This window comes from Pseudoliparis swirei, chromosome 22, assembly GCF_029220125.1.
Source record: "Pseudoliparis swirei isolate HS2019 ecotype Mariana Trench chromosome 22, NWPU_hadal_v1, whole genome shotgun sequence".
NCBI classification, from domain to species: domain Eukaryota; kingdom Metazoa; phylum Chordata; class Actinopteri; order Perciformes; family Liparidae; genus Pseudoliparis; species Pseudoliparis swirei.
Window position 1 is genome coordinate 15,563,028 of NC_079409.1, and position 139,209 is coordinate 15,702,236.

Below are 139,209 nucleotides of genomic sequence, written 5' to 3' on the forward strand. Positions count from 1 at the left end.
CTCCACTCAGGGAAGCCTGTTGCTGTCTGTCTATTGGATTCAGGCACACCAACACACACAAGCACAACAACAAAACTAAAAGCGGCACCGAGGGGAACTCGAGGTGTGAGCGTTGCTTATGGACGCCTCACGACGATCACCACGGCGCGGGAAACGACTCGATCAGACTTACGCAGACTTCTCTCACAACCTTTGACTCTCCTGTGACCTTCCTCCTGTCTCTCTCCTGTCCTGCTTCCCCTGTGGAAAGATCATGACTCCACTCTCGGAAATAATCTCAACCCCAGGGAGATGTGAGGAGAGGGGAAGAGAAGAATGAACAAGTACTTCAGCGTAGAGAAAGGACCGCTGAGGGGGGGGGGGGGGGGGTACACTGAAATAGTTTCTCTTAAGTCCCAGCAGCACAGAATACTAGTTGACCAGCTAAAGCTCCTCTAACAATCATCAATAGTGTTGAACTAAACCAGCAAAACAAACACACACACACACACACACACACACACACAGCACTGCTTTTAGCTCTTAAACTCGCTTCCTGTCTCTCTGTCTGGACCTCCAGCTCTGTAGTGGCGTCATCCTCGGGGTCCTGAGGGTGTGTGAGGCTGCCGGCCTGTTAACGGCACGAGAGCCTGAGAGAGCGGGGGACATCTAAGACCTCAAACACACACACACACACACACACACACACACTGCCTCTCTATGCCTTGTTTTTATAGCATGTACAAAATTGCGACCTGAGCTCTGATAACACACATACAGACTATATCTTTATATATTCTAAATGAAACGATTAAGAAAGTGGGATTTTAAAACCAGAGCGAAAGCGTTTTAATGATATGATTGCTTCAGGATTGTTTGTAAGTGGATAATGTGTCGTGTCTTGCCACACACACACACACACACACACACACACACACGCATGATGGTGTGGAGGCTGGGGGGCGGGCAGAGTGAAGATGGGTGGGGGTCCGGGTTTTTTTCCTAGACAAACAAGCCAGAGAGAACCGGCACAGGCCAGTTTACCAGAACAAGACCGGCGAGAAGAAGAAGCAGCAAACCGGCCTGGACCGGCCTGCTGATGAGTCCGGCGTGTGGGTTCAGCACGCGGCGCTCTGTCCCGTGTGTGCAGTCTCGCTCCGCTCACTGATGTCCTCGCCCGATCTGTCCTGGCCACCTCTCCACACCCTCTGTGTGTGTGTGTGTGTGTGTGTGTGTGTGTGCGTGCGCTCAGGTTAAGGGGTTAATCATTACTGTAAGATAGCCTGGAGAAGTGGGACGTGTGAGGCCCGGTCCAGCAGGGCCCTCTCCTCAAACTATGCACATTCACACGTAGACGAATGATGACACTTGTGATCCTGTTTGAACGTCTCTGCCGCCCGGACAGCCGCCGTCTGATTGGTCCCCTGACCGGTGACGAAGCGGATCTATAGCGGCGCTCTGTGAGATAGGCGGCCGCCTGGCGTCTGTGTAGCTGAGCTGATTGCATTTCCTCATCAGATCCCTGTGGAGCATGTCACAACACACACACACACACCCAGCCAGCCACGTCCTGTGTCTGTATTTTAACTGACAGCTGCCTTATAACTACTTTTCATATCTCCGCACCAGGAGAGGTGTCAGTCCTCCCTGCTCTGCACTCTTTCTCTCTATGTTCCGCTCCATTCGCTCCGTTCCAGGCGTGCTCTGACCTCCCGCTGACCGCGGCGTGTCCGACTCCGTCGTGACGGCGCAGGATACCCAGACTGATTGTACCGCTGGCTCGCTCGCGTCCCGTTTCAGGCCTCGGCGGTCGAAGAGCGGCAGACGAACGGCACAAAGATGACGTTTCTCTATCAAAAGAAAAAAGGTTTCTCAGTTTATTTTTCTGATGACGATATTGCTATTGATTATTGTTGTTGTTGTTATTGTTCTCATTGGGTTATTTACTTCTCCACCTGGCATTATTATTATTATTCCATGGCCCTGTTAGCTGTTGCTTTTTATGTTGTGTTACATCATTTTGGATGATGTTGAACCCCCCCCCCCCCCCCAAACCAGACCTTTTCTCGTCTTTAGTTCTTACAAATGTAATATAACTAAAATGTGTAATATTAAATTGGATGCTGACGGAGAAATAACATCGGGGACTAAGAGGAAGAGGCAGCGGCGGAGGATTTTATTTAGTGGCAGAGGGAGGAGTGATTTTATCTCGTGTCATGTATTGTAATTTTTATTTTATAATGTTACCTTTTTGCTTCTGTATATTTTTTAAATTTTTGTTTGGGGGGAGGGGGTGTATCATTTTAAAAGAAGAAAAAAAGATGTGTGTTGTATCTTCTCCCTCTTTCACTCTTTGCCTCGTCTCCCCCGGGTGGTTACGTAACACTCGGATGGAGAGATGAGAGTTCACGCCGTGATGTAACATTGAACTTCTCTTCTTTCGTGTTTCGTTTTTTTTTTTTTTTTTTACTTGTAATTAAGCTGTAATCAGGGTTAATTAAAACCGGTTGAAACCCAACATCAATATCACTGTGTTTGTTTACGCCTGCTCTTCCTGCATATGTTTTAATAAGGACTCATTAAGACGGGGGTGTTTATTTGTAAACAAAGAGATTGACCTGTTGACCTTTTGTCTCATCAACAGCGAGCCGACAAATTAGGTCTTCAAAACTCAATATAAATGTGTTTTAAAGTCCTCACAACTTTGCTTCATAAAAGAAATATCTCAAAGATAAAGTTTAATTTCTCGTCTGAACCCATAACCAACTGGTTGCCCGGCAACGGCTTACGGCCAAGAAAAAGACCAAACTGTAACCCGCCCTGAAAACATGAATTATACTTTTTGTACTGTGTTTTTTTACTGCATTAATCTAACATATATAGTGTTACTTGGTGAGCGTTGGAGGTGTTTGTAGGTGTGAACATGTGACGCAGGCGGTTCATACGATTTATTTTATGCACTTTTAAAGATAATGTATTTTTGTCCCTCAAGCGACAACTTGAGGAAACACACATTTAAATATAAATGATATATTAACCCAAAAAAAGCACAACAAATATATTTTAAAGAATAAAATGAAAGATGTTCCAATTCATTGATACTGTAGAAAGATATTTTATTAAACAGTTCCCTATTCTTCAAACCAAAGGCTGTATAACTTATCATTGTAAAAGAACATGTCTTTCATCTTGCCCTTCGTGATTACTGATGGTGGCGTAGATGAAATGAACACACACACACACACACACTCATGGCCTACAAGAGGGCTCTGAGGTTATGTGTTTAGCTGATGAAGAAAAGCACTTTGTCTGCAGCGCTGCTGCCCACTCACCCTCATGAGGCTCACCCATTTACCTTTTAACGTGACGTCAATACCAGCTCCCTGTCTTAAGCGCACTTACATGCACATCTCGTATGTATAGGAGAGGAGGAAGAGGAGGAGGAGGAGCTGCCGACTTTAAATGGGATGTCCAGATTTATAAGTCATGTGGGGGGCACTTAAAGCCAGAAGAGAAATGCAATCCAAAACAAGAAACATTGCAAAATGTTCATATACATTTGTTCTAACGTAACTCGTTTTGATTACATCTGAAATCTGAATGAGTTTGATGGCCAATAACCAATAAAATAATGAATATTAATAGTGAAACATATTTCCCTGTTTTTATATGAACATAACATCAAACAGTGTTTCCCTTCTGACGCCGGTGGAGAAACAGAAAGACCGACTCACACCAGAAAGCTCACTGAGTTCAGCTCGTCTGGCCACAGACATGCAGCCTGTGGGTAGAGGTCACAAGGTCACAGTGTCTCACTGTCAAGGTCACCAGAGAAACATGCTGGAAACTATAGTGCTTTAAAGGGTTCACTGACACACACACGTCTGTGCTCCTGATATGTCTGTGTGTGAGGCATTGAAGCGTGTGTGTGTGTGTTGTATGCATATATATACATATATAATATATATGTAGGCCTATATATATATCTATATATATGTATGTCTGTATGTATATATATATATATATGTATATTCCTGGACCCCATCTGTTGACACATCAGTCATCCAGCTGCTCCATTCACAGCAGAAGAGAGAGAGAGAGAGACCACAGGAACCAGTGTGCTCTCTCACCAGTGCCTCATCCCTCTCCCCATCGCTTTCGCGGAAACGCGCGCCGAGCACAAGTTAGTTTGAAAAGGTGGTACTTGTGTTTCCTTTTTTCTCATCCCTTCCCACCAATCTTTCTTTTGGACCTATTTGACAGCAAAGCACACATTATTATCTAAAAAACTAATTCCCTCACATATAGGAGACTGAAATCTCAAAGTCTGGTCTGATGGGTAACGGGTGAATAAAACTTCATGAAACAGGCCTTGCTTGGCACTTTGTAAACCATCAAAACTAAACAGTTTACCTGTCGTCATTTCACATTGAATGTCTCCCCCTGGTGGTGGATCGAGTTACTGCACACTACTGCTCAACGTTTATTTTGCTCACTCTTTTTCTTGATGCTGTTTACTGTGACATCTTCTTTTCTTCTCAGTTGCCAATGAAATGATGCCAACATACAAAAGGAAGTAACAGTTCATTTTCGTTGGAACAATAATCATGCAGTAAACAAATCATCCATCTAAAACATTGAGCTTATCCTTTTCTATTCACTATATCATAGTTATAGTTCCCAATGAGGCGTGGAGCCTAAGGATGGACTGAGGGGAGCACAAGATTGGGTCATTTCCAGGTTGTCTTGTATACGGTTTTGCAAGATTCAAATATTCATATCGAAACTGAAGAAAAGAGCGAATGCATTAAATCACTGTATTAAAAAAACTGTCACAAAATGCAAATTTAGTAGATTGGAGCTTATATTTTGTTCGATACGGACCCTTCATATAATCCGGCGTAGTGCACAACAGTCTACTTATGTACTGCTCATTTCTGGTTATGAAACATTATTTCTACACTGGCCATTTAAGAGAAAAAGTTAAAGAATGAAACACAAAATAAATACTCCAAATAAAGCTCAGTAAGCACTCCTCCTTCATCTCGCTTCCGATGCAGACAGGAATCTGTGGGTCCAAGGACGCCTGTCCACGAGGGGCCGGTCTCCAGCTCCGGGACATGACGTGGACCCTGAGGAACAGCTGAGCGGTGTCAAGTTACTGTGTGGAAGAATGCAGCGAGTACAAGCGCCGACTGTTCTCCGTCCTGCAGCTCGTGTGGATGCTGGCCTCCCGGGCCGCCGCTCTCATGATGCTATGATGTCCCCTCTTCAATTTTTTCTTCGCCATCTAGATGTGACATGGGGCCAATATCATCACTTTACAGTCACTATTCAAGCTTCAGAACAGTAGAGAAGTCTACCAAATAGAGATTTCTAATACATTTCTGTCTTTCGTGGTGGGATCCCCTGAGTCAAGTCCTGGGAGTTTGTTATCTCCCCGTTTTATACAAGTCGGGGCTGGAATGATCTCCCCTAAATCCGAAACCTTGCACGGTCTGTGTGCAGCTTTTATCCGACTTTATTAGACCTCTCTGCCTCCCCCTTTAAGCCACGGGAGCAGACTTGTCTTCTGTTGACACATGATACACAAAGAGCCCCTCCACTCTCTCACCAACCCACTCAGTAACGAAAAGCCGAAGATAAAGAGAGAAATAAGAGAAGAAATCTTTTCAAAGACTCTCGGCCTCTTTTGTAAAAATGCTTTTGTGCTGAACCTCGGCCCCAGGTAGGAAGGTCGGCGGCCGAAACGCTGAACGGGAACTTTGATAGAAGCCTAAATGTGTGCAAATAAGATGATAAGATCAGGAAAGATAAGTATTAGATTTTAAAATGTCATAGAGAGGCTGCAATTCAGTACAGCAGCGCTTGCAGATAAATGCTGATGTCAGCATGCTAACATGCATTCGTTTGGACCATCCAATGGCGAAGACACACGACTCTTAGATTCTAGTCTGATGTGTCTTTGACGTCTCTGATGGCTCCATTCCTGTCGGTAACGAGAACCCACAGCTGCAGGGGCCGGTAGAGAGCGGCTGTCAGATGAAACCGGGTGGATAGAACTTCGTGGTCGTGCACCTGAAATCCACACTGAGGTTTATTGTCGGTTTGGATCGTCTTATTGGAGCCAACCATCTCCATGACTTTTGTTTTGAGAACCTTTTCAGGTTCTCCAGTTTTCTATTTCCATCACTTGTCCAAGGTTTGATGGGGACGTGCATGGTCTGACCCCCCGGGGTGAGTGTGGTCGTGGTGAGGGTCAGGGGTCAGAGGTTATGCTACTGCCAGCGTCTGCTTCAAGAGACCCTGAGGTGAGAGGCATTCCTGGTGTGGGTCCGGCTTTGTGTGGGTTGGTTTATGGAAAGATAAGACGACTGCTAGATCAGTTCATTTTAAATAATCTACTGTTTTGGGCAAAGTTAATAAAGTTTATTGTATGTCGAGCGATCTCTCGTGCCGCTCCGTTGAGCTCAACTCAACTCGTGGTCTTCCTTTCTCTTCTCGCCTCTCCTCTCTGCTGCTGCCGTCTGTACCTGAGGCCGGTCTGACAGCAGCGCCCAGCAGGAGGGGAGGGTCTCTGGCGTCTGACTGACAGGCCGGTGACGAGCACACAGAGAGAGGGTGAGGGGTGAAGGTCAGAGGTCAGGCTCCCATGGAGAGGGGGAGAGCAGAGCGGGGGAAACCGAGAGGGGGACTTGCTAACAAGGCGGCGGGGGTGGGGGGGGGGGGGGGGTGTCGCATGCAAGGAAAAGACGAGGAAAAAGTGCATTGAAAAACTTCTATGAGTCTTTATTGATGCCCGTAGTGGAGCGCAGTACTCACATCCATAGAAATGTACGATAGAAAGTATTTCAACACCTATGTATGATTCATGATTACACTTTCTGATGATGGCGTTCAATGTAAAGTTCTGGAAACACCAACGTAGTTGTGACTCATCCTGAGAGGGAAGTGAACGTCGGCACCAAATGTGACCGCAAACCAGATTCCACCCACAACTTGAATATTTGGACATTAATCCGCCCACTGATAAAAGCAAAAGTGCATTGCTGCATTATAATGGAGGTGTTTCTGGTTCTCCTGATCAACGCTTTTACATTCCGCAGTGTTCCTGCAGAAATGCTGTTTTGAAAGTGCAGCCAGTTTTACAAGTTATCAAAATGTTTCCCAGACGTTTTCAGTTCCTCGTTCTTCTTGCCTGCCTATGAAATGTAAATCAAATGTCCCCAAACAGAAGCGATCCACTGCTCTTGCACAGGCCCGTCAGCGTGTTGTTGAGGTGATCTTGCACCTCCAGGTGGTAGCAATAAAGCACCTGCTCCGCCCTGGATGGTGATCGGCTTCTCTTTACGCCTTTTAACTGTAAACTAATATGTACGCTCTGATATTAGTTTATCACGGATAGACTGGCATCAGCGTTCAGTTTGCCTGACAACAAATGCAGAATATTTGAAACAGCATCTCACTTACATAGTTTGTCCACCAGAGTGCACCGACAAGTCTATTTTTAAACTGTAAAATGCTGTCGCTGTTCTTTTATAACATATTTATAATTTATATTATAAAAATGCTTGAATATCAGGATCAATATAGACCTCGGAGATCCAGTATCATCCCTGATTTATACTTTGGAAACCCAGGATGAGTGATTCCAACTCACTGGTGGTGAGCTGCAGGTCTTATATAAAATACAGTGAAAGATATTTTTGGATGGAGGACAGATATAGATGAGATGTATGTGTAATGTAATAAACACCAAATACATTGAACGCCTGCACATATACATCACCTGACTTGAAGGTTTAAGTGCGTTGGTTCCCAGCCTGTGTAGCGTGAGACACTTCAATAATAAGACTATATATATAAACAGATAATGTCTTATTCACCAGCATCAACTGAAATATTGCAAGCCTATATTCTTTTAATATTCTGATTATGGCACAATTTAGAAAACAAAATCCTATCTCATAACATTTTAATATTTCCTCAGACCAAGTAAAAAAAATTTATAACAGCTGAGAGTTTTGTCAGAAGGTTCAGGAAACCCTTGCAGGTTTTAGTTGTTAAGACAACATTCAAGTGATTTGTTTAATACCCTACTAGTATCATGATATTCTAATATTTAGAGATAGGATATTTGCAATCCTGATGGCCTGAGGAAAGAAACTCCGTCTCAGTCTCTCTGTTTGCAGCGTGACTACACGGAGGCGCCCTGACCGCAGCAGCAGAAACAACAGTCTGTTGTGGGGGTGGAGGGATCTCTTGATGCATCCTTGGGGCTCTGGTTCTGCCTCCTGGTGTGTACAAGTCCTGCAGGGTGGAGTGTGAATAGTGCGTTTGCTCTCACACTTTTCTCTTGTCTCTGCTCACCTCCCCTCCTGGCGGAGCAGTTGCCAAACCTTCCTGTGATGCTTCCTGTGGACGCTCTCTCTCTTAGAGTAGAAGAGGAGAGAAGGATCTCCTGGGAAAGCTTTAAATTTCTTTAGGCCTCCTGGTGGTAGTGTGCTAGAGGCCTTTTCTCACCAGAGTGTCTGTGTTTGTTGACCATGTCAGATCCTATGTGATGTGGCTCAGCCTCTCTCCCGCTCACCCTCTCCACCCTAGTCCCAGTAATCCCCAGTGGTGAGTGTCCCGTCCTCTGTTGTTGTGTACCACAATCAGCTCCTTAGTTTTGGTGACATTCATGATGAGGCTGTTGTCCTGGCACCAGAGTGACAGATCAGCAACTTCCTCCAGGTAAGCCTTCTCGTCGTTGTCGGAGAGATCAGCCCACCACTGTGTCATCCGCAAACTTGATGATGGTGTTGAGCTGAACCACACAGTCATCATGTGTGTGTGGAGTACAGTAGGGGCTGAGGACGCAACCCTGGGGGGATCCTGTGTTCAGTGAGGGGTTTTGGGTGTGTGCCACCACCCTGACCACCTGTCTGTGGGCGGTCCAGGATCAAGCACACAGGGGTGTTCAGTCCCAGCTCAATCAGCTTGCCGGCAGTGGAGAGGAGGGACTATGGTGTTGAACTGAAATCATCATCAATGAACAGCAGTCATAGCCCCCCTGGCTGTCCTGTATGAAGAGTGTGGTGTGCAGTACCCTGGAGATCACATCATCAAGATCTGTTTGGGCGATTAAACTGCAAGCAGTCCAGGGAGAAGGAGGGAAGGAGATGTAGTCCTTTATCAGCCTCTCATGAAGTGCTTTGAGCGGCTGGTCAAATCATTCATCTGCTCCTTGCTGCCTCCCACCCTGGACCCGATGCAGTTTGCATACCGGTCCAACCGGTCTACAGACAATGCCATAGCCCTGACCACGCACACCGCCCTCACCCACCTGGACAAAGGGAATACATATGTGAGAATGCTGTTCATTGACTACAGTTCAGCATTCAATACCATCATCCCCTCCAGACTCGTCCCGAAGTTCGTAGACCTGGGACTAAGCACCTCCCTATGCAAATGGGTCTTCGACTTCCTGACGGGGAGGCCACAGGTGGTGAGAATCGGTGACCGCACCTCATCTACAGTCATCACCAACACAGGCACCCCCCAGGGCTGTGTGCTCAGCCCCCTCCTGTTCTCCTTGTTCACACATGACTGTGTAGCTACGCACAGCTCCAACCTCATTGTCAAGTTTGCTGATGACACAACCATTGTGGGCCTCATCACTGGCAATGATGAGTCAGCCTACAGAGAGGAGGTTGCTACCCTGACTACATGGTGTCAGGATAATAGCCTCTCTCTCAACATCAGCAAGACAAAGGAGATGATTGTGGACTTTAGGAGACGGCAGGTGGAGGAGCACGCACCCCTGTATATCAACGGTTCTGCAGTGGAAATGGTCAGCTGCTTCAGGTTCCTCGGGGTCAACATCAGCAACGACCTCACCTGGTCTGCTCACACAGACAAGGTGGTCAAAGCGGCCCGGAAGCGCCTCTTCTTCCTGAGGAGACTGAAGAAGTTTGGCATGGATTCAGTCATCCTCACCAATTTCTACAGATGCACAATAGAAAGCATCCTGACTGGGTGCATCACAGTGTGGTATGGGAGCTGCACAGCCAAGGACCGCAAGGCCCGACGCAGTGTGGTCAGGACTGCGGAGCTCATCATCGGTAGGGAGCTCCCAGCCCTGCAGGACACATACCACACGATGCCTCAGGAAGACTGGCAGGATCCTAAAGGACTGCCATCATCAGCCTTCAGCCTGTTCACCCCGCTGCCTTCTGGAAGGCGGTACCGTAGCATCCGGTCTCGCACACAGAGACTGGAGAACAGTTTCTTCCCGAGAGCCATCAGGCTGCTCAATGGACACTGACACACGATCGACACTTTTGCACTCGACACTTTACACTCGTCACTTTACATACACTGTCACTTTCAGCCTTGTACTTACACTTACACTTTCTATTGCACTACCTGCTTTCACTACCTGCTACTCCCATTTGTCTGTAGTTTAGTTATTATGTGTATTATATGTATATATGTTAGTATTATGTTCAGAGTTCTTGTACAGTGTGTATGTCATGTTATGTTATGTTATATTATGTTAGGCTATGGTAGTTGTTGTGTGGTGCCTTGTCCTAAGAATTTCAGTGCCCAGTCTGACCCTGTGTCATTCTGTGTATCTGACAATAAAAGACTTGACTTGACTTGATTTGACTTGAATTGTTCCCTTTTGGAAAAGCAAGTTGCAGTGTTGAACAATTACAACTAGATGTCACTCTACATCAACATGTCATCAACAGCCTTCCGTCTCTCTCTCTCTCTCTCTCTCTCTCTCTTTCTCTCTCTCTCTCTCCCGCGTGCACAAGCACAGGCAAGCACACGTAAGTAGTAAACTCTCTCAAAATATACAGCCCGTTCAGCCAATCAGAGCGTTGCTCTGTTGTAGGTCTCTGCTCTCCCATCATCGAGAGCAGTGCATGCATGCACCCGGTCGCGCCGACAGGGGGCGCTCTCCCTGTGAGATCCCGCATGGCTGTCTGTCTCAGCGTGAGTCTGGTTGCTACTACACACAGAGCAGGGATTATGTAACGCTTACTATTATGGCAATATATCTCCAGTGAGATACTGTGCTTTCTCTTATTGTATGCAGAGGTTGAAGCTCACTATGCAGATATAACGAATCAACGTTATGACACGTTATTACACGTGCATGACGCCCGTCTCACGCACGAGCATCTTAAAACGTGCACGTCTTTCCCTTTCAGTCAGTTCCCAGGACACCGGTTGGTTTCTAACGCCACACTGCAAGTTACAAACACGGGGTTAGCCGAGTTTACGCCAGGCCACGCCCCCTCGGTCCAGCTGGTGGCAACACTCGTGATGACATCATCGCTGCGCACAACCATTGGTCCCGAGACGTCGCGCACCTGCCCAATAGCCTGCCGGTGAAGTGACGTCAGTCGGGACTGGGTCCCGTTCATTTTCACAAGAGTGGGCGGGGCGGAGAGAGTACGACGTCAGAGCCAGCAGGATGCTGCGCCGTGATTGGCTTAATGCGGTGAAAGTCAGCGTCTGTTGCTGTGAGAAAAAGGAGAGAGGGAGAGAGGGAGAGCGGTTTGCAAGGGGCACCGATGCGTCGTCTGTGTCTGCAGCACAGAAGTGTTGTCCAGCTCCTTGAGAAACTTTTAAATCGCGCACTCGTGCACATTCTTCACATGTTAGTGCGTTCACTCAGTTTGCCTCGTTAATAATTCAAAATAACTCTCAAAATACACTTTGATGCAACAGTGTTGATGCTGGAGTACAAACAGACGCAGTGTGGCTCTCATCCTGCTGCACCAACGTCTATGTCAGGCAGAGCGATTAATGCATTATCACCGTCTGCTCAGAGATGCTCTTGTGATGTCGATTATGGTAAACATACTTTTTTTCAGTCGAAGAGGGGGCATGTGTGCCTTTCTATTGGCCCTCTGTGATTTCCTCCCTCCCCTCGACCCTCCCTCGCGCTGTTCCTAGGGTTCCCAAAGCTCTTATTGGCTACTGTAAAGTTTGGGACAGGACACCGGTCTGGCTCCGCATCCCCGTCGCCATTGGCTGGTTCCCCCCGTCTGTCAACTGGACTTTGACAGCATGCCACGCCCCCGGCTCTGTGGGCTCGGCGCTGATTGGCTACTGTAACTGTCGGCGACCTCTCATTGGTCGGCTAGCCCAGCTGTTGGTGGTTCATTCACCATTTTGTGACTGTAGTGGAAAAGAAGACCGATAGTTTTTTTATAGCCTTGTTTGAGTTTCTGTGGGGGTAAGACATGTTTTGCAGAGGAAAAGTAAAGTGCGAGTCCGGACCGCGCAGTCGTCAAAGCCGACAAGGGATGTTACCGAGAGTTGTTCCGGCCTCCTCATCGGCAACATAAGAACATAAATCTTTCTGCGGCGAGGGGGAAAAGCTGTGTTTGGGTGAGTTGAAACTAAGTTAGCGAAAGGCAGCGAAGCTCCTCTGACTCGAATGATCCATTTCCAGGAGCAGCGAGTTAGCACGAAACGAGAACCACCTGCCAACGGTCGGTCGGTCGGTCCGATACTGTCCGAAGAAATAGTGTGACACCCGTTTGAGGAAAAAAAGGGGGGAGGAGGAGGAGGGTAACAGCCTAGAAACTTTCTCAAATGTTTTTCCCCTCGCAGTCCTACGGACGACCGCAGAAACATGTCAGCCTCCCCCGGGGTGTCATTACTATGTTGTGCTGAACGTTGAGTACTTTTTTTTCTCCCGTGAACGCGGCATCCGAGTTGTGCGCGAGCGTAGTAAAAGCAATCGACCTATCTGCAGCATTGCAGCTTCACATGTTTACCAAGAGCTCGCGCCAGCAAATTGTGGCGTTAGAGAACCGTAGCGCGCGCGCACCGTCGTCAATAACACGACGGCGTAAAACATGCCGTCTCCGTGTGGCTGACGGTGTCGGTCCGGCGGGGTGAGTCCGCCACCGTCGCGTACTACGACTACTCCAACCGCCACTACTACTAACGGCACCGAGCTGCTTACTAGAGCGAGGCACGGACACGGAAACATGACGTGCTTTTTTCTTCTTCTCTTTTTTCCTCTCCAAGTTAAATTTTTTTTTTGCATACATGTCACCTTCAACCGGCTCCGATTAGGGAGCTTCAACCGGAGGTTCACCACGGCAGCAAACATCGTTATAGGAGAAGAAGAGTCGAGCCCTTCAGCTCGCGGTGCACGAGCCACTCGACGGGGCTTGTTTGTGTTCGTGCCCGAGCCCCGTGCAGCAGCGCGGACCGGCGGGCCGCCGCGAGTCATAACACACTCTGACATTGCGCCTCTCGTAGTAACTCGCAGACACCGGCGTGAAGGAGCCGGGACGCGTTCGGTCCTTCCTCCGCTGTTCCCTTTGCGCTCCACTTTTCCCTCAAAGCAATCCGTGCCGATGCACCCTTGACATCTGACTGGGCAGTTTAAAAAAAAACAACACTTTCGTCATATTTCTCTTCTCAGGAATTGGGATTTTTTAAAAACATTTTTTATGTAATTTAATTTAGTTCAACATTTAGACTCACATGTCCCTCATCTGTCCTGCAGATTTACACATGTGGCGTGCACTCCTCCTCCTCCTCCTCCTCCTCCTCCATTGTTGCTCTTGTGGATGCAGAAGACACATCTGTCGTGGTTCATCTGTCGTGGCGTGAGCGTTGGTCACTGATGGGGCGTATTGGCAGTTCTGCCGTTTGGTCCCACTCAGGATCGGTCACCTCTGATCTACGGCCTCCTGTTCAATATGGGCCAGAATGCACAAATTCCAGGTCTCGATGTTTCTCTTTTATCGATATCATTCACTGTCAGATATGCCGTCTGCTAAACGGCTGCCAGTATTCATACTACGTCACAATGTTCTCCACAACAAGCGCAGTCACACACACTGGCTCGCTCACACACTTCACCGCTCGGCATCTTTGCTACACCTTACCTAAATGTTTTCTCTGACTCGTCTCATGTTGCATGAATGAGCCCATCCCAATCACACGTGTGTGTGTGCGTGTGTGCGTGTGTGCGTGTGTGTGTGTGTGTGTGTGTGTGTGTGTGTGTGTGTGTGTGTGTGTGTGTGTGTGTGTGTGTGTGTGTGTGTGTGTGTGTGTGTGTGTGTGTGTGTGTGTGTGTGTGTGTGTGTGTGTGTGTGTGTGCGCGCGCTTTTTCTTCTTCTTCTTTTTTTGCGGTTTCATGTGTGAGTTTGTTCCCCGGTGACCCAGTTAAGGGCAAAGCCGCACTGCCGTGCAGGAGTGTACGAGGGCCACGCTCGGCTTCACTCTCACACACGGTGTTCCTCTGTTGTAGGATCTTTGCACGTTCTCCCCTCTCCATCCCTGTCGCTGCAGCCCTGCGCCCATACAGACGCCCATAAAATGCTTTTAGGAGAGCGATGAGCTGCAGTGTGCCTGGCAACTACATGTACACACTCACACTGACATCGAGTGCAAAGGCAGCTTTGAACCAGGTAGACACAATCTGAAGACAGCATGCCCCCCCCCCTCTACACACACACACTGCCATGTGGGGTATAGCCTAAATAATTGGATAAATTGGCATCACGGTTGAGGTTTATTAGAGCTGTATAGCCCAGTAATAATTCCTGTGCTTGACTTCTTCTTGTCGTCTTGACATTGAGATGAGATTTCCTCTGTTGTCCAAGCTGCTCTTTGCTCTAAAATCCATATTTTAAAGATCAGAATGTGAACTCCTGTGTGTGTGTGTGTGTGTGTGTTTTCATACGGCACAGTGAACATGTGAATGTGAGACAATATAAAGGTCCAGGGGAGATTTTAACAGTGAATGCATGACTGCACTGTAAATTCCAGGGAGAGCGTTTAGTGTGCGTAGAGTTTGATGTTGCTATGCTGTGGAGGGGGTTAGTGTGTGTGTGTGTGTTGGGTGAAGCAGCATCTATTTGCTGTTTAAGGAGCAGTCCAGTTCAACGCCATGGAGACAATAGCCGTCGATTACCCGTCTTTCCAGGATTTACAGTCCAGCTTTAGACCAGAGCAGCACATCTCTCACTCTCAACCTGCTCTAATCCTGGAAGGTGCAGACGTCTCCAATCGCCTAAATTATGACTGAGTTCCACTCGGCTTCGTCTGGATGCATCCCAGAGCACAATCAGGATCCTCCAACAAATTCCTTTTATATTTTTACTCCACATAACGTATGCACTAAAACCTCTTGGAGTCTTGGATTGTAGCTAACAAACATTAAGAGTTCAAGGTCTGCAGTTATTTTACATTTTTGTGGAGCGTATGTCATTTTTTGGGCCTTTTTATAGTGAAGAATTATGACCTTGTGAAATGTAAAAATATATTATACGGTAGCGTTGAAATTACAGAAGCCTCCTGCATGAATTCATATACTTATACCCGGGATTTAGTGTCATTGATACTGTGGCTGGAATTTAAAATGATATTTTGTGGATCAGATCGTTGCTTGTCACCACACATGAGGATGGATTCACACAATTAAAGAGTTTAACAACCTAAATTCAGCTGCTGCTTGCACACTCTGGCGTAGTTTGAGTTCGGTTACAAACGAAATTCTCGGCACCGAAAGTGCAGAAGGTCGGAAAGGTCGCTGGTTTCTAATTGTGAAACTGTTATCGTAAAGTTATGCAAATGTACACAATGCCCGCTACTGGCTTATCAACCAAATCCTCGAGCGTTGTCGAAGGCCATGAGCATGACACGTTTATTCTAAGATCAGATCGTCCAGAGAAATGCAGTCAGTCAGTCAAGTGGCCCTGACTCCTTCCTGTCTGTGCAAAGTGCAGCATAGGAGCAGCTCGCCCAGACCCGGCTCAGCGCCGGCCGTCATGACGGAGCACCTCCAGCCGGGTGCTGCGGGAGAAGGTACATTCCTGCCGTCCGCTTTGTCTTCCTTCTTTCCCATGCTTCGTCTGAGACGGACCATTTGTTCACTTCATTTACAACTAGAACGGGCACTCGGTAGAGCGCATACCTTCGCATATCACACGATTGGGCATTGAATTATGAACATGTTGGCATTAGTTGCATGCCAATTGGATAACAATTGACCGTGCTCTGGTAAAAATAAGATTTTGACCTTTCCGTGACCTTTGACCCGATTGATCCCAAAATCTAATCATATGGTCCCCGGATAATAACCAATCATCCCACCAAATTTCATGCGATTCGGTTTAAAACTTTTTGTGTTATGCGAGTAACACGCATACAAATAAATAAATAAATAAATACACGGCGATCAAAACATAACCTTTCGCATTTTCAATGCAAAGGTAAAAATGTTCTCTTAACTAGAAAATGAGGAGTTTCACTTTATGATCTCTTCATTTTTTATATACAGTACGGTCTGATAATTGGTTTATCCTTATAATATAATATTTCCTTATCAGCATTAATAAAAATAAGGCTGATATGTTCATTTCATTTCATTTATTTATTTATTTGTACAGGGACCGTACACATTAATCAACCCATGGGTAAATGTGTTAACGTTAGCTAAGGCTAATTTTCAGTTTATAAGATGTTTGAATTATTTCAGTCATTAGACAGGGAAACTTTAAAATATCAAAACACTTTATATGTACCTCATGTAAAATGTTTAATTTTATTTAAATGGTGCTCATCGTCTTCTTTTGAGAGCACATCAACAGAGCGATGCTTCTCGAATGGCTGCATCTGCACAGAGCATCGCAGTTTCCATACAGGAGGTAAACTCCAGATGTGAAGCTGCTGATGAAATACAAAACACAAGAGTCACTTTTAAGATTGGGATCTGCAGAGGAGGCCACGGTGATGGTCGCGGCCTGTTCTCACAGTGGACGCTGTGTGCGAGGGCAGAGGTCAACATTGAGTGGTTGTTGGTTTGTCGTTCAGGACCAGGAAGAGATGCTTCTCTCGCGTAACAAACAGTTAACGACAAGGTCACCGTGTGTGTGTGTGTGTGTGTGTGTGTGTGTGTGTGCAAGGAACTTTCCCAATGGACATGCTGTGTGTGCGTGTGTAACAAGTGAACTCGTCTCGTCGGTATTTGTAGGAATGCGAGCATTGTTACTAGTGCTGTGAAAAATAACGCGTTAACTCAGTTAATTCAATTACAGGTTTAACTAGTTTTTTTTTTACGCATTTAACGCATGCGCAGAATGAGCTTCCAATCCGTCTGTTGTTGGTCGTCGGGACGAAAAAAAAGTCACTTGCAAAATGAGCTTCCAATACACCACTTCAATCTGAACTCTGTCCGCTCTCATGCAGACGGTCTGTTCATCGGTAATGATCCTTCCGCAGGTTCACCTCCGGAAACCTTGTTACGACTTTTACTTCCTGTAGATCAGGGTCTCAACACGTCGATCGCGACCTGCCAGTCGATCGCGGCGTAGTGTCGGTAGATCGCATGACATTAAAGAGATTGGCCCGCCCCCCCTGACATGTTCTCTAGAGCACGTCTTTGTTCTTTTATTAAACTAAACGTCTGTTGTTGATCGTATCTCCACAGCAGCATGTCATTTCTGTCTCTTCGCGTTGCGTTAACACTTATCGATCTCCGTCTGGCGCGCCACAGAGCTCCGTGCGCGCGCATCGGGACCGAGCAAAAAAAAAGTCACTTGTCAATCTGTCCCCGTGTCCGGGCCGGTGAGGTTTCAGTTTTGCAGCGGTGTCCCCGCCGTCCCTTTCATCACGGCCCAGTTCATGAAGGAAACCCACACAGTCAGTTTGCCTCAGCAGCTGCTAGAGGAAGACTAGAGGCCTTTAGATTGTATCATGGTGGAGTTAATGGTTGACAAACAAGAGAAAAATGTTCTGTTTAACCCTCCTGTTACCTTTACATTTACCAACATATTTTACCCTCGGGGTCAATTTGACCCCAGCAATTAAAACCTCCAGAAAATTATTAGAATTAATATTGCTTCCCAAGTTTAAGTGTGAGGTACTTTATGTTTGTTTGTTGACTACCTAAATAGCCCTTTAAATAAATAAAAAAGTTGATATTTCTTATATGTTTGACACAGTGAAAAACAGCCTGGGGTCAAATTGACCCCAAAGAACACCGACATTAAACATTGAATGGGATCAAATTGACCCGAAAGGCAACAGGAGGGTTAAACATTCTGTTTAGGATGAAGATGTATTAATGTTCCATATGGAAGAAAACTGCTAAATAACTGCTGAGTTGCAGCACCATTGTATAGAAGAATGTATAAATGTATATATCCGTCTTTTGTCATAAATCTCTATGTTCTCACAAAATATACCGAGAATATCGGTAATATGTGATTAATCATGATTAATCCACAAAAACCTGTGATTAACCCGATTAAAAATTTTAATAGTTTCACAGCCCTAATTTTTACATGTTAGGGAGTTTCTGAACTGAGTCGAGAAAGAGACATACACACATGTGTGTGTGTGTGTGTGTGTGTCAGAGACGGAGACCGAGAGCCAATGATTAAAGACGACTGGGAAATACTGAGACATTGAGAGAGTGAGAGAGAGCCAGAGAGGGCAAGAATGACTGTGGAAATTCCCAATGACTACACAAGAACAGCTTATTTGAACAAACAGCCGCATACTCTCCCCTCTCTCCCTCTCTCCTCTCTCTGTCTCTCTGTCTCTGTCTCTCACTCACGTTGTTGGGTGACCTCACTCTGGCCACTGCCAGCCCTTTTCCTCTCGATGCAAGTCAAAATAAAAGCTGCGTTGTTGTTGCGATCCGACGTGTGAATCCAGTCTATAGTGCATTGCGTGAGGACGCTACCCGTTCACATGTAGAAGGAGCTGGAGGGAGTACAGTGGAGAGCTGGTGTGTGTGTGTGTGTGTGTGTGTGTGTGTGTGTGAGAGAGAGAGAGATCGAGAGAAAACCTTTTATCTATATTTCTGCAGTTAAAATGAAATGTAGACCTTAAGGTGACAAGAGATTGACCTTGGATATTTGTTTCCTCGATTTTTACTTTTCTTTTTCACTGAACCTTCAATTTAAAAGGGTAAACTAACCCACTCAGTGATTTAATAATCACAAAAGTTTAACCAGATTAAATCGCAACCCAGAATAATCTCGGAAATACATCATTAATTTCTCCTTGCTATCAAAACATACATGCATAAAAGGTCTGAAAGAAAAAATTGTTTTAATTCTGAAAAAATAAATGTTCATTGAAGCAGTCTTTTTTACGTTGCTGTCTGGTTTTAAAATGGAAGATAACAAATGTTGGAATGAAGATTTTATTTTTCAAGTATAAAAACTGACACTGACACTTCTGTGGATCAGGAAGGCATCGAGGGGGGACGAGCATACGCCAATTCATAGCCAGTGCCGTGTAGCACACTTTGGGGTATGACGTCACATTTATTCTGAGCAATTTTTGATTAAGAAGATAATAAATGACCCCCTGTCTTCTGTGTCTCCTTCTTCCTTTCCAGCCTGCAGTAGAGAGGAGAGAAGGAACAGGCGAGAAGGAAACGAGAGAAAGACACACAAAAAAGGAGTGCCTTAAAAGAGAAGCAAAGACCACAAAACTGCACTTTGTGAACGGCGAAGAAGAGATGAGACCGCTAAAGAAACACAGAGGTCGAGGGGGGAGGAGGAGGGGGGGCTCTCAGCCCCTTGAAGAGAAAGACCCCAAAAGAGTCAAGAGGGAAACGCTCGTCAACGCCGCACAGCACACACCCAGCGCGCCCGCACGCAAACAGATCCCACACACGGCCGTCAACTCTCACCAAGAACCGATCCGAAGCAGCGGTCCCCCCGCGAGGGAGGAGCCCACCGAGCTGAGGAAACCTGTGGAGTCACCGGAGAGGGAAGGGAAAAAAGCGGAAGAAAAGACCGAAAAGGAAAAGATGGTGGGCTCGAATGGAAACAAGACAGTGTCCACTGGCACTGCAGCGCTCCCTCCCTCCACCCCAATGCCACTCTCCACAGCCAAGCCCCCTCTGGCCACCAGTCACCCCCCCAGTGGAGGCTCAGTCTCCAGTCGGAAAACAGCCACATTTAAGGCTCGCATACCCAAGAAGAAATACACATATGAGCACTTTGCAAACAATGCAAGTAGCCTGACTACCATTACTACCTCCAGCCCTGCACTCATACACAACAGTTACTGCAATATTCACAGCAGAATCAGTGATAGTTTTAATGCACCCAATAATAATGACAAGAGTAGTAACAATATTAGTAAAAGCACGAATAAAAGCACTACTTCTAATATAGATAGGAGTACTAAAAGTAGCACCACAAGTGGTATTAACACCGTGACTCATCACAGTGCTGGTAGCCATACTACTCTTGTCAACAGCAGTAATAGTAGAAATAACAATTGCTCAGGTAATCAGCCATCAGTGCTAATTGTGGACAGCAAAGCTCCAGAAGCAACGCATTTAGTTTCCGGAGGGGATAAGCCCCTCGGGAGAGCAACATCCCAGGAGTCAGAGGGGTCCTCTAACTCAGTGCGCTCTTCGTCCACTGAGACTGCAAGTGAGCACTCGGCTGACCTGGACGGGATGGAAGCAACGGGACCGAGCCTTCATCCAAAGAACTCCTGCTACTCGGCTCCTCTCCATAACTCACACCATAAAGAGGCCAGGCGTTCAGAGGGTCTCGCCAAAGCTCTGGCCAAAGGCATGAAAAACCAGAGAGTTCTCGCTCGCCAGGTAAAGAGGCCCATGGAGGGTGGGGTGAAGGAGATTGACTCATGCCTTTCACCCGTGTTCAGACCAGGGGTGGTGCGTAGGGTGAGTGGAGGGACTGTGGAAGTCCAACTCCAAGGAGAGGAGACGCTTGTTGAATACCCTTTCCACGGTGGGTCCGTGACGGCGTCGTCATCCGGGCCTGAGAGCCCTGTGGAGTTCATTTTGGACGCCACCCCTCCTGGCTTGGCGCCTGTGGCGGTCCGGACCCGGGTGTGCGTGCCCTTTGGGGGAGAGGAGGGCGGTCCTCTGCTGTACAGAGAGGGGGTCGTCACTCAGGTGGACCCCCACCCCGGAGTGTCCTTTCCTTACCAGGTGCTGCTGAGTGAAGACAGAGAGACTCTGGACAATGCAGACGTGGGGGAAGAGAAAGCTAATGCTAATTCTCAGGCCGTGTGGGTGTCCCGACAAAGTCTGAGGCTGCTCACCCCTCCCTGGGAGGTCCCACATTTGGATGGTGGGATGGCCCAGGAAAGAGAGCGTGAGCGGGAGAGAGAGGAGAGGGAGCGGAGGGAGGAGATGGAGGTAGAGAGGGAAGTGTGCCAGTTGAGTATTGGGATGGGGGTGCTGGGAGGGGGAGCGCGACTAGGCCATGCCTTTTCACATGAAGGAGTTGCAGGAGGGCATCCCTATGGCAACGCACATCCACCATCCCCTTCCTCCACCGTGACCTCCGGCACAGTTCTCTCTGGCAGAGAGCGGCAGGACCAGCCGACCACTCCAGAGGAGGACGTCGAGGTGTCTCGTTTCAACATGGAGCTCGCTGCCGGCCCCAAGACGAGCGCCAGGACCTCGAAGCACAGAAACATCGTCTCCAAGTCCAGCTGCTACCCGCCCTCTTCTCCCCACCTCTCTGCGGTGCCAGGCCCGGGACCCCCACAGCCACCCCGTTCCCCTGCCTTAGCGGGGTCCGACACGAACAACACCACCCCGAGCCTCCCTCCATCAAAGTCCACTCCCACTCAGACTCCTCCCCCCACTTCTGGTGGGGGATCCTCCGCTGCCTCCTCTCGCTCCAGGACTCCCCTCGCATTGGCTCAGCAGAAATACAAGAAGGGCGATGTGGTGTGCACGCCGAACGGTATCCGCAAGAAGTTCAACGGCAAGCAGTGGAGGAGGCTGTGCTCCAGGGAGGGCTGCATGAAGGAGTCTCAGCGCCGGGGCTACTGCTCGAGACACTTGTCCATGAGGTCCAAGGAGATGGAGGCGCCAGGGGGAGGGGGAGGGGGCAGCAGCTCGGGGACCGTCACCCCTGACCTGCGGGGCAGAGCGAGCAGCGAGTTTGAGTGGGACGACACATCCCGAGAGAGCAGCGAGACCAGCAGCCGAGGAGACTCCAGGCCCCGCCTGGTCCTCCCCTCCCTCCTCCCCCACGACCTGTCGTCGCGCTTTGACTTTGACGAGTGCGAGGCCGCCACCATGCTGGTGTCGTTGGGCAGCTCCCGCTCCTGCACCCCCTCCTTTTCTCCCATCTCCACCCAGTCGCCCTTCTCCCCTGCCCCCTCTCCCTCGCCTTCGCCGCTGTTCGGCTTCAGGCCCGCCAATTTCTCCCCGATTAGCGCCTCCCCGGTGCTGCAACACCGGCGGCACAGGCAGCCCAGCGGGACGGGCGGAGGAGGGGCAGGGGCCAGTAAGGTGCCAACCCCCGCTGGAGGAGGAGGAGGAGAACGGGAGAGACACTCCTCGGGTATCCAGTCCTCCTTCCACAGCAACCTGATGTTTACGGTCCCCATGAGCCCCAGCAAACGAAAGCCTGACGCACTCCCTCCACCCCCCCTCCCCTCACACCACCACGACACCAAGACGGAGCTGGAGCAGGGGGACCTCAGCAGCTCTTTTCGGGTGCTGTCCCCCCAGACACCGGCTTCGCATTCCCGCACGCACACCCCCACCTTCTCCCGACCCAGAGGAGTCTCCACCCCCTCGTCCACGGCTGTCTCCCCTCCTCCCCTGCTGGCATCTCCAACTCCCCCTTCCCCGCTCACTCCCGATGGAGCGCCTCGGCGTGTGGTCCCTGTATCCCAGCAGGCCTTGCGGGACTCTCCTGTCATTGTGAGGAATCCTGAGTGTCCCTTAGAAAGAGGAGGAGGAAACGAAGGAGGGACAGACGCAACCTCATCGAAAGACGTCGGCTTAGCACCCCTCACCCCCCAGCCAGCGTCAGGCCTCCAGGTTCCCGTCCCCATCAACGCCGCTGCAGCCACAGTACCCAATGGCGCCGTCCTCTTGCGGAGCCCGGCCCAAACGTTGGTGCTTGTGTCCCCAACACCGTCCTCCCTGCCCACAGCTGCCACCCCCGCCACCCTGCATGCCCTGTCAGTTAGCGTCGGCACAACAGTCCCCGCTCCGGTTCCGAGCAGCACGGACAGCCCCGCGGGCCGAGAGGAGAACCGGGGGGCGGGGTTCGGGGGTGAGGTCCAGCAGCCAGTCCCGTGTCACCCTTCCCCCACCGCTCTGCTGCCGCTGATCCTGCCAGTTGAAAGCCTTCACCCCGCTCCACGCAAGGACATCATCATGGGACGTCCTGGCACAGGTGAGAATTGATGCAACTGTGTGTGTGTGTGTGTGTGTGTGTGTTCTGTGCGTGAGGTCAGTGACTTTGAAGGGATGATGAGAAAATGTGGCGACTGTGGGGGTCAGAAAACAGGAGATACGTGAAATATGAATATTGCGTGCTGTATTCTATGCATCTTCAGAAATACTCCAGTCACATAATAAATATGTTTCATAAAACTATTTAAAGATATAGTTTATGTTAAGATTAAAGTTTAGTGGCCTCATTCCAAAAGAATGGAAAAAGCAAAACCTGAAAGAAGAGATATCTTGTAAATGAGTATCCATTAATTATGGATAGTGTGTTGATAAATGAACCATGTAGTGTATCTATTTGTAAAGAATAAGTGAAGAATAATTACACTCAATTCACAGAAAGAAGACTTTCTGTTTCTGTTTTCTTTCAATATTTTAAATATTACTCAATGCAAACTTTATATCTTTTGTGTGACATAAGAAGTTTGGAGCGCTCTGTTTTTATCTATGCATATTTAATTGAATTACAATCCATACAAACTCAATTACATTATTATTAGACCTGTGTTATTCCTTTTTAAAATAATATATTTTTAGTGTCTGCCTGTCTGCTGACACACACACACACACACACCGTCGATTCAGTTCACAGGCTTTGGACTTGCAGGTTCACCAGCATTTTGCATTCAAATAGTAATGATTATTTCACTAAGAAGCTAAATTATTCAAATAACGGAAGACTAGGCAAAGTATGAGTAAAGTAGGCTTAACTTTTTTTAACAAACACACTTGAAAGAAAGGGAGATGTATTAAAGCCTTTATTCTAAAATCTTGAGTAGAAAGGACCTTAGCTCAGTTATTTGTTTCTCCCTATATTTTATTTATTTATCAAATACCATCTATTTTTACACAATTATTTACCATATACATGTGGTTTAGCTCAACCAATCTACATTCAAGATGAAGTATTAAAAGTTATTTTTAATTTAACACAACTTGTCTTATAACAACCACAGTGTAACAGAGGCTTCGTTTCACATTAACATGCCACGACCTCTGTGTGTGTGTGTGTGTGTGTGTGTGTGATGTGTGTGTGTGGTTTCCTCACAAAGCACGCTCACGTGTGCAGCTTTTACACACACACCTGACGCAGAGTGTGTGTGGGTGTGAGAGAGAGATCGAGAGTACAAACAAAGGAAACGTATGCATGGGTATAAGTGTTTTGTGTTTTTTATTTGGATTAGACTCTGCGTTATAAAGGATTCGCTTCATGATATTGGAGAACAAATTCAAAGCCGTATAGATAACCACTTTGTTGCTGTGTGGGAGCAACGACACGATATAGACTAGACAATGCAAGGAGTCATAATAGAAAGGAGCGGGGAAGTTCGGTAAGAATCTGAAGAATAATAAATTAATGGAGGAGTGAAGAAGTTCAGCTGTTCCCTGCTTCGAATCAGTCAGTTTGACGCAAGATATTAACATTTCACAACGAAAGCAAAAGTTGGTGTGAAGCTTAAGGACGACATGTATGTAGGCCTTAAAGGCTACATGTATGTAGGCCTTAAAGGCTACATGTATGTAGGCCTTAAGGACGACATGTATGTAGGCCTTAAGGACGACATGTATGTAGGCCTTAAGGACGACATGTATGTAGGCCTTAAAGGCTACTTGTATGTAGGCCTTACAGGCTACATGTATGTAGGCCTTAAGGACGACATGTATGTAGGCCTTAAAGGCTACATGTATGTTGGCCTTACAGGCTACATGTATGTAGGCCTTAAAGGCTGCATGTATGTAGGCCTTAAGGACGACATGTATGTAGGCCTTAAAGGCTACATGTATGTAGGCCTTACAGGCTACATGTATGTAGGCCTTAAGGACGACATGTATGTAGGCCTTAAAGGCTACATGTATGTTGGCCTTAAAGGCTACATGTATGTAGGCCTTAAGGACGACATGTATGTAGGCCTTAAAGGCTACATGTATGTTGGCCTTACAGGCTACATGTATGTAGGCCTTAAGGACGACATGTATGTAGGCCTTAAAGGCTACATGTATGTAAGCCTTAAAGGCTGCATGTATGTAGGCCTTAAAGGCTGCATGTATGTAGGCCTTAAAGGCTACATGTATGTAGGCCTTAAAGGCTACATGTATGTAGGCCTTAAGGACGACATGTATGTAGGCCTTAAAGGCTACATGTATGTTGGCCTTAAAGGCTACATGTATGTAGGCCTTAAGGACGACATGTATGTAGGCCATAAAGGCTACATGTATGTAGGCCTTAAAGGCTACATGTATGTTGGCCTTACAGGCTACATGTATGTAGGCCTTAAGGACGACATGTATGTAGGCCTTAAAGGCTGCATGTATGTAGGCCTTAAAGGCTGCATGTATGTAGGCCTTAAAGGCTACATGTATGTAGGCCTTAAAGGCTACATGTATGTAGGCCTTAAAGGCTACATGTATGTTGGCCTTAAAGGCTACATGTATGTAGGCCTTAAAGGCTGCATGTATGTAGGCCTTAAAGGCTGCATGTATGTAGGCCTTAAAGGCTACATGTATGTAGGCCTTAAAGGCTACATGTATGTAGGCCTTAAAGGCTACATGTATGTAGGCCTTAAAGGCTACATGTATGTAGGCCTTAAAGGCTACATGTATGTAGGCCTTAAAGGCTGCATGTATGTAGGCCTTAAAGGCTACATGTATGTAGGCCTTAAAGGCTGCATGTATGTAGGCCTTAAAGGCTACATGTATGTAGGCCTTAAAGGCTACATGTATGTAGGCCTTAAGGACGACATGTATGTAGGCCTTAAAGGCTACATGTATGTTGGCCTTAAAGGCTACATGTATGTAGGCCTTAAGGACGACATGTATGTAGGCCTTAAAGGCTACATGTATGTAGGCCTTAAAGGCTACATGTATGTTGGCCTTACAGGCTACATGTATGTAGGCCTTAAGGACGACATGTATGTAGGCCTTAAAGGCTACATGTATGTAGGCCTTAAAGGCTACATGTATGTAGGCCTTAAGGACGACATGTATGTAGGCCTTAAAGGCTACATGTATGTAGGCCTTAAAGGCTGCATGTATGTAGGCCTTAAAGGCTACATGTATGTAGGCCTTAAAGGCTGCATGTATGTAGGCCTTAAAGGCTGCATGTATGTAGGCCTTAAAGGCTACATGTATGTAGGCCTTAAAGGCTGCATGTATGTAGGCCTTAAAGGCTACATGTATGTAGGCCTTAAAGGCTACATGTATGTAGGCCTTAAAGGCTACATGTATGTTGGCCTTACAGGCTACATGTATGTAGGCCTTAAGGACGACATGTATGTAGGCCTTAAAGGCTACATGTATGTAGGCCTTAAAGGCTACATGTATGTAGGCCTTAAAGGCTGCATGTATGTAGGCCTTAAAGGCTGCATGTATGTAGGCCTTAAAGGCTGCATGTATGTAGGCCTTAAAGGCTACATGTATGTAGGCCTTAAAGGCTGCATGTATGTAGGCCTTAAAGGCTACATGTATGTAGGCCTTAAAGGCTACATGTATGTAGGCCTTAAAGGCTACATGTATGTAGGCCTTAAGGACGACATGTATGTTGGCCATTTTTCCACCTGCAACTTGTTTTGGAATTTTGTGTTTTAGAAGGAGAGGAAAAAAAGTATTAGAAAGAGAATTAGGAACACCTCAGAGGGTGTGTGTGTATGTGCTTGTGTGTGTGTGGTTGTGTGTGTGTGTGTGTGTGTGTGTGATATATGTTGTACGTTCCAGTGTATTGAGTGGGTGTGTGAATAATTTGTTTCACAAGCTCCGGTGTGGGAAAACGCTGTACTATAAAGTGTGTGTGTGTGTGTGAGCATTATTCACCATCAGCTGAAAATAGGAGCCTACTTCTCAGTTTTTTTAATGAACATAAAGTATCAGTTAGCGCTGTCCGCCCTTTGCCCTCAGTGTGTGTGTACGTATTACTCGGTGGACGTGTGTGACAGAGAAGTGGACAGGTAAGGGATCGCTGTCATTTTGAGTGTCCTTCCCGACCCAGAAAGGACGCTGAATGAATGAATCGCCTCCCTTTGTGTGTGCATGCACACTTTACCGTGTGCGTGTGCATTTACTGTGAAGATTTTTCAGCAGGGACCATGTGTGGGTGTTTTGGAGTTGGAATGGGTGTGTGAGCTCTTGCGTATGGTCGTAGGAGAGTGTGAAATGTGAGGGAAAGCAGGAAACACCACGTTCCTCTCGCTGTGTGTGTGTGTGTGTGTGTGTGTATTACGTTTGTGACATGCCAGTTTGTGTGGGTGTCGGTGTCTTCTTAACACCTTCAAGAATATGATAGAATGTAGTGTTTTTAAAATTATCTAAATTATTAATATACTTTTATACAAATCCTGTGAATTGTTATTCCCTGACATCATTGGGGATTGTTTAACAAAACAAAAGGAACTGATTTTGTAAACTATAATAATGCTGAATGCTTCTGGATCTTGAATTATATTTGCGTATTAAATATGTGTATATTTTTATAATGGTAATACTTAGCAGATCAGTGTAAGTATTATCATATCTACATAAAAAAGGACCCACAATTGATATTGGTCGGATTGATGTTAATGTCAGGGAGAAAACAATGAAACCAGATGTTTTTTTAAATATCCTACATTGTTTTTAAATATGACACATTACACATAACCAGGAATACGAATGAAAGTAAATGATCAGTACTGTGTTCCTGTGGTCAAGCAGAAACTTTAATTTCACCAGGAGTGGGTTAAATTAATATGAGATATCTGGCAATTAATAAAAGGACATTATTTCAAGCAAACCAATATAGTTCTAATATTTTGACGATCTTATAAAAAGTGTTAAATGAATATGTAAGAAGGAAGAGAGACCACAAAGGGGACGGTTTATTGAATGTCACACAGTTCTTATAGATACGTGGCCTGAGTTCCTCCTCTCTGCACTTTGTGACCTACGTTGTCATCCTGCACGTTTATATTCTGTGTTTTGGTTCTTTACTCTGAAATAAGGCATCAATCTGGCTCCGTTTAGCTCCTCAACTATCACTGTCACACACTTTTAGGAAAGAAAGCTGCGTACGTTCTCTCGCTCTGCGTGCGTGCTTTCCAGACATCAACGTGCTCATGTCTTTTCAAGCATCCCTGTAACTTCCTGTCAAATCACAACTGTTAAGAGGCAGAAAAGGGTTAGCGACAAGGTGGAGGATGAGAACGCTTTTTTTATTTTTTTTATGGTGTCACGTGTGTGTTGCATGCAGTGTGTGTGAGACCGGGTAACCGAGCGTCAATCATGGAGCACCGGATGTGATGTGTGAGCGCCGATTGTCTGTTGCCATGGCAACAAAGCAAACATCACAGTGATGTGGCCGATACATAACACAGAATATTATTATTATATTCACAATTAGAAACAACTGTGTGTGTGTGTGTGTGTGTGTGTGTGTGTGAGAGATCAATTCCCCTGAGAGATGAGGAACCTCAACATGCTTTAATGTGTTGACACACCAACGTTTGGTTATTATTGTCTCCTCTTTCGTGCGTCTTTGGGTATTTTTGTCAACAGAGACGATGCTGGTGATTCGGAGGGTTTCCTCTCAAGTATTTAAACAGTGAGTGAAGGGTTCCTGGTCAAATATATTTTATATTTAACTCCTACTGCTAGTTTCTGTTATTTAGAAAATTCCAACCCATATATTGATAATTTATTGTGAACATATTTTACTGTTGTGGCATTCTTGAGTGTCAACATCCATCAAAAGTGTGGGAGGTGAGGAAAAGTGTGCACGGTCTCCTTCTTTTATCGAGAGGACTCGTATGACTTTGTTGCTGTAAAGGTCTCACACGCGTCGTTACGTTTATGTTCTCTCAGATCCAAATTCCGGTTTCTCCGTGTGAGCGCGTTCTGAAGCTGCTCTCACACACTGCATGATTGTGTCTGTGAGCATGATTATCATCATTGTCATAGTTTCTTAAACAGAAAATCTTTAATTGGACACTTTTAGCATCTTTATTGAACGTTGTATGAGATGTTTTAATATTACATGTAAATATCCCAGTTTAAAATAATTGAAAGCCACATCATAACGTAGCCGTTGTATATTGCCACGTGTGCGTGATTCTCCGTCTCTGTCTTCGCCGCTCACACATGAACACGCAGTTTGTGCAACACTGGGTAAACATGTCACCCTCCCTGCAGTACAAACACACTGTTGTTTTGCACTCAGACACGTATTATTTTTGTTCTGCCCTCTTGCTTTCCTTTCCGTCTCATTTTTGAAAACATTTTTTATTCAAAAAAAATGTATGACACATTTGTTTGAACCCTTTTCTCCATCGCATTGCAGTGTTTTCGCTTCCCCTCCTCTCGACTTCGCTCTCTTCATCCTGGTCTACCCGGATACGAATACCCGGGAATAACATCCCCACTCCCTCCCGCCCCTGCTTTACGTAACGCTTAAAGCCCTGCATATCCTCCCTGGCCATGGCAACAACCACATCTGGCTCACACAGCCATCTACACTGGCACCAAAGCACATGTGAAGCCCTAGACTTACACAAAAGTAATGTGCAACAATAATCTTTTTTCCTATTGGTGCGAAGAGTACTTTGGGGAGATTCTCCAAATGCACTCGTGCAGTGGGAATCCTTAGTCTGAGTCTGAGGGCGCTCCAAGACTTTGACGACATGCATGTGAAGTTAGACCAACGTTCAGATTTGCTTCCTCGGGATCTCAGTTGAACCCCCAAGAGATCCCAGGTGTCATGTGTTCCTCACATTCACAAGTTTGGAATGAGAGGAGTGTTTTTTATTGAGCACAGGAATGTCTTTTCTCTCCTTCATACCACTCTCCTCCTCTTCTTTCCTTGCATCTCGAGCTCCACAGTCTTTTCTCTGGTTTTCTGCTGCTGCCTGTCTATCGGCCATTTATCTGCAGGCCAGTAGTGCCCCCAGATGGTCAAACACAAACATTACAACATCCTTCACAAGGTGGATGAAGGAATATGGGTCTGTAACACTGGTCAGAAGTGTGTGTGTGTGTGTGTGTGTGTGTGTGTGTGTGTGTGTGTGTGTTGAGGGTGATGAGATCTATACAATTCCCAGTAATTGTAATATTATTTTCAATACTCAGAGGTGCAGTCTTCCCTTTGCAACGTTGAAGGTAATAAAGAGGAGTTGTTGTTTTATTCTTCTTTTTTATTTGAGCTAGAACAAAGCCATGATCTGAGGCTAAACAGTACCTCACAAAGTCCTCCCTGTCGGGGTCCAAACGCCACGCAAAATGATTGCTTAACTTTACCTTGATGGAATAGATGGTCACGGTCAGACTACTGACCACGAGTGACACAGGGACCTGGGCCCGACACAGCTGTTGCCATGGTAACTGCAAAAGACTGGGGACTCGAGTTATAATTGGACGGAGCAAATGGAGGGATGTGGGAGGGAGAGACATAGAGCACAGTGGTGGAAGATGAATTAAAGGATGAGAGAGACGGGATGGGAGGGCGAGCGAAGTCATGCCCCTCCTGCACGGAGTCGGCGGAGGTAAAGAGGAGGAGGAAAAGTTTCTTGTGTGAGGAGGTCAGGTGTGTGACAGATGTAATTGGGGGGTCAGAGAGACATGAACATACGAACATTAAGAGCACGATGCCTGTAAGACGGAGACAGCCAATGAAAGCCGCTGTACACCTACACAGATATTGCACTGCAGCAGGGAGAGATAGCTCAGCTTCACACCTTCCCTCTTACTCTCTTTTATATACAGGACTGTCTCAGAAAATTAGAATATTGTGATAAAGTTCTTTATTTTCTGTAATGCAATTAAAAAAACAAAAATGTCATGCATTCTGGATTCATTACAAATCAACTGAAATATTGCAAGCCTTTTATTCTTTTAATATTGCTGATTATGGCTTACAGCTTAAGAAAACTCTAAAATCCTATCTCATAAAATTTTAATATTTCCTCAGACCAAGTAAAAAAAAGATTTATAACAGCTGAGTGTTTGTCAAGGCTCAGGAAACCCTTGCAGGTGTTTCGAGTTAATTAGACAATTCAAGTGATTTGTTTAATACCCTACTAGTATACTTTTTCATGATATTCTAATATTTAGAGATAGGATATTTGAGTTTTCTTAAGCTGTAAACCATAATCAGCAATAAATCAGAATAAAAGGCTTGCAATATTTCAGTTGATTTGTAATGAATCCAGAATGCATGACATTTTTGTTTTTTTAATTGCATTACAGAAAATAAAGAACTTCATCACAATATTCTAATTTTCTGAGACAGTCCTGTATACATGCAGGCAGTCAACAGATTTTCTTATTCTCAATATTTTGTGTCCAAATAGCTGCTGAATGATTGTGTATTTGCAGTATTTTGACTCTTATCAAGAATGTCGGAGTAAAACTGATTGCTCCGCTCTGAATAATTGGTCCGATGAAGTTCATTATCAAGGGCTTGTATTGTTTAACCACATTGTAACCACTGCGCAGCAGTTAGCCCTCAACAGCCAAGCTGTCCAACTCCCTCCGCTTAGTTGTGTCGGCCGGATTGACATGTTCAGAGCTTGGTGCGGTTGATAACCCTTAATCTCTCTCTCTGTCTCTCTCATGCTTACTAGTTTGACCCTGTCTGGAAACCCCGAGAAGAACCGCATCTTTCTACAAGCCACAAATGGCCTGACACAATACAGCCAAAGGAGCTTCGCTCCACGGCTCATGTCCTAATTTTTATGTTTGAATACTATTTCTCTTGTCGTGCATAGTTGCACAGATCCACATTTAGATCTGTCATTGTTTTCCGTTTAGAGAAATGAAACCAGGACTGAGAGGGTTTACTTTTTTACTACTGAGGCCAGCTGCTGCTCGTGGCTCTTGCATCCTTATTGGTCGGTTAACAAGCTCCTGATGAGCTGACTGACTGGTCGTGGTCGTCAAGTCCCTCCCAGTGTTGTATTTATCTTATGGATAGATGAGCTAAACTGAGCATGACTACTTGATGTATAGTATGATGGGAAACTAAGTATTCTTACCTACCGTCGTAGCTGTGTTGTACCTAAAAGAGCTATAGATATCTTTCTATGCTGTGCCTTTGTCTCCCTTTGCCTCCCCCATCTCTGGCCCCCCACGCCCTTCCTCCATTTAAGAGAAGTTCTGTTTTCACAAGTTGTTTTCTCTCCACCCACCCAACCTCCTCCAGGCCTCCCTCCCTCCCTGCCTCTCCTGCTGAAAATGACTCTCGGTCTATTTTTACCCTCTGGTCCTCTCCACCCTTTTTTCCTCTCTTTCTAACCACCCTGACTTTCCTGTTTTCAACTCTCTTTTTCTCCCTCTCTTCCTGCCCCTGTGAGTGTTGCGTCAGAACATTGGACCTTCTCTTGGGAGGAGGCTCATTTGCATGATGGAGGCATGGGAAAATTGTTTTGGGATTCGAAAGGGCTTTTTATGCTGGACATGTACATTCCTTGCCTCTTAGCTGTTCTTTGCATTCTCAAAAGCAAAGTAGAGTTGCCAGAGAGATGTTATAAGTGAATATTGCTGTTTTATTATACAGTCAGAATTGTGTTCGTATGTCAAAACGTCAAACTTAAACACATTGCATGCAGAATGACTGCATACTAGGTTGATTGTACGTGGATTTGCATTGTCATCTTGACCCCAGAGCCCTCCACCCCCTGCATAAAAAGACCAACAGGAGCGTGGAAAGTAAACAGTAGATAGCTCACTAGCGCGTTCTCTCGTCCAGTGGTCTTCATGGGTATTTTCTGCAGATAATTTGTCAGAGGGAGGGATCTTGTCTCACTTATGTTAAGCCATTGGTTGGCCTACATCTGAATGTTGGCTTTTGGTTGGTGGTTTCACACATCAGTCAAGATTTACTACGACTCTTGCACCAATGACAGCGTGGGGTGTGCTTACTGAGGAAACATTATCAAATGCATTTTGATTAATAAAGTTAATGCCAGCTAGTGTTTCCTTATATATACAATATAACTATATGATGGGTTTATGTTATTGTATTGTTATTGTATATTTAAATTACGTAAGTTAAGTCAGTTTATGTGATAAGAAAAGCCACTGGTCGTAAAGCCGGATAGAATTAGCATATGACTGGCATTCCAGTGCACACTGTGGCCAATCAGGGTTCGCGGAGCGGCGATGACGGTTGGCTGGCTTGGCCAATAGCCGAGTGGAACACGCTGAGAGAGGCGGGACAAGCCTGGGCGAGGTTGACAGGACGAGAAGGGGAGGGGGCGACTACAGGGGGGGAGCAGCCTAGTTTACAACAAGAGGAAGAGGGAGGGAAAGAGAAAGAAAGGGCGAGAGAACGAGACCAAAATAAGGGAGTAATCTCGGTCCGGGAGCTGGTGAGGTGCTAAACGAGGACTTTACAGGACCACAACAGCACCTACTTTTAACCGAATTGGACGGTGCGCGCGCCGATGTCGTCCTCACGAAGTGGCTAGCTAACCTGCTGCAGACGGATTCCACCTAATGTTGCTGTTTCGCTTCATGTGAAGCGCCCCCCTCCATCCCCCGGTCCGGGTTAGGTCCACTACTCGGGCATCTTCAACCGGCCGCTCGTTTACTGCCCTGGCGATCGGAAAGACCCTCGATTTACCCTCCTTTTCTCCTCGCAGATGAAGCCAGGAGTCCTCACGGCGGTGGCTTGTATCGTGGTGTAGACTCATCAGTTGCTAACTAACGTCAAGTCTGTGGCAAGCTTGGCCAGGTAGGACAGGAGCTGCTAGATTAAAGAATGTACAGCAGCCTGGAGCTCGAGGTGGACGCGGTAGCGTTGATAATCAGCTGATGGACAGTGGGCTCGGGAGCACTGGGTGATGGATGAATGCACCAGATTTACAGTCAACAACATCTGCTAAAGCCGAGTAAACGCGTGTGAACTCAAGTTGGCCGCTATCCTCTTTACAGGCGGCTGGGGTGTCGGGACGGTGTGAGCTGAACGGTCAGGTTAAGACAGGTGCACGGTGCATTTCTAGCAGCAGGTAATTAGGGGGGAAACAAGTTTAGTATTAGTCCGAAATGCACTTTTAAAACAGTCCTTGCTGGGTTATTTCGGCAGCCAGTGCGTGTGAATACGCCTTTTGTAGTTGAGACATGAGAACAATTGCGTTTCTCTCGCCTCTGTCTGAGCGGCGGGTGCACGACCAGGGGCGTTCCCGAGAGGTTGGTCCAATGTGGAGCGGCGCGCACGAGGCTCTTGTTGTTACAAGAGGCGGCTAAAGTCGTGTCCCAGGCTGTTTTAGTCACACGAATAAACACGTATTAAAGTCGGCGTGTAAATAAATAGCTCATATTTGGACAATAAGCAGTTTATTTTCGACGTTCTTCCAAGTTAGACGAACCGCCTTAGCTTCGGTCGCCCCAATTCGCTTGTTGCGGTGTTGCTTCACTTGATCGATAACAATCGTTCTCCCCGCAAACAGGGGGTCCGCTTCGCTCCGGGGGGCTTGTTTTACTTCCTCATAGCGGCCCGGCCCCGTATGGTGGCGCAGAGCGAGGTCTTGCATGGCCCAGAGAGACTGCGTAGCTTCCTGTCGGATGTTGTAATCCAGGCCGTGGATGAGCTCGAGGCCTTGTTAACCCCTTCGTGGCCGAGCTGCTGAAGTAATGTAAACAAACAGCGAGAGAGGGCAACGGGGGTAATTAGACCAAAGGGAGGAGGGACTCTGCTTTCGATCACACTCGTCGTGTTAGTGGCTCGTCGATGCACTGTTGCACCCGTACACATTTACCTCGAGTTCCGTTTTGTATTGTAATCGTTTGTAGGACATTTTGTCCACTGATGTTTTGAGTGCTTCGTGTCCGTTATTAGAAATGCGATCCGGAGAGATGGACTCCAGTTGACAGACATATTTAATGTGTTCCCTCTCCGTCCCATATCTTGAAATCACGATGTTGCACGTTAATGATGCAGTTATTACTGTGAATGATGACCTGTAGGGATGAAACGGACACAGACACCGTTGGACACTTGTCATCTGTGAGCTTTTACATTAAATATGGATTTTTAGCTGGATTTCTGCGTGTTTTAGAATAGAGATTTTAAAAGGACACATTATTCTTTTTGGGAGAAACATAAAGGACTTCATTCAACCATGTTCTCATCAGAGAATCCTCAGTATCTCCGCCAAGGATTAAGCATGTTTGGTTAGTCCATGTCATTACCTAACTGTTTGTATGCAAATAATATGTTATTGTTGTTCCTTATTGTACTATTTCAATATTGTTTACTTGTAGCCTAATGCAACAAAAGAGTTTTAATTAATGAGGGACAGATCATATTTTAAAAACAGGAGGCAGCTTTTGATATTTTAAAGTACTTGGGGAAATCCTCCTTTATTAAGATATCTGTTTCAATAATGGAAAAAAAGATGATATGATTTCTACAGTCACTTATTTGTGGGGGTTCAGATTGTACCAGCTTCTGTTCTCCATCCCACCTGTTATTGAGAACAGAGAGTCCTTTTGTAGATCTGTTGTTTGAGTGATTTAACCAGTTATGTGGCTGGAGGTGGGTTACTGTGGCAGAACTGATATTCTCTAGCAGTTCTCTTGTAATAATATTTTAAAGCCATGAGTTCTAGTCTGACTTGATTTTATTGAATTTATTTGTGGTTATATCACTCCAGAGAAAAAGCATTTAAAGAAATGATTAGAGTTCATGATGAGACAAGGAATGCTTTTCTTGTGGGAGTGTTGCACTGAGGCCCCTGATTCCCCAAATAAGGACATCGCATCTTGGCAATCTGAAAGCAAGAAGGCTGAGTTCTTTTGAAAGTGATTTCTGAGCAGGGAAGCATTTTGTAAAGCGCTGACCATCAGATGTTGTTGGCTGTAATAAACAATGCTTTTTTTCCTCTGCAGTATGGACCAACGTAGAGCCGCGGTCAGTTCCAGTCTTCCCCTGGCATTCATTGGTCCCTTTCCTGGCACCCACTCAATCAGATGCTTCTTGTCAGCCAGGAGAGGGCCAGTACCCAGTCCACCACCCCCAAGCAGCCATTCTGAAGACAGGTATTCAATACATTTATGTTTGACGAAATGGTTCTGGAAAATGTATTATCACCAGTTTCATGTCATTCCCCTTTCCATTTTAATACTGTTTTGATGACCTTGTCTTGTTTACGTTGCTCTTAACACGTATGCATCTCTATGTTGTTCTTCCTCAGAGTGTCAGGGGGTGGCAGCGCTGTCACAGCAGCCTGCAGAGGCCCCTCCCACTGTAGAGAGAGGTCCTCCACCGCGGCCTCCCCCCTCTTCCGATGAGCTGCCTCCAGAGAAGGAGAAAGGAGATGCAGAGAGGGAGAGGCCTGACAGTGAGACAGAGAGTGATGCGGATGACATGTAGGTGCTTTTTTGGAGGGGGTGGTGGGCTCTTATGTATTACCATTTAAAGTTACATGAACTCATACAATTACACACTATATACATACATCTTTCATAGAAAGGGGTTATGTATTTCTCCAAGTCAGCCCGTACACTCCATTTCTGAGTGGTTCTGTGTACCCACACATACAGTATGGGAGTGTGATATTTTCTGTATCCTCGTGCTAATTTGGGCAGAAGAGCTCACTGCCAGAACAAAGCAGATGGGAACAAAAGCATTCCATCTCTGGGCTCTATCACTATATGAAAGGCAGCGGCCAGGCTGTCGGCCATTGAAATGGACGAGCTATATGCTGAATCTGCTGATGCATCTCATGAGAGATGAACTACTTGTGCTCTGTGTTTAGATCTGATAGACTTGCACTTCTAAGGTAAATAATACTGGTTACAAAGTAGAAAATGTCCCAGTTTTAAATATTAAAGAGGGAAAGAGAAAGTGGTGAATAAGCGTAAGCCTGCATGTGCATATTGTCGTCAAGGAAAATATCTCATAAAGATAACAAACGGGGCTGTTTTTTCTCCTTTCAGCTTCTTCCCAGTAGTTGTACCAGAGAAGCCCGTCCCCACGCCACCAGTGAAGAGACGCACTCAGTCCCTCAGTGCGCTGCCCAAAGATGGAGATAAGAGCAGCCCTGGAAAGGTAGTCTTCTCACTGCTCCCATCAGCAATGCCAACATTTTCAAAATGTTCCATTTACTAATTTTTCTTGCTCAATCTTTCAGAGGGAGAAGGACCACATCCGGCGACCAATGAATGCATTTATGATTTTCAGTAAGCGCCATCGAGCATTGGTGCACCAGCGGCACCCAAACCAGGACAACAGGACAGTCAGCAAGATTCTTGGGGAGTGGTGGTATGCTCTTGGACCAAAGGAGAAACAAAAGTACCACGATTTGGCCTTCCAGGTACAATTCAATTCAGTTTATTTGTATAGCCCAATTTCACAAATTACAAATTTGTCTCGGAGTGCTTTACAATCTGTACACATAGACATCCCTGCCCCAAAACCTCACATCGGATCAGGAAAAACCACCAAATAACCCTTCAGGGGGAAAAAGTGAAGAAACCTTCAGGAGAGCAACAGAGGAGGATCCCTCTCCAGGATGGACAGATGCAATAGATGTAATGTGTACAGAAGGACAGATTTAGAGTTAAAATACATTCAATGAATGTGACAGAGTGTATGAATAGTTCGTAGTAGGCATATTCCACGATGGAGACCTCCACGATCCATCAGGCAGATGGAGGTAGAGAGGAGGAGTGGGCGGAGTCTCAACAGTGGGCAGAGTCTCAACAGGGCAGTGGCGTAGTCAGGAGCAGGAATTCCACGACCCAGACCTCGATGATCCATCAGGCAGATAGGATCTATGTCGTCTCATAGGGTCCGAGGACCCCATGAGACGTGAAGTCAAAAGGACTCCGGGGAGGAAGCAGAGTTAGTAATGTGTGATGGAGAGATGAAAATTCATCCATAAGAAGAGAGAAAAGAGGAGATAGGTGCTCCCAAAGGATGCATTCACAGACAAATAACAACATTTAAGACGTTTGACGTACAGCTTAAGGATTCTTGATGCATGATGATGAACTATTGGCATGGGCATCACAAACATGGCTGTGGAGGCAAAACAGACGAGCTAAAATCCTTATTATAATAACATTTTCGGTCAGACGGTGTTTGCTATTTGTGCCCCATGTGGCCAACTGTGGCATTAAGTTGATAAATTGGCACCCACAGTCGTCTAGTCCCCGCTCAGGGCATGCAGCTTCAGGGTACCAAGAGACAGAATAGTTTTTTTCAACGGGTCTTAAATAGTTTAAGTTGCTTGTTCATGTGACAATGTGAAAGTTAAAGGCATCTTCATGTTTACTTTGGGTTGCCACAACATATCCTATATTTTTGTAGCTGTAGCGTAGTTCATTACAAAGATATGCACACATGGTTCCCTTCTCTTCATTCATCCGCTTCACCGACTCGACGACCACTGGATGGCTGTGACTTTAGCAAAAGCCTTGTTGTCTTTGCGATAGAAATATGTCTGATTGGACTTTCACAAGCAAGTATCACACGTGAAAAAATTAGATGTTTTACTGGTCTGGAGGAGTTTTGGAAATGAATACACCCAGAAAGCTTTGGAAATGTCATGGACATGTGCTTCAATAACACCTTTCATAATCAAGGAATTGTCATTCACTTGAGGTCGACTAATACAAATCTATATTTGTTGAGCAATACTTTAATGTCGGTAACATCACTGACAAATACTCAAATGACACGGCTTGAGAAATACAAGCACCGTCTTTGCTGGAGGAGCTTTCAAATGCTGAGGACCGAGGATCATGAATGGGGAAGTGATGCCTTCTGGCCGCGCGGGGTGTCATCTCACTGCGGTGAGCCCCACGCAGCCGCCCACGGTTCCTGTTTCCCGGGACCACAGCATTGAACAATAAGATAGCTCACCGCTCTACTAGGGATTGTGTTTTTAGGACTTTGAATTGATAGACAACACTTATTTGAGTAAATTCTTTCTTCTTTCCCAGCTACTACTTAACGCACTTTTTACATTTTTAATTAACTACTGATTGCTGTACTGTTATTTATTTAACATTTAAAAAGGTTGGACATTTAGTTCTAGCACAACAATCAACATTTCTTTTATTTTCTAACACAACTGTGGCTCGTGGCTTTAGGTAACCACTGGTCTGAGTGGCCGGTGAGCAAAAAGAATAATGTCAACCTTTTTTAGGACACAAGCCAGGTTTTTATTCATTTTGGTAAAGATATACTGTTGGTAAATTTGGATTGACCTCAGTCATGGAAATATATGACTAAAAATGAATATATACACCTTGTATATTATATCCAAATGTTCTCTCTTGTCTCTATTCCTGTTCTCAGGTCAAAGAGGCCCACTTTAAGGCTCACCCCGACTGGAAGTGGTGTAACAAAGACAGGAAGAAGTCCAGCTCAGAGGGCCGTGGGGTGCCAGGGGGCAAAGACATCAGAGAGAGGAGCATGTCCGAGTCCACAGGTTGGTTTCACTCCGTTTTCAAAATATACAACATATATGTGTTGGTAACATGTCCTTTACATTGTTGATTTCCTTTCAAGTACTTTAACGTTGCCTCTTCTCGCCCCCTGATAGAGCCCCGCTCTGTGGAGCTAAAGGGGGTTGGTCCGAGTCTGGTGAGCGTGTCAGAGAGGACCACAGGAGAAGGTCATGTGGGCCAGCTTACCCGCCCCAGAGCCTTCTCTCAAAGTGCCATGCACAGCCTGGAGCGGAGTGACAGGGGGAATACACAGGCCCTGGCAGAACTGGCACAGGTAAGAGAGGAGCACAGGTATTCTTCCCAGACGGATATGCTTTTCACAAACTTAAATATAATTAGTCTAGAGTTTGATATTTGTAACAGGGGAATACTATACTTTTTTCTATCATAAAACGTCATCTTTCATGATTAACATTTCATGAGAATACATTTTGACACTCCAGACATGTACACGTTCGTGAGTCTTGCTTCTCTGCTTCTCTTTCAGATGTGTGGGGATGGTGGAAGTCAGTTTTCAAGTCATGCCCCGCCCCCCTCACAGTCCCAGAGGGGGGTCAGCGAGGACATGACCAGTGACGAGGAGCGCATGGTCATCTGTGAGGAGGAGGGAGATGATGATGTTATTGGTGAGAAATCAGATCTTCTGTGGCCATGAAATTGACTGTTGGATTAGATTAGTGAACATGGATCGTTCACTCCTGTTCCTTCCTGTGACTCCGGCCCACTTTGCACATGTGCGGCGGCTGCATGTGGAGTTATTCTTAGATCATATTGAAGCTAAATTGGGTTTTTACCCACTTCCATCTTCCACATGTGAAGATCCAGTGGCATTAAGAGCTGATTCAGACACCAAGTACAACTTAAAAAATGCAAGGATTGTCAAGTGTAGCTGTAGTGTATTTTTCTTTTCCACAGAGGAACCTTATCCGAGCAGCTCCATAGACCTCAAGTGCAAGGAGCGGGTGACCGACAGCGACAGTGAGAACGGTTCTGGAGACGAAAGTGATCGAAAGGTTTGAGCGATCATTGTTACCCCTGTTCGATCTGTTCAGTGTCTCTTGTCAAATCTCATTTAAAGTATTTGCCCTCGATGATGTGTCCGTTTGGCTCTTTCTTTTCAGAGAGTTTTTGCTCCAGTCATCTGCTCCTCTGCATTACCATCTTCCTCCCACCATACCCCTCATGGCAGGAGCATCTCACTGTCCTCTTACCCCAGCAGCAAGTGTTATGATGAGGGGAGATCAGGAGGAGGGTTTTCAGATCACAGGAGGAAGGAAAGAGGAGAGGGAGAGACCAAGGACACATTTGGGGGAGAGGGGGGAGGAGAAGGAGGAAAAGGAGTGCAAGCCACATCTCTCTCCCTCACTTCTGGCCACTCAGTCATCTCCACTTCGTTAGCTGGAGGGCATCCTTCCTCATCAGTCGGCTCCCTGGGGGTGATCCCACATCTGGGGATTGGAGTCGTACGGGTGGCACCTACGGTGGTGACCAATGTCATGCGTCCTGTAATCAGCACACCACTCCCGATCGCCAGCAAAACCAGAGATGGAGGCACAGAGAGGAAGTCCCTGACGCTCCATCAGCAGCCGCACCTTCTGATTGGTTCAGGATCGGGAGGAGGGGTTCCAGCCACCGGGGGTGGGTACTACTCTTCACCAGCACCTAATCCTTTAGGTGCAGGCGTTGGCCCTGGTGGTGTCGTGACTAATTTGGTGTTAGGAGGGGCTCTGTCTGCTCAACCCGCCGTACAGCTCATCACACCCTCCCACCACCACCATCTCTCCCAGCATCAGGCCTTTACCTCCTCCGCTGTTTCAGTACCGCATAGCCAACCCAACGGGCCCCTGCCTCTGTCCCTGCTTCAGCCCCAGTTCCTTCCCGCCTCTTCCCTAGCGTCCCCTGGGGGTAAGGCCATCACACAGGTTCAGTACATCCTGCCCACCCTACCTGCCAACAACAACCCCAAGAGTCCACCGCTGCAGCTCAGCCAGCCAACCAGTGTCTTCAACCTGCCCACAGCTCCACCCACACACATGTGCCTGGCCAATGGAAGGCAGCAGGGCACAAGTTCACTCGTGGGATATTCGTCCAGCTCAGCAGTGGGAGTGGTCAGCCCTGTGACGAGAGGTGAGAGTTTTCAAACTGCAGTCATCGCAGCAAGTGGGCATGGTCGCGGTGTTACGTCTAATAAAAGGCCCGCTCTCCCTCTCTTGTCTTTCCTTGCCTCAGTGCAAACACAGTCTCCAGTGCTCCAGGGCAAAATGCTTGTTCCCATGGCAACAGTACGGACAGCACCAGCCTCTGCCCAGCAGGTTCCCATTGTGGCGCCGCTTCTTCCGGTCCAGAACGGCGCTCAGACGGGAAGCAAGGTCAGTGAGCTGAAGGCACTATCACGACAACTTGATAATGCTAGTACAAATATATGATGAGCTCACCACTTGCACTGCCCGTTAGTATTTGTCGTATTCCTTATCGGCTCCTCTTTCCGTGTCAGATCATCCAAATCGCTCCGATGACTTTGGTCCAGTCCCAGCTGCTTCACGGTGGAGCGGTCCACCCTGCCAGCCCCTTCCCCGTCACAGTGGGCACAGCTGCTGTGATGGCTCCGGGATCGGCCCCCTCCCAGGCTGTGCTGCTGCCGCCAGCTCCGACCAGGTAGACCACGGCAAACAAACCAGTGAAGGAATGAATATGGATCCTATACCTCTTGATCCTACAGAACAGGAATACTACGTCAACTCAACGTGCACCAGAATGAACTAAACAAAGAGTGCAGATACGTTAATAGCCTCTATAGTTATTCTAAATTAGCTGTGAAAAGCTTTTCTGCAATTGCTTACCTCGCACCTTTTTTTATTTTCACGAGACGAAACCCACCCACCTGCCACTGAAAGAAGGCTATAAAAGGCTCTTTCAGAAATGCACTTCATCTTATAAGTAAACATTTGAGCATGCTGCTATCATGTTTGCAGCATTTAGTGATTTTCAAAACACAATGTTATGATCTAATCCAGTGATTTACGCCGCCCTCTAAGGAAAGCTGTGGACTATATTTCAAGCGACGGCTTAATTAGCATTTCATTTGCTCACGGAAATCAAATGTGTTTATTGGACCCTTTTACAAACAAAATACTGCAGATGAGCAACATCTTAAGGAGATGGATAAACCAGCACGGTCACAGATCAGATGTCTGAAAGTAGATGAGAACAAATAATGTGCCAGTCGAGCTGGACTCTGACCAACAGGTGCTGATTTATGAACATATGCCTCACGCGTCCACCCTGGGCTACTTTTGATCTCTGTAGAAGTTTCTTTATTGGCTGTTTCTTTCAGGTTTATACGAGCCAAATATTTGTTTCTGTATGATATAAATCTCCATAAAAGTCTTCACATGGTGCTTCAGAATAATAACTGGATCAGGTGTAATGTTTACGTGTTCTCTCTACATGCTGCAGAATAAATATTTAGAGAAGGGAGTTTCAACACAAGAACAAAGATTAGAAAGATCTCTGATCCCCATTATTGGTTTGGTGCTCGCGATTGAAGCTACATTTGTTTTTCAGAATATACTTCGCCAGCATTCAGTAAACGGGAGACAGGGAGCCACTAATTTGCACTTATTCTGAATTTCTCTAAAACTAGTAAACACCTAACCAAATATAATCCCCTTGCAGCCATCTTGGACTTGGAAATTGAAGGAACAAGTTCAGAACTGGTTTACATACCCCAAAAATAGAAAGCAATCAAAAATAATATTTAAATGACAATTTTCTTTTCATGAAGATGCTTTCAACCATTTCAGATGCAATGAAACACTTTTCCAAATAGGCCACTTTATGCCAACCGCGGTTTTAACCCTTGTGTTGCCTTCGGGTCATTTTGACCCGATTCGATATTTAACCCTCCTGTCGCCTTTGGGTCAATTTGACCCAATTCAATGTTTAATGTCGGTGTTCTTTCGGGAGTCAACAAATAAACATAAAGTACCTCACACTTAAACTTGGAAAACAATATTAATTCTAATAATTTTCTGGAGATTTTGATAGCTGGGGTCATATTGACCTCAAGGGTAAAATATGTTAGTAAATATAAAGGTAACAGGAGGGTTAAAGAAGATTGTGGTTATGAGTGGGATACAAAGCTCCATGTAAAAGCAGATAATGTCATCTAATAATTAAATGCGTTTGCTGTTTTAAACTGTTGTACCAAGGTGGTAAAGTACATGCATAAATAAATACATATTTTCCTTTACAGATTTTAAAAAGTATCTTTAGTTCGATCTGGTTCTTGATAAATGATCAAATGTATAAAAAAGTAAAAAAACATTTTAAAGGCTGTGATGTCCATTTTCCTGAAAGCACAGCGAGCAAACAATTTACGAGAATATAAAAACTCCAGCAGGGTGCAGCTGGAGCAGTGCAGCTCTATTCTGGGCGTGTTAGTCATGCTGCTGATGGCCCAGGTTGTCTCTGCCGGCCTCCCACACGCTACCTCTCAGCTCCACACACACACACACACTGCAGCACTGTGCTTCCTCTTTCTTTCTCACATGTTTCCTTCAGTTCTCATGATTGTACACAAAAACACTTTCTGTCACCTTTTCTGACATTTTGTCATGACAAAAAATGTCACCTTCCCTCTCTTCATTTGTATTCCTCCATACTTCTTTCCTCTAACCACCGCTGCCCTTTACTGTGCCTCCTCATCCAGGATCACCTATGTCCAGTCCACTCCAGGGGTCGCATCCGCTCTGCCTCTGGTCTCCACGACAACAGGCTCTTCCACCACGCAGCAAGCCCTGTCGGGGCCTGGATCTGCATATGGGCCGTCGCCCCTGGCAACACTCGGATTCACAGCAATCGCACCGCCTGGTCAGACTCTGGTTCAGCCGCTGATCACAGGTCAGTGCTCATTGCTTCTGATCCTAAGGCAATTTGTGTTTTTAAAGTATTTTGATGAAAAGCAACAATGAATAACCGGCCCTTGACAAATGTTGAACGTTTTCCATGCCATAGCTTACAAAACGCTCAGTGTGAACACAGCACCAGGCATGCAAACTAAGTCACGCTATATATTTTGGCAAAGGGAAAGACTGGAATGGCTATTTTTAAAGAGGTCCTTTCGATATCTTGAGGCCTCTCACCTCATGATATCTGAATTAACTTATGGTCAGCCTCGTCTCCCCTTTGCAGCCAATCACAGTTACCCGATATCTAAACTAACCAGGGTTGGAATTTCACAATTTGGGTATGAGCCCAATTGTGTTTTTGTATGACGATGGAAGTCTTCTTATTATCCATTTAATTGTAGTGAGACCATCTTTTAAAACTTGACATCATCTACAAAATGACCTTTGATGACCTCTAGGATAATCGAGCGAGGTTTATTCGTTTGAAGTGGGTTTTGTAGAAGTTTCATAACAGAAGTTGCTCATCTTAGACCAAATGTCGAAATGTCTTGGAAGCAAAATCTCGAACATCGAGTTTTTTGTATTAAAGTATATTGGAAGGATTCTTCATCATTTTTTTGTAACTTTCAAATTGTAACTTGTTTTCTAATTTACTGCCAAATCTGTGTAACAAATCAACCCAAACATTAGACTTATGATATATAAGTTAGTAAGAAAGAGGTCGCATACTTCCATCATAATGTTCCAAACCCTCAATTTATTTAGATAACTTCATGAATTTATTTATTATTAGAACAACTTAACTCTCACTGCTAAGCTGGATAAACAATAAGCTTTTAGATATCTTATCATATTTAAACTTGCTTGATGACCCTGAACAACCACATGTGTCTCTTGATTGGATCCATATCTGTTTACAACATATTTGCTGGTCATTGATGATGATGATGATGTCATTGATGTGGTGTGTAAACCAAGTTCAGTAGATGTAGTTGAATACCTCTTTGTGATAAAAGCCTAATCACAGGTAAAAGGTCAGCAAGAAAGCAGCCAAGTGGACATGGGCTGTTATAGATGTGAGAATGTTTTACATGTGTTATACATAACATAAATAATATTCCTGTTTCCTTCATTCAGGTCAGCCCCCACTGGTAGCCACAGCTCAGGCTCAACAGCCCTCAGGCCCTGCCTCGGGCTCTGGGGGCCAGATAGTCACCATCTACTCTCCTTCACCCAGCATCACCATGGCAACAGGGGTGGTCTCTATGACGCCGGTACCCCCCAGCGTGGTCTACTCCATCTCCGGCCCTTCCACCGTTTCCCCCCACATCCTCTCCAAACACACCGCGACCCCCAGCACCATCATACACCCACACCCGGACAGACAGGCAGACAGGCACCTGCCTGCAGACAGACCTGCAGACAGACAGGCTGAGAGGCAGACAGAACTGCTGACTCATTCGGACAGGCACCTGGAGAGGCAGCCCTCCAGCAGTTGCAGCTCAGTGGCACCTCCAAGTGGCTCAGCCGTGTGCACACGGCCCTGCAGTCCTCTTCCGATCCAAACGCCTGGTACGGCTGCACGTCATGCTGGGAGTCACATGACTGTACATTTGAACGGTCATTATTTTAATGGATGATCTATTTTTTTAACTCGTCTTCATCGTTCCGTTTTACAGGCAGTGCACCAGGTACACCGAAACTAACGCAGCTTCCGGTCAGGACCCCTCAGAAGGTGAAGGCGACGCTGGCGAACATTCCCATCGGCAGCTATGAAGGAGGAGGCCGAGGAAAGGAGAGGGAACGGGAACGGGAGAGAGAGAGGGAACGGGAAAGGGAGAGAGAGAGGGAACGGGAGAGAGTAGCTGCAGCCACCAGTCGCTTCTCGTTTGATGCTGAGCTGGCGGGGCAGACGGGGCCTCCGTCAACCCACCCGGCGGAGGAGCCGTCCTCCGACCGACCGCTGGAGGGCCCCGGTGCTGCGGAGTCCTTCGACACGCAGCACCGGGAAAACACGAGCACCAAAGAGGTGAGAGAGCGAGAGGAAAGCACCCGGTTGTTGTTGTTGACGCATGACATCATTAGGGCTTTGATGGAACATTCTTAGTTAAAAAAAAAATATTGGAGTAAAAAAAGAACACAGATATTCAAATATAAAAATAAAAAGTGTGACTTTGTATGAAATAGTTCAATTGAACCCTCTGCAGGCTGGCTGGAAGGAGTCTCTCGTCTCCTTGCCTCCCAGCGCCCCATCAGCAACAGAAGCGGCCCTGCCCCCCCCACACGCCGACAAAGATGCTCCTCCGCCCAAAAAGGTCAAAGCCCGCCCACCACCACTGAAGAGGACTTTTGAATCCGTGGACAAGTGAGTTAACGGCTTCCTCGATCTTTTGCGTGTGGTTGCACTAATCCCTGATGGATGGTGTATATATACTGTGTGTGTGTGTGTGTGTGTTGGTCGGGCAGGGTGCTGTCGGAGGTGTATTTCGAGGAGCGCTTCGCTGAGCTGCCAGAGTTTCGACCTGAGGAGGTTCTGCCGTCCCCCACCCTGCAGAGTCTGGCCACTTCGCCCCGGGCCATCCTGGGCAGCTATCGGCGCAAGAGGAAGAACTCGACAGGTTCTACTCTCAGGATTCTCTGAACTTCATGCTTTAAAACTGAGCGCCGAACAATAGCCGCCGGCGTGCATTCATTTGGCGAACGGCACATTGTTGCTTGTTTTCAGGGCAGCAAAGCTAGATCCGTCTCTCGTGTCTCTTGACTGTTTCCTGCGCGAGGCTCCGTTCAGGTTTCTGAGATGAATCTTGATGCATTTGGAGATTTGATCCTCGCTGATTATTACTTCTCTTCTTCCGGGTGCTTCTAGATTTGGACTCGGCCACTGACGAGCAAATCTCCCCAAAGAGGAAGAGTCGGCGGCGCTCGAGCTGCAGCTCGGAGCCCAACACGCCTAAAAGTGCCACCAAGTGTGAGGGAGAAATCTTCACCTTCGACAGAACAGGTAACAAACGGGGCGGAGCCAGGAGTCCCCGAGGTCATCGTCTGGTCCTTTAATGTCCAGTTCTTCACCGGCGGTGTGTGTAATAGAAGCGTAGGGGAGAGGTTTGGGTTGAAGCTCTTTTGTGTTTATTGTTGTCTTTTTGTGTTTGCGCTTTACTTTCATCGTAATGATTTGATCTTGTGTGTTTTAGTGATAAATGCCTCCGACATAGTTTGTGTTTTTTTTTCTATTTGATCTCATCTTGGTGAGAATCTGCTCATGTACATGTTTTCAAAAGTGATTATTAATATTACAAAGTATGACTACTACCAGTAGCATTGTGTGTTGGCTTGAGGAGGTTTGTTCTGGGGTTGAAGGGGTCAGGTGACATGCGCTACAAAGCCTGCGTGATGTTTATGTGTCTGTTGCTTGTGTTTTGTACTTGGGGAAAGAAATATTTAAGTGTCTGAATCCTGAAAAGATGCTCTTGAGACATCTGGAAACGGCTGCTCTGGAGACCTTCTTTCTAATGTGTCAAACTGATTTTAGGACTGATGAGAAAATCCCAAAATGTGTGAGCCAGAGAAGAATGACCGACTTTGATGAATGTTGTAGCCACTGTCGTATGGTGGCCCCTGAGGGACATAACCACAGACTCTAGTAACGAGTTTCCTAAAGACGCTCCACCCGTTTGTCCCTCAGCCCCAGACGGAGAAGACATCCTGACCGATATGGAGTTCGACAAGGTGTCCTACTCCTCCCTGAGGCGGACACTGGACCACAGGCGAGCGCTGGTCATGCAGCTGTTCCAGGAGCAGGGCTTCTTTCCATCCGGTAAGAAATGGGCACACGCACCGCAATACATCCACGAGCATTTCAGAATGAATCCACACGCGTTGACGTCGATCCGTGTCGGGTTCATTTCGCTTGCAGCCCAGGCCACGGCAGCCTTCCAGACGAGGTACTGCGATATATTCCCTTCCAAGGTGTGTCTGCAGCTGAAGATCAGGGAGGTGCGGCAGAAGATCATGCAGACGGCCGCCCCCTCGGATGTCTCCGCGTTAGGCATCCCTGACTCGATGGGGCCCCTCCCTGGACCTTCTGGCTCCCAGTCCGGGGAAGGATCCACGAGGGGAGGCGGGGACCTGCAGGACGAGGACGTGGAGGAAGGGGCCGAGGGAAGCCAAGAGGATCCTCGGGATTCACAGGACTCTTCGAGATGAAGGATGCTCGCAAATTGAAATCGACCAATCAGTGGCTGTTAAAGTCACACCTTTCCACCCCCTACACACACACACACACACACACACTTCACTCCTACCCCTCTGGTCTGATCCTGCTTTCTTTCCATCCTTTCACCCAACCGGTGGCAGTGATATATGTTTTGTCTGCAGTGTTGGGACTTTTGTTTTCAGTTAGCTGCATGAAACCTCACGGCACAAAGACTTCTTCATGACACCAACACGACGCACATACATATATATATATATACGCGCACACACACACTGCAAACTCTTAACTAGCACACTTGAAGTCACACTCTGTATTAACCACCATGGGATCGTACCGTTGAAGCCAGCGAGCGAAGCGGCCGCTCTCGTCCACCTGGTCTGGACGCAGAGTCCTGCTCGACCCGTCGAGAGACGAGGAAAAGTCAGCGGCTTGAAAACAAGAATATTCTGCGTGTTGATGTTTGTTTTCATAGCCTTCGAGGAGTAGAGCAGCGAGGAGCAACCTGTGTGGAGACTTCCCCGTCGTACGCTTGTCTGGCTTCCGCTGACATTCGGGGGCTGGGCCCTCAACAGCCGGAAACTATTGGACCGGACAAGAGAACCGTCTCTCTCCACCTGGAACCATCTTGTTCTCCATGTTGTTGTTCACGTGTCGACCTTGAGGGGAGATGTACCGGGAGTGACATCATTCCTGCCATCATTCCTGCAATGACCTGCCTGGCCCCGTCCTCCCTTCTCGCGATTGACCCTAGCACATGCCAGTATGTAGGAAGCGAGCATTCCTGTGCCTCTCACTCGCTGGCCATGAAGGAAGGAGGCGGTCAGAGTCAACGGGCACATCCTGGCTCCGAGTCGTAGAGGTCGGGCTGATTAGGCCTTTAATCCTCTTGCCAAGCAGTTTTATGTGCTTCTTTTTTTAAATAATTTGATTTGTATTTAACGTTGTCCTATTCAGTTTGTTGTTGTACTATTCCTATGGTTATTATTATGATTACTATTACTCCTTATATCATTGCAGTGAACCCCCGTTCCTTACTTCTGTTCTCATTGCTGGCAGATCTTTCCTTTCCTTTTGCCGGCTCCTGATTTATTGAACTATTTAGTTTTGATCAATTTGGAGGTGAGAAGCTGCGTGACGCTTGTCCAGTTCCTCCATTCTTGTCTTCCTTCGACTTGCCTCTCACCTCAGCCAGTCCCTGCGGTGCAGTTATTTTATTGTTCGTTGGAGAGGACAAACACGACGTGGCCCTTTCCATTCAGCAGTAATAAGCCGTATGTTTTTAGACAACCCTGTAGGCCTCTGTCCCTCGCCAAGTTTGATTTTATAGCCTCAACACTTGTACATCTCCTTGCTCCCTCTTTCCTTCTGTTCTTCCTCCCTTTGTCACTTTATTGCTCTCTCCAGACCTTTTCAGGCCGGCGGAGAGAAACCGGGGGAAGTGAGGGTCATGAATCAGAGCCGGCAGCATCTAATACTGGTTTACTTGGTTGTGTTGTAAATAATTACTGTAGTCAGTAGACTCATTATATTAAGAAAAACATCCGTCATTGAACATGAGTTGACTTTTAAGAAACCCATAACCGAAGGTAAGACACATGAAATGGAAAAAAAACAATAAATATGGCTATTAATGTTTTTGTGTTATACTCCTTGTTTTACTGTTCCGAGGAATTGATATGAATAATTTAAGTTTGTATCTGTGTCTTTCAGTATGCAAATAAAAGTAGGTGTTCAATTAAAGGGATTGTATCACTGGCAATGTGGAAACAAACTTTTCTTTAAGCAGATAAACTACATGGATCAAGGTTAAAAAAATGGAGCATCATTTTTGTGCAGCACCATTTAAATGTAATTGATTTTGTACAGTTGAGTCTTGATATGTGAACGTTAACATGTTTGTGTTGCACGAGCGCCGGTCACAGATGAATCACCATGAAAAAACATTTATTGATTTCACTTATTTACAACAGCACAACCAAACCTTTAAACAGAGGAAAAGTCACATTAATTTCATATAAATGATAAAAATGAATCGAACAAATGTCATCCGAGGCACAATCAAAGTCATTCGTCATGAATGCCACATCCTGCCTTTCACTACGCGTTATTCAAATAAACTGTAATCCCGCTCATAGCTTAGTAAAAGACGGAGGATGAGTTACTTTGGTCTGATGGCTGAACTCCATATCCACTCAGTCCATAACGATCTGGACTCAACCTCTCAGTAGTCAATTAGTCTTTGTCAGTCAGTTTTAAGACACTGAACTCATCAACTTGGCAGAATAACGTATTTTGCGAGTCCCGTCGTGCTCAGAGGAGCTGCAGCCCCTCCATGGCGCCCGTGTCCATGGCGAGGCCGTTCTCCAGCGCGCTGTGGTAGATCTCCAAGGCCTGCTCCAGGGGCAGCACTTCTCCCTCGCTGGTCTCGATGATGGCGATGGTCTCCCCGAACTCGTTGCACACGATCGTGGGAGTGCCCCGAGTCTGAGGGGAGGAAACGGAGCTCAGGATTAGATTCGACCGACGGCGGAAAGAAAACAGACACGATGCATCGATGGGACTTAATTATGGTTGCTTTTGTTCGGGATGAGTGAGAAGGATATACATCCCGACCTGCAGAAGATCTGAGGCCTGGATCTGGATGAGCTGAGGCTGCCCGTTAGCGACTTCCACTACCGACGCGTCCGCCACCGCCACAGCAGAGCTGGCCTCCTCCGCGGCGGCCCCCCGGGCGGCGGCCTCTTGGTCCAGCCGCTGCTGCCGGGCGTGGGTCTTCTTGTGGTTCCTCAGATTGGAGAAGGTCTTGAAGGCTTTGCCGCACTGCGGACAGACGTGCGGCCGCTCGCCCGTGTGCGTCCGCCGGTGCTCGGCCAGGTGCATGCTCTGGATGAAGCCCTTGCCGCACACCTCGCAGCGGAACGGCCGCTCGCCCGAGTGCGTGCGCAGGTGCTCGCGCAGGTGCGTGTTCTGGCGGAAGCACTTGCCGCACACTTTGCACGGGAACGGCCGCTCGCCGGTGTGGACCCGCTGGTGGAGCGCGACTCCGGAGGACGACACAAACAGTTTGCCACAGGTGAGACACTGGTGGGCTTTGGGCCGCAGCCCGGCGGCGCCGCGCGGCCGCCCGGCGGCGGCGGCGAAGTGGCTCAACCTGTGGAGCCGGAGGTTGGCGGGAGAATTGAGCTTCTTCCCGCAAATATTACAATCTAGGCCGCCGCGCACGAGACCGGCCGGATCGCCCGACTCCGCCTCCGCCGGGTCTCGGCCCGACTCGGCCCGGTCGCCTTGGCCCGCGTCGACCCCCGTGGCGGCCTGCACCAGCGCCGGGTGCCGCTCCAGAAGGTGGCCGTCCCGCTGCCTCCTGGTCAGGAAGCCGTTCTCGCAGTGGGGACACGGGAACGGGGCCGGCGCCCCGGCGTGCCGAGTGTAGCGGTGCGCCGCCAGCTTGGTGGGCCAGCGGAAGGTGGCGGGGCATTCGGCGCAGCACAGCGCCGCGGCGCCGGCGTGCAGCCGGCTGTGCTGCCGGAGGTTGGAGGACTGCGAGAAGGAGCGGTGGCAGACGTCGCAGCGGTACGGACGCACGCCGGAGTGGATGAGGTTGTGCCTCGTCAGGTTGGCGAGAGACGAGAAGGTTTTGCCGCAGTCGGAGCACTGAAAGGGCCGCTCGCCGGTGTGAATGCGGATGTGGTTGCGCACGTGGATCTGCTTCTTGAACGACTTGCCGCAGACGCCGCAGCTGAAGCTGCGCTCGGCGACGTGGGACCTGCGGCGGTGGTGAACGAGCTGCAGCGGCGAGAGGAAGCTCTTGGGGCACGAGCGGCAAGAGAACAGCCCTTTGTCAGAGGGGACGGCGGACGCGGCCGAAGCGGCTCCGGCTTCGGCTGCGACGCAAACGGCGGGGTCGTCGGGGGGAACGCGGTTTGTAGCCGAGCCGGACTCGGTGGCGTCCTCCACCCGTTGGGGGGCGTCTGCGTTTGCTTCCAGTGGGGCAGCCGCCTCCAAGTCGTCGCCCTCCCCTCCATTTCCCACTTCACCCACCACCACTGTGCTCTGAGAACTCTGAATGGCCTCTTCCCCCATTGTTTCCATCTCATCTTCAGAGAGCGGGGCCAGCAGGTTGCCCTTTGCCTCCTCAGTGAGAGAACTCCTCTCTCTCGCTCGCCGTAGAATGGCGAGTGCAGAGAGCGACGCTCTCATGGGAGCTGAGGACTGCAGGGGGGGGGGAAAAAGCAAGCACACGCCAAATTGAAATGACACACTAACTTAAAAAAGGTCTGCGGACGCAATTGTGTGTGTGTGTGTGTGTGTGTGTGGGAGATATGCTGATTGTACTACCATGGAGACGGGGGCGGGCGTGCCGGGCGAGTCGCGGTTGAGGTGGGTCCTCCGGTGGTAGAGGTACTTGGTCATGTTGGTGAATGTTTTGTTGCAGAACTGACACTTGTGAAGGGGATCTGCGATGTGGGACTTCCTGTAAGACATCGGGGGGGGAATATGAAACACAGAAAAAGAATTTAAAAAGCGTTCCCATCGGCCGCCTGACGCTCACGGCGACGCAGCCCGCCGGGTGTGTGTGTGTGTGTGTGTGTTTACCTGTGCATGATGAGCGTCATCTCCGTGGTGAAGCCGCTGCCGCAGTCCACACACAAGTACCTGGCCACGCCCGAGTGCGTGCGCATGTGCGTCTGCAGTGACGTCGCCTTCTTGAACACTTTGCCACACTCCGGGCATTCGTGCGTGCCCTGCTCGTGCACGCGCTTGTGAGCGGCGAGCCGGTTGACGGAGGTGAAGGTGTGCTTGCAGAGTTCGCACTGTTGGGACTTGGCCCAGACGGCCGCTTTCTTATCCGCTACCCTCATCCTAACGTCCTCCCCCTTCTCCGCCGTCTCCTCCCTCCCTCGCACCTCCTCGAAGCCACTCATGACGCCTGGCTCTCCACTCTCCTTGTCCTGACCCAGGAAGTGCTCTCCCTGGTGCTGGAGGAAGTCCTCCGGGGTCTGGAAGAGAAGGGAGCATTCTGAGCACTCATACGGGTGGATGACCACCACCTCTGTTGGCTGCTGGGTGTCATCCGGGACACTGGGGGCCAACCTTAACTCCAGCCTCTGGTCCCCGCCCCGGCCCATTGCGGGCAACAGAGGGGGCAGCTTGGAGCGGCGTTGGCCGGGGGCGCTCGAGTTGTCCGCCAGAGCTCGAGCCGTGAGAATCTGCAGGTGCATGGTGGCAGAGCCAGGGACAGCTGTCACGGGGGGCAGCAGGGAGGAGCGGGGGGGCGCGGAATGTTTGGACTGGAGTTTCATCTGTTGCTGTTGCTGCTGCTGAGCGAGGACCTGGAGGAGACAGACGGACACGCCTTACAACCCGGCATCGCGTGGTCCTTTCGTCCCTCCGCTTTGAGGCGTCGACAGTCCCCAGTACCTGGGCCAAGATCTCCCCGGCTTGCTGCTCACTGAGTACGTAGTTCTGCATGTTGTTCAGTGGCGTGATGGTGCCGTCCGGCTGGAGCACATACTCCTGTTGCCAACACACACAAACACGGCGTGTTACACTCTCGACAGATTCATCAATGTTTGATCACGGCTCTCCCTTCAGAAGAGCAAAGATGCCGACACCGATTCACGTCTTCCGGTTGACTATCAGATGCTTTGGAGACGAGATGTCTGCGACACCCGTTCAAACCAGTACTTTCTAGAATTAGTGTGGTTGCAGCAAACCAATCTGTGGTGGCCGACACCAACGGGAGAGTCTCGGAGACAAATGTTTCCCGTTAGATATTTGAATGTGATTTGGTGCGAAGGGGCCGAACCCGAATGAAATGAATGGAAGGTCAGAAACTACGAGGTGATTTGGAGCGATGCGTTCGAATGACTCAGCAGTCGAAGGTTTATGAGTAAATTTCAGCTGTTACCGAATGAACCGCTCATATTTACAGTTGTTCCATCGTCAGCTTCACTGCGTAATGAGACTCGACTCATCATGTATTATTACATGTCTGTCGGTCGGATGCACACATTAACTCTACTCTGATGGTCCGGGGGAAAACTCCCAACAGAGGTGACCGTGCACTTTACACTCCACATAAATCCTGTTCCAGGATGTGAATGGGTAAGCAGAATATAACCTACATCATTAATACCGTGGCCCAAGATACACACTTTATTTATCCTTGTTACAGCTCAATAGCAGGCTTTTGGTACGACCAGTCAATTTAGGAAGCAATTTTTTTTTTTAAACTAATTGTTGCTGTGTCGGGTGAAAAACGTGACACCAAGCGTTGACTAATTGGTTTAAGAACTGCACCAGTCAATGTGTTTTAATTACCAACAGTATTGACAATGACAGAAAGACTACTGGAGCATTTACACATAAAAAAAAGTTTAGTTAATTCTACTTTCCAGATAATAAAAATGTTTTCCAGTTATCCGTGAGTTCAATAAAGCAGAGTTCTTACACATTTTGACCAATGGATTTCCAGGACTTTAAACCAAATTTCCATGACCAAACTGAAAAATTCAGAAAATGTTGCCTATTGAGAGCGTACGCCGGCTTATATTTTGAGCGTCTTTCTTTAAAAAACATATTCATTATTTCAAACTCGGCGTAAATGAACATGTGATTATAACAAATTTCCATGACTTTTCCAAAACTTTTATGATTTAAGTTTTTTCCATGACTTTTCCAGGTTTTCCATGACCGTACGAACCCTGATAAATGTCCCTTACCACGGTCTCGGTGTTGCTGTGTGTGCTGCTCCGGCTGTGGGTCCGCCGGTGCTCCAGCCACGTCTCAGGCGAGTCGAACAGAGACAGGCAGTCGAGGCACTGGTACTGAACAGGCCCGGACAGCTGACCCTCAGACCCTTCTTCTGTCTCCAAAACCTCACACAGCTCTGGGGAACGGTCATACACACAGTCAGTGTTGTTTCTTCGTCTTACTATAACAAGTAGCTATGTAAACAAATAAAAAGCCCAATAAAATACACACAATCAAATATCTCACCTTGATGCTCCACCTCCATCCCCGCCTCTCTCATGTGCATCTCCTGGTGCTGCAGCAGTTCCTCCGGGTTCATGAGGAGGGCCCCACACTCCAGACACTGGTACTGCTGGGTTTGCCCCATCTCTGCGACACCCTGGAAGGTCATGACCTCCCCCAACTCTCCGTCTCCCTCTTGGCCAGTGTGGATCTGCTGGTGGATCAGCACCTCCTCGAGGGTGTTATAGAGCTGGTGGCACTCACTGCACATGTACTGGTGCTCCACATACACCCCCTCCGCCTCCTCCTCCTCCTGCTCCTGCTGCTCGTCCATGCTGGTGTCCAGTGTGGTTGCGTGTATTAAAATGTGGTTCGTCTTATATATTGTCCAAGTGCTTCACGAAAGACGCTGTATGACAGGTGCTGAGGCGTTGAACTGAATCCACAGTGCTGTGTCCAGTCAATGAAGGTTCGTGTCAGAGCACACCTGTGGTCAAAAAACAAAAACACAACAAAAAACACGTTAAAAATTAAACGTATCCACATTTAAAAAATCAGCATCAAACGATAAATACATGGATTCAGTGTTCCTCTCATCAGCGGTGGCTTTATCATCAATGTGTTCAATAAAAAAGCCCCACGAGTGTCTGCACAGGTATTGTGAAACAGTCCCGCAAACAAACATCGCAATGTGCAGTCGTTAGCTCAGCGGAGGCCCTCCATTGCTAACAGGCCAGCCGCCACTCAGCAGATACTCACTAATCTTCGTCCCGTCGCCACACAAACGTGTCTCTTATGTGTTTGCCGTGTGTGTGATGGCATAAGGAGAGCTGTTGGCGGCGCTCCCTCCGATATTGCAGACCTGTTTCTCAGCACCGCGGTTTCCTGACGGCGGCTCCCCGGTTCGTCTGGCGGCCCGTCAGGCGGCGCTACCCACTTTTTCCCGAAGCTCTAAGGCTGCGGCGGCGGGCCCTTCTTCCCTTTTGGTTCTCATGTACTCTCGTTGGACGATGCCGCGTGTGCTCGTCGCCCTTCGGTCACACGAAGACGAGCGCCCTTTTTTGCTGGTCCCGCATCATCGTCTGTGGCATGGAAATGTAGAAATGTTAAACAGTGTCCGTGGGAAACCGCATTTCATTGCGTGAAATGAAACGTTTGCCCGCTGATCGCCTCCATTCGTGTGACACGAAGCCCGGCCCTCTGCGGTAGTGTGGACGTTTACGGATCTGTGATTGGACGAGCTGACTGTCACTCAGAAAAGGTGCTTTCCTGCTGGGCATTGTAGTTTTTTTGTCGAACGTTAGCGACCGACAGTAATTAATGTGATATGGCGACGATTAGAATAATTTTTGCTGACACATATGGTTACGAGGCAACTTCCACCCTTTTAATGTATGTTCCTCCTGTTTCAGCGCCATCGAGGTGTTACGAATCACAGCTGTCATTATTGTACATTTGAGTCCATATTCTGTCCGGTTCGTATGGATGTGAATGAATGTTGGTGGTGGTCGGGGGGCCGTAGGCGCTGATTGGCAGCCTCGCTTCCGTCAGTCTGCCCCAGGGCAGCTGTGGCTACTGATGTAGCTTACCACCACCGGGACGACTGTGTGTGTGTATGACTACTGGACTCTGGACTCTGGAAGCGACTTCGGGTATTTAGAGAAGCGCTATATAAAATTGAAGGTTATTATTATTATTATATTTTCGTGAGCTTGAAAAAAAAACTCACTTTCCCAGCAGCGCTTGCGAAGCTTTACGTCGTTGCGTCAACTCTCCAGTACCCCCGCCCCCTCCCCACCATCACCGTTCTACAGAGGAAGAAAGGGGGAGACGGGCGACCTATACAGAACGCTGTAAGTGTAGTTTATATTTATCTCGAATATTAAAACACACATCTATAAAAGCTTACGTTTGTGCCGGTCTGGCTTTTATTAACGTTCCATCTTGCCCCGGCTTTAGTTCACACAAATATGAGCGGCAGCGGGCGGCCCAGGACCAGCTCCTTCGCTGAGCCTCCCGGAGCTCCCGGATCCGCTGCAGCCGGCGCCGGATCGGCGGCAGCCGGCGGAAGCTCGACAGGAAAAACTGGGGCTTCACAAGCCAGTGGAAGCAGCTCGACGAGCTTTGGGAATTTAAAACTTCCCAGTAAGTATATATATATATAAACAAAAAAAATCACGAGCTCAGTTTAAACGTTCTCACAAAGGCACGTGCTGCACGGTATTTGAAGATGAGCATGTCTGAGGTTACTTGGTGTCGATCTTTGTCGCGGAGCAGCAAGCTGTTAGCTGGTTAGCTGGCTAACTTAAGTTAGCTGTCCAGCTATCGGTGGCTGTGAACCAGTGCGATCCTTTGATCGCACAACTAACATCATCTTTAGCTGCCGGTGGCGACATTTGAACTAAGCCGTCGGTGTTTTGACAGTAAATCACGTTATGTAAATGTTTTCGGCCACATTATCGAAACATTATTTTTACCTTGGAACCCAAGAATAGAGTTGTGGGTTCACCGACGCTCTAATATATTCCTGATTAATATCGGATGTGGACGCTAGCTCGCTTGCTCAGGTTTGGTAAAGAGTGCTTCAGGTTGAGATTAGGTGTAACTTTTTTAGGCGTCGTCCTCGGTTCTGTCTGATCTTGCAGAGAGTGACAGACCCAGGGTTGTCAGACTGTACGCCGTGTGGTAGCCTGAAGAAATGGAAATTATAATCTTTTAAAAGTATCCCAAACTACTAAATTCCACGTACTTACGAGCCAGCATGTGGTGCCCTTACCTTCATCCAATCCAACTACTGCATTCATGTATGAAAGCGTCAATGCATGGGTTTAAACAGTTTGCCCGGTACATAAACCCAACTCAGGTCATCTTTAACCAAGAAAGTGAACAATCTAGTTTAGTAGAGTGGAAACTGTTTGGTAAACTTTTATTTGGCACATTGCCTGTATAACCGTGTCAGCACCCTTTAGAAGTGGGAAACCATTTCTATATTGTATTTAACATATGTGCATCTTAGTTGAGGCCATTATTCCTTTAGGTATCCTGTCTACTTGTACGCTGATGGTTGAAAATACTCGCTGTGTTTACACCTCTACTGGAAACCCTCGTTTGCCAACAGTAAAGTCCCCCCAGTTGGTTTTGCTGGTGTGATGACAATAACTTGCAGAATGCTGAGGGGTCATGTGGCTATGCAATGGTATCAGTTGGCTGAAGATCTGTAGGGTTGGACAGAGGTGTGCAGAAGCACTGGGAAAGATGAAAGAAAATAGCATCACCGCTATTATGTCAATTAACTTTTCTTTTTTTTTCAATATAAATGAGCCTGACGGAACATAATATGGCGTTTGATCAATAATTGCTTATTTGAACAGGAGAAATTAACGTAAGTCAAAGATCAAAGTCAACTTAAATCTTTACTCAAGTTAGTGTGCATGCGGCCAATCAGCAGATCTTCATCAGGTGATTTGGCTCATTCATATCCATTGCTTCGGAATATAAGCTCACTTTTCTTTCGCCTTTTCCTCAGTTTATATAATGTTTCAGTCATCAGGATATTTTGCATTCTGTGAAAGCATTGTTCTTGTGTCAGATGCTCGGACGCTGCAGAAGCAACACATTGTTTTAATGATCTGTACAGAGGACACTAAGTTTGGATCTAAAGTTGAATACATGGCCTCATTAATGCCTGTTCTCCAGTGTGTTCACACATGTGAAATAAGAATTTCTATTTTCCAATTGTGGTTACTCAAGATTCGTTCGTCGTGGTGGTGCTGGTGTGGCCGTGAAATAACAAAACCATAAAACCGTCTGAAATTTAAAAAGAAAAAGTGAACATTTTATTTAAATTACTAAGATGTTAGTATCATTTTAATCATATTCATAACTCAGGCAAAATAGCTTGAAGCTTCATTCATAATGTTAATTTGACATTTCATTTATTATTAATATCTTACAGAAACTGTGCTAAAGGCAATTTTTACACTTTTTCATCTAAACACAGCCGTCATTGTGCTGCTCAGACCTCGTCTCCTTGTTGTCTCGGTCAAAACATTTGTTCAAGAAAGATGGATGTATTCAATTCACATATTTGTATCTAACGCAATCTTTTTTTTAATTTAGCCTTTCAAACAAAAATATTCTCTGCAGGTAAAAAAAGTGGTTGCTCTCGCGCTCAAAGGGAGGCCCACATCTGTATGAACAAGGAGCTCTAAAAGAAATCCAAATTACATTGTTATAATCACTCGGGTGCTAAGAGATTATTTTGTATCACATCTCAGTTCTGATAGTAAATTACTTGAAATTGCAATGATATGGCCATAGGGGAAAACTTCTGAATATCTTCTTTCTAATCCTTCAAATACAATCTAGCCAATTGGCACAATTCAAGTGCTGTTAATACATGTTGAACATGCTTGTGCACCCTTTAGTTACCTCTGTCCTGCCTTTTAAATCCAGAATTAACACCTGAACCAACATATTCATAGCAGCATAGTAGATGGCCATTTGTCTGGATGCACAGATGCTGATCTAGTGGTACTGACCGTGTTAACGTCACATGGAAGCTCGCTAGCATGGGAACGTTTGTAAAGCAAAGGTTAACATGTTCTGATCTACGTTTTTAAGCATTTTCTTCAGTCTAGTCTGATCTTGCACAGAGTTTTGGAAAAACTAGAGTTGCAATACTATACACTGTGTAGTAGCCTTGAAGAAATTACATTGATAAAAGTATCCCAATGTACTGAGTTACATATTTATATTCACCAACATATGGTGCATTTACTTTAACCTTAATTTAACTACTCAGCTTGATGCCTAAACTTCTGCATATATGAAAGTATCTATACATGCGTTTCAACATCAAATTCCCATCATGTAATCTTTTATTTAAGAAATAGATAATTCTAGTGTAAGATGGTAGAAACAGTTTGCCGTAGAGACGTCACAATCCACATTAAATACAGTTCCTTCGCCAATATCATGATGAAATGCAGTCTCTCGGTGGGCCTCTGACCCAGCAGTACGTGCCACGACAATCACGTCTATCTCTGGCCTCATCTTGCCTTGCTTAAAAATTATTCCAATCCATGCAATGTGATATATATTAAATATTTTATATATCAGATTAGCACCTGGTGTCTGTCAATGCCGAAGAGATATCAGTGCGAGAGCATCTTAAGTTTGTGTGGCACAAAAGAGTAAAACTTAAGTAGTTGTGCAGTCTAGCTGATCAGAAAATATATGGCCCATCCAGAGTTATTTGGAATGCATGTACGATTGTCCTGATTGGTGTTTGGTCAATTAAAGCGTCTTATATTGTGGGGGAGGGGAACGTCCAGACATATGGATTAAAGGGCAGCCGTAGCCGTGGGGTGATTTCATCCAAACAACACCCAGTTTAAATCCATCATCAGTCAACATCAGGCAAAGTGCCCTTATTGTTTATATAGGCCATAAATGATAAAATACATGTTGTAATTTATCGTGCAATTGCTGATAAGTTTCCGAAGTTAAAACTGTGTTGGAGTGTTGCACTTATCAACAAGCTCCAAGCTAATTGCTTATTAGTGGGCGGGATGCGAGCCGCTCCGCTCATTCCGTTTCTCTTACTCATCGGGCTTCGGTCGATGTATTAGAAACCAAAGCTCTTCAGTGACAGCTGGGCAGAGTGCTCATTTTTGCATTTATTATTCAAGGGACTATCATGCCACAGCTGCTCCATATTTAATGTGCTCTCCTCTGACTTAACTTGTTTCAAAAGAGTGTGAAAGTGATGCTACAAGGAGATACAGAGGAGCATTGTTTCGCCGAGCAGAAATGGAGGATGCAGAAATGTGCAGGAACCACACAGTGACTGATCTCAAAAGCAGAATATTTCTGCTGAGATCAGATCCCGGCCAATCATGTGGATATGCTATCGGCTGCTGTTTACTTATGAGAAAAGTTTGGGCTGGTAAATTATAGAGTTCGATTGAAGATGGGTATCCAATTTGTAGTTTTATTAAATGTTTTTTTATACAGAAATAATAAGTTGTTAATAAAGCCAAATTACTTTTCTTTTTGTTTGGCAATTTATGGGAGACCCCCCTCACATGCTTCATTATCTGACTCCATTTTTGGACTAGGAGACCTACTCGAGATCAGGAGGGGTCCTGTTGAGACGGGTGAAGTGAGCAAGCCCAGGAAATGGGAGCACTTCTGGGTGTGCTACTGTCCTCGCAATTTTATATCACAGGCTCTGACAAGCCTTTTGGCAATGGGCCTCTTCTCCGCTGCTCTTCCCTTCCCAGCCTCGTTGCTTCTGGTGCCGATTTGTCAAATCCTCCTTGACCCAAGAAGAGCACAGGCATAATGCACTGAGCAGCTGCTTGACCCCAACTAGAGCTGTCACCTCCTCTTAGATCTTAAACCTCTCATTTCCACAGGGTCAAACATTCTATTATAAATGGCAATATATGCACCTGTATTTTAGTCGTTCGTCGCAATGTTAAAACTAAATGACAATAGAATAGTCTACTTATAACTGTTGTCTGAACTTTAATACCAACATAACGTTACAACTATGTGCTAACCGGCTCTTACACAGGGATAACCTCATCTTATTCTTGGGTTAGCTGTATGTTATTGGAATGTGGACCTGATGGTAATTAAGATTACAGAGGTCCTGAGCCGGAACGCTGATTACGCCTGTTCAGATCGACACGAGACGACGGTTCAACCTGCAACCGGCATGGGTCAGCGCACGGGGCTTCACCTGGCTTCACGACTGAATTGGGTTGAACGTGGCTTGTGGGGATTTGCTCCAGGCACTCATATTTGCAATGGGAATTCAATGTTATTGGACTTTGCCAAAAAGTTGTCATATGCCAGAGATATTTGGCCAGCTGAGCAAAGAAACTGAGTAAAACTGAAACAAAATCCATTACTTAATTTATTTGGTTATTACATGAGTAATATTGTATTTTAGCTGTAGCATGTTTGGAATACTGCGTGATTCTTCTTTGACGGTGGTCTCGTATGAATGGGTCCAGCTCAGGATGAGTGCGGCTTCAGTTGACCTGCGCCATATTTGTGTCTCCAGTATGAAAGGGGTTTGGGGTTTGGGCTCTTCACCCAGGGGACGAGCAGGAAGGTGCTCTGGGAACTGTCGGCAGCTCATCCCCACGTGGGGCGCCACCGCATGGGTCACCACCATTTAGAGAAGATGTTGAACTTCTGTCTGAGAGACACTTTTTTTAAAGGCTGTCACGTCAGTGTGTTGCTCACATCTCTAAACGTCACTTCATCCATGAAAATGATTGTGCTATTTCATGACGGGGTGTTTGTAGGTTTAATGTTGTCTACATTGTGTGGTGCGAAGCCGAATATGAATTTATTGACCGTGTTCTGATCATATGAGGACCGTTTTTTTTAAAGACATATTTGTGCTCTCGTCCACAGGAGACAGTGGCAAGGTGACAACGGTGGTAGCAACACCCGGCCAGGGCCCTGATCGCCCACAGGAAGTGTCCTATACAGACATAAAGGTTATAGGGAATGGCTCCTTTGGGGTTGTCTACCAGGCTCGCCTCAACGACAGCCAGGAGATGGTTGCAATTAAGAAAGTTCTCCAAGACAAGAGATTTAAGGTATGTTCACACAGGTCAAACAATTACAGTCAAGTTGTAAACTTTGCATCTGCAAAGAAGTTTGCGGTGGCTTTACGGACCTGTGCTTGTTTGCTATGACTCATATTTTTCGCCCAATTTACAACTTTTGGGTTTCTGTTTTCCTTCGTTTCAGAATAGGGAGCTGCAAATTATGAGAAAATTGGACCACTGCAACATTGTGAAGCTACTCTACTTCTTCTATTCCAGTGGAGAGAAGGTGTGTATGCAGTGACTTGATGTTTTCTATGCTGTAGGAATCGAGTTTCCAGATGATGCACTCTGCCTCCACACCCAGCCAGTCATCAACGATGATTCATCGACATGGTTGTGACGATTGTATATTAAATTCACGCCCTTAAGTCAACATTTTAAGGATTCACGTACTGTGCGGAGTTGCTCAGGTTTTACTTGTGGTTCAGCTTTTGCCCTTAGTGTATCTGCATCGGAGAAAACATGAGCTGTCTCCGCCAAACTTAGCTGATCCGTAACCTCTGAACTGTACGCTCTGGAAACTAATTCAGTGTTCCTTTATTCCTAAGATCAAGAGGCAGTTTTATATGTAAGCAAAGTGTCATTGTACTTTTCTTCAGCCGCCGTAAACATGTATCCTTTTAATGAAAGATTTTTTTATAGTTTATGAATGAACTATACCATTGGTGTCAGTGAACCTGAATATCTAACCTGTACTTGAGTGACAATATTTACACTTGTGTACTTTATCAGAAATTACTATGGCAGGCTTACTGTTTATAAATCTTGTCTTAGCTTTATCAACTGTAAATGTTTATTCCATCATTGTTTGCGTCAGATATGTGTCGCTTAGAAGTGCAAAGCATAAGATGAATGTTTCATCTAGATCAGTGGTTCTCAACCTTTTTTCAGTGATGTACCCTCTGTGAAATACTTTTTTCAGCCAAGTACCCCCTAACCAGCGCAAATAATCTTTGGTAAAAAAAAAGTAGTAATACACAGCACTGTGCCATCAGTGTCGGATTTATTAAACTGTCAACAATGAACATTGCATTAAACTGAATGCTTTAGCATTTACATTTTAATGAGAAACTTGTGCTTGTGCTTCACTGAGGATCTTTGTCAGTCTTGGTGGCAGCGAGGCCACTGCTGTGATGAAGCTCTTCTCCAGGCACAGTCTGTTTCTTTGCTTTGTTTTGATCACAGTCATTGCAGAGAAGGAGGCCTCACATAAATATGTGGAGGCAAAGGGCAGTAGCTGCTCCAAAGCTTTCTGTCCCAGGTCAGGGTGCTCCTGCTTCACACACCCACAACTGTGTGAGTGTGGATGTGGCTAACTTCATCTGGAGGCCACGGTCACATGACACTTCCAGGAGTTTTTCCTGATAAGTGACAGGTAGCTTGCTTCTGTTTGCTTCAGACAAGAGAAATGGGTTTCTCACCCAATCCAGCTGTACAGATTTATCCTCCATGTCAGGAAAGTAGGAATGAAAATCTTTAATCACGTTGGTCAAATGTCCCACTATGACCGACTTGACTGGAGCTCTGTCCACATCCTCACGAGAGAAAAGCATCCACCTGGGGAAAGCAGGTGAAATCTCCCTCTGCAGAGGACCTTCTCCACAGCTCTGCTTTCTTCAGGAAGCCACCCACCTTGTCATACATGTTTAACATGCTGGTCTCCTTGCCCTGCAGAGACACATTCAGTTCGTTCAGTTTGCTGAATATATCTGCCAGATAGCACAGCTTTGCAAGCCAGTCTGTGTCCTGGAACAAGGTGGCATGGGGAGACCTGTGCTCGATCAGAAAGGTGTGTACTTCAGATCGTAATTCCAACAGCCGGTTGAGTATTCTCCCTGGAGAGAGCCAGCGTCCTTCTGTGTGCAGCAGCAGTGTGTTCAGCTCCCATGTTTTCAGAGGCGGCGAAACAGGCGTGCATTGCGTGGCCTTGACTTTATGAAGTTGATCACTTTGACGCTGTCGTTCAAAACGTCATGGAACACAGGGCTCATTTTCTTGCACGCCAACGCTTCCCTGTGTATGACAGTGAGTCCACTTCATGTCGGGGTTTTCTTTTTCAATGCGCGCTCTGAGTCCTCTCGCGCTGCCCGTCATTGAGGCCGCTGCGTCCGTGCAGATGCTGCGGCAGGATTTCCAGCTCATGCCGTTTTCACAGAAGAACAACAACATCAAAAATGTCCTCTCCTGTTGTTCTTCCCTCCAACGTTTTGCAGAATAGAATGTGCTCATGAATGTCGTCAGTATCGATGTATCTTACAAAAGCAACAAGTTGTGCATTTCCACTGACATCTGTGGATTCGTCCAGCTGGAGTGAAAAAGAGTCGCTAATTTCCCCCACAACTTGCTCGACAATGTCTGTTCCCATGTTGTCTATTCTGCGGCAGACAGTCATTTGACAAAGGCCCAGTCTGTAACTTCTCCGCTGCGTTTGTGTCCAGCACGGTCTCAGCCGGCACAACAGCGGCAGGAAGGAGCAGGTCTTCGGCTGTGGTGTCTGGTTTCTTGGCTTTAGCTATGAGCAAAGACACCGCATAAGATGCCTCCAGGGCTTCGGCTGATGTCGTGGAGGCTTTACGCATCGTTTCTTGAGATGGGCTGGCTTCATGCTACTGTTGGCTAACCTCTCCCCACAGAAGAAACACAAAGGCTTGGGTGGGTTGCAACTCGTGGACGTAAATCCCCTTAAAACATAGTCGTCTGAAAACTGAGGGGATTTTGCCGGCTCCACTTTGGCCTTCTTTGGCACTTGTCCCTCCGTGTTTTCAGCAGCATTGCTGCTCCGCTTCAACCACGACTTTATTATTTGAGTTTAAAAGCCGGCAGTGATAGACGGGTCAGGACCGTTGGCGTGTGCCACGTTGGGTCAAACCATCCTGAAATGGGGGAGACTGGGTTTTTAGGATAATTAAATTAGATTGCCAACTTAATATACAATTCAGTTTATGAACTTACACTTGTGTTTTATTGAATATTTATTGAATAACTATTTTTAAAGGATTTTTGAATGGATGCTAATTTTAAATAGATTTTTTAAAAATCTCACGTACCCCCTGGGGTACGCGGACCCCCATTTGAGAACCACTGATCTAGAGCTAGAATAAATATTTTTTTGTTTCCTCACAACAACATATTTCATGAGATTGGTTTGTTTGATAGTTCATCTTCCACCTCTTACTTGTACAGTCCTTTTTCTTTTGTTCCCTCTTTTCCAGAAAGATGAAGTGTATTTGAATCTGGTGTTGGACTACGTCCCCGAGACGGTGTACAGGGTGGCTCGGCATTTCAACAAAGCCAAGACCACCATCCCCATCATCTATGTTAAGGTGGGCACACATACAGATTATACACGCACATACCCAGCTGGGTGTGCATGTGGGCTTTCAACACACGGCTGCAGGTGAAACGTGCTGTTCTAATTATGGAACGAAATGTACTGTCTGGTCTTTCTTACCAGCGTCCCACAACACCTGCAGAGGTTATATTTCCACCTGTTTGTTCTTCTGTTAAAAGAAGCTGAGACTGTAAATTAAGTGGACATTCGCTGGAGTCATTTTGCCAGTGATGTTGGATTCATGCACCTGAAATGCATTCCGGCTGTAGCTGCTGAGGCTGCATGCCTTCGTTAGTGGGAACCTCTGACATCCAGGCTGTCAAACATGGACTGCTTTATAGAAAACACACGGATGACTCACAGATGCAGGGCCATTTGTGAGAAAGGCAGCTGCTTTGCAGATCTGTGCGCTTGGTGCTTTCATGGTTAGAAGTACACAACTTTAAATACTTAATTATGTCTGCCATTCTGGCATAAAATATTATTTGACACACTGTCTAATAATAAATGGCATTATATTTAGATCCTTCATCTTAGTCATTCAATTGAGTCATTGAGAAAGTTGACAAAAATGGAAAATATAAGTACAATTTTGTTCAGTAAATGCCTGTGGGTGTAAAAAACCAACAGCACATTTCCCTGTTTGTTTCTCAAAGACAGCGCGCCATTAAAGGGTTAAAAGCATAACGGGAAAGCTGGTCCCAGGGGAATGAATCGGTTTGGGTCCCTGTCTTAAAAGGGAGCTCGTTTTAGAGAGCGTGTTTGTGTGTTCACGGTCTCCAGCAGCAGAGAGGAAGTTCTAGCTGTCTCATGGCCCATTTCCCTTCCTCCGCCTGCTCCCCTGTGGCTTTGAGATGCGCACTGAGCTCTCTCTCCTCTGTCACCCCTCCGTCCGCCAGCGACGCACTTCTATCACAGCCTGTCTGGGGGTCTTGTTTCCCCCTGCCTGTCCCCTGGGTCTTCATGTTTTTGCCATGTCTACATTGTTTTCTTCTTCCTCCCCGCTCTCCTCTTCTCTCCCTCCTTTTCAAACATCATCTCTCATCCCTCAGTCGTCATGTTCTCTATAATCATTTTGTAATCGGTGGCCAGCCTGCTGTCGTTGCATCATGGGGGTGATAATGATAATGGTGGTGATGAGGGATTTGTCATTAAGATGCTTAAAGTCTGCATTTCACAGGCACATTAAACTGGCTGAGCAATTTCTCATAAATACACCATAGACCTAGGATGTGTCGACGCATGTCAAATCGGGTTTGGATGAAGATGGTTCAGCACATATTCAGGGAGTATTTTTCACCCAATGTTTTGTTGTAGAAACACGGCACTGCAGGCTGCATCAGACGCCACACAGCTGCGTCTTTCATCACGCACCTACCTAAACCGTGCACCCGAAAACACAATCAGGGCACATATTGAAGAGACTGGCACATGATGAAAACCCTATTCACACTCTGATTAACCTCTTTCACACAGACGGCAAATGTCTGAATCAATACAATGCTATTAATTTTCAGGTGATCTGCAATTCAGTTTCCTTAACGACAACAACATTCGAAATTTAATTAATTTTCCTTTTATTCTTTTGAGACGTATTTTCTCATGCCTGTTGTAGGCAGTTGGACATGTTGTATCTGATTGCAGGCTGCCGGGAGATCTATAAACTCAAAGCAAGGCTGCTATAGCATAATGTGTCAGTTCAAGCAAAAACATAATTAAACTTCTTAGAATTAATAATTTTCGATTGGTTAAGCTATCATTGTTTTGCTTTTGGTCGAGCATGTTATTTAAATGATTTATTTCATGACGATTTTGTGTTATAGACTGCTGAGATTGTGAAAATTCAAAGCCTTATTGTCCCGACTAGTTTTCCATGATATTTTCATACTTACAGGCCAGAGTGAACTTAACATGAGAACACAGAACAGACACGACAGTGCTGAACTTTGGTATCCTCAAATTCATCTTTGCTTTTCTCTTGCTCCCTCAGGTGTACATGTATCAGCTGTTCCGCAGTCTGGCTTATATTCATTCCCAGGGCGTGTGTCATAGAGACATCAAGCCCCAGAACCTCCTGGTGGACCCAGAGACGGCCATCCTCAAACTCTGTGACTTTGGCAGGTCAGTAACAGAATCTGCCTCTGGACGTGTCGGCCTGTCGCTGTTGTTCTTTCCATTGTTGTTGCTGTCGGTGTCTCAGCGCGCATGTTTAGAAGGCCGTCTATTTGTGTAACCTTCTCTCTCTCAGCCTTGACTTTCCCCGTTTTTATCTGTCAAATGTTTTTCTTACCTCTGACTCGAGCTGTGGTTTTGTGAAAACAGACACACGGAGAAATTAAAGGTTGACGTTGACTGCCCCCCCTCCCTGAACTGTGTTTTTCTGCTTTATCGCCATTTTACCACCTTCTAGTGCGAAGCAGTTAGTTCGGGGGGAGCCGAATGTGTCCTATATCTGCTCACGGTACTATCGCGCCCCAGAGCTCATCTTTGGTGCCACCGACTACACGTCCAACATCGACATCTGGTCGGCCGGCTGCGTGCTGGCCGAGCTTCTGCTGGGCCAGCCCATCTTCCCTGGGGACAGTGGCGTGGACCAGCTCGTAGAGATCATCAAGGTACAGTACCGATACTTCAGTGGCTGAAAGCCAACTGCTTCACAAGCAGCTAGATGAAAGGAGACATGGTCTAAAGTTTGAAATTGAAGTATTTGAATACATTTAAATACAGATATTTAGAAATGGAGAACAATGCAAGCTCTACTCTTAATATGACACCGGCTATTTGTGTGATCACCACTGACAATCCCGCCTCCACATCCTGTTTCCATGCATGCAGAACATACCAGTTAAGTATTTCATTTTTGTTTATTAGGTTCTGGGGACACCGACAAGGGAGCAGATCCGGGAGATGAACCCTAACTATACAGAGTTCAAATTCCCTCAGATCAAAGCACACCCTTGGACAAAGGTACAATATTATTCATGTATAGTGGTATACATGTGTGCGTAGTGGTTATCCAAACACCACTGTTTCTTTCTTTTGTCCTTCATAGGATGAGGTCATGTCATGGGAAAAGGATATCCTAATAATAAACCAGAATTTGATTTCATGAACACATAAAAATACTGTCTGTTTTAGTTTTTAAAGAGTACCGACGCTGCTGCCTAGTCTTCTTTTATTGTAGGGTAGTTGAAAAGCAATATTGAATTTCATGTTTTTGCTGAATAGTATCATGAATGTTGTTTATCGTCCCGAACCAGATAATCAGACTTTGAAGCAGACGATGTTGTTCTGTCCTCTCTGACGAGGTATAATAATCACAGAACTTTGACACAGTAAAGCCCATGTAGAATTTCCCCGGCGGAAGTTTCTGTGGTTGCCATGGTTACACGAGATGAAAAAGTAGACGCGTCATAAACTCTGAATGCTGCTGCAAAGAGCTGTGCGTGAGGCGCCAGCCGTGCTCCCTTCTCTGCTGCTTGCTGTCTGCCGGCACTTCAAGTCTTGGATTTCCATAAAGCTAAATCTCTCCCCGCTCCGCCAGGTGTTTAAGCCCCGCACCCCGCCAGAGGCCATCGCCCTCTGCTCTCGACTGCTGGAATACACGCCGGTGACCAGGCTGTCTCCCCTGGAGGCGTGTGCGCACCCCTTCTTCGATGAGCTGCGTCAGCCCAACACCCGCCTGCCCAGCGGACGAGAACTGCCGCTCCTCTTCAACTTCAGTCCCGTTGGTCAGTTTTACCTGCATGTCGTTCTTCCTTCAGCTCCGTCTCTTTTCTGTGTTTCTTGTACGATGCAGCGATCGTATTTCATGTATAATGAAACATGTTTTCTGCTCTCTCAGAGCTGTCTATCCAGCCCCAGTTGAACTCCACACTCATTCCTCCTCACGCTCGTGCACAGACATCGCCTGCTTCACATGGTGTGTATCAACAATATATAAACAAATCTTCTTGGTTTTCATTGACGGACTATATTTAAGTGGGGTTTTAAATATATATATTTTTACTATTAGACACATTATCATCACTTTATGGGCCGTTAATTATCTCCACTGAACTATCTATAATTATTTCTGCGGTTGGACTGTTGGTGACAAGTGTGCTCCCTCTCGCCCCCTGCAGAGGGCAGTGTGTCAGACAGTACCGCCCAGCCCAGCTCAGCACCTGGATCCATCAACAACAGCACCTGAGCCGCCATCCTTCTGCCGTCTTTTCTTTTTGTCTTCCCCATTTTCCTTTTCTCTCCTCTGCTCTTCTCCCTCTCAACCTCCTCTCTGGCTCCAAACCCTTAAAATAGAAGATATATAAATATACACACCCACATAAACACTCCCTGAATTTTAATAATTTCCAATAGAAAACACTTTCTTTGGCTGTCGGCTTCAGGGCGATGTGGGGGTTGTTTTAAGATATTTAGGTCGCCGTGCTTGGGCTTGAAATGAGCTGCAGTTCAAAGTCCACGCTGGCCCGTGTCTGGCCTGTTGGAATAAGGAAACTTTACAATGGTTGGGATGTTTGGACATTGAGGAGGGGGGCTGTCCATGTTTTATGGATTTTCTGTATTATAATATACAATTGACTTTTATCCCTTTTATGTTCATTTTATTTGCTGGTGCCATTGAATGCGATCCTGATTCACTACGGAGTTGAGTGAGGACCGTATGTAAGGCCTGAGAAATATTGACAATCATCCTTAGTGTGGTCGAAAATGGCACACTTGTAGTGAACATGTTTGATCGTACAACACATGTAGAATGTAGAGTCGTGACTTGTCACTTTCTACCCTGAACTCGACTCCAGCGTGGTCGGTCCACCCAGCCGAAGGCTGAAGAAATGTAAAGAGTTCATTTTAAATCTCCCAATTTGATACCAGACAGAAGATATTGGCGGATTTATGGTTCATTTTAGATGAGAGTTGTTTTTAAATTTTATTACAAATGAGGGCACCACAGCCTGTCTTTACAGTTTCTTTTTTAATATTAGCTCCTCAACTGCCTTTTATGTAAATGAGAAGGAGCACAGTGCACATTTTCAGTTCCTTCATTATAAGTTCATTTATCGGTTAAGCTGGAAACCACGCAATTCATGTTGATTCTCAAATGAGTATTACACATCTCCAAAGGGAGCGGAGGTAGAGGGGCGGGTTGTGAGTCGCATCCAGCCGTCACATAACTCCACCAAGGGGAGCCGTGGACGTGGGGCTCCAGTTGCATTGAGTACAGAAGCCTCAATAATGTCTCGCATGTCATAAACACAGTTGCTTAGCATTGTAAAGTCACTTCATCCGTTAAGTGACTTTACGGTGTTACGTTTCACATCGGCTCGATTATGAGAGAATCAGGTACAGAGACTACAGGCCGCTCACCTGGCTCGTCATTACCACAGCTAGTACACACAGTAGTTGCTCATGCAGGATTTCATTTAGTTTGGTTTGTGAGAGCTCTTTTGAAACCCTCCTCGCCCACTTCCCAAACAGCTGGCCGTGACGCTCGTATCATGTTCCTGGTGGTCAGAACTCATCACATTATTTACTCAGCCGAACGGTCCACTGTCTTTCTTCCACCACGCAAATGTGTTCAGCCCAAGTTGACTTCACACTATATTTCTTCCACTCAACCCAGTAATAATCAGATGAGAAATTATGCTCAAATCCCTGAAACCCAACTGCTTTTGGAGCCTCCCCTTCATTCCTTTGTTCCTCCTCCCTCTGCCTTCTGCTTCCCTCTTTCCGCCTCCTTTTTTCACTGCTAAACTGTAAATATCAAGTACCTTTTATTTTGTTATTATTGTTGTTCTTGTAATTTTTTTTCTCTAGTAGACCGGCGCAGCAGCGGCCGGACTGTTTATCCTCAGTCGCAGTCTGTAAATACGATTTCATTTCAGTCCCTGGTTCAGGAGGGGAAAAACAGAACAAAACTTTTCATTTTTTTCTCTCTCCCTCAATTTCTCTCCACGACTTTCTGTTTCCCCCATAAATGTTGACATAACTGTTTTATTTATTGTGTTTGTTGTTGTTTTTTATCAGGGGAAGGGGGCGATCATTTCGTTTCCACTGGGGTGGTACAATTAAGGGTTTAAAGTATTTTTTTCCTCCTTATTTTTATTCACCATTTTTGCTCAGCAATGTCACATGCAAAATTATTTCACATCCAAGATACTGTACTGAGATCCAGACGTCGGTGTGTCCTATCCAATCAGTGGTCTCGTATGTATGCAGGTGCACATGCTAGCAAACGGGTGGAACTCCAGTTTTTCATTTAACTTCAATGTGAAGGGAATGTTACGAGCCTGTGGATCTACGGGGTTTAGGGAGCATGGATCACCGTGTGTGCGAGTGTGAATAATGAATTTGTCTATTGACTTGATCATCTCCTGTGTCCGACCGTCTCCTGTTTTGGTTTACCGTATGTAGTTGTGTGAGTGTAACGGGGTCGTCCTGTTAGAACAGTGTGTATGCGTCACAGATACTTAACCGGTTCCTTGAGCTCAGCTGCAGGGAATGTGTGTGTGTATGTGTGTATGTGCTGGCAGACCATGGACATTATCCTCAGTACTCCTGACTTTTTCCTAAATGAAGAGCTGACTAAATGTGCTATTTTAATGTTTATTTACCATCTTTTGATCTGTCACACTTTGTTTTTAATTTGCTGTGACCATGCTCTTTTATCACCTGTCTGAGGGTAAAATGTCTTTGTTGGGAACAGAACGGTTGGATAGAGGAGATGATGAAGAGAGAGGGATGGAGGGAGAGAAACTGTTTTTTGTTTGTTGGTATAAATAATTAAACTCATTAATAAAGTGATGAAACTGTTCCTGTCTCATATTCATGATTGAATAACACCGTAATACGTGGATTTATTGATAACCAACTTGTTCTTGGTCTACAAAGACACAGCTTGTGTTATGTTGCATAGTCCCAGATGAATGCCTTGGGTCACATGATCACACCTCGTGGCCCCAGCAGGACTACAGATGCACCAGTGTGGAATTTTAGGGTTAATAATAACTGATTATCTAGGAGACGTTTCAATGAGAACGCTGTTGCAAAACTGGGATGAGGACAACAAACGACCAGGAGGTTTAAGTTGTGCAAAAGGGTTTACGGTTATATACAGATCTTAAGTTAAAAGTACTAATACAACATGTTATAACAAATGTATTTAATTACCAGTAAAAGTCCTTTATTGAAGTGTACTACTTTTTCCATGTGTTTAAAGTAATACAAGTAAAAGTACACATTCTGAATATTATCAGAACAATTCAAACTTTTTCTTAATTATCCACCAGTAATATATCGGTCACCAATATGTCACAAGTCCATTCATTTCATTGTAAAAAACACAGTGAGAGAGAAAAGGGGCTGATGGGCCAAAGCAGCTGATTGTGCCTCAGGATTCCTAATGCAGCAGAATATTCATAGTATATTTATTTATTTTGCTTCTGTGTTTCAACTGGTATTTTTATTTTCTTTCTTTCTACTCAACTACAGTTCAAGGGCAAATGTTGCACTTTTACTTCACATTTATTTGACAGCCATTTTCTTTTGTGTCCAGAGTTTGAAAACCTGTCATGCTCTTCTCATAAAGCAAAATGTATCAATACACTGAAATAAACGACCCAAAATATATTACATTATTCTAATTGGCTCCAACTCAACCATATGTGACATAATTCTGCCTACCTGTTAATGATTCAGTAATACAATTATAAAGTATAAAATAATATTGCAAAAGTCATTTCATGATATTCTTTATTAATTATCTGATTTATTTGATAATTTAGGATAGGAATATATAAATAATTTTCCTTCTACCTATACTTTTTCAGTCTTTCTGTTTTGTATATTATATAGAATAATATTGTATTATATTGCAATGATTGACTGAATAAAATACACAATACAATACAACACAATATCACTTCTGCACTTTCACATACGTTACATATTTAATGAGTATTTCAACAATATGGTCGTGGTACTTCTACTTGACAACTGAAGAATACACTAGTAATGAATTGTGCTTATGAAGTGAAAATGAAAGTCATAAAGAGAGAGGCATCGAGCTGGAAATGAGGAATATTTCTCATCCTGCTGGTAACTCCGGATTCGATCTGTTCTCAGCAGGAAGCAGGAAGAGCAGTGACACGTTGAGTTTATTAGTCGTGCTTTTTCAAGCCTTTCTCTCTCTTGATAACTAAATGTGCAGAATATCAATACGTATAAACCTGCCTCTCAGTTCTGAGTCTTAGGATTTGCTTTAATGAAACCCGTCCATGGACGTATTAATGAAATGATGCTCTTGTTCTGCTCCAGAGAGGTTCAGTGAACTCTGGAAGGGACCACTTTCAGAATGATGAAATCAGAACGGTTGTTATGGAAACCGTGCCATTGCAAATGTCGGTGAAAATCTTTTTGACCTTGACTGATAAATGTTGCGCTTCCACAGTCTGATAATGTCGGGCATGTGAACAGAGGGGTGGCCGGTTCACGGGTAATTAACATATTCATACTGTTCTGTGTATTCATCTTTGAATTGTTTTCCTGCTTTTTGACATTTGTTTCACGATATCTGAGCATCACATCGAGTCTCATGTGACTCTTCGAGGACCTTCAAGCACACGACTCCAACAGCGCAGCTCGTCTTCATGGCCGCTCCACGAGGCCGAGGAAGCCTTCCAGTGGTCATCGAGACCGGAGGCTGCTGTCCACTGTCACGGCAGGATCTAATCATGAAGCCTCGGGTGTCTGTGAAGCTTCATTTTTCATCTTCCTCTGTGTTCAGTATAATAATATTCATCGGCTCTGGCAGAAGCGTTGACTAAAATATACTTCTTTCTCGGTCGTAAACATGAACTCAAGTCTTACATTTGACATTTTACATTGTGTGGTCATTTCTGAGTTTGTTAAATTTTGACTGAAGTGTGTTTGTCCCGTTAGATTAATAAGTGAATTATGTTTGTTTGGAAAAGCAGTCATAAACAAGGTGAATCTATGGACTGAGGATTTGGTACCTCTCCAGTTTGGGGTATACATATGAAATTGTTGGAACTGATTCACCAATTCAGATATAATAAAGAGTAGATTGTCTGGAAATAATCAAATCTGAGAAAACTCAACTGAGAAATAATCAATATTTAAAGATAGATGTGAATGTCCTTTAAAAAATAAGTTTAAAGACATCTAATTGGGTACCTTTACAGGGTATGTCTACATATATGTATTTCTTTTGTTCTCTTTTTTGTGTATTCTTAATTTTTTACTTTTAGGCTTTTACAGTTTGTATTTTATTTCTACCCGCTGTGTTTATAGTGTTTAATGCAAAGCCTTTTTGAATGGCTGTGTGTGAAGGAAACAATATAAATAATAATTAAAAGAGAAATATATATTGCTTTCTGTTTTCACGTGTGAAACATAGCTTGATGAATAGATGTTAGGTGTTTTGTTTAATCTGTGTAACTAGAGGCAAACGGCAAAGTTAAAAATCAGCTTTTCTTTGAGAGCAATCGAACTCTGAAGAATCTTCATAAAATTATCCTCTTGCTAACTCCTGAAATTAGTCTGTTATCAGTGTTTGTGTGGAACAAATCTATGTGAATCTATATTTACACATCATACAAAATAAATCCTTGATGTATGAAATTGATGCACTGAGTGTATCTCACAATATCAATGTTCATACTACTATCATGTCATTTAGTGTTCCTCTCATTTGGCCATGGGAGTAAACTTCATCCTGATGAACCTATCTGGCCCGGGTTGCAGCAGCGTCTGCTCACACAGGCCCAAAGCTACAGATGCGGGAAAAAAACCGACACAAGCGAATAAAGAGGAAAAAAATGCTCCGTGTGAGCCCTCCTCTCCCGGGACCTGCAGTCTCTGAACCACAGCGTGAAGGAAAAACATTGCTGCTAAGTCGTCATCGGGCTGATACGACATGTCGAGGTTGAATAATGTTATCCCGGCGATGTGTCGAGCACATTGCTCAGTTTCTGTGGAGCCGGAGTGGCCGCGGCCCTCCTGGCTGAGCGCCCGGTCGGCTCTTTAATACCATTTGGAGTGGAGTTAGGCGGTCTGGAGGAGCTGCTCGTCTTCCCAATCAGCCAGCGGGGCACATCGGGGCACTGTGTGAATCTGGGAAATGAGTGGAGTGGGCTTGTCTATATACTTTCACTGACCTCTGTACATAACACGTGATGCAGCTGGCTGGGCTCCCTCTGAGGAGGGTACATCTGGTAAGGGTAAGGCTCTATAGTGTAGAGATGTATAGGACTCTGCAAAGAGGTGGGAAATCAAGATGCTGATCAGCAACTGAAACATTTGCATCAGTGCTGGGACGGCTGTGCGTATTTGTGTGTGTGTGTGTGCGTGTGAGAGTGTACGTGTGTGAGGTAAGGTTTAATCAACTTTTAATTCAGGCCAAAAAGTTTTTATGATTTCAATGTGTACGCAAGGCGATGTAGCCAATCATCAAATAGCTACCACACAAATGACTCTCGTGTTTTCTGTATAGAATTATAGATATTTTTACGTGACACTTTGTGTTACTTGTCTTGTGTTGTTTGTCTGTAACTCATTGTTGTTGCTACCGATATAAAACATGTTGAAAGTCCGGCTCCTGTGAATGGACCTTTTCCTGCTCAGATATAATCGTAATGTTTCCTCTCTTTCCTCTTCTTCCTCTGCAGCTCGTTTTGCAAACAGAAAAGACTGCTCTTGTAATGGAGATCCACCCTATGTTATATAACTAGTGTTGATATAATGATGTTTTCAGCTAGAAAGAGGAAACTCACACATTAACTGATAGGATCTCTGGATCTTCTGGGATGGAATCTGTGTCCAACACACAAAGCCACCAGACAGCATGTGTTCTGTAGGTGAACTGTCCTAACTTTGGGTAAACTAGGCCTTTGAGCCATGGGGTTCAAAATAATAGCTATTGGCTTTGGCATTGTCAACATATTGAATCCAATGTTATCTTAACGAGGAAAGAAAATATATGGATTCTCCTAACAATACCTTTTGAACTAACATAGCATTTCTTAAAAGCTTGAGATGTAATTCTGGACTTTTCAACAGTATCACATGGTCGTCAGCAAATAAAGCTTCAGACCTAAAGAGTTATGAATAAAATCCATCACAGCTTTCACGTCAGCAGATCTGTCTCCATGACAACTGGGCAAACTGCAATCCACGAATGAAGACTTTGAACTGTGATGCAGTCTCATGCTATGGGGTGAAACCGGGGATAACACTTCACATCACATCAGTAACTCACTCACTCACTATGTGCTTGTGCGCGATCTCTCAAACTTTGATGCACAGTATCCATCTTTGTACTACAAATAACACTCACCTGGACATCTGCTCCCAAGGTCACACACTATGTGAGACACCCTTGAATGCAAAGAGTTCTGTTGTACCCCACTAGATAGAAAGATGTTATGAGAGTTAATTTGCTAAAATAAGATCCACACTATCCAATGTATAACTCTATTCATGAATGAAGAAACTGTTTTAAATAAAATTAACAATTTGCACAAATAAGAAGCACCAAATTAAGAAAAACTGCTACTTTAATTCAAAGGACAATATAATGAACGCGAGGTAAAAGATTATATTGATGTGTTTTTTAAAAACGTTCTTCCCTAAACAACTTATCTTTGGGTCATAACATCTGAGCTCAAAAAGGAAATGGGAGTGTATGATATTGATGACATCACCGCAGCCAGTGTGACAACATTCCCTGGCTACTGTCATGTGTGGTCACGGTTGTCGCAGCAAGAGAGGACCCAAACGCCGACATTACTCCACAAACTATTTAATTACGAAAATCACAGACCAGACCAGACAGGAACGAGAAAAACGCGGACCAAACAGTACGAAGCCACACTGGGAATGAGACGAACAGGGTTTACATACACAGGCAAGGTGAGAGGATTGGACAACGGGGAACGAGACACAGGTGGACACAATGAGGGCGGGACCAGCAATCACACAGAAGGAAACAATCAGGGCCAGGGCAGACAATCACAGGGAGACAGATGACACAAGGACTTCAAAACAAGACACAAAACTAGACACAAACTCCAGATCATGACAGCTACGTTGGACTTGGACTAATATGTCTCATAATTAGGAGCAGAGACAAAAACAGCACATGCTAAAAGGGTGTGGCTTCAAATAGTTACAGTACTGATTCAAGATTCAAGATTCAAGATGTTTTATTTGTCACATACACACACAGGGTGGTGTGTGGTGAAAATGAAAAGTGCAATGCTCAGCAGGAATGTGCAAGCACAAGTACAACACACTATTAAAAAAAAAAAAAACAACACAATATACAGTAAGTGTGTGTGTGTGTGTGTGTGTGTGAGAGGGGGGGGTGGTGGGTATATGGGGGGGGTGTGGGTCAGGCCTACAATCCTGATGGCCTGATGAAACTCTCTGAAGAAAACAGTCTCTCTCTCTCTGTGTTGACAGCGTGACCTGGACGCGACCGCAGCAGCTGAAACAGTCTGTTGTTGGGTGGGGTGGTGAGGATCCTTCCCTGTGGCTCTCTGCTCTGCCTGGTTCTGCCACAAGTCCCAGTGGGTCCTGCAGTATAGTCGAGTAGTGCGATAGTGCTGCCTGCTACAACCTGCTCTCTGCTGCTGTCCTGTTGCCAAACGGAGCTACTTATGCTTCCTGCTAGGTGTCTCTCTACAGCTCCCTCTAGAAGGACTCCAAATCCTCTGAGCTTTTAAATGGAACTTTAAATTCTGCTGAGGTGCTGAGGCGCTGCCTTCTGTTCCCTTGGTCTCACCAGAGTGTGTGTGTTTGATGTGACCATGTCAGATCCTCGGACTCCCACCCTATTATACCTACCCGCTCTCTCTCTTAATCCTCAGTGGTGTAATCCTCAGTGGTGAGTACGTCCTCTGTTGTTGTACCCTCCTAAAGTCCACAATCAGCTCATGTAGTTGAGGATCAGGCACCATGAGCTGTTGACAGATCAGAAACTTCCTCCAGAGCAACTTCTCTCGTCGTTTAGCCCATCTCGCCGCCGTCACAGGGCCAACCACCACACTTGATGATGGTCCGCAAAGATGATGGGCCACAGCTGGCTGAACAGTACACACAGTAGGGGTGGGAGGGAGGGGGGGGGGAGGGACGGGCAGGTGTGCTGGATGTTGTGTTCAGGTTCAGGGTTGGCACCTCCACCTGTGGCCCCTGAGGTCAGGAAGTCCTGGACACGAATCACAGGGTCAGCAAGCAGGGCAGCTTCAGTGCAGCTTGGTCTCAGAGAGGAAACTATGGTGTTGAAAGCTGAACTATAATCAGCAGGACAGCAGTCTCCACGAGCCCCCTCCTGAGATAGCCCCCCCCTCTGGCTGTCCAGATGAGAGATCATCATCGCACCTGGGAGGGAGCAAAGCGGGCTGCAGCGTTTAAAGCGGGGAGAGAGCAGAGGAAGGGTGGAGGGAGGGAGTTTATCAGCCTCTTAGTCATATCCCATGACACGAGGGCCACCGCACATAGTCATTCATAGGGTGTTTGTAGTGATTCATTCGCCGGGGAGAAGACAATAGTGGTTGGGTGGAAGCAGGCGGCTTGGAGCGACTTGGTGACCACGGTTTGAATATTGTGGAGGTTGGTGAGCTTAGTGTGGCTGTAGCTAGTTCACCCCCAGGCTCCTCACTCACCGCCCAGCAGCCTGGTGTTCACCCTCCTCAGAGCCCTCCTCACACTGTGCTCGGTACAACAGAGTGTGTAAGGGTGAGTGTGTGTGTCACCATCCCCAGCGGTGGAACTCCAGTTGGCTGAACTAGCTTGTTGTTAGCTAGCGTTGCTAGCTGTTACCGCTGCGCTCAAACTGCCCCGGTAGGATGCGTCGTCAGCTAGTCCGCGCACCACGCGCTCCGCTGGGTATGATCATGGCTGCTGGCTTCATAGGCCGCCGCTGTCGTTGGTTCATGCTTGGCCGCCTCCTCTCTTGGTCACAGCCTGTGTCTCTGTTCCCTTTTCACCTCCTCTCTCGTCTCACCGCCCGCCCTTTTGTATAGACCGCCCCCTGGATTTCGTACCGTCGTGCGGATCTAGCAGAGACGGCTCTCATAGGGGGCATGGTTATCTCAACCCATTGGATTTGGTTAGGGACGAGGAACGTTTTTAACGGGGACGATGGTGTGGTGGCGTTCTCTAAAGGCGGCCACTGGTTAGGAAGCGATCTCATGGCAGCTCACTTTCTGAGGTATCATTCTGTACGCCAGCGATTGATTGGCAGTCGGCCCGAGCTCAGTTTCGGATTGGTCAGACCACAGCGATCCTTTCTTCAAGGTACCGACTCCCCTGTACATCCGTCACTTTTCAGCCCCGCGATCAAAATGGAATACTCCGGAGCTTTTTCCTTGGGGAGTATCCTGAGCTTCCTGAACGGAGGAGTGAATGACGTACTTAAGACCTGTCTTGGATAACTCTACAGTTAGGTCCAACATTCTTTCCGCAGTTCCCTCTGACTTGGTTTTGCTGGTGAAGTTAAAGTCGACTTTTTCACTTTGACAGCCGGTAGGTCCGCCAGGAATAGCGGAGGACAACGCTTGTTAGGGGCCGCTAGCGAAGAAGGTAATGTTGACGGATGGATGACGGTCGTACCCTGTGGGCGTGAATGGACGGCATGAGATCGTCAGGATGTTCTTTGGTCAAGCAGAAAAGAAGGTTAATCAAATGACATGAATTCGTCCAGATGGGCAGGTTAAGCGAGCAGGTTCTCTGGGTCGAAGCACAACCAAGGTCCCTTCTGTCTGTTAATCAACGACACACCACGGAAGTAGAGAAGGAGTCCCCAGGGTTCTGTCTGCACTCCCAGCCAGAGAAGGATGTGGGTCCTTGCCCTAAAATCATCCATCTTATTTTCCAGAGGTCCGCCCGTCCAGATCCTAGTATTTATTTTCCAGAGACTGGAATCGCACTAAAAGATGTTTGGCTGTTTCATTCGTGGACGGCGTTGGCGAGAAGGATGCTGGGTCCGAATGGCTCGTGGCTTGTGGGCGCAGTCTCCGTCTCTAGTGCGGACGTTTGTTGGATGGTTTCGGTTTCATGCAGCTCTCACTCCACAAAAATTGGAAAGAAAAGTGGACAAAAACCTTGTTGTTGCGCAGGTAGCTAAGGTCGCAAAAAAAAACTGAATGTATGTTGTTAGTGCCGATGTAAAAATGAAAAAGAAACTAAAAAAAACCGAACTAAAAGACTAAAAGAGCGCGAGAAAAATCTGTGTTAAACACAAAAACAAAAAATGCTGCGCTTACACATTTCCTCAACATAAGTCGACTACACATTATTACATTACATTACATGTCATTTAGCAGACGCTTTTATCCAAAGCGACTTACAATAAGTGCATTTCAACCTAGAGTATAAACTAAGAACAACAAGAATACAGGAAGTAACATTTCCTCAACATAGTCGAACTACAAAAGTACCATAAGTAAGTGCGATTTAAGTGCCACTGAAGTGCAAATCTGTGTTTTTAGTGATAATACTTAATGTAAGTATTACTTAATGTAAGTATTATTACTAAAATGTAGTCACAGTATTAAATGTACTGATTATTTTATTATGGAAGAGGAAGAGGAAGAGGCTGAACAAGCTGCTAAAGAAGGCCAGCCGCGTGCTGGGTGTCCTCTGGATACTGTGGAGGTGGTGGGGGACGGGAGGATGATGGCAAAGCTCTCGTCTCTGATGAACCACCCCTCCCACCCCATGCATGACACTCTCGCAGCTCTGCACAGCTCCTTCAGCCACCGGCTGATTCCTCCCCGGTGTCTGAGGGAGAGGTACCACAAGTCCTTCCTTCCTGCTGCTGTCAGGCTGCACAACACACTGCAGTAGATCGCTGGAGATCCTGGCAAACTTTGCACTTTACTTTACTCCGCACGATACTTTATTTTCCCCCTGTATATTTCGTATTAGTATTACGTTTTTAGTATTTTGTTTTGTGTTTTATATTTATTTTCATTGATGCTCTGATGTGCACCGCTGCTGTGATTTTTGAAATTTCCCCACTGTGGGACGAATAAAGGAATATCATATCAATTTTGCAGTTATATCAATAAGGATGTATTGTATATTTAGCCTATGTGTGTCGTGCCTTTATCTGCAAAGTCACAAGTAACTATAAACTAGCCTAATAGCTCAGAATTGTGCTTAATCCAGCTCATCGGCATCTTTGACTGGACTGCAGTGACTGCTGCTGCAGCACTGGCGCGCTTTTGGATTACGAACTCCCTCCGCGTTATGTGTCGGACACGTCGATTGGTCCACCAAGTGACCGACTCAGCCAATCAGATCAAGCCTTCTAACATGCAGAAAAAACTGAAGTTGTTGTCCTATTTCCTCGACCGATAATGTCTGAGTGCGGTGAGTTATGCTGAATTAATTTTACTTATTTAATCCAGATAATACTTTTCCAATGACGTATCGCACAGTGATATTTATGTATGGAGGTTTTCGACGGGGGGAGACAGCTAATGTTAACTTTTCGTCTGTCGCCGCCATTATACCACCGAAGAAGCGTATCCCGCCCTCCTTCTTCGGTCTTTTCTTCTTCTTCTCCTCCTTGGTAACGTTCACCAGACAGTCAGCACCACTGGTCCAAGTGGTAAAAGGTTGTTTAGGCGCTGGCTGACTCGGCCTCGGTGCCCGACGGCGACGACCGGTATATGGGTTGTTGTCTTAGCTCCCGAGCTAGCTTACCACGCCTGGAGCACTAGCTCGCCATGTTGCGAGAAAAATGGCCATCGTTGTATTTTAGCGACACAGTTTCCGAGCAGAGATGATACAGTCGGCTAGCGAGCTGCTAATCGGCTAGCGGCGCAGCTGTCGCCCTTGATGCTAGGGCCAAACCAAACCCGCTCGACCAGGTCAAAGGAGCTAACGTGATGGTTTGAGAAGGTGATGACATGAACTGGGACTCGTGTTCGTTATTGTGTCCCCTTGTGAGTCAATATCGGACATTGTCCCCCGCAGAAAACACTCTAGGTTGGCGCTAGGTTGTCCTCCACAGTGCATGTCATGGGAACACGCAGACACGGTGGTGATGGATGCAGACACCCGGTGCTTTGAATCTGACCGTCTGTACGCGGACGGTGTAGTTTGTGTAGAGACACAGATCAGCATCCCCACAGGGACATTATTACTACGTAATTTACATTTTAAATTGTGTGGTTATATTATTTCCCCCCCTTTTCTACGAGAAATAAAACACAAGCAAAGGCCCAACAATTTATCTATCACCCTAACAAGTACTTCACGTGTTGCAATTTCAAAAGCCAGATTCGTATAATAAACATATTGAGTCACTGAGTCTTTATGGTGGATGTGGTAACTCGTATTTTCACAAGTTGACACCTTGCTGCTGTAATGTACAACCTACAGTGTCTAGTGGGATATTAAAACAATATGTCTATATTTCTGTGATACATTCTTGAAGATCTTCAGTATGAACACATGGGATTTGGGCTGAATCTCAAAGGCCTGTTGGGGAAGTTGGAAAGTATTGAAAGACAGATTACTGTAGCAATGTTTTTAGTTATGTAATGGGATTTGTCAACAATAAAAACAAATATGGAATAGCACCAGCCTTATCCTTTAAGCCATAACTTTGTCTAAGAAAATCAACCAGAAGGTGTGTGATCTGTATCTTTCGTTGTAAGACTCTTTTTTGAGTAGAGTCGAGCGTTACTGGTGCAGTATGAGGTCTGACTGGTATCTAGTGGGTGGGAAGGATTTGCAGACATTGTGTTTGAATATAGCTAGCTTCCTCCACAAGCAGCATGCCCTTCCAGTGGGTCCAATTGCAGCACATATCTCATTGATGGAGCTAAACGTCTGCCTGGCCCAAGAAATGGCAGAGAAAGAGAGAGACTTGACAGAGTCTCCACTGAGCAGCAACCTGCATGGACAAAATAACAATTAGCCCAAGCTCAGCGCATGGTGAGTCATCCTGGCAACCCCAGGGTTAGCCTCATGGCGCTCATGTCCAAGCTGTTGTCTTGATAATATATGCAGGCACTTCTTTTCATCAGGAGAGGGCAATGTTCACAACCTTACTTCAAATGTAATGCACTGGCTGCTAGGCATCTGTATAAGTCTCACGTCGGGGTATTGCTTTCATATTCCAAGCATGCTGAGTTTTGTGAACCGTTTCACCTTTATCTAAAAATCAGTTTTGCATTGCTGCGTTTCTTATGAAATGTTTTTGATTTCTAATCCCTTAGCAGCCATGGAGAGCTCGTCCGTGTACATGTGCTTCCCCTGCTACCAGGAGTTCAACACCCTGGAAGAGGTGCTTGAGCACCAGTTGACGTGCACGGCTGAGGATGAACAGCTGGAAGCCCCTGGAACCACCCCTCTCACGGTCCCACTGCTACAGACTCAGGTAAATACTGGCACCGTCAAAAAATTGCCCTTTTTATCATATGAACGTAGGATCTTGATCTTTAGATGGGAACAGAAGCAAAGAACATGAATATTGTGGCGGTTTGGCCTGAAACGTCAGGAGGTGTTTTATCGCATCACATCCTCTGAATCAGATCTGGAGAATGACATTGAAGTGAGTAGTAGGCAATACATTAACTATGTTCTGCTACTCACTCTGGTAATGGTGACCTTGATCGGAGCACTTAACATGTTTTTTACAGTAATTTATTGTGTAATTTCAAGGGATTGTTGTGTATTAATATTCAAGTGTTCGTAATGATTAGTCTTAGAATAAACGATCCGTGTTTTTATTGTTAGTGCTTATTAGTGCTGACATGTATGCATACTTCTGATGCATATTTGTGTATTTATCGCAACTCATATTGTTGTTGCAATACTGAACAAACATACAGTAAATCTGTACAATGATCTTGATATGTGTATAGTGTGTTGGGAAGGCTAGATTCCCCCCTATTTCTATTGTTACTGAAATATGTTTGCATACCATATCCTGGTAAAGTTATTCTAGACATGTCAGTCACTAAGTCCTTGCTGCTGCAGACTTTCAACTTGTACACCTATAACCTATAAGTGGATGTGTAGTAAGGCCTTCAGATTTTTCAGCTGTTTTCTAAATACTTAAGTGCGACCAGGAACAGTTTTTTGTCCAGTGTAATGACAGAATAACACAATATCACGTTGTGTATCAGAGTAATCAGTCTCTAGCGAGGCAAAATGTTGATTAATTATGGAGTGTTGGTCTTTTAATTTAGGCTCTTTAGACAGAGCATGTTTTGAAATGAGTTCTGATCTGGCACACTTCTTACATATCAGTGTAGTTGGTTGAGCTGACAGTGTGCAGCCTAATGGAGAATTAGTTTTTGGTAATATGATACAGTACACTATCAACATTAATTTGATAACACGAGAGGAAAAGATGAAAGATTAGTAGCAGCGGGAGATGACATGTGCTAAAGGTCACAGCAGGTCAGGTTGAGGTCCAGGACTCCACATTTCCATGGTATGTGGTCGGGCTGCCCGGTTACAGCCAAGATGATAATCACGTTTTTTTCATCAATATATTTTAGATCACAATTATTTAGCAAGATTATTAATTGTTTTAATGTATTTTTACTGCACGTTTCCATTTAAAGTTCCTCATTCAATCGACAGAGCACTGCTAAATAGATCTTAGTATCTAAATAAGACTTTAAATAAGGTCCTTTGTCTTCAAAGAAGTTTGTTTTGCTCGTGTGCTCTCGGTTGTATATTTTGGTCTCTATTTTTGTTCCTTGTTTTCGGTTCAGTGTCGATATCCTACTTATTAGACTTATTGTCACACTCATAAGTATTGGCTAACGTTGGGTCTTCCCCCATAATGCACTTCACAATTGTTTATCTAACTGGGACTCAATAATTAACTGATTAGAATAAACAACTGATTAGAATGTGGTGGTCAAAGGACAAGGTCACTGTGACCTCACCTACGTCCCATTCTCGTGAATGCAATATCTCAGGAAAGTTAATTTCATTACATTTGGCACAAATATCCACTTAGACTTCAAGAATGACTTAAAATCCACACGGTAACTAGAAGGGGCACTCGGTAGAGCGCATACCTTCGCATATCACAAGATTGGGCATTGAATTATGAACATTTTGGCATTAGTTGCATGCCAATTGGATAAAAATTGACCGCGCTATGGTAAAAAGAAGATTCTGACCTTTCCATGACCTTTGACCCGATTGATCCCAAAATCGAATCAAATGGTCCCCGGATAATAACCAATCATCACACCAAATTTCATGCGATTCAAGAAGATTTTGACCTTGACCTTTGACCCGATCGATCCCAAAATCTAATAAAATTGTCCCTGGATAATAACCAATCATCCCACCAAATTTCATGCGATTCGGTTTAAAACTTTGTATGTTATGCGAGGAACACGCATACAAATAAATAAATAAATACACGGCGATCAAAACATAACCTTCCGCATTTTCAATGCGAAGGTAATGATGACAATTTTACACAAATGTCTAATCGGATAAAGTCATTAGGTAATGACATTTTGGACATGGATGTGCACTGCAACTTGAGTGGTTGGTGAAGGCATACAACCGGGAGGAGGTCGTTCTAGTTTTGATATGCGGCAGCTTTTCTATGAGTGGAGCATTTTAAACACACACAGTCGATCATATTCATTTAATTTTAAGTCATAATCCTGATTGTGATTTATATTTGATGCATTCATTGTGCAGCTTTAGTACCCGGCAAGTCCAGATAAATCATCAGAATGTTCCAATAACAACTTGTTTTCATGATAATTGACTTGTTCTATCATTTTGGATTAAAGTGGATTTTTGCAGTGCATTTAATATTTTATTTTATGTTTCCTGTTTATAATATATTCCTTAAAGGATGAATTTGATAGAACTCATGCGCTGTACTTCATTTGAGTTCTGCGAAGACGCTATTTGCAGAGCTGTATAATGGGGCGTTTAACTTTGACACATTGAGCTGAGTTGAGTCTCAGTGGCATATTTTTGTCTTTTTCTTTTGTCTTTCTCATGACAGCCTCTAAAAGCCCTTCAGTTTTAAAAGCAGTCTGCGGCCCTCGTTTGGCAGTAGGACTCGGCTGTATGAACTTGTGCCTGAACTTCCATCCTTCCCGTCTTCAACACGCGTCCATAAAGCACAGTGACACTCATGACAGACAAATCGCATCCCGAGTTGCCAGGGGGGAGAGGAGCATGGGAAATGCATCAGTCAGTGCCACCCTTTCTCCTGATGGATCGCTCATTGGCCCTCCCATAGATGAATCAGCATGACAAACACTGTAAAAGCTGGGCACCTTTATGACTTCCTGGCCCGCGCTTAGCTTAAGGTGGTTAATGTCGAGCATCCCTACTTCATTCGATAAACAATATAAATAATAGTGATGCTTGTTGTTGTTATTATTACATCAGAAAACTCACGTATTAACACTCTAAAAACTTCCCATATGGCACCATTAACATCAATAATGAGAGTAATAGGAGGAGTTAAATATGCTCAAATATATCTTTTCTAAAAAGTGGAGAAATTTAAGAATGTCAAATGTTCTCGGACCTTAATACTTGAAGTGCGTTTCAGCCGTGGTGCTCTGACCAGCTGCTTGCATCACTGTCTGACTGATAATCTGAAAGTCTGTTTTAAACAAGGACATTTATAGTATGGCACTTGTGTCTGCCATTTTTGTAGTTTCATTCATTGTAATCCACAGCTAAAAGTTAACAGTGGATGAACGCCACAACCTGTGCAATAGATAATTTAAATACATAGAGTGCTTTTAGTCTACTTTTCTTAATTCTGTTTTATGTTACAAGTCCACAACATCTGAGGGTAATATTGTACTTTTTAATTTCACACACATTTATTTGTCTATATTAGTTTTGAGTTCATCTACTTTGCAACATTCAGATTTCTACATTTACTAATATACTGATGTTTTATTAAGTACTGTGTATATATATATATTTATTTATTATGATGCATTTAAAGTAATTAAAATGAGCTCTACGGTTACCAGCTAAGACATTAAAGTCATGAACACATTAATGCATCAATAATTATTTAATGATGTAAGGCTTCTCGTTAATATGTTATTGGAAATGGGTCATTATGCATAATGAAGATTTTTCAACTGCGGCGTTACCCAATTGACTTTGGTAGAGCGCCACAGTCGAGGTCATGAAAACACTGCTTGTAGATATTGTCTCCTCACTTGCTTTGTTAGTGGTTTGATCCTGGACTCTCTCCAGACACTAGCTTTTCATTTCTGTCCCCACGGGTTCACACACAGCCTTCAACAAGTCATTCTTTTAAGTGTAAAGTAATTCCCATTTTGACTGGTAAAAAAAAAAAAAAGAGGTGGAAAAACTGAAATAATAGAGCAACATAAATATGTATAAACCCCCCAAAATACAGTATACATTTTAGGTCATAACACTCACCCTTACTTTATTTGGTCTCACGGAAGACGGTCGATCATTCGGTATCTATGCAATTTGAAAAAGTAGAATTTCACTCTTGTACTGCTCCATTACAGGCTTGAGTGAAATAAAATAAATCTTCGCTTGCTTTCTGGCTGACAAAGTCATATTTTGTACCATTTTAATAAAAGATATGGCCTTTGTTGTCAAGAAATTGAGGATTATCTTTTCCTATTATTATATTAAAGACTAATGCAAACAATTTAAATATACAATGTGTAAAATCTGGCCACATTCTCCAAACAAATATAAATGATTAATATATATTATGACTAGGAGCACCAGCGCGACTTATAAATATTTTAAGGACACACTTTGACAGACTCTCACTTCTGGTGAAGGAACAGCAGGTTTTGTGCTCATCAGTGTCGTCGACTTGCAGCAACTCCCAACCCACTCAGGCAGAGAGGAGACAGATATGCAGACGTGCAGCGAAAGCTGATGCCTGACTATTAATGGATTAATATACATTTTGTATTTGATTACATCACTACCGTGCAATACGTTGAAATCATTGTACCTTTTTATTGGAGTCGCTCATCAACACTCAACCTCATCATTTATTATTTTGTCTCCATGTTTAAAAAAAAAAAAAAAAAGCATTCTCTTGTTACTGTGACTTTTACACAGCACATTGTTATTTCTTTAAATTGACTAATACCATTTACTGTGCTACTAACCTCGGACTGTAAGGTCTGTTTACGTGTTACAGTTCATTTATTGGTTTATATCCAACGGGCCAGAAACGAGATAACTACTAACCAGCTAGCCCAGCTGCATCTGTATATATATATATATATTAGGGCTGTCAATCGATTAAAAAAAATTAACTAATTAATCGCACATTTTGAAATTGCGATTAATTAATCGCAATTTCAAGTTAATTAAAAGTGTTTTCCTTCTTTTTAAAGACAAAACTTCACACAGAGCTGTGTTTTCAAAGAGGCTCCTACATATAAAGTGCCAGCGAGGTATTTAATATCGTGGATGATAAATTGTTTCTTCAGTGAAACATCAGATTAGTAAAAAAATATATATATATATTGAGACCCCATTGGTCCTGTCATCTTTAACATTGAACAGCAGCAGAACCAGTGGCCTTGGTAACTGACTGACATTCACATATGTCACGTTAACCCTCTGGAGGCTGGGCTCATTTTATACATTTTACAAAATAAATTAAATTCACCGTTTAAAGTATTTTGCATGTGACACACCCCCACGTGTTCTACATCAAACATTCCAGAACAATCTCAGCTCTGAAATGAGGCTCATTGTCCTCGCGCCGTGTTCTCTGGTTCTCTGACTGACAGGCTGCTAAATGAGCCTAACCTGTGAGGTGGGAGGTCCTTTGTGATTTACTGAGTGTTCATTGGTTGTTTTTTCCCCGAAATGTTGACAGACAAACGGATTGACCAATCACGGTGAAGGTTTCGTGTGACGAGTTCTTTCCGCGCCGCGTCACCCGACACGTCGCCCCTCGGTTCCTCTGTGTCTCAGAGGGGAGGAAGGAGGAGCAGGAGGAAACCCGACTGATTCATCCACGAGTTAAACTGATTTCTGCTCCTTATTTTCGCGGAGAAATAATTGTTTTAAAAACGGAAACAGTGTCAAACCGTACTGCCGCGGTTTATAAAAAAAAAAAATTGCGTTAAATATTTTAGTGCGTTAACGCGGCCAAATTAATCGCATAGATTAACGCGTTAACGCTGACAGCCCTAATATATATATACCTGAAACAGCTATTTGATTGTTGTTTATTGCATGGCGTCATTTCCTTTGTGCACAAGTGAAACATTAAAGATAATCTTTCTCCAATTTCCTTTTTTCCCCCTCGTATTAGCAACAACAGGTCGTAAATCTGTCAAGGACGGTAGCAGTCCCACAGATTGAAGTCCAAGCAGGACACTTCTCGGTGCAACCGGTTCTCAAGGAGGCTGCAGTCCCTGTGAATGTGGCATCGGACCAGCCCCGAATCCTCTACCAATGTGGGGACTGTGATGAACTCTTCAAGAGCCTGGACCTTTGGCAGCAGCACCGTAAAGATGAGACATGTCAACAGCCCAACAGGAAGTTGAACCCTGATTCACAACCTGAGCCCGACACCGCTTCAGCTCAGAGCTCCATTTCACCTTTACTTCCAGATGACTCTTCTCTCTCGAAGAGTGAAACCAGAGAACATCTTCAACCTGAACAAGTGGTGACCCCCGTAGAAGAAGAAGAGAGCCAGCAAGTTGCAGAGAGCTCTGATCCTCTCGTTTCTGAGGAGGCCGCCTCCATCTCAAATCAAGAGGATTGGTCCCCCAGGAGGAAGGGGGTCAGCAAGAAGGCCAAGCCTGAACCGGTGCTGCTGTGCGTGGACTGCGGCTCGTGCTTTGGCCTGGTGTCTGAACTCGTGGCCCACCGCAGGACCCAGCACGGCTTTGAGGAGGCGCTGCACCGCTGCTCTGTGTGTGGGGAAAGCTTTCTAAACACCACGCTCTTTCTTTACCACCGCAAGCAACACCGGCAGAAAGGCGAGGAAAAGGAGGCCGAGGTTCCCGTAGAGAACTCCGAGGAAGTTTGTCCTCCGATCAACGGGACCGAGGAGCCGGGGGGGCAGGATGCCACCGCCTCCACCCCCGGTGACGCCTCCAGTTTCCCTCAGCCCGAGTTGTTCATGTGCACCCTGTGTGGGGAGAGCTTCAGTGAGGAGATGGGGCTGGTCACGCATCGGAAGCAGAAGCATGACCTAAAGGAGCCGCTACACAGTTGCCAGCATTGCGGCGAGGTCTTCATGAGCACCACCCAGTACCTGTACCATCGGCGGCAGCACCGCTTCAAAGCAGGGACAGAGGGGACGGATGTGGATGAAATTGGCGATGAAGCAACCCCCGATAACCCTCAGGACGCTTCACCCAGCTCGAAGCGGCTGCTTTCACCGCCCTCCACTGCGAGTGAATCAGGTTCACCGCTCCCGAAGAGAAGCAGGCCCTCTTTCAGGATCCTGAGTGCCGGTAAGTGATAATATTTGCTTCGTAGCCAATTTTTTGGGAGAAACACTGCATTTGCCGCAGGGGGTTTGGGTCCATAACGAAGTGTTTATGATGTCGTCAGGAGTCAAGGCCTTCAAAGAGGAACCAAATGGCGTCACTGCAGCAGACCCCAACCAGCCTCCACCTGCCAAGCTGCTGCAGGACTGGGCCCGCACACCACTACCCCATGTTTGCCCCTATTGTGGCAAAACATTCACCCGGCGCGTCTTCCTCCGCACCCACGTCTTCAGCCACACCGGAGAAAAGCTCTTCACGTGCAAGGTGCCATTCAAAAACCGTCCCGTCTCATGTCTGGGGGATAATTGTATTTGCTGGAAATGTCACTTTCGTCATGCAGCAGCCGTTGTTGGGGTGATGCAACGCCTTTGAAGGGTTTCAGTTTTAAGTCAAACACAATGCTGAAGCTCCCACCTCATTATATTTGACAGCTTCTCTGCACAAGAGGGCTTGTTTTTTGAATTATTATTACAATTTGAGAAAATGTAGCCATATGCTACTTTATTCATTCTCCTTACAAGAGGGTACTTCAAACTTTTTGTAAATACGACGATGGCTTTGATCCTGATTATTGTTCCTGTGCAGGTTTGCTCAAAGTCCTTCACGAACTCCCAGAGCCTGCTGCGCCACAGCATGAGCCACACGGGCAACAAACCCTTCAGCTGCGATGTTTGTGGCAAAAACTTCTCCCAGGCGGCCACCCTGAAGAGACACCAGCGCATCCACACGTCGACGCTGCCTCGACGCAAGCGTGGACGCAAACCGGTAAGATACCTCTGAAATTCAAGGGTTCCATTAAAACATTGTGTATTTATAATTTTGAAAGGTTAAAGCTGATTATTCAGCATTTGTTATGTTGGGACGATTCTGAGAGCTATCCTTTATTCTGTTATTTCTTGTCACACTTTTAATAATAATTTTCTCCAGTATTTGTTTGCTGACCTTGACGGCTGTGTCCCTGAATGCAGGTGTGTACTTTGGACAACGAGGGATCTGCCCACCTCTTCTCTTGTCCTCACTGCCCGTCGCGGTTCAACACGGAGGATCAGCTTGTCCATCACAAGTAAATCACAACAACACCATCCCAGTAGTTGTTCCGAATTCTTCATTTGTGGAAGTGTCGGAGGAAATGGCTCCGACACATATAACAAGTTATTAACTCGACTAGCTTTACTTCCTTCAAACCTCTGGATTTCCATAAACACCAGAGATGGTCAATATTCAGTCATCTATCAACCCGTTTACAGAGCCCAGGACTCAGACCTGACGCCCTCGCCGTAGTAGTTGAGCCGTGTCTGACTACTGAGCCGAATCTTACAGCTGGGTACCAAACGCGCTGCTGACTGAGACGACTGCGTGCCCTTGAGCCTCTGTCACATATGATTGACAGACAGTGGCCCAGCAAATTAAGATGATAACGACAACAACCCCGCAAAGAGTCTGGCCTGCCTGGTTGAGCATGGCGGATAGGATGTGCTGTGCTCGTGTGAGCATTTGATTGGCTGGATGTACTGAGCCAAAAGCGGAAAAAGCCAGACCCTCCTAACGAGTTTTACTCTTCAAAGACCTTCGGGCCACACTTGCGATTGTCTTGATACTCAATCAATCAAACTTTTATTACAGATTCGAGGTCCAGATAGTACAAAACATTAAAATACAATAAAATACATACACAATTACAAGGTAAAAACAACAACAAAGAACTACACATGCTTTATAAATAAACAGCTGTATCGCCACAGCTGGGACCGGTAGCGTGTAGTGCTGGATTTTATATTAGATAAAAACATGATGATCTCATTTTCGGAGTCATCAACCCGGCAGATACATTTGTACATTAGATTTCTTAACACTGAGAACCAGAGTTGTGTTTTGTGAGACCATTTTTCCACGCTAGCAAGAGTCAGTGTTGAGACCTTTCAGTTCAGATCATGTTTAGGATATATCAACATTAATTGGTCTATTAAATAACTGCCGTACAGTTTTCTCCTAAACAGTCCAAAGCCCAACGGTCATATCTCAAGGTGCGCTTAAGAGCTTTGTCCAGAGCGTTTAACTTCATCTCTCAAATAACTTTTCTATTAGAAGATGAGGGAAAGCAGAAGCTGGCAATTTTGCCTAAAACGGCTAAAATAATATTCATAGACACATTTTACTGTCAATCCACAAATTGTGTTCTCTCCAGTCGGTGAAGTAGTATCGCTCAACGTTCGACACATTAAAGAACATCTGGCTGGCAGGAGAGGAGGCCCTGGCTGGACATGGATTCCTCCCAGCTGCCTCAGGGTCAGCGTTCCCTGAAATATTGATTCCTCTTGTCTATTTACCAGGAACAGAAACGGCTCGGCCTCTCGTGCGGGCAGCGAGAGCTCCTCGCACATCAGCTCCCGCATCCTGCTTCACTTTAAGTGACTCGAGTCTTTTGCTGCAACATTACCTGCAGCTTTAATATACACAATACATAAACCTTTATGTGAGCAACATTATGATCCCTAAACTTCCACGTCGTCCCTGCTTGTTCTGATTAGGAGAAGCTAATTAAGTGAAGCTGCTCAGAGAAGCAGTGTTTTATTTCCTCCACGCTCTGAAAGCAGGCGTGATGCAGCATTAGGTCGATGCATCCCAACACCTCTCTCCTCCCCTAAGGCTATATCAAGTGTAACGTCATGCAATGGATACATATAGTCTTTCATGTCCTAACTCTGACTCCTCCCAGTTTATAGCTTGTTTTTTTCTTTCTTTAATCTTCAGCTAATACCCTTTATTTAACCTAAAGCACAGCTGAGCACACACTTCCTGGTAATCCTCATACAAGTCAAATAAAAGGTGGCAGCTGAAACATTACGTTTACCCTTTTAAAACAAAACAAAATCAAATATTTGTATGTGTCTTTATAATAAAAAATTTTTTTGCGTATTTATTCAGTGCAATGTCATTATTTGTGTACCTCTCCCTGTGAGGCTCTTCGGGTCCTTTCCCCTCCGTGTTATTCTTTTTGCAGGATGGGACTAGTTTGAAACATATCCGTGTCAAATATATGCTCACATGCTCGTATGTGTGTTTCCGTCTATAAAACAGATTGCTCCACACGAGCCATCCGTTCCCTTGCGCCGAATGTGGAGAGGCGTTCAAACGCCGGAGAGAACTGGATCTGCACTCGCTCACTCACCAAGGTGAGTGCTCAGCGCTCAGTCTGGCATTACATCGTTCACCTCCATATTTTGATGGTTAGCAGGAGCAACCTAAAGCGAATACAAACTGCCCACAGCAGTCATTTGGGCTGCAGTGTTTCGCTCCGTGATTCATCTCCTTTGTTCAGCTGGTATTGTCAGACACAGCATGTCACATCCTTTCACTGTCTGACCATTTCCATTCGACCCAAGTGGCAAATATATCAAGAAATGAAATGCAAGCCCTTTTGCCTGCTTGTAATGGAAACCTAATTGGATGTGATGTTTTGATCATATTGGGACAGCATTATGTGCATTACAAGAGATCAATGTAGAGGTGATAAATGCCCCCATCAGTCTGCCTGCGTGACCCATCTTGTTTTATTAACAGACACGCATCCATGTTATGTGTGCTCTGTTCCTTCGATGCATTAAGTCAATTACTTTCCATTGATTTGCGTCCCATATGGAACGCAGGAGGAATTCTGGAGGTAAATGAATTGGGTCAACATGTTGACTCTTCATCTTAATCAGAGGGGGGTCGTGGCTCGGCAGCCTCATTAGTTAAGCCTGAAGAGTCAGCGTGCAGCCGGGGTCAGAGGGACGGCGCTCCTCTGAGAGAGAAGATGGGAGAGATTGATCCATTGATCAGTGCCGGGCCATAGGCTGAGAATGCCCTCATAACATGTTTCATTAGAGGGTCCCGATGGGCAGCGGAGTGGGTCGCCCTCGCTGGGATAGACGGCACAGATGGTTAGCAGATTGCAAGATGCTGGCTCGGCGACCTATAGACGTCCTGATGAACCATCGGCCTCGGCCGTTTCCCAGCCAGGCTCTCCAGAGAGAAGCAGTGAGCGTGTGGTTTGCTTCGCACCAGCTGATCACGTCTTACATGATAAGCAGATAATTGATCCGCCAACTGACAGGAAAATAATCTGCATCTGATTGATTAATCACTTTCATCAAGTTAAAAATTAAAACCATTTGCTGGTTCTGGGATTTGAGTTGTCAAGATGTGCTTGACAACTCGGGTTCCCTTTTTTTCTAATTTGAATAGATATGTACGTTTTATATTTATATGATTTGGACAAAAAAAGCCAATGTCACAATCACCCTGGGAAATTGTTCTGCCATTTTATAGACTAATCAGTTGATTGAAAGACTAATCTATCAATTGACAATGTGAATAATTGTTCTACAAATGATTATTGATTAATCTGTCGATTATTGTATCGATAATTAGATTTTTGTCAGTGAAAAAAAAGCCAGTTAAGATTTCCCAGACATCGTCAATGTGCTTGTATTGTCAGTACGACCAAAAGTATTTTATTTACAGTGGAAACTGGGTCAATGATCATTTTAACAAAATGTTGAACTGTCAAATTTATCTAATATTTGTAAATTATATATTCATGAAATTAATATAAAGCCATGAAGAATGAATGATATGTACAGCATTGTATTTACTCTCTGACACAGTCCAGTTGTTTAAAATGCTTTTTAAATGTCAGTACTTTGTAAGTGAAATGACTGCTGATGGGATTCCTGTAGATCGGGACCCGATCTCACCTTCGGGAGTTGACTATCGTCGGCCGACACACACACAGTAAAGACTATTCTTTGCTCCGTATGTAAATGTTATTTAGGTAACATGTTCAGAGATGATGAACATGCAGTTGACTGTTCCATGAAAAATAGTCTAATTTAGGCTGTCAATTAAAGAAAATCTGAATCAATGTTGGATTTTTATATAGATATGCAGTTCTAGTGTGAGTAAACACAGGAATGAGATCAAGTCGGGGCAGGACATTGGAATACAGTTCTGCCTGTAGGCCCGCACATTGGTTTTCTGTCTCCATCGCTAGCATCTTGTAGGTTCGTAATAAGCTTCAAGGAGAATAAGATAAGACAATAAGAGGAAATAACTATTATTATAATAAAAACATTTTGCCGTCATGATTTGAATGTGCATCCAACAACAGCCTTAGGGAGGCAGCTGAAAGCAGATGGGTTACAACGAGGAATATAATCATTAGGGTAAAGGAAAATAAGTAGAATAATAACAAATATTTCATATGTTGCAATGTAAACAAAAGAATCAAAATGATTACTGTAATCTAATTATTGTAACGGCATTTGTAAAGGAATACAGCTTTTATTTATAGACATTGAAATGTCAACTTAGTTGAAAAAGAATATCAGTCGAAATATGCACTTTAAATTGCCATTAAATCCTTCATCCTTAATTAATTATTGTTTATCAGTGCATCACTGCAGCAGAAGGAAGGAGCTGAGCACACATAAATATCCCTTTTGTTCGTTGCATAATGTTATCGTATCTTGCATAATGTCCTCAAGTCATTTTTTATCTGCATAAGCAGCTGATCGCTGTCACCGGGATCCCTAATGGAGCAGCAAATCAGCACATTTGAAATGCCGTTTGAGTAATTAGATTACAGTGCTCATTTTGATTCTTTTGTTTGCATGACAACATATGAAATATTTGTTATTCTTATTTTCCTTCACCCTCATGATTATGTTCCTCGTTGTAACCCAGCTGCTTTCAGCTGCATACCTTAGGCTGTTGTTGAAAAGCTAGAACCAGGAACTTGATAAATTAATTAAATAGCGATTTGACTATTGGTGCAGCAATTGTTTGATTTAAATTCTGAAAAACTCCCAAACGAATCAGTATTTTTATCAAAGCAAATATGTTTGACTCGTCGTGAGATGGAAAAGCTCGGGTGTTTCTGTCTGCGTGTACAATACCAGACCCTGGAACCAGACATCCATTTTCTGATTCACATCTGGTTTCAAAATGGCTCTCTAATACTTGAATCACTCATTTCAACACAAGCCCACGCACACGGTGTCCATCTCACCGTGTGTGCTCGCATGATAAGCAACCACTGATGTATCCCAGAAATTGTCTGCACCTGAATCCCCAACTATTCTGGTATGAACCACCTGCTGCACGATGCTCAGCGGCGGCTTGAGGCGACGAGCTCAAATGACCCCTCGGCCTGCAGTGTCAGGACACAGTGTGACCGCCTGCCTGAACACTGCCACTGTTCCACTGCAGACAAGCAGCCGGCGACGTGCCTCCACTGCGCAAACCAGTTTGTGAACCAGTCGGTGCTGGAGATCCACATGCAGCGCTGCCCTTCCACGGAGGAGGACAAGAACACGGGCCGTGGCCGGGGGCAGGGCCGGGGACGATGCACCGGACAGGTTGGGAACACAATGTTACTTCTCCTTTGCAAAGATATGTGTGAGGGTGACGTACACACACGCACCGTGATGGCATTCGGCCTCAACGTGGGGTGAGCAGGAGGAGGGAGGGGTGATGAAACAAAGGTCCCCAGCCGTGAGCGACTTCTCAGTCAGCCCACAAAGACATCAACCTTTTCATTTATTGCCCCTTTGTTCGTTCTCTGTCTCCTTACTTTTTCGGTTTGTCTCCATTCCCCTCGCCCCATCCCTCCTCTTTCAGGTCGAGTGTGACCTCTGCGGCCACCGTTGCATGACCCAGGAGGGCCTCGACCTCCATCGGCTATCCCACACGGGCCAGACACCCCTCAAATGCCCGGTGAGGCCGTGCCGCCGCCGCTTTACCTCCAACAGCACCCTGGAGGAGCATGTGCTGGCCCACTTCCAGGGCACGCTCGGCAAGTCCAAAAACCGACCCCGCTTCCGCTGCCAGATTTGCCTCAAGGAATTTTCCTATAATTCCACCTTTAATGTTCACATGAGGACGCACACCGACGAGAGGCCCTTTGAGGTAAGAAGGAGGCTGCGTGTGTGTCTGTGCTCGCATGAGCAGTGAATGTCTCTCGGCCTTCTGAAGCACACCGGGTCCTCTTCCTTGGACGAGGCTTTCAAACCCTTCAACGTGTGTCTTTCAAAATGACATCCAGCACTTCTTCAACCCCCCATAGTCTCTCCCCTTCATGGCTGTAGCCATCTCTGGTTCTGGTTCTGGACCAGGGCCATTTGTGCAGTGTGTGTCCTGCGGGTGTTTCCTCTCCCCCTGTGTACCTGTGATTAATGACAGCCCCCCCCCCCCCCCCCGTGTCTGTTACTATTTTGAGACTCTCCCTCGCTCCCTCTGTTGCTCTGGTGACGAGGCAGGACATCAACTCTCGACCCACCGGAGCCCATCAGCGCCCATGACCGCAGACATTTATTGTGGCTTTGCTTTGAGCCGTATCCATCAGGCGTGCTACGGACACAGGGTTCAAGGAGCACTGGTCCTCAAGCACACCGCAATGGCGATGAAACATTCTGTGTGTTCCTCGAGGAAGACCTATATTTATTTACCAAGTGTATAAAAGGTAAACCAATTGGAAAGGTAATTTCATTAGAGTATATCGCACAGAGATGCTGACGCTGCAAAACTGACAACAGGGGTTACAGATTGAATCCGAGTGTCCCCGGTGGGAATCAAGGCCGAGCACACCGAAGTCGCTCTTGTGTAGTGCCTCCGGTTTAATCAAGTGTCTGGTGGAAGTTCATTGTCTGGCTCAGGTGGTACGAAGCAGCGGTGACGTGCGGTCGGTTCGTGGCTGGTGAGGCACATTTACAAATATGTGAACCCAGCAGAGGAGCTTAAATCACGTCCAATTGGCAGCTTGCACCTTGACTACGGGTCATTTTTCATATTTCATATTTCATATCAGCATTCTGTACATGCATAGGTACATAGTTTATTCCACCAATTTATCGCGGCTCAGAGAAAGAGCGCATTTCCTGTGCACCCTCTGTGTGCTTTAAATGTGCCATTGCAAATCCACAATTCATCCTCATTCATTACAAATAAAAACAGGCCACAAAGCCTCTTGCGGTGTGTGCATGGTCTTACCGTGACTTGTAAATAAGTGCATTTGTCTATCCTTCTGGACAAAAATCTCTGTGGCTTTGTTGTAAAAGTCCTTCTTATCATCTGTTATTTGTAAAAGGGTAGAAGAAGAGCAACGGCAGAAGAAGCGTAAACCCGTGGGTTTGATGTCGGATCAGCAAGCCTCAATAGGTTCTATACATGCGTGAAATACTCAACCTATTCTATGGAACGAAAGGACGTATAATAAAAGTCTCTACTAATATTACAGAGGTGACAAACAATGAGAAAAGCAGAAGGTTCAACCCAGTTTGTGAGGGATTGCGCAATCTGAGCGTCGCCGCCTCTGTTTGAATAAGACACGCCACGTAAAGTCAGCGATTTTTATTAAAATAATTGCTTGAATTTATTGCAATCAAACATAAATTACATTTCCAACACAGATTGATAGATAAATATGAATATTTAATTATTTGTTTTACTTGCATACAGATGCATATCCCCATCATCCTTTCCTTTACACACCTGGAGAGCCGTGACAGTTACTCCATTAGTGGTTCAGGTATTAGTCCGCAGAGAGCGACGCCTTTCCTCGAGGAAATTGTAATATTTAAACCGTCTTTTTATAGACCAAACAACTCATCAATTGTCTGAAAATAATTAATAGATTATTAAAACGATTGTGTAACACGTGTTCGTTTTGGTGCTTTGTATCCGCCCCCCCCCCCGCTTTTAAAAATATGAATCCTAGTTTTGTTCAGAACTGTACTTTCTTGACGCCTCCTTACTTTTCTACGCTCTCTGTACTTTTCCACTCCCCCCCGTTAACCCCACCCTTCCTGCCTCCACCAGTGCGCCACGTGTGGCAAGCGCTTCCGCCAGCTGCCCCACCTGCAGGACCACGAGCGCATCCACAGCGGCCTCCGGCCGTTCTGCTGCTGGATTTGCGGCAAGAGCTTCAGCGTGGCCGCCCGGCTCACGGAGCACGCCCGCACCCACAGCGGGGAGAAGCCGTACCCCTGCGCCCACTGCTCCGCCGCCTTCCGCTCGCGCTCCAACCTGGACAAGCACATCCGGCTGCACGGCGACCTGTTCGAGGACAACGCGGAGCAGGCGGCGCAGGACGCCGAGGCCGCCCACGTCCAGAAGGTGCTGGAGGGGGCCAAGGTGCTGTCCTCCCTGGCCACCACGGGGGAGCTGGAGCCGGGCTCGGTGCAGACCATCTACGTGCTGCAGGGGGGCGAAGGATGCACCGAGACGGTCATGATCCCGGCCCATCAGTTCGCCGGCTTGGACGGCAACTCGCAGGTCGTCATCCTGCCCTCCTCCGTTCTGGGAGCGCAGGGCATCAACGTTCCCATGATCACCATTGACGGAAACGAGATCACCGTGGTGGAGACGAGCCACGCGCCGCAGCACTCCATCGAGTTCATTGTGGAGGAGACCGTATAGACGGAGGAGCACAAACCTCTGTGGAGACGGGACAACCGGTCGAGAGCAGCGGAGCGACTGGCGGACACGAAAGACGGTTGAAGTCAAAAGTTTGATATTTGAATCATATTGAGTTGTTACCTTTTTTTAAATAAATATAGATATATATAGTTTGATAGGTTTCTAAGCCAGTTCCAACAGCAATTCCACTTTGTATAGTCAGTAAGTTTTCTTGAGCTTAACATGGTTAAGCTTGTTCACAGCGGGTCAAACTAATGAATGAGAGGTTCATACACACATGGACCGCCCGGGGGGACAGAATGTACCTTTAAATTAGCAACCTGATTAAAAAGCAGATTGTTGAATTCAGACCTTGATTATATATACTGTATATACATATATCTATATACATATATATACACAGGTGTGTATTTACAGCCCCTATTTATTAGGGGAAGACAAGTGGCGGCCCCTAAAATGTCTTCTGTTTTCTTTATAATAAAATGCTTCAGCTTTCACATTTGTGACCTTCAATCAATTCATACGCTGCGTGCCTCGAGGGCTCCGCGTCCCGCCGGCGGGGGGGGGGCTTTTTATAGGTCTCGCTGTCAATGGACACGTTGTTTTGTTTTGACAAACGGTCCAAGGTCTTCCACTGAGAAATATCCAGACAGGTGAGCGTACACACGCACACTAATGTTAGAGAACGCCATAATCAAGTAGAAACGTGTGTTACGGACATGTTTATACGTTATGTTATTGATTGGTTTAACTTTTATGCTGTAATTAAATTCAATTAAATGATAACAAGGATATAGCAAGATCTATGATGATTGAGCTGAAGCGCAGCATTGTGCAGTGGCAAGTGGAACAATGAAATTATCCTGCACTTGCTGTACAGTTATCAGAAATAATGGTCCTTCACGTCTCATGGGGTCATCGGACCCTATGAGACGACATAGATCCTATCTGCCTGATGGATCATTGAGGTCTGGGTCGTGGAATTCCTGCTCCTGACTACGCCACTGTCCTGTTGAGACTCCGCCTACTGTTGAGACTCCGCCCACTCCTCCTCCCCACCGCCATCTGCCTGATGGATCGTGGAGGTCTCCATCGTGGAATATGCCTACTATGAACTATTCATACACTCTGTCATATTCATTGAATGTATTTTAACTCTAAATCTGTCCTTCTGTACACATTACATCTATTGCATCTGTCCATCCTGGAGAGGGATCCTCCTCTGTTGCTCTCCTCCAGGTTTCTTCCCTTTTTTTCCCCCTGAAGGGTTATTTGGGAGTTTTTCCTGGTCCGATGTGAGGTTTTGGGGCAGGGGTGTCTATGTGTACAGATTGTAAAGCACTCCGAGACAAATTTGTAATTTGTGAAATTGGGCTATACAAATAAACTGAATTGAATTGAATTGAATCTGTTTCTAAATGGGAAGGGGCATAATATGATATAAGTTTTGCCAGCGCTGCACTAGACCATTATAGGCTCCGAAAGCACAGTTTATGGCTGTCTCCCACCCAGTGATTGCTGACGGTGGGCGGGGGCATTGGAACCACACACACACACACACACACACACACACACACAGAGGCAATCTGTCTTCGTTTGTTTTCATGTCATGGAGGGAGAAATGCTGATTTCACGAGGTACTGAAATGGGGAAATTGCAGCATGCCTGCAGAGTGTGAGAAGCATATCGGGAAATGGAGAGCCGCTCCTGAGCAAAGAGGAGCCGGTGCCAAGCATCCAGCTGCTCTTCAATGTTTTTCTGAGAGTCAAGAGGCAAACAGTCGATAAATATATGCTTTTGTTTCCCCTTAGAAGATCTCGAGTGCTGATATTCTCGGTGGAGGGCCGTTGATCATACATGCTGCCGAACATTGCAACTAAACACGCTCAACAAACAGATGTATTGTTGATGCTGGAGGTGAAACAATGAGACTGCTGGAGGGAAGCAGCCTGTCGGATGTCTCCTTGCTCTACAGTGGATAGTCTGACTCTTCATTCCTTAATGTTGTGCTCTCGTTTGTTTTTTGGGGTTATGGCTCGGTGATAAACAAAATCAGATTTTTAAAAACAGCAAATCTTGAAAACTAGATTTCTATCTACTTTAATTTGTGCCTATACTATTTAACTTATGGCTTTAAGTGTGATTTTGTTAACGTTGTATTGTGACAATGTTGCTGACAGCTGATCTGATCCGGTTTGACTTGCAATGTCTTGGATGTTAAACGGCAAACACCAAACTGACCGTCTCCGTTCTGGATCACAATGTTTTCAAAATAATACTTTCGAGTGCACGTTCAATAATTGCAATGTGATCACATCTTCCACAAGTAAAGTAACCGTAGTCAAGGAAACGTGAAGGGTATCTATTATAGTGGCGACCTTGGCTATAGTTATTTAAGAAATAATTTCAAAGACACCTTTTGATGAAAGAAAGACAACATTCAGCTAGCAGGAAATATTTATAATGTTGATGAAAAATTACTTCACCTCACCGGTGAAAATACACAAAAACCAAGCAACTGATTTATAATCATTCATGAACAAAGCTGATATGAATATAAACCACGGTGTGTTCTTGCATGTGCAATTTTTTACAATTGTGTATTTAAATTATTCATGGCATTTATAGGCGGAAGAAGAGGCAGTGAAAAGAGGGCGTTTTATCTTTTAATACAACCAAATATAATGGACGATTATGCAGATTCAAGGGCCTGAAATATCCATCAGAGTTATAGGAATGTCCTGGTTTCAAATGAAAGTATAAGAAATAGGCACATGTGCAGTAGTTGCCCTCACCCTGGGCCCCCCTTTGGATTCTCACCTCTTTTTATATCATAAACACTAAAAATACCCAAGTGACCCTCAGGAGAGAAATGTGCATATTCAGCTCTCACAGAAGTAAAGTCGCTGACATCACGCTGTAGGTGAGGACTCGGGAGCTCTGTTCCACCTCCAGGTAAATGAGGAGTGACGTTGTAGTGTCAAATGTTAAACATGGTTTTGTGTGGCGTTTAAAATATAACATTTTTTTCTGTGGTCTATTTGACACTTTATAGAAGTTTCAACTGTTTAACCATTAGCTTACTTTTAGCGAACGTCAAGTATATTTGAACAAACTGTTGGTCAAGTAGCGGGCTGCTTTTATTGTTTTAAACCATTTATTCTCTACTTTTATTGTTTTAAACCATTTATTCTCTACTTTTATTGTTTTAAACCATTTATTCTCTACTCTGAGCATTTTAAACCATTTATTCTCTACTTTTATTGTTTTAAACCATTTATTCTCGACTCTTAGCATTTTATATCAATTATTCTCTACTTTTATTGTTTAAACCATTTATTCTCTACTTTTATTGTTTAAACCATTTATTCGCTACTTTTATTGTTTAAACCATTTATTCGCTACTTTTATTGTTTTAAACCATTTATTCTCTACTTTTATTGTTTTAAACCATTTATTCGCTACTTTTATTGTTCAAACCATTTATTCGCTACTTTTTTGTTTTAAACCATTTATTCTCTACTCTTAGCATTTTATATCATTTATTCTCTACCTTTATGGTTTTAAACCATTTATTTTCTACTTTTAGCTTAACTATAGGTTAACTATAGCTTTAGGCTATTTCCATGGGTGGAATGTAGCTAACTAGCTAGCGTACACACACGTAGGAAAGAACAAATCTGAGGTAACGTTACTTTACTTCACTTTCGAGGATGGTATTGTACTTTTTACTGAATTTAATTCAAAGTCTAGTTTTTGTTGTTGTTGCAGATTTAGATTAATAATCAACAGACTACAATCAAGTAACTTAGTGTGATACATTACTTTATTTTAAGTTACTTGATTTGAGTCTACGTGTACACATTTATGATCGAGTATACTATTATACGATTTAGAAATGGTCCATTCTGGTTAATGAGTGCTTTTACTAATAGTAATTTGAGTATATTATAATGATAATACCTTGGTATTTAAGTAAGATTTCCAATGCAGGATGTTTTTTGTGTGAGTGTTTCAATGCTGTAGAGTTGCTACTTTTCCTTTCAAGTTAAAAATGGGAGTAACTTACTAATTAAACCACCGGCAAATCATAAAAATAAAATAAGTTGAGCTTGCTATTTGTACGTTTCACATACCCCATGGCCTCTGCGGAAGTACCCCTCGGGGTGCAAGTGCCCCTGTTTGGAAATCCTTGGTATAAACTCTTATCCTAAAGGTAACATTCTGCAACAAAAAACTAGAGTACTGCATTACGCTGCTGTGATTTTTGAAATTCATTTATTAATATCATATCATATCATATCATATTAGCAGTACTCTAGACTTCCTGTTACATATACATATTTAAGGCCTTAATATTAGCCTCTACTACACGGTCTACACCGTAATGATATACTGAGCTGTCTAAAGGATACGCTACAAATTTCCTGCAGGTACGTCACCGTAAATCATAAGAAATAAGAAATATAGACCGACAGTAAAATTGTGCACCGTCTCTATAAACCCACTAACAACCCTGGACACCCTGAAGTCCCCGCAGTATTGAAGTCATGTTTTAATAATGGCGTTTTTATTGACACCTTGGCAAATTGGAGATACAAGTCACTTCTTGGTTTCCAAGGTAACGTGATTTGAAATGTGGTTTGCTCTCTTCTTTATAATAATTGCAGTTTTGCAGTGTTGTCTTTATATAGACATTATATATATATATATATATATGTGCGTGTTGTAATGTCTCCATGTGCTGTGTGATCATTCTCAATGGATTTATTTTTTACCTTAGCATTTCCTGCAAATCATGTCCCGATAGAGAGGCAACTGAGATAGAGAGAGAAATAAAATCACACAATATACATATTGCAGCAAAACAATCAACCATTAAAGGTCTACAATGTTACCTGTGAAAATCACAAATAGCAGTAATGCCTTAAGGAGAAGGAAAATATCATAAATCACAATCTGAATGCACTGTGTGTGCAGAGCTACACAATATGTCCCTGCAAGAGGAATAATACGTTTTTATACGAGAGACAGACATGTTTTATTAGGTTATATACACAACAAAAGATGTACATTCAGAATCTCAAAGGACAACGGTGACTTCAGCTTCGGGGGTGTTAGAATATGTTAGTGGAAATCATGCATCCAAATAACTTTGCGGCTCTACTATATCATTGTTTTCTGTTTCCACACAGCCCAGAGACATGATGATGATTTAGACACAATCCCATGTGCAGCATCATGAAGTTGCCGATGTACTTTAGTCGACTGAACTACGAGACATTTCCCACTGTTCTGTCTAAAAACCATCAGCATGTAATCCATCTATTGTTTGTTAATCCATCTATTGTTTATTAATGTTATCTATTACAGAGATTGATAACATTTTCTCTACTCTACAGGTGAAATTAGTCAATTATAATATGGCATCTCAAGACTTTCCATCTTCATTAAAAAACATTTCACTTCCTTATAGTAGCTAATCCATCTTAAAAAATGAAGTCTGAGTTGGGGGGCGTGCAAAAACATGACGTAGTTCTTTATATTTGACTAAGTGAGCGTAAACTTACTCACTCGGCTACAGCTGACTTCCCGACTATTAAAATATCATAGTTATTAATGTATGATTGACCTATTTAAGTAATGGTTTAGATTTATCATTCGCTGTGCTTTGTGATTACATATTTATTGCTTGTACTTGCCTCCTCCCTCCTTTGTCCTCTCTTATTTTCTCTTTCTCCCCTGTTCCTTGTTGCTGTCTCTCTCTCTCTCTCTTCCCCCATGCGAGATCGCCTCTGTCTCTCTCTCTGCTGAGGTGGCTGTACCTGCTGTGACTTTGACAAAGTAGTCGCCACTCGTGTAGTGGTGTATTTCTTTCTCTCTCTCTCTCTCTAGCTCTCTCTTTCTGTGTGTGTGTGTGTGTGTTTGTGTGCGTACACTACCTGCACAAGCTTAATTTTTACCTTTCAAATGTGTCTTACTGCATTTGTTTTAATGTGCACATTGAACGTGTGTGTGTGTGTGTGAGAGAGAGAGAGAGAGAGCATACTGCAGCATACTAACACCTACGTCCACTCATGATGTCATACTACCTCCTCGTCTGTTCTGTCCTCCATTACTCCTCACTTTTCATTCCTTGCTCACCTTGTGTGCTTTTCCTCTTTCACGCTCCATCCTCTCTCTCCTTCACTTCCCCCCCCCCCCCCGCCACTTGTCTCCTCCCTCTCTGTCCCCTCCCTCATGTTTCCTCCTTTCTTCCTCCATCCCTCTCTCTCTCTCTTTCTCTCTCTCTCTCTCTCATTGATAGTGAAATATTTGTGACTAGAATACTGAGGAGCTAATCATTATTCCACGAGCAGAGCGCAGTGCTCGGGCAGAATGTCAATTCCCTCCCTCGTTCCTCCTCTCCCTCCCCTCTTTTTGCATGCTTTCCAAGCAAGTTAACACGGGAGCCACATTTGGGTTAAAGAGAAAAGTAAACACATCCGTAAACACTGGGCTCTTAACACCTGCAGCGAAGTGCAATGGTTGAGTGAGGTTTACACTGGTGCTGTGGTGTGGATGGTATTTGGAGTGTCTGCGAGCGTGATACGTAGTTGTTATGTAACAGGGCGGCACATCAATTTGTCAAGAGCAAAGTGGTGTGGGAGGGAGATGAGCAAGAGACAGCTGTTAAATGCATATTTAGAGAAAGAAGGGAGACTACAACATGGAGTAACAGCAGATTTTCTGTACATGCAGTGAGGCCAAAATATCAAATAACGTTAAGTTGAATTTCCTGAATTGTTTCTGCATGTTTGTATCACTATAAAGTTTACACAGACAAGTCTGAGGTACAACACACGGGCAGTCAATCTCACAGAGCAGTTTCAGCGTCACCAAGTCCTGCTGAAAACCAAGAGAGGGTCAATTAGACAACACACACACACACACACATGGGGACTGCGGGGCGTGTGTCACTGTGTGTGATGGAATGGGAGAGACAGCAGCGACTTCTCCTGACTTTCTAAAAAACTGCAGCTGTGGGCCACAGCCAGGGGTAAGCTGTGTAGGCAACCCTCCCCCCCCACACACACACACTGACACGTGCAGAGAGCCAATAAATAGTTTTAAATTTGCAAGTTGGACAGATGCAGAAACAGTCATATCCAAATGTCCACACACACACACACACACACAAACACAGAAACAAAAGAGAAGCTCCGGCCTGAGGGAACCTCTGTCGTGACATGGCTGCAGTGGAGTCGGCCCGAGCATGAGTGAGTAATAGGTGTTCCAGCGTTGTCCGCCCACTGGACCAAGACGTCTTGAGATGCACATTATTTTATGAGATGCAAAGTGAATATAGGTGACAACACGATGCAGCATTGGGGGGGGGGGGCTGTTTGAGACCAGAGCCCAGGAGACGGCTCAGCATTGACACACACGATATGTGCTTCCCTGTTTGATGAGGGGACAGCTTAGCGGACGGACCAGAGTTGATGTATCTAAAGGCTCCGATGAGAGGCTGTTCGTCAATGTGAGAGACACAAAGAGACCCTAACTTTACATCACGTCACTGAGTCACATCACCGGTGTAGTTGTCATTTTGTTAATTTAAGATCTAACAGCAGTCTTGTGACTGCACACCTCTTTTAACATCTTAACTTACAAATGTCAGTGTCGGCCAACACGGTGTTGTCACCAGCAATTCAACATTCACCTAATGCACAAAGTGACAAAATCAATGATTCAACACACTGTGGTGAGTTTAATAGCCGTGGAGGATATGAGTTGCGAGGCGAGCGTCGGAGCTCCAAGGTTAAGAAGAAGATCTATTTCCGACACAAAGGCATCATGAGACCAACGTCCCGGTCTCGTTAGGCGGGATGGGACCGAGTAGCGTGAGAGCGGGATGGGAGTCAGGCAGTGACATCATAGTGTGAGCGGCTTCCCTGGAGACTGCTGTCGGCTGGCAGAGGTGCTCATGCTGTGGTGGAGTTGTGCCTTATATGAGTGAACATTATAAATAGTGAGGAGGAGGTGTCAGGGGCTCTGGTGAGAGGGACAAATATGTTCAGCAATGTGTGAGTGAATATTTGTTACGTTTTGCCCAGTGGTAGAAGTTTTCAAATCAAATATTTAAGTCGAGAAGTTGGTGTACTCACTCTGTCCTCACTGGGCTGAAAGGGCCTTTCCAGAGTATTGCATTACTTTTATAAAAGCATTTACGTGTAAACAGCAATTAAAGTGGAGATCATTATTACAACTTTATATACTCGAGTATATAAACTGCACAGCTGAATAAAAAATGCATTATATTTTTGCTTATGATAAGATAGTTTGGATGTGAAATCGTAATCTAAGTAGCATAACATGGTACTTATGTTGGTAAATATAGCTATCACCGCTACTTCAGAAGTGTATAGTGCTATATTATAGTAATATAGAGTTATTTGGTACCACTGTGGAGATCTGCATACATCTTTAATCTAACCGCATGCTCTGATAGGTTTTATATGTGTGTGTGTGTGTGTGTGTTTCCCTCAATTTCCCCCGCTTGTGTTTGTGCATATCAGTGACATTATATCAATATGTGCGCCAGTATGTGAGCCCAATTGTGTGTGTACATCTGATTATGCTCTGTGTGTAGATATGAATGTGTGTGTGCGTCAGTCCGTGATGTGTGTCATAGGCTATGAGGCCAGTGGTGTGGTGGTGTGATCGTGTTTGTCACCCTGAGCATGGAACCATGTCAAACTCTGTCAGGGTAGTTTACCCTGGCTAGGGGTGTAACACATCCCCATGATTACACTCTGTTGGCGTGCGTGGGTGTGTGTGTGTGTGTGTGTGTGTGCATGCATGTTTGTGTTTCAGATAGTGTGTGTGTTTTCTTCATGGACAGGTTTTTCCCTTTTCTCTTTTTTCAAATGCTTCTCGCAGAGACTGACAGAGAGAGATGGGGGGGGGGGGGGGTGATATTCATCTTTGAGAAAAAATACCTGAGAGAGAGAGAGAGAGAGAAAAAAGAGACGTGGGTGCTGAGAAGAAGAAGGAGGTGGGAGGGTGCAGAGAGAGAGAGAGAGAGAGAGAGAGAGAGAGAGAGAGAGAGATGATTAGATTGGAGGAGTACGGGCATACTATTGAGCAAGGAGCGAGGAGAGAGGAGCGAGGCAGGGGGAGGGTGACTAAGTGAATGCAGTCACCGTCGCGAGTCGCAAAGTCACAGCGAATTCTTCGGGCAGCCGGACGGATTAGACCTGAATCAACAAATGGATACAGGAGAACTGGATGTACACTGCACGTGAGGAGACAATAAAGGAGGACGGAGAGTCTGCCTTCGCATCCTTTGATCTTTCCATCAGATACTGCCGAGGAAGCCTGGAGGAGGGAAATGAGAAACAGCGGACAACTCATTTCTCTCTTAACACCCTCGGCAGCCGAGGAGCTGTGAGCCAGAATCGAGTCGATTTTGGGACTCACTGGGATTGAATATATGCTCAGTAAGTATTTGTATAGGCTGCACATATTCGTGTGTGTGTGTGTGTGTGTGTGGATTGATGCCTCTAGCTTGTGCACTGCCTCTTAAATTATTTTTTGTAATAATGAAGAACGAGAAACTCTAAGAGAGGAAGAAAGGGATGTAGGCTACATGCAGTTGTGCTGCAGCGTCTCCTGTATTGTGAGAAGCCGTTTGCATCCCCGAGCTGCTTCTTTACCCTCTGATTTAAAACAACGACCCCGGACTTGACTCTGTGTGTCGGTGCCTTTTCATCCACAGTGCTGGTGTGTGCGCGTGCAGTGAGCTGATATTAGCAGCCCCATTGGTATTCAGCGGAGGGAGCTCCGGGATCTCTCTGCGCCTTTCCCCAGGATGGGATCACAGAGCGGGGATTGTCTCGCCTGTTGAGAGCCCGCTGAAATGAGTGAGTGTCCGTCCTCCTCTGGATTTTTTTTTCTCTCTCTCTCTCTCCTCTCTTCCTATTCTTTACCACCTTTCATTTGTCTTGTTTCTTGTCGTGAACATGATGGTCCTGTCTGCTTCCTCATCTTCAGTGTGCAGTTCTGTTCAGAGCATTTTCACCACTGATGCCCCCCCCCTGTGTCCATCACGCCTGTCCAGTTTGATGAAATTGGAAGAAATCTGAATGGCTCACTTCAATTTGTTGCTTCCCCCCCCCCCCCATTTCCTCTCCGCTGCCCTCTCCCCTTCCCTCTTTGGCTGTGTCTGCCCCCCCCCCCCCCTCCTCCTCCCTCCCTCTTCGCCTCCAACCCTCTCTCGGTCTCTTCCAGCTCCTCTCCACATTCTGTTTGAATTTCAGACACACCGAGGACGTTTGACTCTCTTTCCTGACACAGGAAATGAATGCAGGGCCTGTGTGTGTAAGTGTGAGTGTGGGGATTGTTATTTCTATGTCCGTGTCAATGGTTGTGATGGCATCGTGTGTGTGTGTGTGTGTGTGTGTGCGCGTCTGTGCCACAATGCAGGAAGGGCAGAGGTGTGTGTTCAGCCCCAGTGTGTGTGGGCTCTGTAGAACAAAAGGTTAGGAAGTGGCTCATTGTGATTAATTGCTGGAAGGCATGACAGCTGTGCCATGCACATGCACGCATACACACACACACACACACGCACACACACATTCAGTCTCTCACTTGACATACACCATCCTCTTTCCACTCCTTGTTGATCTACCTTCCGCACACCAATTCACACCCACCTACATCTTTTCACATGTCTGACACACACACACACACGCATGCACACACCATACATACACTGAGCCCCTACTTACCAGTGTGCGAACACACACACACACACACACACACACACACACGGTCTCATCATGGTCTCATAGTAAATGGTCCTTGGAGGATGTGGGTGTCACAGGGGGGTCACATCTATCTACACAGCTTTATTGATTGCAGCTGATACACTGAATGGCCTCACATTTTTCATTTTAAATTGACCATCATTTCACTAGACTAGAAGATGTCACTACACCTGTTTAATGATTTTGTTTTGTTTTGTTCAGTTAAAATAGTCGATGTTGTCAATACATGGCTTTGAATTTTTCGGCATGTATGCTTTCTCTCTGCTGCTTTGAATTAAGAAGGTATTTATTTAGCTGTGAGCTTTTTGATTCGATTGTAAGTGTATGTCTTCAACAGGTGCACACTGTTGCATAGTAACAGAAGCAAGACTACCTGTTATGTGCTATTTTAAGATCTAGAGAACCTTTATTTCACAAAAGGCGGTAGAATTATGAGACGATGAATAAAAAGAAACTCAACAGTCAGTCTAAGCTCAGGCCAACATTAGTGTTGCCATCTGTTAGTTTCAGTCCGAAGGGATGGAGATGGAGAGCGATGAAAAGCTCAGCATGTTTTGGTGCAATGTAAAGGTTAAAACATTGAAACACGTTCAGACATTTGCAACTTTCCTTAATGAGCGCGTTTTTCATCTTTACGCTGTTATTCTTCTCTTTATTAATACATTGTGTTTAACAACATCACTGGAACAATTCAGTGTTGCTCGATGACGAATATAAGAGATTCTAATATTTGCATTGTCCCTAAAACGTAAAATAAATAATATGAAAAGTGAAAGCACAGTTTTAACCATGAACAAATGCAACTGTTCACAGCATCAAGCCACGATAGCTGTATCATGTAGAAACATCCGCTGACTATTACCAATTCAATTCAGTTTCAATTCAGTTTATTTGTATAGCCCAATTTCACAAATTACAAATTTATCTCGGAGTGCTTTACAATCTGTAGACATAGACATCCCCCCCCCAAACCCTACCAAAAAAAAAAAAAAACAAAACAGGGGGGGGGAAAAAAAAGGAAGAAACCTGCAGGAGAGCAACAGAGGAGGATCCTCTCCAGGATGGACAGATGCAATAGATGTAATGTACAGAAGACAGATTTATAAAATAAATTCAATGCAATAGATGTAATGTGTACAGAAGGACAGATTTAGAGTTAAAATACATTCAATGAAAATAAAATACCTTCCTATTAGTTTGAGAGCCAAAGTGATGCCAGTCTATGGTCTTCAGGTTGCACTAATTCAAACTGACATGTAATTTGTGTGAACAAGTACCCGTTTCATAAAATACACCGTAGAATGAACTGTTTCTTTCATTCGTGGTGCTTAGCCGCCTCCCATCAATGACAAGCTGGCGTTGCTATCAGGCAGTGAACACAGTTTTTAACCTCGTCTTTTTTCACCATTTCTACATCTATGGCGTCGAAATCCGAAACACTTCCTCCTCTTACCTCTGAGATGGTGTTGTGATTATCCATTCAGCGCAGCTCTCATGTTGCTCATTTCATTTTTACTTCAGCAAAGAGAGCAAAGACAGAGGGCAGAGGATCAGTGTGTTTTAGGAATGACCCCACCGGATGACAAGGCACATCACATTGTCCTTCTGCACCGCAGAATTTCAAATTCTAATACATCCTACAACATCAAATATTTTATGTTTTCCCAAGTTCCTATTCTAGTCTGAATTTCGATGAGAAATGACAGCCTATGTCTACACCCATCAAGTATGACTTCTTGTAACCGCTTTGAGCCTGAACTGCAGTTGTCCAGCTGCCTCCATTTACCACTCAGAGGCCCCTCAGCTGCCCTCAGTGTGCTCCATCACATGCATCCTGGACACTGTGGCCTATGATGGACAGCCATACTGGAATTATAGAAAAAGAGAAAAGGATATTATGAAAGCAGACGAGGTGTAGATATATGATTGGATATGGGAAAAAGAACAGAGACGTGACAGAGGAGAGTGTTTTGAAGATGGCGCTTGTTTGGGAGAGAGCGAAAGGATCAAATCATAGAGTGAGTGCAGAGGGAGGAGAGGAGGAAGGAGCAAACAAGCAGCAAAGTCGGAGGAAGAGTGACAAGGACGGAATAGACAGCAGGAAGATAGGCAGGGTGGAGTGTGACGAGGAGGAGAATGACGTACGTGATAAGGCAGAGTGACACAAATGTCACCACACTAACCTTTCATGCACTCTCCCTCTCTCACCCCTCGACTTTGCCTCCTTCCAGATCGGAAGCCTTGCAGGGATGGACACCAAATGGGCAGCATGGAAGCCAACGTACACCCTCCTGCGACTCGCTTTCCACACCTAACCGCCTCCACCAGCTCCAGCCGTCGGCTCCAACCTTCCCAGCGAGGACTGAAGCTGCAGCGTTGAGCTGCTCGAGCTAGACTGAGAAACCAGCCGCCGTCTACAGGAAGTGGAGGAAAGCAGTGTCAGGCCTCGGAGGAGTTGACTTCTGACAAACCAATCAACCTGTTGAGCTTCTTGGACTCCATCTGAAATTAAATAGTGATGCTTGAGCAAAGGTATGAAGTTTTCAGACATGCCTGGATTTATCGCCCGGATATCCTATCAAGATTACACCGTTTTTGTGCACACCTCAGAGCTGGGCCACTTTTACAGATTGGCTTGTGGGCAAAAGCGAGTAATTGAAAATCCTCCCTCGAGAGGGTCTCTATTCTGATTTGTTGTGGGGGAGGAGGGATTTCTTCCTCTCTCTCTTTTTTAAGGAGCCATTTAAAAAGAAGCCCTCCCTTTTATCCCACACTTTCCGATTTCCTTTTCTTTTTCACCGCCCTTTTCACAAATTGCGGTGAAATACATTACGAGGCAGCGCCGCTCTCCTTCATCCTTCATCCTTCCTCGGTGACGGAGCGAGAGGAGCGACGGACTGTCCAGAATAGTTAACGAGCAAGTGGACTGGAACTGGGGAGAGGAGAAGGGGGGAAAAGAGGCAGCGAATAGAAGGAAACAGGGAGAAGGAGAGGTGTCAAGAAAAGAAGATAGATATTGTTCAGAATCCTCTGGGAGACTTCAAGTCTCTTTCAAATTCGCCTGGGACGTGTCGGAGGCGAGTTAGCGCGACGGGTAAGGCCAGGATTTACACCAGGGGGGGCACTCGGGAGATCAGGAGAGTCGGGTTATGCCCCCCCTGCTCCGGCCTGGTCAGTATCTCAGTGTTTGGCAGGACAACAGACCGAAAGACGGCCTGGTAAACAGACAGCTCTACTGACGGACCAGCTCCGAGGCCGGAGAGACAGACAGGAAGACGGGCACACAGCCTTTTCCAAGTCTCAGGCAGGGAGCCAGACAGCTTGCTATTCATTGTCATTCTATGCAGGGCGTGAGGAAGAGACAGAGTGAAGAGTGAAGGAAAGAAAGAAAGCAGAGACAGAAAGAAAGAAGGGGAACATCTCGTGTTCGTAGCTACTGGAGAATCTCACCTCATCTGCATCCTCCTCGGTCAGTTCTTTGGCAAGCACATGCCCTGAACAGGCCAGGCTGGGAGTCAGGAGGCTGTTACTGGAAAGGAAATACAGGTTGGAGAGAGAGAGAGAGGGGGGGGGGGGGGCAGAGGAACAGGGAGAGAGCAGGTGTTGGGAATCCTCCCCTTCATCTGCTTGTCATTTACTCCTTCATCTCGTCGTCTGGCGAGGCGATTGGTTTTCTGAAGCCGGCGCTCCTCTGCTCATCGGCCCTCTGCCGTCCAGACGGGAAACAAGAGGGGGGCAGAAAGAAGAAAGCAAAAAACAGACAGCATACAAGGAAAGGTGGGGCCCCATTTTAAGTGACTAATTCACCCCCCTTTCCCTTTTTAACTTGCTGTGGTTGTATTTTTGACTTTTTCTCTTCAAGTTAGAGATCGTGAAAAGAAAAAACCGCGGACCGATCCATCCCTCGTCGTCTTTGTGCCCAGAATTGAACGTCTCCTTTCATCAATTGTTGATTTTTCTCGCCTTGCTCTAAAGGGATTATTTTCTCCATCCGAGTACAACCACTGGATTCCTCCAGGTTCCCTCTGTGTCCTCACCCCCCAATGACACAGTGTGAACCCCTCTGACTCTCCCCCCCCACTCCCCCTCCGGCTAAAACCTTGTGGTCTCAGATCTCCATGCCTGTGTTGACTCACTACTACAGCGATAATATGGCACAGCGCTTCTGATACCGTCTGATTCATTCTGTAAGTAGTGCTTTCTCTCTCTTTGTGTGTGTGTGTGTGTGTGTGTGTGTGTGTGTGTTCTGATGTCATTAGCGTGTGTTTTGCACATGGATGCAGAAACACGGACGTGGTCTGTCTTTCTGCAGTGTTGGTTTTATGGTGTCTTCACAGCAGATTTTCTTTCCTCGGCTTCCTCTGCTCCAGGCAATATGAGGGTGTGTGTGTGTGTCTGTGTGTGTGTGTGTTTATTTGTGTGTGTGCCAAAGATAGAGATTTTGATCTTACAGCCTAGCTTACGACAGCATCAGCATGAGAAGAAGGATATGCATTTCCCCTGTGTGTGAGGATCTGTGTGTGTGTGTGTGTGTGAGTGTATGGATCATTGTGTGTGTGTGCATGCCTACATATTGGTCCTGAGGTTAGTTTGAACTAATTAGTGGTGAGTATTTGTGCTTTTCAGAGCAGTTTTGGGTTCTGTGTCAGTATACTTGCATTCATTAGGGTGAGATGGAAAGGGGCTACAGCTGAAGAGGGTGAACCAGCTAATGGGAATGACTGTGATTCCCTGACATCTAATGCCGTGAGCATTACACCCCGGCTTCAGCCTCCTTTTGATCTCCTTCTGCGTTGCCTTGGATCAAACCATATACTGAAACCCAGCCTCTGCAAAGTCCTGCATATTACTCAGCCCATCTATCTCCATGGACACATCCACATCTTTATACACTCCCACAGTCACCAGGTCCTGCACCGCTAAATCAAGATAGTCCCTTCAAACAGACCAATGAACTGTGAATAACGCCATTACCCAAAGCTCAGAGCGTCACAGAGACAGAAAGATTGGAAGGGTGGAGAAAAAAACGGATGGAAAAAGCGGGAGAGAGGGAGAAAGAATGAGAAACATGCCAGAGATTGAAGAGCAAGAACAGGAGGGGGATGAGAGAGAGGAGAGTGTGAGGCAGAAAGCAACAGAGAGGAGGGAGGGTGAGAAACGGAGGGAGGAGGGAGGGTGTAGAGGGGCCGCGGAGCAGGAAAAGACCTCTGCTCCATGGGAGCGCTCTGATGGGCTTAGCGAGACCCCGCTTTGTTCACACTGTCGGTCAGACGCTCAGAATTAAGATTACTAAATAATACGATTACCGCAGCTGCACGCTGATAACACACTGCTGCCGATCCGCTTTGTGGCTGTCAGAAAACCCAAAGAAGGGAGGGTGACTGGCATGTGATGGCATCAAAGGCATGACAGCACTGACTCCATTGCACCGTCACCGGGGCCCGTGCTTCACAACAAGTCTGAGGGGAAGCGGGAAGACACGGCGTGACTTTGAATATGACAACGAGACGCTGAGGCAAACATAACGTTTGTCCAGGCGTTCTCCTTCAAGTGACGCACGTTGTCATTGTGTTCAGTCGTGTGACACACATTTTGACTCGCCTTATATTTCCTCCAGTTGTTAATGTCAGATATAAAAGGGACAACAACAACCTCTCAGTATATTGCCTGATTCCACATGTGCAAACATAAACCAAGGCTCTCACAGTGAGGCGTCTGCCCCTTATCTTGGTGTTTTACACCTCGCCCGCTGCGTGGGCGATTTGTTTCCACGCTTGACAGCTTTGACACAGATTCCTGCCAAGTTGACCTTGCAGTTTAAAGTGTAATAAAAGCTGAATTCCCAGGCTGTGTTGCACATCGATATGTGTTCTTCTGGTAGCTGATAAATAGTCTCACACCCCTCTGAAGAGTGGAAAAACAAGCAGAAACCGCTGTCCAGTTCTGCTCAGCCGAAGTAAAGTACAACCCTCTGAAACCCACTGCCCCCGGAGTAGTGAGCTCTCACCAGGGCTGGGCTGGTCTCAAACCCCCTCCTACGAAAATATGAAGTATCTCCACTCTCCTCTTAGCAGGAGGAACTTAAGATAAACTGGGACCAGGAAATAGAAAAGATGCATTTAGCATGTGATGTTATAGTACCAGAGTCACAAATAACAAACAGGAGTGGAGAGCACAAAACAAAATCAATGAAATATAACACACGCACAAACATGCAGCTTAAAACCGCCCCAAACCACGAGAGCTGGCAACCGCTCATTCCACTTTCTGTTCCCGTGCAGCACATTTGTCATCTCGTGGAGCTTTCATGTCCATGTCATGGAGTGTATTTGCTTCAGCGACATCAAATGAACTTTGACCCCCAGACCCTCCCCAGCTGAGCCCCACAGCCACAGAGTAACTGAATGAGTCATTCAAGCAGAACCAGTGCAGCTCCGGTTCGAACCGCCTCGATGCTGCAGCGCGTGCACTCTGCTCAGCGTGGCCAGACGTGCAGAAGCAGGAAGGCCGATATGGACGCCGTGTGCCAAACGATCAGTCATGAGTTCCTGTCATTTGTAAGTGCTTTTCACAGCAGCAGTGTACTGTGTCAGTCCAGCATGCTCCAATCATTTCACTCGACTTGATCTAAAGCCCAGCAGAGATGCACATGAGATAATCCTTCACGTTGGGTTTCAGATGCTCCTGTTTGTTACCGGCTAGGTCCTTTCAGATCACTGATCCCATCATCCCTCAGGGTTGGATTTTCTAATTGCATAGTACAGACTTGTATTTGCTGTTCCCAATTCACAGTAGCGTTCCTTGATGCGTCACTCCTTACTGTCAAGGCAAAAACACATTTCCTCATTGTGCATTATTAATCATTTTGCAGTTCCTCTGTGGGAACAGCTGTTCTTTCTTTAAAGGTGATCAGCAGCTGTAATTGATTTAACTGAATTGTAATGTACCATGGGAACGCTCCTCAAAAAGGTATGTGTATATGTATGGTGTTATTGCAGGAAAAAGATACGTGTTTGACTGATCGAGGTTGAATCCATCATTTCTTCCGTGACTGGCATCTGCCGCCAGGCCCCATGCTGCCTGTTGATGGTAGTTCACCCCTCGGAGGGTCTCAGGCAGCCTCTGCTCCAAAGCGAGCAGGGCTAATTTGGGATACAAGATCATTTCTAACACCGAGCAGCACTTGAGTTTCCTCTGCCTTCAATCCTCCGTCGCTTGACCACCAGCGCGAGGCACTGCAGCCTGCACTAAACCGTTGCTCCTCATTGCCTAATGGAGCCCAACAAATGGCACTGTTTGCTTAGTGGTTTGTCCACTCCTGCTTGCTTAAGGCAAACTGGCCTCGGGGGTATTGAGTGAGTGAGTGAGTGAGTGACTAAGTGAGTGTGTGTGTTCCTGTATGTGTGTGTTTGTGTGTATGTGTGAGCGAGGAGGATGACAACAAATGGACATTAGGACACACGTGCCCTTTCCATAATGTGCTCCTGGCTGGGCAGTTTTTATGGCCATAAAGGGAATGCCGCTAATGGCCTCTCGGTTAATGAAGTTGTTAAGATTGGATTGCAAGAAGATTAAAAAAAAATTGTATAATGTGTGTGAACCGGGTGGAAGTGTGATCGTTTGTATATGTGTACTGTTTCTAGTTATTTAGTGCTTCAGGAGATACACCCAGGAGATACATCCAGGACAACACTAAAGGAGGCAGTGCCACTCTTTTGCATTAGCATCAGTAGAAAAGGTCAGTATTCTATCAGTGTAATTGTTATACAGTCTGAGGCTCAGTCCTGACCCGGCTTGTCCTAATCAGCCGGCTGGCGGAGGCTCAGAAAGTCACAGCTATAACGCTCCGCCGTCTAGATTGCCGCGGCCTCGTGTGATAAACGCCAAAAGGCTCGATTTGAGGTCATGCCGATCGTGTCCCGGAGAGAATGTGGCGAGGCATGCTGGGTGGTGTTGCGTGTTGTTTTCATGGTGACATGACTGCTCATTATTTCGATGTCAATTTCTTGATTCTCACCAGAGGGTTTGGCTCACGTCACTGCGCTCATCGTGTTTTTAAACTTCAGCTGCGGTCCGGCTTGTCTCATTCACTTGTTGTGTTCAATGAAATGCAGCCTTCACTGGACCAAGAGGGGAAGCTAGTTTGTAGGCAGCCTTAACATTATTTATTCAATTATGCAAAGTAAAGCAATTTTGTATCATCAGCCCAGACACACAGTCAATAGTTTGACTGCTAAACTTTGTATAATTTAACAGTCTGACAAACACACAACTTTGCAAAGAATTCTATTACCCTGTTTACTTGCAAATCTTTGACAGCCTCATGGGTAATAACCATATTTATCATGTTTCAGAAAGTTTCAGAGTGAAAGATTGCACCTTTTAATAATCAGTTACTGAGCGGGTGGAGCACGTAGCTGGAAAATAAAGACTCAGCAGGGGAAGTCAGACTGCAATCACTAATCAAACCTGTAGTTAGACCCCGGAGGAAAATAAGGGAAACTGGATTAATTTACTTGTTATTTTATTTTGAGGTTGGATATTGAGAGCATATTATAAGCGTGACTGATCAGCAGTTTCATCATCATTAAAATGCAGCGGAGCGCTTCTGTTTGTTAAATCTGTTTTGTGAAGACGTTTAGAAAACATATATTTTTAAGTGTTGCCTCAGAAGGAGGGCAATGTCTGTTCTTGCATATGTATAAACTCAGCAGTAAACTCAGTGAACATTGTTGCATTGTTCATCCTCTCCTGTCCAATTCTATATTATTGCTTTTGTGTGAAGACTTGTTCAAACATCCTCCAGGTAACAACTCTGTCAGCCTTGGTCAAGTGAGTCTATTTTACGTTGTAATGTTTCACTGTGGCTCCTGCCGAGCAGCCGTCTCCCTGACGTTGTAATAATAGCACTCATCGTCATATCTACAGGGATCGCCTCTCTCTGAAGCCACATTCATTTCAATTCAATTCACTTTATTTTGCACAATATCTCAAATTATGTATTTTCCTTTTCACATTAACGTACGCAGGACTCGGCTCTGCTCGAGAGCGGTCATTCCCAAAGAGTGGACCAGGACCTGCCGGTGCGTCGCAGGAGGTTTTATCAGCAAATACATTCGCAGAATTTGTTTCATCGTCTTTTATTTAACATTTCTATCTGCAGTACACTTTAGGTGAGCAATCGTGTTTTATTACATTTAATTTAACATTAAAAGGCAAGCATACATTCTGTTGAGAGCCCAATTCAATCCGCCTAAATGCATTGATCTCATATTTATATCGTATATGTGTCTATGTTTTCAATTACATGTGCATCAGTTGTTGTTATTTTATTGAACTGATATCTCAACTTAAAAATGTGCTGGTTTATTTATTCAAGATAATAGAAGGTTATGCAGAATAAAACGGTAAAGGACATTTATTTACACACAAATTCACTCTTTTAATAATTTATAGATAAAAGCTACTGTGAAATGAGTTTTTCGATGGTTTGTAATATTAAAAACGTGGATTGTCAGAGGAAAAGGCCTTAAATGTATATATATAATGTAGTGTACACGTGTCTCTCACACAATCCTGCTATGAAATACCTGTGTGGTTGAGGACAGCACGACAGCATTGTCCTCTGTTAAATAATCAGTCACATTTTAATTTCATTAGCAAGAAGTCGTCATCCATTGGAGAGTTTGGACTCGTCAATTAGTCACAAAGGTCTTTCAACAATTTGTTAATTAAAACTGTTAACAGCCCAAACGGCAGCCTCCTGATATATAGCACTTCAAGTCCAGACTAGTATATTTCTAGAGAACCTTTTAACAACACAGAAATTCAAAGTGCTTTGCGAGGCAAAAATAACACAGAATAAAATAGAAGAGGACATCTCAGGTTTTCTGTGAATATTGTTGCTAACGATCTGAGAACAGGAGGGAGGACATTAAAGAGGCCTTTAAAGACAACGTTCAAGTAGAAGTCTTTCTAAATCCTTCTGAGACATAAGTGCTTTGATTCATGATTTATTTTTAAGGTTATTGTAGTCATATTTTTTGGAATTTTCTTAAAGTACGCATTAAGAAAAATGTGACTCCACCAATATTTCTGGCTCCCGTTTGGTGACTTTAACATTAGCGATTAGAGGTTAGCACTTTATATGGTTCCTCTTCTTGAGGAAAAGAAATTGCTCATAAAACTAAAGTTATAAAAACTGCTGCACTGTTGTCTTAAAAATAAAAAGATAATAATAATAACAGCAATATTCACAAAAACTTCACAAACAACAATAATAACATTAATCCATGTCTAAGTTAAGCTGTTTCTGTAAATTGTAAACAATAACACAGTAGTGCAATATACTGGAATGAATATTGAATGACTAATGTAACAGGCTGCTTTATAGACAGGAGGTGGATATGTACATTACGAACCTGTAAACATATCAACAAACAGTAGATATAGAATATACAGCAGCGTATAGATTCATATTTGGCAGTGATATGTTACAGTGGATATAAATAACTAAACTTAGTGTCTTTAATACAAAAGATGCCATCTCCGCTTTCTGTTCTTAAAATATAATACGAGGTCGCGTCTCGTTGCCTCCACAACACTGGTGCTTAAGATTGTGAGTCATCAGCTTATTAATCAGCTCCACCAATCAGAAGTATTAACAGACTCAGCCACGTCATCCACATGGCGATGCAGCAGTTGATTATGAACTGCTGATTGTCGACTGCTGAATGTCTAATTGGCTAAATGAAACAAAACACTCCAAATGGGCTCACGCTATGTCATTATAACTGAATAAAAAACAAAATTGTGGTTTTATGGCCGTTAGATTTCCACTAATGTGTGCTGGCTGCAAAATGTGGCAGCATTTTTTTCCCCAATCAAAACTTGGCTGCGATGATATTTCGTGACACCTCCGCAACCACATGCAGAGGTGTCACGAAATACTACAATGTTATCTGCTTAACGGTGTGTAACGTTACATCAGTCAGAGGTGTGTGTGACATCAAGTAAAAATGCCCGCTGCCATCCTGAGGGCGATACTTCTCTACTTCACATGAAACCAAAGCAGCACATCATCCGAGAAGCTCAGTGAAAGTGAAGACCAGGCACGTGCACAGATAGAGCCCTAGTGGTGCTCAAGCACCAGCCCCTTTGCCCTGGATGAGAAAAGTGCCCTTTTTGCTGGAGCCCACTTTTTCATTCATCAGTATTTAAGAAAAGTTACTCTCTCATAAACTCCCCAAATGTGTTTTAATATCCGACGGCATTTATTTGAGTTCTTGTGAGAATTTCCCCTCGCCGCCGCGCTCTCCTCCTCCACTCCTCCTCCGCGCAGTGACAAACAGCTGCACCTCCTTCTCCTCTGACCAGCATTAGACTCTGAACAGGTCATGACGTGTTTGTCCCCTTTGTGATAAATCAACCACAACATTAGCGCTGCTGAAACATGACGTCACAACTGGTCCGACGGTTCCTAAAAAATAAACAAACAAAACTCACGAAATCCGTGAGCCTTGTCCAGCTGTTTATTGACATTAGTTATGTTTAGAGAGAAGAGAGAGAGAGAAGAGAGAGAGAGAGAGAGAAGAGAGAGAGAAGAGAGAGAGAAGAGAGAAAGGAGAGAGAGAGGAGAGAGACAGAGAGAGAGAGAGAGATCTTATTCAGACTGAAAAATCATACTTGTTCAGGCCAAATGTGGAGACCAGCGAGACGACCCATTAGCCAATCAGAACGCTTGTACTGTTGTTGCTGTATAATAATTCATCTTTATTCAAATGTAGTGGTCTGATGCAGAGGAAATGAGGACAGCATCATCAGTGTATTGATGCTAATGCTTCAACTCTGTCAGAATTTTTTTTTTTGGCATTGGGTGCCCTTTTTTGGGTTTGAGCACCTGCCCCCCAAAATGTCTGTGCACGTGCCTGGTGAAGACCCATGTTGGTCTGGGCTTCAGTGGTACTTCATGTAATCCACAGTTGTTTGACCAGTGTGTATTTCAAGTCCTCCTGAGCGGTTCACTTGCTGAGGAATTAAAGTTTAAAGTCAGAGCAATTCATCTCCTGCTTTTCACTGAATCTCTGAGTGTTGCGGAGATTTTTCACCATCACCAAACCCAGAAATGTAATTTATCATAGTAGGAATACAAAATACTACAAGAGGGTTGAGGCGGAGCTTATTTCTTTGCGTGAGCGTGATGTACGTCTTCGTAGACACGAACATTAGATGTAGCATTTTGTGGCGTAGGCGTCTTTTCCGTCTGTGTCAAGTTCTCTCAAGAGACTTTTTCACTGCCGTGTGTGTTTATATTTCCTTTGAATTACATACATTGGGAGGAGGGTGGAGGGGGGTTTGATTTGTGCATTCTGCCAGTAATCCTATATGCTGGTGTATGGTAGATGCCAGAATCAATGTATTACATTACATTCCATATCATTTAGCTGACGCTTTTATCCAAAGCAACTTACTTCAACCAAGAGCATTCAAGAAAGTAACCTTTCTTCAAGAAAGCCAAACTACATAATACTATAAGTAAGTGCCATAGAAGTGCCGTTGAAGTGCTAAGCTGTTTTTTTCTTCAAGGTATAGTCGGAAAAATATTGTACCGTCAAGGTGAGAGGCACAGGCAATTTCAGACTCATTTCATAGAGACAGTCTTTGATCTGAAAGTAGGGCTGTGAGATCGTCTCATCCACACAGGTGATAACAGCTTATTAGCAATCAGCCTCATCGCTGCTGTCTGCAGGTCAGGAGTAGAAGATGACACAGCCAGAGGGATAACGTGGGTCGCAACCTAGTGTGTGTCTTACTTCAAATATGCTGGATTAAATCAGTTATGAATATGGGTTAGTGAGAAAATTGTGGATCAGGATTGATGGGAAACAAGCTCGAAACTAAACACCGACTTATTATCTCTTCATAAAGTTGACACGGCGGACTTGTTCGCCAACAGTTTCGTGTTTAAACACCCAGCAGATACGGAGAAACATTAGCATTCACGTGAAGTCATCTTACCACCTGATTTTAGCTCTGTTTTGTCCCCACCAGAGACCAGCAGACGAGATCGGTGAGAGGTAACCACACCAGTAAAGCCAAAGCATTGAGCTCAAAGATGCTAAAACACTCTTTGGGGAAACTGCAGAGTCAGATGATGACAGTCTGTGTTAGAACTACAAATAACACTTCACAGTGAATACAGCAGCTTTTACAATACAGTTAAAATGATCTGCATAAGATACAACAAACAAGATGTCAGGCTTGTTGTATGGCTGATTGTATCCTGGTGAAAATACATCTCGGGTAATTACCAGTTATATGTTTCCCCACGGAAGATCAATTGTTTACCCAACAATGTCAGACCTTTGCCCGCTCAGAAAAAACATCGGACAAAAAGCACAGCCATCATTTGCACTGCCCGAAGATTTGTGTAGCCTCGGCCCCACGATAACAACATTTTCCAATTTTGCCATCTTGTTTCAATGGGACATAATCAGTGGCAAGCAGGTTGCCAGTGGCACTCGCCTGAGATCTCCTGTCCACGATAATAACAATTGCGTCTCATAAGGGGATAACCTGCCTTATTGCTCAATTTACATACAGCAGGTAATCATTGTGACCGCAGGCTATCTGTGACTGATGGTGTGTGTCAACACTGTTCACGCAGCCTTTGCTTTCATCCGGCAATCCGACCTGTCGAGCGATGCTGCTGCAGAGATCTACGCACTGTGTGGATGATTGTAATGTGTGTGATTGTCTGCATGTGTGTGTGTAAGTCACCTGCATGCTTACCTCAAGATTCAAGATTCAAGATGTTTTATTTGTCACATACACACACAGGGTGTGTAGTGAAATGAAAGTGGCAATGCTCAGCAGGAATGTGCAACAACAACACACTATTTACAATAAAAACAACACAATATTTACAGTAAGTGTGTGTGTGTGTGTGTGTGTGTGTGTGTGTAAGGGGGCAGTTGTGTGTGGGTCTATGTGGGGGTCCTAGTCCCTGTTCACAGTCCTGATGGCCTCAGGAAAGACTCTCTCTGTTCTTGTCTTGCAGCGTGACTACGGAGGCGCCTGCCTGACCGCAGCAGCTGAAACAGTCTGTTGTTGGGGTGGTGAGGATCCTTCATGATCCTGCCGGCTCTGGTTCTGCACCTCCTGGTGTACAAGTCCTGCAGGGTGGTGGGAGTGGGTTCCAATAGTGCGTTCAGCCGAACGCACTACAGCTCTCTCCTGTCCTGAGCGGAGCAGTTGCCAAACCAGGCTGTGATGCTTCCTGTCAGGACGCTACACAGCTCCAGAGAAGAAGGACTGAAGGATCCTCTGGGAAGCTTTAAATTTCCTCAGCTGCCTGAGGTGGAAGTGGCGGTGCCTTGCCTTTCTCCAGAGTGTCTGTGTTTGTTGACCATGTCAGATCCCTCGGTGATGTGGACTCCCAGGTATTTATACCGCTCACCCTCTCCACAGTAGTCCCGTTAATCCCCTGTGGTGAGTACGTCCTCTGTTGTACCCTCCTAAAGACCACAATCAGCTCCTTAATTTTGGTGACATTCATGATGAGGCTGTTGTCCGGCACCAGAGTGACAGATCAGCAACTTCCTCCAGGTAGGCCTTCTCGTCGTTCGGAGATCAGGCCCCACCACTGTGTCATCCGCAAACTTGATGATGGTGTTGAGCTGAACCTGGCACACACAGTCATGTGTGTACAGGAGTACAGCAGGGGGCTGAGGAGGCACCCTGGGGGGAGGGATCCAGTGTTTGAGGTGTGGTGCCCACCCTGACCACCTGTGGCCTGGCGGTCAGGAAGTCCAGGAGCACACAGGGGGTGTTCAGTCCCAGCTCAATCAGCTTGCCGGTCCAGTCTGGGGACTATGGTGTTGAAAGCTGAACTATAACAGCAGTCTCACATAGCCCCATAGCCCCTTCTGGCTGTCCTGGGAGAGAGGTGTGTGGTACCTGGGAGACAGCATCATCTGTGGATCTGTTTGGGCGATAAGGAACTGCAGCGGGTCCATGGAAGGAGGTGCAGATGTAGTCCTTTATCAGCCTCTCAGCATTTCATGACCACCGAGGTGAGGGCCACGGTCGGTAGTCATTCATACATGCTGGAGAAGCATTCTTGGGCACAGGGACAATAGTGGATCTCTTGAAGCAGGCGGGGACCACGGACTCAGCCAGGAGAGGTTGAATATTGTGGTGAACACTGGAGCTAGCTGGTTAGCACAGGTTCAGTACCTGCCCAGATATGCCATGGTGTTCACCTCAACAGAGCCCTCCTCACACTGTGCTCGGTCACAGAGAGGTGTGTGTTCGCTCAGCGGTAGAACTCACCGCTACGCTAACGGTGTTGTTAGTCAAGTAGCTAAGCTGCTGTTGTTGCTAGCCTCAAACCGTGCATAAAATGAGTTCAGGTCGTCCGCTAGGGATGCGCCGCACTCACCATAGCGGGGTCTGCTCTGGTAGTCTGTGATAGTCCGTAGCCCCTGCCATAGGCGCCTGGTGTCGCGCTGCTCCATCTGTGATTCCACTCTGTCTCGGTACCTCTGGCCTCCTTCACCGCTCCTCCAGTCCATAGACCGCCGCCTTGTACTCGTCCATGTTGCCGGATACAAGACCGTCGTTATAGGCAGCAGTACGGAGGGGCACAGCTTCAAGGATGGGTCTATCAACCCCTTTTGGTTAGGAAAGACCCTAACTTTTACCGTGGGGACGATGGTGTCCGTCCGCGTTGCTGCTATGAGGCTCATTGCTACTCAAGAACTTCGCTGACGCCACTGGAACTGGATTGGATCATGTGTCCCAGTCGACGACACGCAGAGCGTCCTGTAGCTCAGCCTCTGATTGGTCAGACCACCGCTTCACGTTCCTCGTCACTACCGCTTCAGCTCTTTTGCCGGTACTCGAAGCAGAAAAATGGCGGCATGGTCTGATTTTCCGAACGGAGGGAGAGACAGCCTTGTAGCCTCTCTTGAATGGTGTATAGCAGTGGTCCAACGTTCTTTCCCTCTGGTAGCACACGTAATGTGCTGTGAAAGTTCGGCATGACTTTAGGTTAGCCCTATTAAAGTCCCCAGCCACCACCACAGCCGCGTCGGATACTTGTTCTGATGCCGACATAACACATCATGTAGGTCCGATAGTGCTACGTCGGTGTCCGCTTGTGGTGGTATGTAGACGCTGGTGATGACCGAGCTGAACTCCGGGAGGTAGAATGGACGGCATGATCGATCGTTCCAGGTTCGCGAGCAGGAACGAGAAAGAGTTTAATGTTCTTGGGGTCGCACCACATGTTGTTCGTCATGAAGCAAACCCTCCACCCTTAGATTTACCAGACTCTTCCGTTTCTGCGGAAACAGAGAAGGACTCGGTTGGGCATATGACTCGATCCGGCACCAGCGGGCCATGTTTCCGCCAGACAAAAGATATTACAGTCCCTCATGTCCCGTTGGAATCTGATCTCCATTGCCCTAACATCATCATGTGGGCCATCATCAACGCTGCCGCGATGTATCCATCTCACTCAGTGTTGCTCTGAAGCCGTTGCAACGGCAACCAGATGTATTCTCCCACCAAGGCTTTGAAATTAAAACACAGTTGTACAATAATTAATTTGAAGAGAAAACCCATACCCAGGAATATGCTTATAAAGGGACGTGTGTGTGTGTGTGTGTGTGCGTGCGTGTGTGTGAACGACCGTATCCTCCGTGGCTTCTTTAGTGAGAGGATGTTGAAGGTGGTGGGGGGAGGAGGGTGTAGGGGGAGAGAAGATAGGAAGCGATAGCTCAGCAGAAAGGTGTAAAGTCCTCGAGTAGCTAGCTAATCTGCCAGCCTTAGGGGCGGCTGGTTCTCTCTTTGCTCTCGTGGACGGAGGCGAAAGCTCCGCTGGGCTCACCTTTCAAGGCGCCTGGGCCACAGCCACAGGGGGAAACCCCAAGACATCGATTAGCTGTCAGCAACGTGGGGGAGACAGAGAGGGATGGGCGAGCTAACTCTCTCCCTACCCTCCCTTTTCCTTCCCTCCTCCAACTCAAGCCGCTGCTTTCTCACGGGAACATCTTGGATCAGCCGAGAGATGATTGAAGATGGAGGGAAAGCAATCACACGCACGAGTGTTGAGCGAGAACAAGTGACAAAAAGAAAGACAGGAATCAAATGAACAGGCCAGCCCAGAACAGTTGTGTTTTGATTCGCTCTGATCGTAGGCCAAACTCGGAGAGCGTGCCAGTGTGTGTATGTGTGTGTGTGTGTGTGTGTGCTGGTCTCTGTGTGTACACGGCAGCTGCTGAGTTTATCTGTGCGAAATCTTTTACCGTAAATAATATGGGCCAAAGAAGAGCTACTGTAACTCAGAGAGAGAGAGAGAGATTGTCTAGGTGTCTTTATTTTTCATTCAGGCTTTAGTTACATTGTTCATCCAAAAAAACGTACAAAACTAAATCATCCAAATACAAACAAACAAAACCAAGAAAACATTAGTAAAGAAACAAGTCATAAGTTCATCAACAGAGCGTCTCCTCTGACTAAACACAGGACGTCCTTTAGCGCCCACACATTCACTAACGTCAGTCTGTGACATAGACATGTCTGATGCCTCTCTGGACTGGACAGCTCAGCCCCCACCTCCACCAGGCAGGAAGCTCCCTGCACATCAAACCCCAAAGTGACTCAAACCCTCCACCAAAACCAAAAGCCCTTAAAGTGGAAAAAAAGGAAAAACCTGATCAACACGATTAAAGGCCTTTTCTTGATCAAATGATATTACGCACACATCAATATCATACAGTTTACAAATAATTAATAAATCTCTCATGAGACACCAGTTGTCCATGATGGATCTGTCTCTGTGGATGATCGTCTCTAGAAGCTTCTTCAGACGGTTGGCGAGCAGCCTGCACAGAAGTGTCTGTCTGTCTGACCAGCCCACCGCCCGCAGTGTTCAGGCCCCTTGTTTGGGGAGCAGAGCTGCCTGTCGACATGTCGTGGGCAGCGGGCCTGTCCCTGAACGCCCCGCAGCTCCTCCCACAGGTCGGCTCCCAAACACCTCCGGAAGTGCTCACAGAAATCTGCAGGCACGTCCAGTCCAGGAGCTCCATCAGCAGCCCTCTGACCCCCAGCAGCGGTCGGCTCCTCCAGGGTGACGCTCTCTCCTCGGGGCCCAGCTGAGGAGGGTCTCCAAGCAGCTCATCAACGCTCTCATTCCTGAAGATGGCGCCGCAGAAGCTCACGGCCTGCCGTCTCACTTCCACCGGGTCAGTCGTCATCTCACCATCAGGGAAGCAAACCATTTGTTTGGTCCGAGAGACGGACCTCTCCAGACTGGAGGAGGAGGAAGGAGGAGCCACCATGTCCCCAACACCGGGGAACCTCCCCCTGACCACAGCTTGTTCTCGTGAAGATGAACCGAGTTGTTCTTTGTTCCCGTTGAAGCCGATGCCCAAAGACCCAACCTTCACCTTGTGCACGAAACATGAAAAGGAAGCGTGAAGTAGAAAATCAACAGTCTCAGAAAAAACTAAAGTGCAGCACATTCATGACAGTTTCACTTAGTTCTCCTCTTTTGGAGCCTTTCTTGACTTCAACTGCTTCCTGATAGCAGTCATGTATTTTTAAGAGTGGCGCTTCTTCTCATCTAAAGTCTCCACACCAACCTTCTTCTGTATTGATAAGACACTTTTCATAAATTTGTGTGCATCTGGAAAATGCTCTAGGACATCTACCGATTGCCCAAAGTTCTCATCCAGAAAGCTATTTATGTCCTCCAGCTTGTAGAGATCTCCATCGTAAGCCTGGGACCCGGTGGAGGCAGAGTCAGAGTCTGTCTCGTCCTCCACCTCCTCCTCCACCACACAGGCCTCTCCTCTCTCCTCCACCTCCTCCACCACACAGGCCTCTCCTCTCTCCTCCATCTCCTCCTCCACATCACAGGCCTCTCCTCCCTCCTCCGGGCCAGCAGCCTGGCTCTGGTCGGGTTCAGCTGTCGGCCCGTTGCTGCTGCCTGCTACACTTTGCTTCCTCTCTTCCTCCTCTCCTCTCAGTGCTACCTTCACCTTTTTTCCTTTTGTTGGTCCCCTTCCTTTCCTCCCTTCCTTTGCTCCCGTCAGTACTTCCTCCACCTTTTTTCCTTCCGTTTCTCCACTTTCCTTCCTCACTTCCTCTGCTCCTGTCAGTAAATCCTCCACCTGTGTTTCCTCTCCTGTTGTATTCTGAACAGCTGAAATCTCCTCGTTAATATTTCCTTCAGCTGAATCAGCACTCTGCTCCCCGGTGTGACTGTCGCTCCGCCCCTCCTCCGCCGCAGTGGGCGGAGCCTCGCCGCCACTCGGCGGAGCCTCCGCGGCCCCGCCCACCGGGGCCTCGCCGCCGCTCCGCGGAGCCCAGGCGGCCCGCTTCTCCGCCGGTGCGTCCCCCGGCTTGGGGTTCCCTCCAGCCGGCTCGCGAGGACAGCTGTCGCGCTTGTGCCCCAGTCCCCCACACCTAAAACACTTCATGCTACCCGTGCTAGCATACAGCATGTAGTGCTGAGCCTTGTGCTTCACTCTGAAGGAGATCTCCAGCGTCTGAGACGGACAGTTCAGAAACATTAACACCTGCCTCCGGAAGGACTTTATGTTTTAGTTTAGGTGTCTGCACCCCAGACCGATCGTTGTGAAGCCGCTCGCGAGCTTCCCGAACACTGCAGCTCGCTCTCAACACGGAGTCGAGTATGAACGGCGGGACCCCGGACGCGGTGACCCGGGTGGTGGGCACCGTCAGCGGGGACACCTGCAGGTACACGCCGTTCAGCGTGACGCCGCTGGATATCAGCGCGGACACATACCGCTCCTCCGTAAAAAACACCAGCAGCCCTCGGTTCAACCTGGAGGCGTCGGAGATGTTCTCGTGTCCGACAACATCTCCCACCGCCAGGAGAACCTCCTCTACCGGGGTACTTGCGTCGGACTCGATCCGGACGCCAAGACCCGGAGACGGCGTCTCAGAGGACGCCATCTCACACCAGAAACACGGTTATCTCCACAAAACACCAATAAACCCCCAAATAAACCAACAAATAGACACTAGAAACACAACAACTCAATCACACAGTGAAAAATGAAAGACAAAATGTGTTAAGTTTGAGAAAGATTACCAAACATTTGCCCTCACCACGCTCTCGATCGTGAGCAGCTCCCTCCAGAGAGAGAGAGAGAGAGAGAGAGAGAGAGAGAGAGAGAGAGAGAGAGAGAGAGAGAGAGAGAGAGAGAGAGAGAGAGAGAGAGAGAGAGAGAGAGCGAGAGCCAACCGGACAATCTTTTGAAGTGGCACATATGAATACACATGATAAATGTTTGGAGTAGAGCTGAAGGTGTGAAGCTCATTAGAGACCCAGAGGCCTTGTTGGTATGAAGAACTGTGGCTGCGATCATTTACTGCTCTGAAAGCTCCTGCTAGATTATCCGCTTGCATTTATTATTTCAACCCGTGTGTTCATCTAATCGCGCGTGCACTGATGGAAATAAATAAATGGAGGCACAAATTAAAAAGCTGAAGTGAACCATGCCAAGATCAGAGATCATCTCCTCGACTATATTATCTGTTGCTCAGCATTTAAAAATAACCCACCTACATGTTGTAGACCAACTAATGATCATTTTTGTCAGTAGATTCATTAAGACAAACATGAATCTCTCTTGACTTTCACTATATCACATTTTGTCAGGATTTGTAGGTTGACGGAAACAAACTGCTGATAATGTCGAGTACTGCTGATAACGATAGTGCCAAATTACATAACTGCACTTCGACTCAAAACTCATCAATAGTCAGTTGGAATATTAATCCAGTATTCCCACGAGGCTGAGAATATGAACCAGCACCCTGTAAGCCCATTGGTGGTGTGATTGGCAACCCGGCCTGGTGAACAGCTCATACACTCACTGAAGTGTGATAGCCTCCCGCTGCTGGTTCTGAATAACCCGCTGCATAACCGACCCGCCCCCACATCACTCAGGGTTAAACACACACCTTTCTATGCCTTTCTTGCTAACTGAATACATGTCAGATCTGAAAGCATTAGAAGATTCAGTAACAGCCCTTAAGTCTTTCTGAGGCGGATCTGGGTGAAGATTAAGCAACATCGGTTAAAGGGAGACGGGAGGAGGAATGTGTTTTGGTCTTAATCTTAAAGGCAATTGAGAGCTTCTTCATAATAGTGAGCTAATCCTTTTTATACAGTGTGTGTCTGTCTGTCTTCCTTTGATACACGCATTGGCAACATCCAAACACATTCACAATTGTAGACGCACACACAGGCACACACACATCATGAACACCACACATAAGTAGCCTTGCCTAAACACACATTGATGAACGGAGAGGCGTTTGAACCGTTGCTAATATCTCGACGTGTTTCATCATTTACGCCTCAAAACTAGTCTGGCAGCCGTTTTTATCCAGAAAGTATTGCTACGCTCAAGCTAGCAGCTAAGATGTGCTAAGGAGTGTGTCTGTGTCTGTGTGTGTGTGTGTGTGTGTGTGTGTGTCTTTTCCTGGCACGGCACTACAAGCTACTTAGAATCCAAATTGACTCGTTATAAGTGCTGGTGACAGGTGTCCTTTGTGTTTGGTTTGCAGTATTGAAACGTTTCCAGATTCTTGCCGTGACACCCGCCGTGCATTCCGTGGCATGAGGTGCTTCATCTATTGCTGCGCACTTGTTCAACTCATTAAAAATGAATTTATACGTGACATTTTATATCCATTGTTGAATCACTTGAATGACATTGATGTGACAGACTCAATTTAGCCAGTTAAGCCACATCAGACTCAGAAGTCATTTTGTGCCCCCCGTCATTTGCTTCCTCCTCGCACCCTGTGATTGCACAGACCAATTAAAATGGATTAACCTCCCACACAGTTTGCCCCTTTCTGCCACTAAATCGCTGTGCCATTTGTTGAGCATCATCGCTGCACTCAGTCTTTGTTTGGTGTTCCTCTCTCTCATGGCCGGTCCAAACTAATAATTGTGTTTGTTCCTGTGTGATAATGCGCTGCTCTCCGTTCCCTTCGAGTCTGTGTTGAAATCTCGATCCTGTCCCTCTGCAGTGGCTGTCTCTCTCCCTATCTGAAGGATTGATGGTATCTCCCTCCCCCTGCGAATTTCCTCCTCTCCAGCTGAATTAACCATTCGTCCCCTTCTGCTCTCTTTCTCAATTTTCAATATTTCCTCTCCGGCTTCTCTATCTTCTCCCCTCACCCCTCCTTCGGCACTACATTTCCTCCATCTTGTTCTCTCCGTCTGACTTTCCCACCTTTTCCTTGCTCTCCACCTGTCCACCGCAATCGCTCTCTTCTCTTTGGCCTAACTCTGTATGCTAAAGACGCTTTGCATGTCTAAGCCAGGAAGCAGCCGAGTGTAACTCGCTAAATTAAAACGTTATGGTGAGGCAACACAAACGCATGAGAAACCTTTGAGTTAATGGACAATTTACCTCACCTCATTGTTCCAGCCTTTACATTCATTAAGCCCTCCCTTCTGCCTCTCTTAATCATCCCCCCACTCACTCCTTTACTCCTTCATTCTCTCCTATCTTCCACTGCCCAGGTAGGGTTGTCTTCGTCTGCAGTCTCCTTCATTGTGTCCCACCTGTACTGGTAGCTTCCTGTTGCTGTGGCGTTTGCCTTTTCCCTCTTGCCCTCCGGCTTGAGCTGTCCAGCCTGGTTCCTCCAGCCCGCTGGAGTAAATGGTAAAATAATGGTAACAGCCGGCCATAAATCAACCCAATTGGAAAACATCAACATTAGAGTCGCCCGCTCTTTCCCTCCCACATCTGCTCTTTTCTGTGCCCTTCACCTTTGTTCCAGGAGGGAGAGACGCCTATAGGCAAGGGCTGTGGGAGTAGGGGGAGGGAGGGTTCCAGAAAAGGTGACGGCTAATAAAAAGGAAAGAGAGCATATGTGTTACTGTGTATGTTCCTTTGCACATGTGTTTGTGTCCTGGGGTTCAGAGAATGCATTCTGAAGCCGTTACTGGTGTGTGTGTCCTGAGAGGAGAAGGCTCATGCGGAAGGAAGAATATCCTTGTGTCAGCAAATCTGCAATCCGTGTGTGTGTGTGTGTTTGTGTGTATGCATGTGTGCTTACAGGCTTATTCAGGGAGGGGGAAAGGCATCACAGTGAGAAAGATAGCAAAAAGAAACGCGAGAGATAATCATCATGGTAGTCAGAGATTTGCAACAACGGCCGGTGAGCGGTGCGTTAAATGTTATATATGACGCGGGCATTTTGTAGACACACGATGTCTTCTATACTCATTAACAAAAGACCCATGCAGTGCCACGCGCCCACATGTTTAGTTACAGCAGCTGATTGCGGGCAACGGTGCGCTGTTCAAGCTTCACTGGACCAATGAAATAATAGCAGGCAGAGGCCTGTCTGGGGTTGGTTGCTGTGGCGATGCTTGCCAAGGCAGAAAGCAGTGACGGAGGAAGTGTTAAGATCCATTGCTTAAGATAATTTGGTCACTCAGCCTGAGATTAGTGCTTCCTCTCCCCTTCCACTATGTTGGTGTGGTGCTCACAGCAATGAATTATTACCTTTTAAAAATTCAGTAGCCTTGTGTCCTTCCAGAAACAATATCCCAATTACTCCACGTGGATGATCCACTGATTTTACAGTGAGCAGTTTTCATTGCAGCCATTTTATAACCAAGAAATAGTCACATCTAGAACCATTGACAGCAAGTTCCATCCAAATAAAAGCCACATTGAGATAGTTAACAGCACTCATGATGCAAAGTTCCTTTATTATTATACATGTTATATTATCAGTAACTACAGCTGTCAAATTAAAGTGGTGGAGTAAAAAGTAAGATAAATCAAAGAGCAGCAAACAGCTCAAAATACAAAACTCTCAAAATACACAACTTTCCACTCTGATGGAGTATTCATGCATGCCATGGGTGCATACGCTCACAACTTGACTGAAGCACATGTGTCGTGACACATCTTGCAGAGACTCTGGCATCCAGCGTCCTCACAGACTCCCGGAGCAACGGCTGGGAATCTTCCACAGAGGTGCTGACGGCTGTCATGTTAATATGCCGGGGAGGCTGGAGGATTGGGGTGTTACCAGCAGGATGAGCTGGAGGAGCAAAGAAGAGGAGGTGCTGTTAGGGATTAAAAATAAATAATTATCCAGCTCTTGAACAAAGAGTGACATTTAGTCTTGCAAAGTGATTGAGTCCACAAAAAACAATTTTTAAAGAAAGATTTCTGCATGGTGAGATCGGTAGCACTTTATATATGGTACAACACTGTGTAGTTACTGAGAAATGACCCGATGATTAACGGATATTTAATGAGTATTTCCTGAATAACTCTGATTCGAGACTATATAACAGATAACGAGGCGCTACGAGCGACTGGAAGATCCTATAATAATGAATCAGTTCATATGCATCTGTAAATCGGAATGACGTTGATCATTTTTTTCCTAATGAACTCTGAACGTAGCTGAACGACTCATTAATTACTAATTACTGAATCATTAGTTACTCTTTTTGGTCATAGTCCTGTGGGGACCATTGCTGGACATCATTGACTATTTATATGGGATTTTGCAGAGATATCTTGATACACCTTAACATGTGAAAAATATCGTCTCATTATCCTGTTATTGATTAAAAATACATTTTCCAGCTCTAATATAGAAGGACCAACTTATTCCCGTGATCGTGGATGCAGAAATTGGTTGAGGGTGAAGATGAGGGGTTTGTAGATGGGAAATGGGGGAGAGAGAGAGAGTTGGGGAGGGGCAGAAGGAGGATGAGAGAAGTCAAGCCAGAGGGAATGCTGATGATAGGATGAAGATATATACGGCAGGAGGGGGGTTGGAGGGGGAGGGGAGGGGGTTGTCCTCTATCCAGCAGGAGTGTGTCTTCACTGGCCCCTGAGGCATCGTCTTCCCAATCTCTAGCCCTTAATCAAGAAGAAGAAAAATATGCATGTTATTAAAAATCAGGTCTGTCAAAGGGAGCAATGGAGAGGGAGGGAGAGAGAGAGAGTAAAATAAATAAATAAATACATAATGACACAGTAGAGTATAAATATAGTGATATCCTCCAGGCATGTTCTATATTGCTCTTTTATTCCTCGACCAATAAGGGATTCTTCTCTCTCCTGTCCCTCTCTCTCTCTCTTGAATGCAAATGAAAGTGTCTTGATTTCCATTGTCTGCCTTCAGTGTGTCTCTGACGTCGCATCTCTTCTCTCATTCTGTGTCTCATTCGCTTTGTTCTCCTTCCCCGCATCTCACCTGTTCATTTTTCTTACACCCACCGCTCCCTCCTCTATCACACCCGTATTTAGTGGGATGTCAAGCTAATTACTCTGTCCCTCTGTGGTGTGACAGTGATTGTGGTGGATGGCACACTGGGTGGTGTGTGTGTGTCTGTGTGTGTAAAGATGATCATGCATGTTGAGAGACAGGTGGAAGGCGAGGCTACAGGTGGAGGCGTCAGGGTGTCATCACTTATCAGTGGTATTAAGTACGTGTGTGTGTGGCCCAAGTGCTCAATATGGAATTATGCAATATTTACAGCCCAGGGTAATTAGAGGGCTGCGTTTGCTAATACAGTGTCACCAAGGTCACACGTCTCATGTCTGAATTTTGTCAGACTTTAATATTTTGAGGGGCTTAGCGAGACCAAAGCTGTGTCCATATTCCATACTTACAACAGTCAACATTCAAAGATTGCTCTATTTGTTGTTGTTGTTGAGAGTACTGTTGATGTCCCAAGTGCCAGCAGATCATCTCAACATGCACGCTGGCCTAAAACAGATGCACAATCATTGTGAAAGGAGATTACATTTTCTGATAATCTCAACCCTCTGAAAGGATCCATTTGGCCCAGTAACAAGTCTCGAAGAGCCATTTGATATATTGGTTTTATGCCATTATTAATATGTGTGGAGAGCCAACGGGAAGTTGGCCAGCTCGGTCAGCAGAAAGTTACTTTAATAGGTATTATCTTTGGACATGTTATCCAGTTCTCCTTCATATATCCATGTGATGTACCCTCTGATCAATGCAATATAAAAAATCAATTGATTCGTATGCAAAAAAAAAGAGAATTTTAGCAAATCTCCCCTCTGGAGTCGAAGGCACAGCCTACCAGATCCAATATTTACCTGGAATTAATTTGAATTTAGAATATAAAATGACAGCCCTTGAATATGGTATCAGAGGGAAAGTCATATTGTTACGTTTAGCATTATTTCAGCGGCCATTTTAGCGCGTCAGACTCTTCCTGCTTCAACTTTGATCCGACTAAGCCGCAGTTATGTAAAGTTCAGATATTGTTCCCTCAATGCTGACATTAGCTAAGACAAAGCATAGGACGCTTATCCCACCAACCCCTGTTCATAATCCTGTCATCAGCGCTGCAGTGACTACCGTTGTGATGCAGAAAGGTATTTATTCATACGCCCTCATGTCATATGACACCATACATCATGCTCATGCATTGACCTGTATTTGCCATAATGTTTGGAGCAGTCACTTACCAACTGTTCTCCCTCTCCCTTCTATTGTTACAACAAAAATGTGACAACACAGAGAGTGTGTGGACCATTTTGACCCCTGTTGACCAACTCCATTTATGAGTTGAAAGTGATTCCGTACACATAAACTGTGTGCTCTTTCAATGCCCTGTTTAGCCTTCCCCCCTCTCTCT

The 139,209-nt window shown here is 45.5% G+C and overlaps 4 protein-coding genes across 8 annotated transcripts; 3 read left to right on the forward strand and 1 right to left on the reverse strand.

Annotated features, from left to right (window-relative positions):
* Positions 1–12,203: 12,203 nt before the first annotated feature.
* Positions 12,204–50,392, forward strand: cicb (capicua transcriptional repressor b). 4 transcript variants are annotated; one of them, XM_056445019.1, is made up of 22 exons: positions 13,675–13,728; positions 19,364–23,159; positions 36,065–36,214; positions 36,370–36,544; positions 37,115–37,226; positions 37,309–37,491; positions 39,483–39,615; positions 39,730–39,908; positions 40,122–40,260; positions 40,550–40,647; positions 40,756–41,272; positions 41,654–41,761; positions 41,864–42,003; positions 42,129–42,289; positions 44,346–44,536; positions 45,682–46,116; positions 46,224–46,573; positions 46,752–46,909; positions 47,002–47,162; positions 47,411–47,545; positions 48,227–48,358; positions 48,458–50,392. In XM_056445019.1, the coding sequence occupies exons 1-22, from the start codon at positions 13,714–13,716 to the stop codon at positions 48,745–48,747; spliced, it is 7,758 nt and encodes a 2,585-aa protein (XP_056300994.1). In that variant the 5' UTR covers positions 13,675–13,713; the 3' UTR covers positions 48,748–50,392. The 4 variants fall into 4 exon arrangements, with proteins under 4 accessions (XP_056300993.1, XP_056300994.1, XP_056300991.1 ...); XM_056445018.1 differs by lacking the exon at positions 13,675–13,728 and adding an exon at positions 12,204–12,372 and having other exon boundaries at positions 40,756–41,761; XM_056445016.1 differs by having other exon boundaries at positions 40,756–41,761.
* Positions 50,393–50,684: 292 nt separating this feature from the next.
* On the reverse strand, positions 50,685–56,968 carry znf526 (zinc finger protein 526). 2 transcript variants are annotated; one of them, XM_056445039.1, is made up of 8 exons: positions 56,595–56,968; positions 55,757–56,219; positions 55,480–55,646; positions 54,176–54,271; positions 53,351–54,087; positions 53,093–53,228; positions 51,371–52,966; positions 50,685–51,241 (listed from the first exon to the last, which is right to left on the reverse strand). In XM_056445039.1, exons 2-8 carry the CDS (start codon positions 56,064–56,066, stop codon positions 51,068–51,070), a joined length of 3,216 nt encoding a protein of 1,071 aa, XP_056301014.1. In that variant the 5' UTR covers positions 56,067–56,219; positions 56,595–56,968; the 3' UTR covers positions 50,685–51,067. The 2 variants fall into 2 exon arrangements, with proteins under 2 accessions (XP_056301014.1, XP_056301015.1); XM_056445040.1 differs by having other exon boundaries at positions 56,492–56,968.
* Positions 56,969–57,482: 514 nt separating this feature from the next.
* On the forward strand, positions 57,483–73,513 carry gsk3ab (glycogen synthase kinase 3 alpha b). Its single transcript, XM_056445113.1, has 11 exons — positions 57,483–57,585; positions 57,692–57,877; positions 63,170–63,357; positions 63,512–63,595; positions 66,582–66,692; positions 68,691–68,821; positions 69,111–69,315; positions 69,572–69,667; positions 70,245–70,431; positions 70,545–70,622; positions 70,825–73,513. Exons 2-11 carry the CDS (start codon positions 57,703–57,705, stop codon positions 70,890–70,892), a joined length of 1,323 nt encoding a protein of 440 aa, XP_056301088.1. The 5' UTR covers positions 57,483–57,585; positions 57,692–57,702; the 3' UTR covers positions 70,893–73,513.
* Positions 73,514–83,053: 9,540 nt separating this feature from the next.
* Positions 83,054–103,087, forward strand: znf574 (zinc finger protein 574). Its single transcript, XM_056444502.1, has 10 exons — positions 83,054–83,098; positions 84,958–85,118; positions 91,038–92,190; positions 92,291–92,490; positions 92,812–92,991; positions 93,195–93,289; positions 95,305–95,399; positions 98,479–98,627; positions 98,890–99,177; positions 101,086–103,087. The coding sequence occupies exons 1-10, from the start codon at positions 83,086–83,088 to the stop codon at positions 101,683–101,685; spliced, it is 2,934 nt and encodes a 977-aa protein (XP_056300477.1). The 5' UTR covers positions 83,054–83,085; the 3' UTR covers positions 101,686–103,087.
* The last annotated feature ends 36,122 nt before the right edge of the window (positions 103,088–139,209 follow it).

Coding starts and splice junctions, on each gene's coding strand:
- znf574 (XM_056444502.1), top strand. Junction 85,119..91,037: donor TCCCACTGCTACAGACTCAG/GTAAATACTGGC, acceptor CCCTCGTATTAG/CAACAACAGGTCGTAAATCT. Junction 92,191..92,290: donor TTTCAGGATCCTGAGTGCCG/GTAAGTGATAAT, acceptor TGATGTCGTCAG/GAGTCAAGGCCTTCAAAGAG.
- gsk3ab (XM_056445113.1), top strand. CDS start 57,703: ATGAGCGGCAGCGGGCGGCCCAGGACCAGCTCCTTCGCTGAGCCTCCC. Junction 69,316..69,571: donor AGCTCGTAGAGATCATCAAG/GTACAGTACCGA, acceptor TTTGTTTATTAG/GTTCTGGGGACACCGACAAG. Junction 69,668..70,244: donor AAGCACACCCTTGGACAAAG/GTACAATATTAT, acceptor CCGCTCCGCCAG/GTGTTTAAGCCCCGCACCCC.
- znf526 (XM_056445039.1), bottom strand. CDS start 56,066: ATGGACGAGCAGCAGGAGCAGGAGGAGGAGGAGGCGGAGGGGGTGTAT. Junction 52,967..53,092: donor CGCCCGCCCCCGTCTCCATG/GTAGTACAATCA, acceptor CCCCCCCTGCAG/TCCTCAGCTCCCATGAGAGC. Junction 51,242..51,370: donor AGGCCTCAGATCTTCTGCAG/GTCGGGATGTAT, acceptor TCCTCCCCTCAG/ACTCGGGGCACTCCCACGAT.
- cicb (XM_056445016.1), top strand. Junction 40,261..40,549: donor GGGAGATGATGATGTTATTG/GTGAGAAATCAG, acceptor TCTTTTCCACAG/AGGAACCTTATCCGAGCAGC. Junction 44,537..45,681: donor GGTTCAGCCGCTGATCACAG/GTCAGTGCTCAT, acceptor TCCTTCATTCAG/GTCAGCCCCCACTGGTAGCC.